This window comes from Oncorhynchus tshawytscha, linkage group LG10, assembly GCF_018296145.1.
Source record: "Oncorhynchus tshawytscha isolate Ot180627B linkage group LG10, Otsh_v2.0, whole genome shotgun sequence".
Lineage (NCBI taxonomy): Eukaryota > Metazoa > Chordata > Actinopteri > Salmoniformes > Salmonidae > Oncorhynchus > Oncorhynchus tshawytscha.
Genome location: NC_056438.1, coordinates 66,132,567 through 66,275,928, shown reverse-complemented (window position 1 = coordinate 66,275,928; position 143,362 = coordinate 66,132,567). Strand labels below are relative to the sequence as shown.

The 143,362-nt window shown below is 44.7% G+C and overlaps 5 protein-coding genes across 12 annotated transcripts in view; 3 read left to right on the top strand and 2 right to left on the bottom strand.

The window, feature by feature from the left end:
* fggy (FGGY carbohydrate kinase domain containing) overlaps positions 1–10,058 on the top strand; it is a 10,552-nt gene extending 494 nt beyond the window's left edge. Inside the window, exons 2-16 of one of the 3 annotated variants that reach the window (XM_024435978.2) lie at positions 2,010–2,216; positions 2,431–2,542; positions 2,653–2,804; positions 2,926–3,014; positions 3,124–3,239; positions 3,405–3,533; positions 4,466–4,569; positions 4,958–5,065; positions 5,398–5,459; positions 5,922–6,075; positions 7,818–7,892; positions 8,147–8,267; positions 8,528–8,622; positions 9,263–9,324; positions 9,553–10,058. In XM_024435978.2, coding sequence (XP_024291746.1) covers positions 2,019–2,216; positions 2,431–2,542; positions 2,653–2,804; positions 2,926–3,014; positions 3,124–3,239; positions 3,405–3,533; positions 4,466–4,569; positions 4,958–5,065; positions 5,398–5,459; positions 5,922–6,075; positions 7,818–7,892; positions 8,147–8,267; positions 8,528–8,622; positions 9,263–9,324; positions 9,553–9,631 — 1,656 coding nt within the window. In that variant the 5' untranslated portion in view covers positions 2,010–2,018 and the 3' untranslated portion in view covers positions 9,632–10,058. Of the gene's footprint in view, positions 1–2,009; positions 2,217–2,414; positions 2,543–2,652; positions 2,805–2,925; positions 3,015–3,123; positions 3,240–3,404; positions 3,534–4,465; positions 4,570–4,957; positions 5,066–5,397; positions 5,460–5,921; positions 6,076–7,817; positions 7,893–8,146; positions 8,268–8,527; positions 8,623–9,262; positions 9,325–9,552 lie in introns of those variants that run through there. The other 2 variants (XM_024435980.2, XM_024435979.2) reach the window with 2 other exon arrangements.
* A 2,192-nt stretch (positions 10,059–12,250) lies between these two features.
* On the bottom strand, positions 12,251–33,948 carry LOC112260685 (peroxiredoxin-6-like). 2 transcript variants are annotated; one of them, XM_042328865.1, is made up of 8 exons: positions 33,804–33,948; positions 33,666–33,702; positions 31,688–33,259; positions 30,529–31,481; positions 15,540–15,696; positions 15,243–15,389; positions 12,957–13,103; positions 12,251–12,709 (listed from the first exon to the last, which is right to left on the bottom strand). In XM_042328865.1, the coding sequence occupies exons 4-8, from the start codon at positions 30,717–30,719 to the stop codon at positions 12,581–12,583; spliced, it is 771 nt and encodes a 256-aa protein (XP_042184799.1). In that variant the 5' UTR covers positions 30,720–31,481; positions 31,688–33,259; positions 33,666–33,702; positions 33,804–33,948; the 3' UTR covers positions 12,251–12,580. The 2 variants fall into 2 exon arrangements, with proteins under 2 accessions (XP_042184799.1, XP_042184798.1); XM_042328864.1 differs by having other exon boundaries at positions 30,529–33,259.
* Positions 33,949–40,096: 6,148 nt separating this feature from the next.
* LOC112260684 (myocilin) lies at positions 40,097–44,017 on the bottom strand. The gene is made up of 3 exons (XM_024435977.2): positions 43,295–44,017; positions 42,541–42,624; positions 40,097–41,326 (listed from the first exon to the last, which is right to left on the bottom strand). The coding sequence occupies exons 1-3, from the start codon at positions 43,776–43,778 to the stop codon at positions 40,524–40,526; spliced, it is 1,371 nt and encodes a 456-aa protein (XP_024291745.1). The 5' UTR covers positions 43,779–44,017; the 3' UTR covers positions 40,097–40,523.
* Positions 44,018–69,177: 25,160 nt separating this feature from the next.
* Positions 69,178–109,292, top strand: LOC112260683 (dynamin-3). 3 transcript variants are annotated; one of them, XM_042328861.1, is made up of 22 exons: positions 69,178–69,530; positions 69,854–70,168; positions 84,810–84,883; positions 85,047–85,196; positions 85,372–85,575; positions 85,748–85,846; positions 86,457–86,617; positions 86,776–86,918; positions 87,017–87,152; positions 87,261–87,328; positions 90,527–90,665; positions 90,824–90,910; positions 91,121–91,191; positions 91,730–91,790; positions 95,488–95,601; positions 100,718–100,827; positions 101,291–101,405; positions 103,221–103,226; positions 103,526–103,702; positions 104,989–105,215; positions 105,513–105,695; positions 107,445–109,292. In XM_042328861.1, the coding sequence occupies exons 2-22, from the start codon at positions 70,008–70,010 to the stop codon at positions 107,488–107,490; spliced, it is 2,532 nt and encodes an 843-aa protein (XP_042184795.1). In that variant the 5' UTR covers positions 69,178–69,530; positions 69,854–70,007; the 3' UTR covers positions 107,491–109,292. The 3 variants fall into 3 exon arrangements, with proteins under 3 accessions (XP_042184795.1, XP_042184796.1, XP_042184797.1); XM_042328862.1 differs by having other exon boundaries at positions 69,799–70,168; XM_042328863.1 differs by lacking the exon at positions 103,221–103,226 and having other exon boundaries at positions 69,179–69,530.
* Positions 109,293–113,629: 4,337 nt separating this feature from the next.
* LOC112260682 (SUN domain-containing ossification factor) lies at positions 113,630–137,104 on the top strand. 3 transcript variants are annotated; one of them, XM_024435973.2, is made up of 22 exons: positions 113,630–113,888; positions 121,215–121,308; positions 121,461–121,628; positions 121,998–122,431; positions 122,749–122,833; positions 123,001–123,112; positions 123,191–123,315; positions 123,427–123,494; positions 125,545–125,652; positions 125,971–126,076; positions 126,498–126,518; positions 127,423–127,478; positions 129,761–129,843; positions 130,304–130,369; positions 130,583–130,724; positions 131,435–132,793; positions 132,952–133,039; positions 133,375–133,479; positions 133,722–133,870; positions 134,507–134,598; positions 135,167–135,222; positions 135,325–137,104. In XM_024435973.2, exons 1-22 carry the CDS (start codon positions 113,827–113,829, stop codon positions 135,817–135,819), a joined length of 4,074 nt encoding a protein of 1,357 aa, XP_024291741.1. In that variant the 5' UTR covers positions 113,630–113,826; the 3' UTR covers positions 135,820–137,104. The 3 variants fall into 3 exon arrangements, with proteins under 3 accessions (XP_024291741.1, XP_024291742.1, XP_024291743.1); XM_024435975.2 differs by having other exon boundaries at positions 113,631–113,888; positions 135,397–137,104; XM_024435974.2 differs by lacking the exon at positions 126,498–126,518.
* The last annotated feature ends 6,258 nt before the right edge of the window (positions 137,105–143,362 follow it).

The following is a 143,362-nucleotide window of genomic DNA, read 5'->3' as shown; positions in this document are numbered from 1 at the left end:
GGTAACTGTAATCCGTTACACTACCAGCAAACATACTGTAATCGGGTTATAGACACTTTTGAAAAACGAGGATTACTTCGAGGATTACATTTCAATTCAGAAAGGATGTTTGCGGAGAAAAAATCTGACACTTCTCTGTTTTCCCAATGACATTCGAATCAGCATTGAAAAAAGGCGCAAATGTAAATTTGTTCCAGTTGAGCAAGTTTGACCACAAGTCAGAGACCACTATGATGACACACCAAATGGGTTTGATGGATCGCGGGAAAAGAGCAGGAAAAGGTTTTTGTAGAATACAGTCCAAACTATGTCTTCCAATGGTGCGACTGCTGTCGACATCCAAAGATGATCCAATTTGAATAAACGCTTTGAGGGAAGGTTGACAGCAGTGGTTTGGCCTCGGCGATACGGATGCCACTTATTATTGATATCTACATAGTGCATTGATGTGAATCCTGCTCGCTCATTTAGTCATGCAATAAAATGCAAATTAATTACTTAAAAATCATAATGCGATTTTCTAGATTTTTGTTTTAGATTCCGTCTCTCACAGTTGAAGTGTACCTATGATAAAAAATTACAGACCTCTACATGCTTTGTAAGTAGGAAAACCTGCAAAATCGGCAGTGTATCAAATACTTGTTTTCCCCACTGTACATACAGTACCAGTCAAAATATTGGACACACCTACTCATTAAAGAGTTTTTTTCTTTATTTTTACTATTTTCTACATTGTAGAATAATAGTGAAGCCATCAAGACTATGGAATAACACATATGGAATCATGTAGTAACCAAAAAAGTGTTAGCAAATCAAAATGTATTTTAGATTCTTCAAAGTAGCCACCTTTTGCCTTGATAACAGCTTTGAACACGCTTGGCATTCTCTCAACCAGCTTCACCTGGAATGCTTTTCCAACAGTCTTGAAGGAGTTCCCACATATGCTGAGCACTTGTTGGCTGCATTTCCTTCACTCTGTGGTCCAACTCATCGCAAACCATCGCAATTGTGTTGAGGTCAGGTGATTGTGGAGGCCAGGTCATCTGATGCAGCACTCCATCACTCTCCTTCTTGGTCAAATAGCCCTTACACAGCCTGGAGGTGTGTTGGGTCGTTGTCCTGTTGAAAAACAACTGATAGTCCCACTAAGCGCAAACCAGATGGAATGGTGTATCGCTGCAGAATGCTGTGGTAGCCATGCTGGTAAAGTGTGCAAGTCCAATTCTTGAAGATCAAGGGATATAACATTTATTGGGATGACTGGAATTCTGATAGACTTTGTTTTTTTAATGTAAAGATATAATTTAATCGTATTATTATATGTAGTAGAAAGCGATGGGTTAGAAGAAGCCTACATAACCAACCCATAAAGTTAAATTGAACATCCATATATGGCCAGCTATGTAAACTTTAACATTGATTTATCCTGGAATAGATTTCATTCAGTTGGTAAACATTCATTTTTGTCTCATTTTTTAATTTAATTTGTACCTTTATTTAACTAGGCAAGTCAGTTAAAAACAAATTCTTATTTTCAATGACGGCCTAGGAACAGTGTTGCCCTGCCCTGCCTGTTCAGGAGCAGAATGACAGATTTGTACCTTGTCAGCTCGGGGATTTGAACTTGCAACCTTCCGGTTACTAGTCCAAGGCTCTAACCACTAGGCTAATCCGCCACATTCTTCTAATGCCTCTTAAGGGGAAAGTAATCCAAAAGTAACAGAATGTAATTAGATTACGTTACTGATTTTGGGTAATCCAAAAGTGACATTACTGTTTACAATTTTGGACATGTAACTGTAACAGATTACATTTAGAAAGTAACCTACCCAACCCGGACTATTTCTTATATCTTTTTTTTTAAACAAACACAATAGGTTTGTATGTTTTAATATAATCTTTTAGACCATAACCTATATGCATGTCTAAAAACAGATCCCTAGACATGCCATAAAAACCTTCTTCACCAGTAATCTATTTTTAATGATTCCGCTCTCTCTGTCCTGCAGGTGTTTTACATGGCTGGGTCGGACCCAGTAGAGTGGTACTATGTGGGGGTGGACGTGGGCACAGCCAGTGTGAGGGCTGCTCTAGTCACCAGGGAGGGCCAAGTAAAGACCACTGCAGAGGAGATGGTCACCATCTGGAAACCTCACTCAGACCATTATGTCCAGTCATCCACTGACATTTGGGCTAAGTGCTGTAGCACAGTCCGGGTAGGTGTTAGAAACTGTGTTCAGGTGTGACTAAAGTGCTCTGCAAAGTGATGTACTCTCTTGGAATTTCTTTAATTATTGGCGTAGATTAGTATGATGTCTAACTCCAAGACCTTTTTGAATACTTTTTGATGTTTTGCAATGTTTTTGCATATTTAGCAGCAATACAAAACATAAACATCAACATGTAACCAACAGCATATTCCTATGACAGAAAGTGACCCAGGGAGTGCAGAGGAATCAGGTCAGAGGGGTGGGTTTTGATGCCACCTGTTCCCTAGTGGTCCTGGACCAGAACTTTCAGCCTGTAGCTGTCAACCAGGATGGTGAGTGAGGGAATGATTCAAAATAGATTTATTACAGTTTTATTGAGTCCAACGTTTCAACTACGTATTTGTCAAAATGTCTCCTCCCCTCCCTGTTGCCCTGTGTGTAGGTGAGGCTGAGAGGAACGTGGTGATGTGGATGGACCATCGCGCTGCAGAGCAGGCTGCACGCATCACCAGCACTGGCCACAGGGTCCTGAGCAGGGTGGGAGGGGTAATGTCACCAGAGATGCAGCCCCCCAAGCTGCTCTGGCTGAAAGAGGTTAGAGGTCACCCACTATAAGTCAACAGACAGTTTTATTGTTGGAATTTGATTGGCTAGTGCTGAGGTTTATTGCCCTGGTTTTATGTCATTTTCCCCTTACTCATAATTCTTTGGTCAGAACCTGAGAGCGACATGCTGGAGGGACGCTGCCCACTTTCTGGACCTCCCTGACTTCCTGTCCTGGAAAGCCACAGCTTCTCTGGCCAGGTGAGCTTTAGAACAGAAGGAGAGGGGGTTTGTGTGTGTGTGTGTGCGTGTTTGTGTATCTTGACCAGTCCCAGTGTGTGTATCAGACAGATTCTCCCTTATCCTTCAGGTCCTTATGTACTGTGGTCTGTAAGTGGACCTATTGCCCCACAGAAAAATGGGACACTAGCTTCTGGACAGCCATTGGTTTGGAGGACTTACTGGAAAACGACCATTCCAAAATAGGTGAGCAGAGGGAACCGGTTTTCAACATCAAGGGAGTTTTCCTGGATAAATTAAAGATAAATAAGAAATATCAAACTCAGCACTAGTTGGTTTTGATTTCTCAATGGGAGTACCTACCTGTGGTTGTTCTCTGCAGCCAATGTGTGTTTCTCCACACCCACCTAGGCAGTGTGACCTGCTGTCCAGGGAGCCCAGTGGGAGAAGGCCTTACCCAAGAAGCTGCAGCCGAACTGGGGCTGGACACGGGCACTGCAGTGGGAGCCTCCCTCATCGATGCCCACGCTGGAGGCCTAGGTAGACACTCATTCCAAGGGCCTCCTGTTTTTTGTTTTTAGTCACAAAATAGTTTTTGCGAATACCACTGGTGCTTCATATTGCCGCTAACAATTTATAGATGAGAATTTAATAAAAATATAGATTACAACTGAAGATGTTTTTGTGAGCAGCTCAGTTTGTTTGAGTTTATTATCATCACCTGGATGAGTCACCTAACCAGACCTTGGTCATCTGGTTTCGTTTAGGCAGTTAAACTGCTCATGAACTTCGACTTTTGACTCCTGCTGGGACCTCTGCTGATTACAATTGCATGGGGTCAAACGTGAAAGTCTAAAACACTCCGTGTTGTTCTAAACCTTTGTACATGTCAGACATGTACATGCACTCTGCTCCTTCACCTCTGTGTGCCTCCTCTTCCCCACCTCCTCCCACATTTAAAACTAGAACCAGCTTGGCAAACATTATCCCAGCAGTAAATGTCAACACTATATTCCACCGTGGAGGTTACAGACCCACTTCAAAGAGTGAAGATACTGATTTAACAATCCTCCATTTTGTGGCCCAGTCTCCCCATTGGCTATTATAAAACCCATGTTTTGGAATCATAAAGGATGTTTTATTCTGCTTGTCAAACAAATGTGTTCTTAGTGATAAAAAGAGAATGAGTAGAAGCCTTGTGCACAGCTTCCAACGGGTAGGTTATGGCAGGAACAACTTAGAATCATTTTTTATTTTGTTTTTATACATGTGTTTTGGGAATTCTCAGTGAACTTTGCAAAAGGTCAAAACGTAGTGGAAATGTCAAGTAGGCAGGGGAATGAGAAATATAAAGGAATCCACAACATACTGTACTTGATAGAAATGTAAATGTACAAATGTTCTTGGTACGTGACCTACCCACATTTTTAACCATGTAAATAATGAGAATATGGTGTGTTTTCTGGTTTCAGGTGTGATTGGTGCAGACGTGAGGGGGTTCTCCCTGCCCTGTGAGGACCAGCCAATCACGTCGCGCATGGCCATGATCTGTGGAACATCTTCCTGTCACATGGCGGTGTGTTGGTTAGACTTAAACAGCTCGTGTTGTCATATAATATAATATGTGCCACTTAGCAAATTTGATCTAAAGTGACTTATAGAACATTGACAGTGACAGACATATTCAGTATGTGGGGCCCATGCAGGAATCCAACCCACAACCCAGGTTGCATCTTAGCCAAGTATGTTTATCTAGCATGGCGAATAGTATTGCAATGCCATTGGTCAGCAGTCTTTCCTGGTGACCAATCATGAGGGGTAGACCCTGATCTGCTGCAACCTCTTGAATCCTTCAGCTGGAGTCTAGTGTCATGAGTTTTAACATCTAGCTCTAGTAGGGGGAGGTGAGGGGGCCTGATGCTATGTTGAAGCCTCTATGTGTTATTCTGTCCCCATGTGTTCAGATCAGCCAGGGGCCCCTGTTTGTACCGGGTGTGTGGGGACCGTACCTGTCCGGCATGGTGCCTGAGTTGTGGCTCAACGAGGGAGGACAGAGTGCTACTGGAAGACTGGTCAGTTCAGCTCTGCTCCCCTGGGTCCTACTCTACTAGACCAGGCCTATTCAACTACTGGTCTATGGCCCTACAGAACTACTGCTTTTTCTTCTCTACCCAGTAGTTAATTGATTAATTCATGTCACCTATTGGCCCAAGAACCCATACACCTGGTGTCTCAGTCTGTAATTGTGACTTTGTCCATGTGTGAACTGTGACCTGAAGTAATCTGCTACATATGCATTATACACTGAGAACTGTCTGACACAGTACGCCTCGATGACTAGCGTTGCTCAAACCACACCCACAAAACCATAATGTCTCTTTTTTTTCTTTTTCTCCAACCTCAGATTGACCATGTGGTGAAAGGTCATGTAGCCTACCCCCAGCTACAGGAGCAGGCGGTGAAAGGGTCAGCTATTTACAGCAAAATCATATCCATTGAAACAACAACATACATTTCACATGGAATAGTACAGAATACACACTTAACATGAACCGCATACTCTATCCAGATATGTAGGCTCAGAATGCTTAGAATCCATATGAACCCACTAACCTACTAAGAGCACGGTGTAACTGTCTGTTATCACCTGTCCTGACATGTCAATTGACAAACGTCTTGGGCAATGGGAAAACCAGTTTTTCTCGCTCATAAACATTTTTTACATTTTTGTGCCATCTTCTGTTGCGAGAAAATGATTGATTTACTATTGCTCAAAGACATTGTTCCAATAGCAGCTGAGAAGTCAATTACTTGATACAATTTACAAAATAAATTCCCAATGAGAAACCACCTTTCTACACAAATAATTGTCAATCAGCAACATAATACAAAGTAGAAGTGTAACATATCACCTATATTTCCCTGCAGTGGGGAGCATATCTACAGTTACCTAAACAGACACCTGTCCTCCATGGCTAAAGACCTGGGGGCTCCCCTGGAGCTGCTGGCCTCCAGCCTCCACGTCTGGCCAGACTTTCATGGCAACCGCTCCCCCCTGGCAGACCCCACTCTGAGGGGCGCGGTGAGGAGAGACCACCTCTGGCTCAGGGATCTGATAGACTGCTCCCAGATCTGTTTATGCTATCTTGCCTAGTCTTATCATCATTGGGCAAGGACAATGACAATAGGAGTTGTCAACACACACATACACACTTTCTCACACATCATATGCTGCCACTACTCTAGTCTTTATTTAGACTATTAGTATCATCTACTCTGATGCCTAGTCACCCTGCCTGTTATGTACATATTTACCTCAAATACCAGGAACCCCTACACATTGATCTGGTACTGGTAATACCTGGAACCCCTACACATTGATCTGGTACTGGTAATACCTGGAACCCCTACACATTGATCTGGTACTGGTAATACCTGGAACCCCTACACATTGATCTGGTACTGGTAATACCTGGAACCCCTACACATTGATCTGGTACTGGTAATACCAGGAACCCCTACACATTGATCTGGTACTGGTAATACCAGGAACCCCTACACATTGATCTGGTACTGGTAATACCAGGAACCCCTACACATTGATCTGGTACTGGTAATACCTGGAACCCCTACACATTGATCTGGTACTGGTAATACCAGGAACCCCTACACATTGATCTGGTACTGGTAATACCTGTAACCCCTACACATTGATCTGGTACTGGTAATACCTGTAACCCCTACACATTGATCTGATACTGGTAATACCAGGAACCCCTACACATTGATCTGGTACTGGTAATACCTGTAACCCCTACACATTGATCTGGTACTGGTAATACCTGTAACCCCTACACATTGATCTGGTACTGGTAATACCTGGAACCCCTACACATTGATCTGGTACTGGTAATACCTGTAACCCCTACACATTGATCTGGTACTGGTAATACCAGGAACCCCTACACATTGATCTGGTACTGGTAATACCCGGAACCCCTACACATTGATCTGATACTGGTAATACCAGGAACCCCTACACATTGATCTGGTACTGGTAATACCTGTAACCCCTACACATTGATCTGGTACTGGTAATACCTGGAACCCCTACACATTGATCTGATACTGGTAATACCAGGAACCCCTACACATTGATCTGGTACTGGTAATACCTGTAACCCCTACACATTGATCTGGTACTGGTAATACCTGTAACCCCTACACATTGATCTGGTACTGGTAATACCTGGAACCCCTACACATTGATCTGATACTGGTAATACCAGGAACCCCTACACATTGATCTGGTACTGGTAATACCTGGAACCCCTACACATTGATCTGATACTGGTAATACCAGGAACCCCTACACATTGATCTGGTACTGGTAATACCTGTAACCCCTACACATTGATCTGGTACTGGTAATACCTGTATATAGATAGCTTCATTCTTGTGAAAACCTTTTTTTTTAAACTGCGTCGTTGGGAAGGGCTTGTAAGCAAGTATTTCACGGTAAAGACTACACCCGTTGACAAATACTTTTAATTTTTTATTAGTATTTGATTTGAAGACAGCACAAACCGATCTGGGACCAGGCTAGGGCTCTGACCCTCTGGGCTCAGAAATAATTCAGAAACAAATGTCATTACACTATATAAAAGCCAATGAAGGGTTTTATGCCAAAGTGTCAAAATGTCAGACCTGTATGACTTTGCTTATAAATTATTTGTGAAGCATCTATTTAGTTCTTATGAATCCTTTATGAATGCCCAACAAAGCTTTTCTAAGTGGTACTGAAGGTGCTCTGTGTGTGTACAGGTGGTTGGGCTGCCATTGTCCCAGACCCTGGATGACCTGGCCCTGCTTTACCTTGCTACTGTACAGGCACTGGCTGTGAGTTTCACTACTAATAATCCATAGCGCTTTTCTGAAACCCCCAAAAGCTTGAATACTACATTTTAATATAAACATGTCACACATTACTTGAAATATGTACCTAGATTATCCTATCCTAAATGATTGTGTGTGGTTATGATAGCCAGAGGAGTATGTCCTCCCTGTAAATTGTAAAAAGGGCTTTATAAACTAATTAGATTGATTGATTGGTTACATATCGTAACAATCCCCTCCTGCCTCTCTCCTTTCAGCTGGGCACCCAGCATATCCTAGAGGCCATGACACAGGCAGGACATGACATCACAACCCTCTTCCTGTGTGGGGGGTTGAGTAAGAATCCTCTTTATGTGCAGATACACGCCAATGCCACAGGTTGGTGATGGAGGGTGATCTAGTTTGTGTCCAGCAGCTGTAAAACATGTGAAACAGGAAGTACTACCTAACCTGAACTTGAGAAACACCCCCACTGAAAACTAACCTAGATTATTTCAGTTGAGGTTCTGAATTATTATTTAGAAATGTATATTTCTCATTATGAAGAGAGTGAGTAAACACTCCTATTAATTCCTTATTTGTAAAATAACTTGAGTGCTTATGAAGGGATGTAACAATACTGTGTGTTGTCTCCTCAGGGTTGCCCTTGGTGCTTCCTGCCCAGACAGAGGCTGTGTTGGTGGGAGCAGCAGTCCTAGGTGCCTGTGCTTCCCATGATTATAGCTCCATACTGGTGAGTGCAGAACACACACATACACAATAAACACAGCAGTAGAATATTTAGTTGGACATCATAGCTGCTCATTCCTGACTCCATACTACCATCTACTGGAGAGAAACTAAGGTAAAGGAGAAATGCACAGATTCCCTTGCCGTGTCTCAAGGAGGAGACTTGTGCAAAGTCTGGTGAGATGACATGGAGGTGGCTAGATAGCTATCTAAAGAGAGGGCTCTGGGGGTGTCGCTCTGTGGCATTCAGCAGCATACCACTGAACACCGGGTAGTGGCCCACCCCATAAGCCAGACGTGCTAAAAATAAGAATGTGTATTATTGTTTGCACAGGGTCGCACCTGTCCCCTCATTTGGAGTCATAACTGCTCATGCAGTTGGTGCTGTCTGAGGATTTGAGCTAGGGATGACGGACTAGGGATGACAGGGCAGTGTGAACTATAGAGCTTATACAGAAGGATAACTATAAGGCCAGGAAAGGAGAATTGTACTGCCTACGTACTGTATGTCACAAACTTCATAGACAGTTGAGCCTTCCCTTTTCAAACCAGGTGATGGGCTGTTCTCGACCTCACCTCTCCAGATCAAAACTCAATGTGTATGATTTATGGATCACTGCTTGGTTTATGAATGCATGTTTTAGGAGGCGATGGAGAAAATGGCCAAAGTGGGAAAAGTTGTTCAGCCTGACCACGAGCTCTGGAGGTGAGACGAGAGACTGGCCTGCATCAGTGTTGGGTTTCATTGGTCAAACATCTGTGGGTTGTGCTGGAGGCATGTGCTGGGTACAATGATGAATTAACATTAATGTTGGAAACATCACTACTGATATATGAAAGTATATTTGTTATCAATTTTGCTCTAATGATGTCATTCTAATAATGTTTTTATAATGTTCTAGTATCTGACTAGAGGAACTGTTCTCTCTCTTAGCTTTTACAGGAAGAAGTACTCTGTGTTCCTGCGCCTCCATGTCCACCAGAGGGAGTACATGGCCCTTATGAATGACTGACGGAGAACCAAGAGGTGCCACTGTCCAACCTGTTGAAATAGCAGACAGTAATCCCAACACCGAGGTTGGATTAGACTGAATATAATATCAAGTAGAGACTGTGGATACGACTATGATATCAGACACCCCAAATTAGTTGATTCCAAAAATCAGCTGGACCCAGATACCCAATACACCTATTAGGTGAAAAGAGTCTGAACTCGAACGTGATTTATCAAATGCAAAATGGTGGTGACACTATCCATCTTGAGTTGACGCATGTGGGAAGATGTAGGAAATGAATGCAATTTCCCAGTATTTAAGATGTGAAGTCCTGGCCTGAAAATCTAATATGGCCTACAGTACTATCCACAGGACACTGAGTTAAAAATGCACTGACAGAAAGTCAACCTGTGAAAAGCAATAAAACAGTCATCTTGAAATATTATGCAAGTTTATAAGAATTTGAAATTGTGCCCATTGTCACTTTTTCACACCTAGGCCTATTTGCTATCATGAATCCCTCTCTCATGTCCTCTCTTTGATCTCTCTATCACACACATTATTTCTCTGATCTCCTCTTATCACATCTCTAACCTCTGATCTCATCTCTAACCTCTCTGTCTCCTGCTGTCCAAGCAGGCCGTAGAGGAATGTGTGTTCCTATTCCCTGTGCTGTACAGGATCAAATACCATAGTGTCCTCTGATGTTCTCCTGGTGACACAGAGGAATGCTCAAATCCCACACAGCTGAGTTATCAGGACTGGTTCATGTCCAGACCCAATGGCAGATCATCCTGCACCAACCAGACCTGTATTTGATTTCTGTCCAGCTATGTTACATATAGTGGGGCAAAAAAGTATTTAGTCAGCCACCAATTGTGCAAGTTCTCCCACTTAAAAAGATAAGAGAGGCCTGTAATTTTCATCATAGGTACACTTCAACTATGACAGACAAAATGAGAGAAAAAAATCCAGAAAATCACATTGTAGGATTTTTATTGAATTTATTTGCAAATTATGGTGGAAAATAAGTATTTGGTCAATAACAAAAGTTTATCTCAATACTTTGTTATATACCCTTTGTTGGCAATGACAGAGGTCAAACGTTTTCTGTAAGTCTTCACAAGGTTTTCACACACTGTTGCTGGTATTTTGGCCCATTCCTCCATGCAGTTCTCCTCTAGAGCAGTGATGTTTTGGGGCTGTTGCTGGGCAACACGGACTTTCAACTCCCTCCAAAGATTTTCTATGGGGTTGAGATCTGGAGACTGGCTAGGCCACTCCAGGACCTTGAAATGCTTCTTATCAAGCCACTCCTTCGTTGCCCGGGCGGTGTGTTTGGGATCATTGTCATGCTGAAAGACCCAGCCACGTTTCCTCTTCAATGCCCTTGCTGATGGAAGGAGGTTTTCACTCAAAATTTCATGATACATGGCCCCATTCATTCTTTCCTTTACACGGATCAGTCGTCCTGGTCCCTTTGCAGAAAAACAGCCCCAAAGTATGATGTTTCCACCCCCATGCTTCACAGTAGGTATGGTGTTCTTTGGATGCAACTCAGCATTCTTTGTCCTCCAAACACGACGAGTTGAGTTTTTACCAAAAAGGTCTATTTAGGTTTCATCTGACCATATGGCATTCTCCCAATCTTCTTCTGGATCATCCAAATGCTCTCTAGCAGACTTCAGACGGGCCTGGACATGTACTGGCTTAAGCAGGGGGACACGTCTGGCACTGCAGGATTTGAGTCCCTGGCGGCGTAGTGTGTTACTGATGGTAGGCTATTTTACTTTGGTCCCAGCTCTCTGCAGGTCATTCACTAGGTCCCGCCGTGTGGTTCTGGGATTTTTGCTCACCGTTCTTGTGATCATTTTGACCCCACGGGGTGAGATCTTGAGTGGAGCCCCAGATCGAGGGAGATTATCAGTGGTCTTGTATGTCTTCCATTTCCTAATACTTGCTCCCACAGTTGATTTCTTCAAACCAAGCTGCTTACCTATTGCAGATTCAGTCTACCCAGCCTGGTGCAGGTCTACAATTTTGTTTCTGGTGTCCTTTGACAGCTCTGTGGTCTTGGCCATAGTGGAGTTTGGAGTGTGACTGTTTGAGGTTGTGGACAGGTGTATTTTATACTGATAACAAGTTCAAACAGGTGCCATTAATACAGGTAACGAGTGGAGGACAGAGGAGCCTCTTAAAGAAGAAGTTACAGGTCTGTGAGAGCCAGAAATCTTGCTTGTTTGTAGGTGACCAAATTCTTATTTTCCACCATAATTTGCAAATAAATTCATAAAAAAATCCTACAATGTGATTTTCTGGATTTTTTTTCTCATTTTGTCTGTCATAGTTGAAGTGTACCTATGATGAAAATTACAGGCCTCTCTCATCTTTTTAAGTGTGAGAACTTGCACAATTGGTGGCTGACTAAATACTTTTTTGCCCCACTGTAGTCTCTTGTGGCGGCAGGCTGAGACTGTTATTTTAGCAAATTCAGGGTTAGCCCCAACCGGGACTCGAACCCAACACCTTAGCCGTTACACCATGAGATCCGATCCTCCGAAAAAGATTGGTAGGTGTCGGGTTACGGTTGCTTTATTGACTGCAATAAGTAACACTGAAGTGAAACTAAAGGCTGTGTTGCTGTTGAAGGCGTTTTATTAATCGTCTCACTATGAGAAGTAAGGCAGCACACCTGTCCAAAGTATTTAATACATCTTAAACCTGACAACTGCACATTCAACTCAATAAATTGAGTTGTCTGCTATGTGTCTTTGAACATGCGAGTACTACAACAAATGCAACACGTCCTGACACCATATTATCAGCAAAATGCTACCAGTCAATCTGTGATATGACCAGCATTCCATCATCCTAAAGAGAATGGCAATCCCTTTCATTGTCCTCATCATCTCCCTCTGTGGTTGTGTGGGAGGCTGTGTGACTATAGGTGTGATCCTCTGCTGCCCCTCATGGCTGAGGTGTGTAGCGCAGGTACTTCCTTCCTGAGGGTAGCTCTTTGGTGTAGACCCCTGCAGGGAACATGACTGCTGCCTCCTCCTCAGGGATATTTGGAGGAACCATCACGCGCTCACCAGGCTGGACAGAGAGAGGTAATGAGAAGGGGAGTTAGCAGAGAAAATAGAAATGGGCATAAGTGGCATGCCAATTGACATTGGACTGACAATGGATTCTAAGTGTTTGGAGATGTGATGAATGATGATGTTAACTGACTGTCTATTGGGTCACTCAAGCTTCCATTTATATTTGATTGATAATACTTCCTGAAGGATGCTGCAAATTCCACTGTCAGGCTATAGAGCTTGATATGGATTGGCTGACGGACCTGCCAATCAGCAGGGGTGGCCACCCGGTTCTTTGCTGTGAGCTGCAGGGAGTCGACCACTCTCAGGATCTCATCAAAGTTACGCCCCGTTGTGGCAGGGTAGAGCAGGGACAGCTTCAGCTTCTTGTCTTGGCCAATCACAAAAACCTGAGACATAAAAACATGTCACACTTTGGTGGGATGGCATTAGGCAGGTAGGGGCTGAGCATTGGTGGAAAAAATACCCAACTGTCATACTTGAGTAAACGTATAAATACCTTAATAGAAAGTTACTCAAGTAAAAGTCACCCAGTAAAATACTACTTGAGTAAAAGTCTAAAAGTATTTGGTTCTAAATATACTTAAGTATCAAAAGTAAAAGTATAAATAATTTAAAATTCCTTATTAAGCAAAGCAGATGGCACCATTTTCTTGTTTTTAAAATGTATAATTTACAAACGATGCATTTATATGTAGTGAGTCTGCCAGATCAGACCGTAGGGATGACCACTTGCGTGAATTGGACCATTTTCCTGTCCTGCTAAGCATTCATCATATAACAAGTACTTTTGGGTGTCGGGGAAAATGTATGGAGTAAAAAATGTATTATTTTCTTTAGGAATGTAGTGAAGTAAAAGTAAAAGTAGTCAAAAAATATAAATAGTAAAGTACAGATACCCCCAAAAACTACTTAAGTAGTACTTTCAAGTATTTTTTACCTAAGTACTTTACACCACTGGGGATGCATTTACTCACATGGCAAATGGTTAGCGGGCGAGAGAAACTGTGTGTGTGTGTGACAGAGTGAGAAAGTGTAGCAGATAAGGGCTGTGTTCACGAACAGGCAGCCATCATGCGGTGATATCACCCTCACTGATTCATATAAAAATATGACATCATGCAGCAAGGGGCTGAGGTAATGAGTGTTTTTGCCAGACGGGGTGGTGGGGCTTGGGGGGAGGGGTAGTTAACTCATACTAGCCAGTGAAGGTAGGCTGCTTGCAGCAGCATGAATAAGTCATGTTTATGGAAGATAGAGCACCAGAAAGAGGAGGACGATCTCATGGTGGGCAATGACTTACCGGAAACAGAAACGGTAGAGAGATACTGACAGGAAGAAAGCAGAAACGGTAGAGAAATACTGACAGGAAGAAAGCAGAAACGGTAGAGAGATACTGACAGGAAGAAAGCAGAAACGGTAGAGAGATACTGACAGGAAGAAAGCAGAAACGGTAGAGAGATACTGACAGGAAGACAGCAGAAACGGTAGAGATACTGACAGATACTGACAAGAAGAAAGCAGAAACGGTAGACAGATAGAAGAAAGCAGATACTGACAGGAAGAAAGCAGAAACGGTAGAGAGAGATACTGACAGGAAGAAAGCAGAAACGGTAGAGAGAGATACTGACAGGAAGAAAGCAGAAACGGTAGAGAGATACTGACAGGAAGAAAGCAGAAACGGTAGAGAGATACTGACAGGAAGAAAGCAGAAACGGTAGAGAGATACTGACAGGAAGAAAGCAGAAACGGTAGAGAGATACTGACAGGAAGAAAGCAGAAACGGTAGAGAGATACTGACAGGAAGAAAGCAGAAACGGTAGAGAGATACTGACAGGAAGAAAGCAGAAACGGTAGAGAGATAAAGAAAGAGAAACGGTAGAGAGATACTGACAGGAAGAAAGCAGAAACGGTAGAGAGATACTGACAGGAAGAAAGCAGAAACGGTAGAGGAAGAAAGATACTGACAGGAAGAAAGCAGAAACGGTAGAGAGAGATACTGACAGGAAGAAAGCAGAAACGGTAGAGAGATACTGACAGGAAGAAAGCAGAAACGGTAGAGAGATACTGACAGGAAGAAAGGAAGAAAGCAGAAACAGAAAGATACTGACAGGAAGAAAGCAGAAACGGTAGAGAGATACTGACAGGAAGAAAGCAGAAACGGTAGAGAGATACTGACAGGAAGAAAGAGAAACGGTAGAGCAGAAGAAAGCAGAAACGGTAGAGAGATACTGACAGGAAGAAAGCAGAAACGGTAGAGAGATACTGACAGGAAGAAAGCAGAAACGGTAGAGAGATACTGACAGGAAGAAAGCAGAAACGGTAGAGAGAGATACTGACAGGAAGAAAGCAGAAACGGTAGAGAGAGATACTGACAGGAAGAAAGCAGAAACGGTAGAGAGATACTGACAGGAAGAAAGCAGAAACGGTAGAGAGAGATACTGACAGGAAGAAAGTGTGGCTCTGAGTGTGTTTTTTGTTTGTCTGTACCTGTGTACATGTGTGTGCATGCATGTTTTGACACTCACACAGCGGGCAGTGAGGGGCATGCCGTCCTTGTCCTTCTCATCTGGGTCCAGCATGCCCAGGGCCACTGCCAGCTCCCTCTGATTGTCTGCTATGATGGGGAAAGGGAACGCACAGCCAGACTCCTCATTGTTGTAGGCCAAGATGTCCTACAGGACCACAGCACATCCGTCCATTACTATACACTGGTCATTGGTTTACACACTCACAACTGGGTGTCCCAAATGGCACCCTATTCCCTTTTGACCTGGTCAAAAGTAGTGCATTATAAAGGGGTGCCATTTGGGAACAGCCTATACCTTGGTCCAGCCATGGTGGTCCTCCAGACTGTCAATGGACAGGGCGATCATCTTCACGTTGCGCCTGCTGAACTCGTCGCTGGGTTTGGCTGCTCGGCCCAGCTCTGTGGTGCAGACAGGGGTGTAGTCACGGGGGTGGGAGAACAGGATACCCCAGCTACAGAGAGAGGGGGGCGGGAGTGATGGACAGAGGGAGAGAGAGGAAGATACAGAGAGAGAGGGGGAGTGATGGACAGAGGAAGATACAGAGAGAGGGGGGAGTGATGGACAGAGGGAGAGAGAGGAAGATACAGAGAGGGGGAGTGATGGACAGAGGGAGAGAGAGGAAGATACAGAGAGAGGGGGAGTGATGGACAGAGGAAGATACAGAGAGAGAGGGGGAGTGATGGACAGAGGGAGAGAGAGGAAGATACAGAGAGGGGGAGTGATGGACAGAGGGAGAGAGAGGAAGATACAGAGAGGGGGGAGTGATGGACAGAGGGAGAAAGAGGAAGATACAGAGAGAGAGAGGGGGTGATGGACAGAGGAAGAGAGAGGAAGATACAGAGAGAGGGGGAGTGATGGACAGAGGAAGAGAGAGAAAGAGAGAGAGAGGGGGAGTGATGGACAGAGAGGAAAATACAGAGAGAGAGGAAGATACAGAGAGAGGGGGAGTGATGGATAGAGGAAGAGAGAGAGAGGGGGAGTGATGGACAGAGGGAGAGAGAGGAAGATACAAAGAGAGAGGGGGAGTGATGGACAGAGTGAGAGAGGGGAAGATAGAGAGAGAGGGGGAGTGATGGACATAGGAAGATACAGAGGGAGGGGGAGTGATGGACAGAGGAAGATACAGAGGGAGAGGGGGGAGTGATGGACAGAGGAAGATACAGAGGAGAGGGTGGTAAAGGACTGTTTTAGGAGTGATGGACAGAGGAAAAGAGAGAAAGATACAGAGGGAGAGGGGGAGTGATGGACAGAGGAAGATAAGAATCTGGGGTGGAAATGGACAGTTTTAGGGAGAGGGGGAGTGATGGACAGAGGAAAAGAAAAGATACAGAAAGACTGTTTTAGGAGTGATGGACAGAGGGAGAGAAAAGATACAGAGAGACTGTTTTAGGAGTGATGGACAGAGGGGAGAGAAAGATACAGAGAGAGAGTTTTAGGAGTGATGGACAGAGGTAGAAAATCTGTAAAGACTGTTTTAGAGTGATGGACAGAGGTAAGAAAAGATACAGAAAGACTGTTTTAGGAGTGATGGACAGAGGGAGAGAGAAAGATACAGAGAGAGAGGGGGGAGTGATGGACAGAGGGAGAGAAAAGATACAGAGAGAGAGGGGGGAGTGATGGACAGACAGAGGAAAAAGACTGTTTTAGAGATGGAAGATACAGAGAGAGAGTTTTAGGAGTGATGGACAGAGGGAGAAAATCTGGAAGATACAGAGAGTGATGGACAGAGGGAATAAAATCTGAAGATACAGAGAGGAGTGATGGACAGAGGGAGAAGGAAAAAAAGTGATGGACAGAGAGAGTTTTAGGAGGAGGGGGAGTGATGGACAGAGGTAATAAAATCAGAGACTGGGAGTGATGGACAGAGGTAGAGGAAGATCTGTAAGAGACTGTTTTAGGGGGAGTGATGGACAGAGGGAGAGAAAAGATCAGAAAGACTGTTTTAGGGAGTGATGGACAGAGGTAGAGAGAAAATCTGAAAGACTGTTTTAGGGGGGAGTGATGGACAGAGGTAATAAAATCTACAGAAGACTGGGGGAGTGATGGACAGAGGGAGATAAAGATACAGAAAGACAGTTTTAGGAGTGATGGACAGAGGTAATAAAATCTGTAAAGACAGTTTTAGGAGTGATGGACAGAGGTAATAAAATCTGTAAAGACAGTTTTAGGAGTGATGGACAGAGGTAATAAAATCTGTAAAGACAGTTTTAGGAGTGATGGACAGAGGTAATAAAATCTGTAAAGACAGTTTTAGGAGTGATGGACAGAGGTAATAAAATCTGTAAAGACAGTTTTAGGAGTGATGGACAGAGGTAATAAAATCTGTAAAGACTGTTTTAGGAGTGATGGACAGAGGGAGAGAAAAGATAAAGACTGTTTTAGGAGTGATGGACAGAGGGAGAGAAAAGATAAAGACTGTTTTAGGGGTGATGGACAGAGGGAGAGAAAATCAGAAAGACTGGGGGAGTGATGGACAGAGGGAATAAAATACAGAATGAGACTGGGGAGTGATGGACAGAGGGAGAGAAAAGATACAGAAAGACTGGGGGAGTGATGGACAGAGGTAGAGAAAAGATACAGACTGAGGGGGTGATGGACAGAGGGAATAAAAAGTGTAAAGACTGTTTTAGGAGTGATGGACAGAGGTTTTAGAGAGAGGAAGATACAGAATCTGACTGTTTTAGGAGTGATGGACAGAGGAAGATACAGAGAGAGAGGGGGGAGTGATGGACAGAGGAAGATACAGAGAGAGAGGGGGAGTGATGGACAGAGGAAGATAAGAAGAGAGTAAGATACAGAGAGAGTTTTAGGAGTGTTTGACAGAGGGAGAGAAAAGTTACAGAGAGAGGGGGAGTGATAGACAGAGGGAGAGATGGAAGATACAGAGAGAGGGGAGGAGTGATGGACAGTGGAAGATACAGAGAGAGGAGTGATGGACAGAGGAAGATACAGAAGAGGGGGAGTGATGGACAGAGGAAGATACAGAGAGAGGGGGGAGTGATGGAGAGAGAGTAAGATACAGAATCTGTAAGATACAGAGAGAGAGGGGGAGTGTTTGACAGAGGGAGAGAAAAGTTAGAAGAGAGGGGGGAGTGATAGACAGAGGGAGAGAGAGGAAGATACAGAGAGAGGGTTTTAGGAGTGATGGACAGAGGAAGATACAGAGAGAGGGGGAGTGATGGACAGGAAGATACAGAGAGAGGGGGGAGTGATGGATAGAGGAAGATACAGAGAGAGAGGGGGAGTGATGGATAGAGGAAGATACAGAGAGAGGGGGGAGTGATGGATAAGGAAGATACAGAGAGAGGGGGAGTGATGGACAGAGGAAGATAAGAGAAGAGTAAGATACAGAGAGAGAGGGGAGTGTTTGACAGAGGGAAGAAAATCTTACAGAGAGAGGGGAGGAGTGATGGACAGAGGAAGATACAGAAAGAGGGGGAGTGATGGACAGAGGAAGATACAGAGAGAGAGGAAGTTACAGAGAGAGGGGGAGTGAGAGACAGAGGGAGAGAGAGGAAGATACAGAGAGAGGGGGAGTGATAGACAGAGGGAGAGAGAGGAAGTTACAGAGAGAGAGGGGGAGTGATGGACAGAGGGAGAGAAAAGATACAGAGAGAGAGGAGGAGTGATGGACAGAGGAAGATACAGAGAGAGGGGAGGAGTGATGGACAGAGGAAGATACAGAGAAGAGGGGGAGTGATGGACAGGAAGATGCAGGGGGAGTGATGGATAGAGGAAGATACAGAGAGAGAGGGGGAGTGATGGATAGAGGAAGATACAGAGAGAGACGGGGGAGTGATAGATAGAAAGATACAGAGAGAGGGGGGAGTGATGGACAGAGGGAGAGAGAGGAAGTTACAGAGAGAGGGGGAGTGATGGACAGAGGGAGAGAGAGGAAGATACAGAGAGAGGGGAGGAGTGATGGACAGAGGAAGATACAGAGAGAGGGGGAGTGATGGACAGAGGAAGATACAGAGAGAGAGGAAGTTACAGAGAGAGGGGGAGTGAGAGACAGAGGGAGAGAAAAGATACAGAGAGGGGGAGTGATAGACAGAGGGAGAGAGAGGAAGTTACAGAGAGAGAGGGGGAGTGATGGACAGAGGGAGAGAAAAGATACAGAAGAGAGGAGGAGTGATGACAGAGGAAGATACAGAGAGAGGGTTTTAGGAGTGATGGACAGAGGAAGATACAGAGAGAGAAAGTTACAGAGAGAGGGGGGAGTGAGAGACAGAGGGAGGGGGGAGTGATAGACAGAGGGAGAGAGAGAAGTTACAGAGAGAGAGGGGGAGTGATGGACAGAGGGAGAGAGAGGAAGATACAGAGAGAGAGGAGGAGTGATGGACAGAGGGAGAGAGAGGAAGATACAGAGAGAGAGGGGGAGTGGGGAGTGATGGACAGAGGGAGAGAGAGGAAGATACAGAGAGAGGGGGTGATGGACAGAGGGAGAGAGAGGAAGTTACAGAGAGAGAGGGGGAGTGATGGACAGAGGGAGAGAAAAGTTACAGAGAGAGGGGGCGTGATGGACAGAGGAAGAGAGAGAGAGGGGGAGTGATAGACAGAGGGAGAGAGAAGAAGATACAGAGAGAGGGGGGAGTGATAGACAGAGGGAGAGAAGGAAGATACAGAGAGAGGGGAGGAGTGATGGACAGAGGAAGATACAGAGAGAGAGAGGGGGAGTGATGGACAGAGGAAGATACAGAGAGAGAGGGGGAGTGATGGACAGAGGAAGATACAGAGAGAGAGTAAGATACAGAGAGAGAGGGGGGGGAGTGTTTGACAGAGGGAGAGAGAGGAAGTTACAGAGAGAGGGGGAGTGATAGACAGAGGGAGAGAAAAGATACAGAGAGAGGGGAGGAGTGATGGACAGTGGAAGATACAGAGAGAGAGGGGGGAGTGATGGACAGAGGAAGATACAGAGAGGGGGGAGTGATGGACAGAGGAAGATACAGAGAGAGAGGGGGAGTGATGGAGAGAGAGTAAGATACAGAGAGAGAGTAAGATACAGAGAGAGAGGGGGAGTGTTTGACAGAGGAGAGAGGAAGTTAGAGAGAGGGGGAGTGATAGACAGAGGGAGAGAGAGGAAGATACAGAGAGAGGGGAGGAGTGATGGACAGAGGAAGATACAGAGAGGGGGGGAGTGATGGACAGGAAGATACAGAGAGAGCAGGGGGTGATGGATAGAGGAAGATACAGAGAGAGAGGGGGATGGATAGAGGAAGATACAGAGAGAGGGGGGAGTGATGGATAGAGGAAGATACAGAGAGAGGGGGAGTGATGGACAGAGGAAGATACAGAGAGAGTAAGATACAGAGAGAGAGGGGGAGTGTTTGACAGAGGGAGAGAGAGGAAGTTACAGAGAGAGAGGGGGAGTGATGGACAGAGGGAGAGAGAGGAAGATACAGAGAGAGAGGAGGAGTGATGGACAGAGGAAGATACAGAGAGAGGGAGGAGTGATGGACAGAGGAAGATACAGAGAGAGAGGAAGTTACAGAGAGGGGGGGGAGTGATGGACAGAGGGAGAGAAGAGGAAGATACAGAGAGAGGGGGGAGTGATGGACAGAGGGAGAGAGAGGAAGATACAGAGAGAGAGGAGGAGTGATGGACAGAGGGAGAGAGAGGAAGATACAGAGAGAGACTGTTTTAGGGGGAGTGGGGAGTGATGGACAGAGGGAGAGAGAGGAAGTTACAGAGAGAGGGGGGGAGTGATGGACAGAGGGAGAGAGAGGAAGTTACAGAGAGAGGGGGCGTGATGGACAGAGGAAGAGAGAGAGAGGGGGAGTGATAGACAGAGGGAGAGAGAAGAAGATACAGAGAGAGGGGGGAGTGATAGACAGAGGGAGAGAGAGGAAGATACAGAGAGAGGGGAGGAGTGATGGACAGAGGAAGATACAGAGAGAGAGGGGGAGTGATGGACAGAGGAAGATACAGAGAGAGAGGGGGGAGTGATGGACAGAGGAAGATACAGAGAGAGAGTAAGATACAGAGAGAGAGGGGGGGAGTGTTTGACAGAGGGAGAGAGAGGAAGTTACAGAGAGAGGGGGGGGGAGTGATAGACAGAGAGAGAGAGGAAGATACAGAGAGAGGGGAGGAGTGATGGACAGTGGAAGATACAGAGAGAGAGGGGGGAGTGATGGACAGAGGAAGATACAGAGAGAGGGGGGAGTGATGGACAGAGGAAGATACAGAGAGAGAGGGGGAGTGATGGAGAGAGAGTAAGATACAGAGAGAGAGGGGGAGTGTTTGACAGAGGGAGAGAGGAAGTTAGAGAGAGGGGGGAGTGATAGACAGAGGGAGAGAGAGGAAGATACAGAGAGAGGGGAGGAGTGATGGACAGAGGAAGATACAGAGAGAGGGGGAGTGATGGACAGGAAGATACAGAGAGAGCAGGGGGAGTGATGGATAGAGGAAGATACAGAGAGAGAGGGGGAGTGATGGATAGAGGAAGATACAGAGAGAGGGGGGAGTGATGGATAGAGGAAGATACAGAGAGAGGGGGAGTGATGGACAGAGGAAGATACAGAGAGAGAGGTAAGATACAGAGAGAGAGGGGGAGTGTTTGACAGAGGGAGAGAGAGGAAGTTACAGAGAGAGGGGGAGTGAGAGACAGAGGGAGAGAGAGGAAGATACAGAGAGAGGGGGGAGTGATGGACAGAGGAAGATACAGAGAGAGGGGGAGTGATGGACAGAGGAAGATACAGAGAGAGAGGAAGATACAGAGAGAGGGGGGAGTGAGAGACAGAGGGAGAGAAGGAAGATACAGAGAGAGGGGGGAGTGATAGACAGAGGGAGAGAGAGGAAGTTACAGAGAGAGAGGGGGAGTGATGGACAGAGGATGGACAGAGAAGAGGAAGATACAGAGAGAGAGGAGTGATGGACAGAGGAAGATACAGAGAGAGGGGAGGAGTGATGGACAGAGGAAGATACAGAGAGAGAGGGGGAGTGATGGATAGGAAGATACAGAGAGAGCAGGGGGAGTGATGGATAGAGGAAGATACAGAGAGAGAGGGGGAGTGATGGATAGAGGAAGATACAGAGAGAGAGGGGGGAGTGATGGATAGAGGAAGATACAGAGAGAGAGGGGGAGTGATGGACAGAGGAAGATACAGAGAGAGGGGGGAGTGTTTGACAGAGCGAGAGAGAGGAAGTTACAGAGAGAGGGGGGAGTGATAGACAGGGGGAGAGAGAGGAAGATACAGAGAGAGGGGAGGAGTGATGGACAGAGGAAGATACAGAGAGAGGGGGAGTGATGGACAGAGGAAGATACAGAGAGAGAGGAAGTTACAGAGAGAGGGAGGGAGTGATGGACAGAGGAAGATACAGAGAGAGAGGAAGATACAGAGAGAGAGAGGGGGAGTGATGGACAGAGGAAGATACAGAGAGAGAGAGGGGGAGTGATGGATAGAGGAAGATACAGATAGAGGGGGGAGTGATGGACAGAGGAAGATACAGAGAGAGGGGGAGTGATGGACAGAGGGAGAGAGAGGAAGATACAAAGAGAGAGGGGGAGTGATGGACAGAGGAAGATACAGAGAGAGGGGGGAGTAATGGACAGAGGGAGAGGGGGGAGTGATGGACAGAGGAAAAGAGAGCAAGATACAGAGGGAGAGACAGATTAGAGAGAGAGAGATTAGTAGGGACCTATTATAGGAATGTCAGCCTTTTTGTCTCCCTGCTCCTGTGTTTCTGTTTTAGTGGAGCGGCTAAGCTGTAAAATTTGACTCAAATCGTTCACTTTGTGATAAATGCACCACATTTGGTACAAAGGTAGATTTGGGTACCTTGAAAAGATTTAGATATGGAGTCACCACATATTTGCCTTCTGGCGGGCATGGTAGTCCTTTTTCAAAATGGCCCTCGACTGTAACACTATGTTACAATTCAGAAGGACTGCTTTGACAAAAAGGCAACAAATTAGTCATGGTGCTAGATTTATTGACGCTGAAAAGATTAAGATATGGAGCCACCACAGATTTGGCCCCTGGGGGCCAAGGCAGGTATCTTACAAAATGGCCACTGTTGGTAACACAATATTGCAGTTACAAAGTCATTTTTTGTTGTTGTTGATAAACACCAAATTGGGCAAAGAGTTCAATTTATATATCCTGAAAATATTTAGATAGGGAGCCATGACTTTTAGAGGTCCCTTAGGGAGCAGTAAGTACACATCTACCCGATACTGCCTCAATCACCACCAAAAGTCCATGGCATACCGAACTGTGGCACATAGCCTTTACTTTGTTGAAATAGCAGAACATATTCAAATGCAAGTAGAAAAACTAGTGGGTCATACTTTTGATCATGAAATTGGTTGAAATAAATATATTACAGCTTGAAAGATTTGTTGTCCACAGCAATTGTGAACTATTCCAACTCAATGGGGTGTTTTCCCAGGTACAGCTGAAGTTACTGTATTTGCTCCTTGCATTGCAAAGTAGCTTTAGTAGCCATTTTCTCTGGAACCCAACGTCTTAATGTCATGGTATATGTGAAGGCGAAGTCAGGTGCAGGAGAGCAGAGTATGATTAAATAAAGCTCACTTTATTGTAGTTCCAAACCGGGAGCACAACAAAACAAACGCACTCAAAAAACGGAACAATAAAGTAAAGAGCTAAACGAACATCACTAGACATGAAAACCAATTACACACAAAACATGATGGGAATCAGAGGTTAAATACAAGTAGATTGATTGGGGAAATGAAAACCAGGTGTGTATGAAAACAAGACAAAACAAATGGATACATGAAAAATGGAGTGGCGCTGGCTAGAAAGCCGGTGACGTCGATCGCCGAACGCCGCCCGAACAAGGAGAGGAGCCGACTTCGGCGGAAGTCGTGACACTTAACCAGTAGACCAAAATAATATTCTGTTCTGGGCCGAAGCTGGTTGTAAGTCGCAGGCAGGGCTACCTCATCTATAGAGCGTTCTAACTCACCTCAGATACACAGTCTCAGAAATATTCTTTTTCCTACAAAAGATAACTGCTGTATTTCCCTATGTACTCATTGTATTGTACTCTGTTAAACATTTTAAACAGATTCAGGCCAATAAGTATAGGCCATGACTTTATATACAGTGCATTTGAAAAGTATTCAGACAACTTCTCTTTTTCCACATGTTGTTATGTTACAGCCTTTTTCTAAAAATGACTAAATAATTCCCCCCCCCCCATCAATCTACACACAATACCTCATAATGACAAAGCGAAAACATTTTGGGGGAAATATTTTCACATTTATTAAAAATACAAAACAAAAATACCTACCGTTCAAAAGTTTGGGGTCACTTAGAAATGTCCTTGTTTTTGAAAGAAAAGCACATTTTTTGTCCATTAAAATAACATCAAATTGATCAGAAATACAGTGTAGACATTGTTAATGTTGTAAATGACTATTGTAACTGGAAACGACAGATTTTTTATGGAATATCTACATAGGCGAACAGAGGCCCATTATCAGCAACCATCACTCCTGTGTTCCAATGGCACGTTGTGTTAGCTAATCCAAGTTTATCATTTTCAAAGACTAATTGATCATTAGAAAACCCTTTTGCAATTATGTTAGCACAGCTGAAAACTGTTGTCCTGATTTAAGAAGCAATAAAACTGGCCTTCTTTAGACTAGTTGAGTATCTGGAGCATCAGCATTTGTGGGTTCAATTACAGGCTCAAAATGTCCAGAAACAAAGACTTTTCTTCTGAAACTTGTCAGTCTATTCTTGTTCTGAGAAATGAAGGCTATTCCATGTGAGAAATTGCCAAGAAACTGAAGATCTCATACAACGCTGTGTACTACTCCCTTCACAGAACAGTGCAAACTGGCTCTAACCAGAACAGAAAGAGGAGTGGGAGGCCCCGGTGCACAACTGAGCAAGAGGACAAGTACATTAGAGTGTCTAGTTTGAGAAACAGATGCCTCACAAGTCCTCAACTGGCAGGTCCCTTTAATAGTACCAACAAAACACCAGTCTCAACGTCAACAGTGAAGAAGCGACTCTGGGATGATGGCTTTTGGAACCACCAAGATTCTTCCTAGAGCTGGCCACCCGGCCAAACTGAGCAATCGGGGGAGAAGGGCCTGGGTCAGAGAGGTGACCAAGAACCTGATGGTCTGTATGACAGCGCTCAAGAGTTCCTCTGTGGAGATGGGAGAATCTTACAGAAGGACAACCATCTCTGCAGCACGCCACCAATCAGGCCTTTATGGTAGAGTGGCCAGACGGAAGCCACTCCTCATTAAAAGAAACATGACAGCCCGTTTAGAGTTGCCAAAAGGCACGTAAAGGACTATCAGACCATGAGAAACAAGATTCTCTGGTCTGATGAAACCAAGATTGAACTTTTTGGCCTGAATGCAAAGCATCTGGAGGAAACCTGGCACCATCCCTACGGTGAAGCATGGTGGTGGCAGCATCATGTTATGGGGATGTTTTGCAGCTGCAGGGACTGGGAGACTAGTCAGGTTTGAGGGAAAGATATATGGAGCAAAGTACAGAGAGATCCTTGATGAAAACCTGCCACAGGGGGCTCAGGACCTCAGACTGGGGCGAAGGTTCACCTTCCAACAGGAGTCTCTGAATGTCCTAGAGTGGCCCAGACAGAGCCCGGACTTCAACCCGATTGAACATCTCTGGAGAGACCTGAATATAAACTCAGCAAAAAAATAAATGGCCCTTTTTCAGTACTCTGTCTTTCAAAGATAATTTGTAAAAATTCAAATAACTTCACAGATCTTCATTGTAAAGGGTTTAAACACAGTTTCCCATGCTTGTTCAATGAACCATAAACAATGAACTTCTCTAGGGTAGGGGGCAGCATTAAGAATTTTGGATGAAAAGCGTGCCCAAATTAAACCGCCTTCTACTCAGGCCCAGAAGATAGGATATGCATATAGCGCCACAGCATCACGCCACAGCATCATCGGACTGAGCTTGTTGTCATTGCAGGCAATCTCAACGCTGTGCGTTACAGGGAAGACATCCTTCTCCCTCATGTGGTACCCTTCCTGCAGGTTCCTCCTGACATGACCCTCCAGCATGACAATGCCACCAGTCATACTGCTCATTCTGTGAATGATTTCCTGCAAGACAGGAATGTCAGTGATCTGCCATGGCCAGCGAAGAGCCTGGATCTCAATCCCATTGAGCACGTCTGGGACCTGTTAGATCGGAGGGTGAGGGCTAGGGCCATTCCCCCCAGAAATGTCTGGGAACTTGCAGGTGCCTTGGTGGAAGAGTGGGGTAACATCTCACAGCAAGAACTGGCACATCTGGTGCAGTCCATGAGGAGATGCACTGCAGTACTTAATGAAGCTGGTGGCCACATCAGATACTGACTGTTAGTTTTTTTACACATTATTTAATTTCTGTTTGTCACATGTCTGTGGAACTTGTTCAGTGTATGTCTCAGTTGTTGAATCTTGCTACATCGGGGCAAAAAAGTATTTAGTCAGCTACCAATTGTGCAAGTTCTCCCACTTAAAAAGATGAGAGAGGCCTGTAATTTTCATCATAGGTACACTTCAACTATGACAGACAAAATGAGAAGACAAAAATCCAGAAAATCACATTGTATGATTTTTAATGAATTTATTTGCAAATTATGGTGGAAAATAAGTATTTGGTCACCTACAAACAAGCAAGATTTCTGGCTCTCACAGACCTGTAACTTCTTCTTTAACAGGCTCCTCTTGTCCTCCAATCGTTACCCGTATTAATGGCACCTGTTTGAACTTGTTATCAGTATAAAAGACACCTGTCCACAACCTCAAACAGTCACCCTCCAATCTCCACTATGGCCAAGACCAAAGAGCTGTCAAAGGACACCAGAAACAAAATTGTAGACCTGCACCAGGCTGGGAAGACGGAATCTGCATTAGGTAAGCAGCTTGGTTTGAAGAAATCAACTGTGGGAGCAATTATTAGGAAATGGAAGACATACAAGACCACTGATAATCTCCCTCGATCTGGGGCTCCACGCAAGATCTCACCCCGTGGTGTTAAAATGATCACAAGAACGGTGAGCAAAAATCCCAGAACCACACGGGGGGGACCTAGTGAATGACCTGCAGAGAGCTGGGACCAAAGTAACAAAGCCTACCATCAGTAACACACTACGCCGCCAGGGACTCAAATCCTGCAGTGACAGACGTGTCCCCCTGCTTAAGCCAGTACATGTCCAGGCCCGTCTGAAGTTTGCTAGAGAGCATTTGGATGATCCAGAAGAAGATTGGGAGAATGTCATATGGTCAGATGAAACCAAAATATAACTTTTTGGTAAAAACTCAACTCGTTGTGTTTGGAGGACAAAGAATGCTGAGTTGCATCCAAAGAACACCACACCTACTGTGAAGCATGGGGGTGGAAACATCATGCTTTGGGGCTGTTTTTCTGCAAAGGGACCAGGACGACTTATTCGTGTAAAGGAAAGAATGAATGGGGCCATGTATCGTGAGATTTTGAGTGAAAACCTCCTTCCATCAGCAAGGGCATTGAAGATGAAACTTGGCTGGGTCTTTCAGCATGACAATGATCCCAAACACTCCACCAGGGCAACGAAGGAGTGGCTTCGTAAGAAGCATTTCAAGGTCCTGGAGTGGCCTAGCCAGTCTCCAGATCTCAACCCCATAGAAAATCTTTGGAGGGAGTTGAAAGTCTGTGTTGCCCAGCAACAGCCCCAAAACATCACTGCTCTAGAGGAGATCTGTATGGAGGAATGGGCCAAAATACCAGCAACAGTGTGTGAAAACCTTGTGAAGACTTACAGAAAACGTTTGACCTCTGTCATTGCCAACAAAGGGTATATAACAAAGTATTGAGATAAACTTTTGTTATTGACCAAATACTTATTTTCCACCATAATTTGCAAATAAATTCATTAAAAATCCTACAATGTGATTTTCTGGATTTTTTTTCTTTTTTTGTCTGTCATAGTTGAAGTGTACCTATGATGAAAATTACAGGCCTCTCTTATCTTTTTAAGTGGGAGAACTTACACAATTGGTGGCTGACTAAATACTTGTTTCCCCCACTGTATATTCATACAAATATTTACACATGTTAAGTTTGCTGAAAATAAACACAGTTGACAGTGAGAGGACGTTTCTTTTTTTGCTGAGTTTAGTTGTGCAGCGAAGCTCTCCATTCAACCTGACAAGGGCTTGAGAGGGTCTGCAGAGAAGAATGGAAGAAACTCCCCAAATACAGGTGTGCCAAGCTTGTAGCGTTATACCTAAGAATAATCGAGACTGTAATCGCTGCCAAAGGTGCTACAACAAAGTACTGAGTAAAGGATCTGAATACTTCAGTAAATGTGATATTTCAGTTTTTTTTAATACATTTGCAAAAATGTCTAATAACCTGCTTTTGCTTTGTCATTATGGGGCATTGTGTGTAGATTGATGAGGGGGGGGAACTATTTAATCCATTTTAGAATAAGGTTGTAATGTAACAAAATGTAGAAAAAGTCAAGTGGTCTGAATACTTTCTGAATGCACTGTAGATTAAAGGTTTGTGAAATAGTGGGTCAGTCTGTAGTCATTTAGTAAGATGGCTACCACAGCTCCCTGGGGCCAAATCTGTGGTGACACAATATCTAAATCTTTTTAGGGTCCATAAATCTAGCTCTGTGGCAAATTTGGTGCCTTTACCTCAAAGCAGTCCTTCTGAATTGTAAACTCATGTTACAGTCGTGGGGTATTTTGTAAGAGAGCCACCACAGCCCCAAGGGCCAAATCTGGGGCGGATCCATATCTAAATCTTTTCAAGGTACCTAAATCTACCGCTGTACCAAATATGGTACAAAGTGAACAATTGAGTCAAATTTTACAGCTTAGCCACTCCACTAAAACAGAAACACAGGAGCAGGGAGACAGAAAGGCTGACATTCCTATGCTAGGCCCCTACTAATCTCTCCATCTCTCTGTATCTTCCTCTCTCTTCCTCTGTCCATCACATTTTCAGGGTACATAAATATGCATTTCTGCCAAATGTGATGCTTTTATCAAAAAGTGAACGATTTGGCCTCCCGGGTGGCGCAGTGGTTAAGGGCGCTGTAGTATAGCGCCAGCTGTGCCATCAGAGACTCTGGGTTCGCGCCCAGGCTCTGTCGTAACCGGCCGCGACCGGGAGGTCCATGGGGCGACGCACAATTGTTCTAGCGTCGTCCGGGTTAGGTCGGGCTTGGTCGGTAGGGATGTCCGTGTCTCATCGCGCACCACCGACTCCTGTGGCGGGCCGGGCGCAGTGCGCGCTAACCAAGGTTGCCAGGTGCTTCCCCTGACACATTGGTGCGGGTTGGATGCGCGCAGTGCTAAGAAGCAGTGCGGCTGTGCGGCTTGTGTATCCGGGGACGCATGACTTTCTACCTTCGTCTCTCCCGAGCCCGTACGGGAGTTGTAGCGACAAGATAGGTACTAAAAGAATTGGATAAAAAGGTTGGGGGGGTAGGAAGTGAACGATCTGTACTCAAAACATTCTACGCATCAGTACACTCGATTTTTAATACTGTATGTAATACTAATGCATATAGGGTAAGAAATAATGAAATGTTTAATAGATCAGGGTAAGAAATAATGAAATGTTCAACATAATTTAATAAAACATGTTGAAATTAAACCCGATTATGCCAAGCAGCCTAAAGATTTATTTGATCATGTAATGTAAAATGAAAAATATAGGCGACCTCAAGTATGCCCACAGAGAACTTGTCTTGTTGCAGCAACTGACATTTCAGTGTTGTCAGCGTTTTCATTGAGTGGGCTTAGAGAACAAATGATTTGAGCTGCAAGCAAGCAGTTTTTTTCCCTGACGTCTCAACCTAGTTAGACTGACACAACCAACTGGCCTAGATCAAATAAAACCACAGACCATGAGTAAAGATACATGTCTAAATATTATTCAGATAGGGGAAGAATAGCGGTTTATTATTATATCTACGAAAAAAATAGAGATGCCAAAGCATCCTCGCTATACCCAATAACGTTAGGTATCAGATTAAAATTCACACCAACAGTTTGAGAGTACAGTAGGATATGACAACTATCAGCATAATCAACTTTACGACTTTTGCCAAACCATACTAAACCTTTATTTTTACAAGTGAATGATTTAGGTCTCATTTCTTTAGAAACAGGTGCCTTGTTGAATGCAAATGATATAGTGAAATCGAAGAGAACATAAATTATATAACGGAAAACTGGAATCTCAGGTAGTATATTCCAAAATGCTAACACGTGATTTCAATCGATGGCATATTTAATGTCATATCAGCCTTTAAAATTACTTACGAGTCACCCAAAAAATCGTGGAATTTAATTTTGCCGTTAGTGGTTTCGGCCTCAAAATTAGGAAACACATCTCCTAGAAGTAGTCCGGGCATGGTCGCAATGAAGACCCGCGCGCTCCAGTAACAGCATACTGATGACAGCAGGTTCAAATCGTCTAACCCGGAACAGGTTTTAACACTTAGTATGATCATTTTTCAAGTGTCAAATGTCATATTTTTGTAGACATGATTTTTTTTCTCACTTATCCAGTTTGCTTTTAAGGTGATAAAAATACAAAAACTATTTATAAAAAGCGTTTACAGGCGTAAAAAGCGTTTTTTTTGTTGCTTTTTTCAAGTGTCAACAGTACGTTTTACACGTGTTCTTTACACCTGTCCAGTGCGCATTTACAGGTGATTAGAACACTTGTTATGGTCATTTTTGCACATGTTCTATATACCTGTCCAGTGTGCTTTTACAGGTGATTAGAACGCTCTAACCCAGAGTCTCACTCCAGAGACTGGGTGGGCCGAGCCCCGGGGACATACTGGTTGTTATTAGCTAGCAACCTGTGGCTCTCCAAGCAGCTAGAGGTGTGCGTCTTTGAGGACTCCACCTGTGGCAGCATTCTGCACCTGGTGAGGTTGGTGGAGATCACTGGCCACTCCGTGCCCTGGTTCATCGGCACCTTGTACGGCACCATCCCTTTAAAGCTGCATTGGGTTAATGGTCTGGACAATATCACACAGAGCTGCATAATTGGCAAACAATTCATCAATTCACGAAAGTGTCTGATATTTCGTTTATATCTGCCAATTAATTTTGCGTTCAGTGGTAGGCAAAGGGTAGTATCCATTTTAATCGTGGCTCCATCATCGAGCCGGTCTGTAGTAGCTGGCATTGCGGTGGGCCTGCGCCAAATACCAGGGCCCATGGGAAAGTTCCCTGCCTTTAACCTGCCGACAGTGTCACCTCTGCAGAGTCAAAGGAAAAACAGAAGCGGCTGTTCACGATTATAATGGTATCGATGTGTTTACATAACACTGCATTTGGGTTGTTGATTCGAGTTCTTGAGGTTGTGTCATACTTTCCTAGTGGAAGAGTTCCCAGGATGGGCCATTTATGGCCTATCAATTGCTTTTTAAGACTCTTTAGAACCTTGCATGGGCCAATATTTTACCATGACATTTGTGGTATGGTGACTTGAAACATCCTGTTGACTGAACAACTCTTCCTTCCTCACTCTGTTTCTCTCTTCTCCTCCCCTTGTCATCATCAGCTCTACTCCTGGACCGGATTGTGAAGACTTTGTTCCACTGTCAGAGGCCTCCTGCCCAGAACCGCTCCAACATAATAATATAATATAATAATATATGCATTATAAATATAATTGTAATATTAGAAATACAAGTTCAATCTGTACTTCAATGCACATCTGTTGTGCATTATAAAAACAGGAGGAAAGAGGTGGCAAGAGAGCTGTAAAAGACAAAGGGAAAGAACAGAGGAGCAGGGAAGACAGTATATGATTAATGAATTACAGTGCTACCCTAATAATCTCTCAGAGACTGTTAGACAAAATAAGGTAGTTAAAGAGACAAGTGTTCAACAGGAATCTGTGCGTGTGGCCACACCTGGTGTCCACACTAAGTGGCTGCAGAGCAATGTATGCTGGAAAAACGTGCAGACTTACGAGGACAAACAATATAGCGCAGTTATAGAAATAATTAAGTGTCTTACTATTCTCCATGGTTGGCCCTCTTGCCTATTCTTTGAATGTGGAAGGAGCCACAGTTATACACCTGAGTCTGCTTACTGCACAACCCATGAATCAGATTGATAGATAAGTGTGTAGGTGTGGGTTATAGGGTGTCTAATTGTTCTACATCTTTTCAATATGGGAGACTTAAAATAGCCTGTTTTGTTTTTGTACAGACATCACACCCTTACCTAAACAGCACCCTCACCTGAGAAGTTGAAATTAAAAGGGAGAGAAACTGGGAATTGAACAACTGCAGTTGACATAGCTAAGCAAATGGAAGAATACTCTTATTTCAATGTGGATGGCTCTTAAAATAGCCTTTGGTTGTTCATAGTGTAGTCTATGGTGTTGCCAGGGAACAGCACACCCTTCGAAGAAGTAGGAGGTGAAGATCTCTCGCCTCTTGCTGCATTGTTGGACCCCATCCTTGAAACATCCTGAAGAGCAGCAGACTTCTCCTATGGCACATGGTGGCGAGTTGCAGATCCCCTCCTGGTCCTCGTGTCCATTATATTATGTAGGACACAGGTAGCCTTCACACGCCTGAATTCCCCCAGGAGGCAGTCCCAGATGGCCCTGGTCACCCACCCTTGCAGTGCCCTACACGGTAACTGTAGGAAATCATTTTGAAATAATGTCCTGTTACAAGGTATCTGTAGGAATATGGAAGATAATGTCATTAGACTTTCACATCACCAGGTCATTGTGGATTACTGAAGTATAATATCCCTCATAACAAATCATGATAACATTGGATAGATAGATGCATGTGTAGCATGTGACAATAGCAGGATCATATCAAGGATAGCATCACAAATGAATACATAAATACTACTTGAAGCTTGATGAGTTGATCATTTGAATCAGCTGTGTCGTGCTAAGGCTGAAACGTGCATCCCTTTGATTTCCCGGGACCAGGACTGAGAACCGCTGCTCGTCATTGGGACCTCTTCATCTGCAGACAGGCTTCTGTATCTGAGGACAGAAAACCTCACAAGAAACAGACTTCATTATACTAAAATTAGACTGCACTGAATATTATGTTACTATTATCACTGTCCTCACTTAATGGGAATGGAACCACAAAACTCCATACCCTATCCAGAATAGCCTACTCTCTCACTTTGACAGTTGGAGCTGCTATCCTTTCACCCTTCTCCATTGCTGTTAGCTACCTACCTACAAATGCATTTATAGATAGCTAGCTAATACGAAGTTAAGTAGCAGGTGATATTTAATTCACTTAGCTATCTATACGTATGTAAAGTTGGCTAGATAGCTAACGTTAGCTAGCTACATTAGTAGCTCATTTGAGTTAGCCTGCACTGTAGCTAGTTAGCTAATAATACATGTTTTGATTTTACATTCGAAATATAACGTTATTTACTTAACTTACTTGAATAGGTTATCCCAGCCATGTGGACGATTAGAAACTGGGAAGAAACGTTTGTTTGTCACCAGAGCGTTTTAGAGCATCTTACAATGTACCTGTGAATAAATTCATATAATGTAATAACCAGACTTTCATACAAACTTGCTATGATGAATTCTTGACGCAACATCGAACTTGCTGCCATATGCTTCCAGCACACCCAAACGCGAGCTACTCTGGGGGGCCTAAACCGCACGTATCCATTACGGTGTGCTAGTGTAGACAAACCGTTAACCATCTGGCTGCCATGTGTGCCCACTTCCTGCTGGCCCAGCTGGTGGTGACGCCCCCCCTCATCACAATTTTCTCTTTACATATTTTTTTGTTGTGGAATGCAATGCATTTACAGTTTTTAGATCTGTTCTACGAATTGCCAAGTGGCATTCAGTTACAGTTGATGAAAATGTAAAGACTAATAGTGCATTTTGTCACTGGCTCTATGGAGCGGTATATTTATTTTTTATGTATATTTACTTTACATAGCCCCCATAGCTATTGTCGTTTGAAGATATATATATTTTTTGATGGGTGTGCAAGAATTAACGATATATTGTTTTAATTGTGTGTCACAGGTTCTACTGGTAAGTGACAGACAGTGTTAGATAATGACACAATCAAGACGTTGCCAACCTATGACTTTCACACTGAAATAGGATACAACGACGGAAAGTATCAAACAACAAAGTTTATTTCAGAGAGGAAGTGAAATTCTGTTGGTAAAACAGTGAGAATGAGAGACATAAAAATCATGCATGGTTCCTGGTTAAGAGACCCATTGTCACGTTCTGACCTTTATTTAGTTTGTTTTGTATTTATTTAGTATGGTCAGGGCGTGAGTTGGGGTGGGCAGTTTATGTTTGTTTTTCTATGATTTGGGGATTTGTATGTTTCGGCCTAGTATGGTTCTCAATCAGAGGCAGGTGTCATTAGTTGTCTCTGATTGAGAATCATACTTAGGTAGCCTGGGTTTCACTTTGTTTGTGGGTGATTGTCTATGTTGATTGCTTGTGTCATCACAGTTCTCATTTAGCTTCACGGTCGTTTTGTGTTGAGTGTTTTCTTTATTAAATTTCATCATGAACACATACCACGCGCATTTTGGTCCTCCAATCCTTCTCTCCTCTTCAGATGAAGAGGAGGACGCCCGTGACACCCATTCCATATACAGTAGGGTGCTGTGGTATTGCCCTATTGTCGTGTATGTTTCTGTCTGTGTGGGGGGTGAAATGGTACCATACCCACCCCAAGCAAAGTTTCCATTAGTGTGCACAGCAGCTGCTGCCGAGTGTCATCTCCTGGCTGTCATTATTAGTCTCCTTACAGTGTTGCCACACACACACACACGGTGGTAACACCCGAGCAATACCTACCCTCCCCAATGTTGTTGAATGCCCACCCATGCCAACATTCTGTAGACCCCCACCCCAACAGACATGTCTCTAGGGGTTAACAGTATAACACTTGGTTCAAGCCATTATGGAGGTCAGAATTAGAGACTAGCTAGCTCGGTCCAATAGCTCCGGTTGCTATGTTGATGAAGTGGCAATGTGTTGATGAAGCACATGGATTCCAGGCTAGGTTGATGAAGTAATCAGCACCTAAACTATAGACCTACGGACTATTCTATAGGCACATAGCTGTTAGCCTGGAATCCACACTGAATATGGCCCAATGCAGATTCCAGGCTACATAGCTAATTTCTTAGAACTCATTGAAATGATACTAGACATGTCAATTACTGGCCAGCAGATGGCACCACATGACCTGTTAAAAACAAACCTGCATTGTCTCTTCCGAAATGCTTTGCTCTTTGTGTACTGTGGCTTATTCTGTAGTTTGCTGTGCATGTCAAGGCTTTGGGTGGCTTTTTCAACATGCAGTTATACCCTCAAGTTTTAGTATTGGATGTGTGGTCATAAAAGTCCTCAGTGCAAATTGTTCAAATGTAATTTTAAAAAATGTATTTATTTTGTATTTCATCTTTATTTAACTAAGCAAGCCAGTTAAGGACAAATTCTTATTTACATTTTCGGCCTAACAAGGCAAAAGACCTCCTGCGGGGATGGGGGCCGGGGATTAAAAAATAAAAATAAATACAATATGAATATAGGACAAAACACACATCACAACAGAGACAACACTACATAAAGAGAGACCTAAGACAACAACATAGCAAGGCAGCAACACATGACAACACAGCATGGTAGCAACACAACATAACAACAACCTGGTATAAAAACAACATGGTAGCAGCACAAAACATGGTACAAACATTGAGCACAGACAACAGCACACAGGGCAAGAAGGTAGAGACAACAATACATCCCACAAAGCAGCCACAACTGTCAGTAAGAGTGTCCATGATTGAGTCTTTGAATGAAGAGATTGAGATAAAACTGTCCAGTTTGAGTGTTTGTTGCAGCTCATTCCAGTCGCTAACTGCAGCGAACTGAAAAGAGAAGCGACCCAGGGATGTGTGTGCTTTGGAGACCTTCATCAGAATGTGACTGGCAGAACGGGTGTTGTATGTGGAGGATGAGGGATGCAGTAGATATCTCAGATAGGGGGGAGTGAGGCCTAAGAGGGTTTTATAAATAAGCATCAACCAGTGGGTCTTGCGACAGGTATACAGAGATGAGGAGTATAGAGTGCAGTGATATGTCCTATAAGGATCATTGGTGGCAAATCTGATGGCCGAATGGTAAAGAACATTTAGCCGCTCAAGAGCACCCTTACCTGCCGATAGGATAGGTAGGATGGTCATCTGAATCAGGGTTAGTTTGGCAGCTGGGGTGAAAGAAGAGCGATTACGATAGAGGAAACCAAGTCTAGATTTAACTTTAGCCTGCAGCTTTGATATGTGTTGAGAGAAGGACAGTGCACCGTCTAGCCATACTCCCAAGTACTTGTATGAGGTGATTACCTCAAGCTCTAAACCCTAGGAGGTACTAAAAACACATGTGGGAAGTGGGGCATTCTTCTTACCAAACCACATGACCTTTGTTTTGGAGGTGTTCAGAACAAGGTTAAGGGTAGACAAAGCTTGTTGGACACTAAGAAAGCTTTGTTGTAGAGCATTTAACACAAAATTCAGGGAGGGGCCAGCTGAGTATAAGACTGTATCATCTGCATATAAATGGATGAGAGAGCTTCCTACTGCCTGCGCTGTGTTGTTGGTGTAGATTGAGAAGTGTGTGGGTACTCCCTTGGTGACAGGCAGTGGCTGAGACAGCAGATTTTCTGACTTTATACACTGCACTCTTTGAGAGAGGTAGTTAGCAAACCAACCCAAAGACCCCTCAGATACACCAATAATCCTTAGCTGGACCACAAGAATGGAATGTTCTACCGTATCAAAAGCTTTGGCCAAGTCAATAAAAATAGCAACACAATATTGCTTAGAACGAAGGGCAATGGTGACGTCATTGAGGACCTTTAGGGTTGCAGTGACACATCCATAACCTGAGCGGAAACCAGATTTCATACCCAAAAGAATACTATAGACATCAAGAAAGCCACTTTTGATAAACAGGGCAAAATAGAAATATGCCTATAACAATTAGGATCAGCTTGATGATCTCCCACTTTAAATAAAGGGTGAACCGTTTGCTGCCTTCCAAGCAATGAGAACCTCCCCAGAGAGGAGAGACAGGTAAAAAGGTTGGAGATAGGCTTGGCGATGATAGAAGCAGCAACCTTAAAGAAGAAAGTGTCTAAACCATCTGACCCAGATGGGTTTTTGGGGTCAAGTCACTGAGTCTCCTCTGACTCAGTGACTGCCTGCAGGGAGAAACTTTGTAGCGGGGCAGGGGAGAGGGAGAAGCATCGGGGATAGTCGCATTAGAAGGGGTGGGAGATTAGGAAATGTTGGATGGGCAAGGAGGCATGGCTGAGTCAAATAGGAATCCTGACTAAATGAAGTGGGGATTAAAAAGCTCAGCCATGTGCTTCTTGTCAATAATAACCACATCATCAACATTAAGGGACATGGGCAGCTGTGAGGAGGAGGGTTTTTTCTCCAGGTCTTTAACAATTTTCCAGAACTTCTTGGGCTTAGACCCCCAGAGAGAGAACTGCTCCTTAAAGTAACTAACTTTGGCCTTCCGGGTTGCCTGAGTGCACTTATTTCTCATTTGCCTAAACGATAGCCAGTCAGCCTGAGTATGCGTGTGCCGAGCCTTTCGACAAATGGAATTCTTGAGGTGGAGTAACTCTGCAAGATCACGGTCAAACCAGGGGCTGAACTTGTTTTTAATTCTCATTTTATTTATGGGGGCCTGTTTGTTAACAATACCACTGAAAATATAAAAAATAAGGTCCAAGCGTCTTCGACAGAGGGGATCAAGCTGATTCTATACCAGTTTACAGAGACCAGTTCATGAAGGAAGGCTTGCTCATTAAAGTTTAAGCGTTTATGACAAATCAGAACAGGTCGTTTCACTGAGCAGCCATTACGAACACAGGCTGTAAAACAGTGATCACTAAGGTCATTACAGAAAACACCAGACTGATACCTATTAGGATTATTTGTGAGGAGAACATCGTGGACAGTAGCCTTTTCTGGGTGTTTGGAGTCATACCTTGTGGGATTGGTGATAATCTGAGAAATATTTAGGGAGTCCCATTGCTTTAGGACTTGGTCAGGTGGTTTAAGCATGTCCCAGTTTAGGTCACCTAGCAGGACAAATGCAGACTTGGTGTAAGTGGCCAGGAGAGAGCTTAGGGCAGGTAGGGTACAGGCCGGTGCTGATGGAGGATGATAGCACCCAGCAACAGTCAACAAAGAGCTATTTGAAAGTTTAATGCTTAAAACCAGCAAATCAAATTGTTTGGGGACAGACTTGGTGGAGACAACCGAGCACTGAAGGTGATCCTTGGTAAAGATTGCCACTCCCCCACCTTTGGAAGATCTGTCTTGCCGACAAAGGTTATAACAAGAAATGTTAATAACATCAGTATTCAAAACACTCTTCCTTAACCATGTCTCAGTAATGACCAACACATCTGGATTCGAGCCGTGAACCCACACCTTCAATTGATCCATTTGAGGTAATAAGCTTCTAGTGTTAATGTGCAGAAAACCCATGCTTTTACGAGAGCAGAAATCAGTGAAGCAGGTATCAGAGCACAAGTCAGAATTGGGGCTAGAAACAGTAGATGGGCCAGGGTGTAGATGCACATTTCCAGATATCATCAACAGTAATACAATCAAGGCACGGCAGAGGACAGGGAGAGCTCTGCAATGCTGAATTATGACATCTGAATGCACATCAGATGACAACAAGATCATATTGTACAGCAATTTCATCAGGTAACATGAATACAAAGCCGGCGATAGGTGGTTAGAATAGGATGGGAGGCCAAGAGTCTGTGTAACCAATAGAGAGTCAGAGTCCCGAGTGTGGGAACAAACATAGTCTTTCGCACGGTTGGGTAAAGAAAGTTTGTAGTCAACAAAGTATGCAGGAGTCATGAGGAAAATAGAAAAATGCACAATAAAAAAATAATATATATAACGACTTGGGGCTAGCCAATGTAAGTTCAGAGTCACTCACCCCAACAGTGTGTGCTGGAGGCGATCAAAATCTTGGGAGAGATGGGGGAGTGTGGTGGGGGTACCTGTACTAGACAGGGGGAGACAGGCCAGGGCAGACGATAAACAGATCGCCAGGTGGAATCCTAACAGCAGTGCAGCAGGCAACAGGAGTAGGTCTCACACCCACTTGGGAGAAGCTTTTATTTCTGGAGGCAGATTTCTTGTAGAAAATGCCAGTGAATGGTCTTTGAACAGCAGGAGGGGGCTTCAGAGGATGCTTCAAAGACTCCTGACACTTGTTGGGCCCAAAGGCCTCGACACCTTTTACTTCACACCTTGGTGCTAATTTAATTTGTATCTGGTCTGTCCTTGCAAGCCTGACAGCCTTAACTCAGCATTCAGTCCCCATAAAGTAAAATATATCATTGTAATGTACTTTATGTTTCATTTCTTCATTTTATTCTTAGCTTTCAAAATAGCATCAGATCAAACACTACTCACTCAGTTCCAGGTTGGATGGTGTCCTCAGGTCTCTGATGTTTGTCTGCTAGAGCACCCTCCGTATAGCTTGGAAAAAGAAAAACCTTGGTAGCAGTAATCTCTAGGGTTAATTTTGGTCAAAATGAGGTTGTCGATTTGGAGTGTTGATCTGGAGCGAAGGCCATGCTGTGGAGGGTAGCATCCTGCTTATGTACCTGCCGAAAAATACAAGTTTATCTAATTCCAAATCTAAAAACATGTTGAAAAATGTGAGAGCTCACATGCAGCTGTGTCTCTCTCTCTATCTGGGGGCGTGCCACTGGACTGGGGGCCACTGGGGGGGTGCCACTGGACTGAACAAATGCAGACTGATCAACTCTTTAGGGATCTCTATCATTTTAATATTTATTGAGAGATAAAATTACATACAAATGGTAATTGGAGCCCATATAATACACAATAGTGAAGATACAACTTGAATATAGACTCAACATGGACAGTACAGTACATTTTTTAATTAAAATAAGTAAAATACATTGTATATAATACAGGAAGAGCAATATCTCAGACTGTTTACATGGAGTTCCACCTTAGTGAATCTACTGCCATTAATTTTATTGTAAGATTCATTCATTCATTCACTTATTTACATTAGTAGAAAAAAATGCATTGTAGTAGACAGAGTAGCAACAGGCCTCGCTGTGATCTGATTATAAAGCTGTTAGTAATGTTGTTGGTTGATAATATTCTAGTAACAGCGTATGAGTTCACGCCACACCAGTCCATCATCTCTGCCCAGCTTCCTCTTATTGGCTGCTTCTGCTGGGTCTCCCCAAGCTGACGTCGTAGGTGATCATGTGGAAGTTGTCCCAGGCATAGAGCTTCCTCTGGGCATGGTTGTAGTCCACCATGCTGTTGTAGCGGTAGTGGTTCTTAAAGGGCACCGCCATGCCTCTGCCCTGGCCGGTGGCCGTGTCGAACACATGGTTTACGGTGGTGTCTGCGGCCGTGTAGCTGGCCACCGTGTAGAGTCGACCGCAAATCATGAATGAGTTAGCCACTGTGTTCTTCCTGATGTTGGTCTCCCAGCTCCTCTTCACCTCCAGGCTCTCAGGGTCCAGCTGGGACACCACAATGGCTCCCTTGGCCTTGCTGGTGCTGTAGACGGCCCACAGGCCCTGCTCGTCCACCGCCAGGTCGATGTCTGTGTAGCCGCCCCAGGAGTAGGGGTGCTGGCCGTGGAAGCCAGCGTGGGGGAGGTCCAGGCGTGCCGCCAGGCTCTCGTAGGCAAGGTCGTAGCGGAGCAGGGTGCGGCTGCGTCGGCGCTGGTAGTAGAGGGAACCACGGTACAGGGTGGCCCCTGTGCTCTCCACGGGCTCAGGCAGCACCATAACCTTCATGGGGAAGCCCTTGGCAAACTGCTCCATGTCCTCATAGGCGAACAGCTGGCGGACATCCGTGCCCACTGTGTCGATGCGCCACACCGTCTTGTTTCCGTATGGAGAGGCCATGGGCTCAGGGTCCTGCAGCCACACCCCGTACTTCCCTGTGATGCTGTCAGCCTTTCGGTGCAGGACGGGCTCTCCCACAGACACCAGCTCACCACAGCCTGGACACAGAGAGAGGGTAGTTACATTAAATTCAATCAATCAAGTAAATTGGAATATGTGCTTTATGAAATATGATCACTACCTTTATGATCATCTCTAATTTATTTTAGTTTTTAGAGGTGACGTGCTTATACATAATACACTGAACAAAAATATAAACACAACATGTGAACTGTAAGTCCCATGTTTAATGAGCTGAAATAAACCATCCCAGAAATGTTCCATATGCACAAAAAAGCTTATTTCTCTCAAATTGTGTGCACAAATTTGTTTACATCCCTGTTAGTGAGCATTTCTCCTTTGCTAAGATAATCCATCCACCTGACAGGTGTGGCATATCAAGAAGCTGGTTAAACAGCATGATCATTACACAGGTGCACATTTTGCTGGGGACAATAAAAGGCCACTCCAAAATGTGCAGTTTTGTCACACAATACAATGCCACAGATGTCTCAAGTTTTGAGGGAGTGTGCAGTTTTTGAGAATTTAGCAGTATGTTCGACCGGCGTGTATGGTGTTGTGTGGGCGAGTGGTTTGCTGATGTCAACGTTGTGAACAGAGTGCCCCATGGTGGCAGTGGGGTTATGGTATGGGCAGACATAAGCTATGGACAATGAACACAATTGCATTTTATCGATGGCTATTTGAATGCACAGAAATACCGTGATGAAATCCTGAGAACCATTGTGAGGCCCATTTTGTTTAACATACTGTACCTGTGTCCAACAGATGCATATCTGTATTCCCAGTCATGTGAAATCCATAGATTAGGGCCTAATACATTTATTTCAATAGACTGATTTCCTCATATGAACTGTAACAGTAAAATCTTTGATATTGTTGCATGTTGCATTATATTTTTGTTCAGTATAGTTGGTGTGTAGTGACTTTAAGAAGCCACTAGGGAGAGATAGATACAAGTTAAATCAGTGGTTTTCAACCTTTTTCTACAAGACCCCGTTGTTTTGCCAGAATTTCTGTCGACCCCACCCCAAATCTAACCTTAAAATCTGTACATTTGGATTTTTACATCAACAAATAACATTCAATTCATTACATTTTCCTTATCTCTTTTCACAATGAAAAGAGACCAATAAATATATTTACTCAATAAAAAATGTCTTTCTCAACATTTTTTTGTATCTGGTCCCATACAATAATCTGTACTCTAAATGTTTGGTTCCCAAAAACAAAAACAATCCTAAAAAACGACCTGTGTGGTTCTGCCCAGCGTCTTGAATGAGACGTGATGCTGGGACCTCAGTCACCTCTGCCTTCATCTCCTGATAGAGAGAGTCTGAGAGGAAGAGAGAGAGAGAGAAATAACATTTTTTTCAATGGTTTATTTGGTGGCTGAAGTCATAAATAACTCAAAATATCCAGCATCAATAATCCTGAACACATTCAAAGATGACACACTGACAACATGAAGGCATCTTGATATGTTCTCCAGTCATTTGACATGCAGCGCAGCCCCCTATTTAACAGAGTTATTGTATTCCCCAAAAGATCACAGACACTTAAACTAACATGCAACGCGCAAGTGACAGAGTAGTAGAAGCAGAATCCGTGTGGTAAATACCATTCCGCTAACCCAACCAAGCAGTGCATACTGAAACCTGACCTGTACTCCACTCTGTTTATATTAGAACACTTTGATTTTGATCAGATCAGATAAACAAACACTCACAATCCACAGTTCCTAACTCACATACACTCCGAGAAACAAAGGTGCTATCTAGAAACTTAAAGGGTTCTTCAGCTGTCCCCATATGATAACCTTTTGAGGAACACTTTTTGGTTCCATGTAGAATGCTTTCTACAGATGGTTCTATCAGGAACCAAAAAGGGCTCCTATGGGGAAAGCTGAGGAACCCTTTAGGAACTCTTTTCTCTAAAAGTATATATAATAATGCATTTTCACACAGTTCTTTTTTAAGTGATGATGTGAGACAGTACAGACTTACCGCTGGCTGGTCTCTGGTTGAGCTCGTGAAGTGGGAGTCCTGCTCCAGCGGCTTGGTGCTGGTGGCATGGTCTCTGTCGCAGTGTCTCAGCCGCCGCACTCAGTTCGTCCACCCTCCTCTGGAGCCCCTGCACCTGCCTGTTCAGCTGCTCCTTGTCCCCCTGCAGCTGGCTCTTATCTCTCATGGCCTGGGAGTACGCTTCCTGGATGGTCTTGTCTCCCCCACCCCCTGAACCCTCTCCCCCTGCTCCCTTGCCCCCCAGCAGCCTGCTGACCAGGGCCTCTAGCAGGGTGAGACGAGATTTCACCACCTCCATATCTGGTCCTCCGCTGGTCCCGGAGCAGCTCGCCTCGGCAGGGTTGTCCACGGTGAAGGTGTACTGACAGCGCCCCGTGTGGTCATTGGAGCGTCTCAGGGAGGCTCTGTCCTGGCTCTGGGAGCTCAGAACCAGGTAGGACAGACCCAAGGCTACCTGGAGCCACATTCTGGAGGACAGGTGGATGGATCACCTGTGTCTCAGACTGGATCACTCTCTTGGTCCTTCAGGAGTTGTTCTCTTTCTTTCTTTCCTTCTTTCTTTCTTTCTTTCTTTCTTTCTTTCGGATGGATCAGAGGACCTGTGATGGAACCTTTCAGCTGAGATCAGGTTTATATCCTGTTGAATTCTTTGCGTGGTCTCTTTTATTTCTCACTGCGTCCCTGGTCTTTTGTCACTGTCTGTTGTTCTCTGAGTTAGAACACGCTGCAAGTGGGATATTTATACAGTCAACTAGCACACTGTGGGAGGGGACAAGGATCATGGCTGCACATCTGAGATGGGGCATGGGGGGGGTAGCAGCTAGGGGTGTGATACCATGTGTTCTGAGATAGAGAGTGGATTTAACACAGTTAGTTTTTTTCTGTCTATGTTTTATTGTGTCTGTATGTAATAGTTGTTTGTCTGCAGTATTCTGTATGTCTGCAGTTATTTATCAAAACATAGGTTGTATTTGTCTATACTGAGCGTCTTTGTGTCTGTCTGTCTGATCCCCTTTTTATCAAAGTAACGATGGCTACTCAGTGTTTACTTCCTTTATATCCGATAGTTATATAATGAAATCACCATATGATTAAACTCTCCCCAGGCACAAAGTCCAATATCTCTTTGATTTATCACCAGTTAGGTAGCGTCCTATGCACCTGCATTTTAGGTGTGAAGTACAGGTAAGCTCTGGGCTAAGGTTCAGTAATGCACCATTACATCCGGTCTGCTTGCCTTAGTCTAAACAGGTCTGGGATGTCCAGCTGCCGTCCACCCCTTGCCCCCCACAACAGGCCAACCCAGCTTAGCCTGGTCCCAAATCTAAGGGAAAATCAGTTCACCTGTACACCTGAGGGCAGTCTGGCACTCTGCTCTGCCAGGGCAGGATGTCTGGAGGGTGGTTAGGATTAGGAATGTGGTGAGCACAGATGGTCCATCCTTCCTCCCTAACCCATAGTTTTCTTTATCTGGCTGCTTCACTCTGGCATCATAAATCTAGCTAAAGGATGTGGATGATTAGGGAATATTTGACTGGACATCATCCCACTCTTCTATAACAGAAAGCTTTCATTACAACGTGATTCATATCAGAACGTTGGGACAGGGTTTTAGTCACCTCCCCTTTCTTTCCCGTCACACGCAGGAATCCCCACCCCCCACTTCTCTTCTCTCTCTGCCTCCCTCTCCTTCCACTGCTCTCCTGCTGGCTAGCCACCTTCTTCTCCCCCCTCCTTCTGGCTAGCCACCCTCTCTTTTCTCCCTCCCTCCTGTCCTCCCAACTTTCTCCCCCGGCCCCCTGGCAAGCCACCTTCTTCTCCCCCCTCCTGTTCCCCAGGTGCCGAAAACGTGAGATGTTGATTATGGCAGCCCCCCGCACCTCTCTGATTCAGAGGGGTTGGGATAAATGGGGAAGACACATTTCAGTTGAAGGCATTCCGTTGTAAAACTGACTTGGTATCCCCCTTTCCTTCTGGCTAGCCAACATCTCTTTTCTCCCTCTCCCCCTCTCCTCCCACCTCTCTCCCTCTGGCTAATCACCCTCTCTTTTCCCGCTCAACTTCTACCTAGACACCCTCTCTACTCTTCCCTCTCCCTGGCCTGCTACCAGCTTGGGATCTGGGCCCTGGGGAGCAGCCCTAAAGGGGATCATGTCCTTTGGTTTGATCTGGTGATCTGGAGACAAAACAAACCTTGTTTTGTACCAGGTGGACATTTCACGTGTCTTGCCTCTGTCAGTTGGTTTTGGGGGCCAGTTTTGTGAAAGTGCCAACACACACACACACACACACACACACACACACACACACACACACACACACACACACACACACACACACACATGTGTACGACTGAGGGAGGGGACAGGGGAGCAGGTTGGAACCTCATGGCTCAGACACGATAGTCGATTAAAGAAAAAAACAAATGATAGGGAGAACGGAGGATCTGCAGAAGAGGAGAGGTAAGCAGGGAGAATCACTAAGATAATAACAGATGCTCCATCTCCTCTCCCCCTCCCCTCGGGGGAACGGAGTAATGGTTTTTGCATATTTACTCTTGGCACAGCTACGGTCGACTCAAATTCAAAACATTGCTTGAGTGATGATTTATTTTCTATTCCCTACCCCCTTCCCAGTCATTCCACCCCTATGCTTCCAACTTAAATTCACCATATACTCACTAAAAAGTGTTTGTTCCACAATATCAAACTCAAACTCCCCTGGTTGGCTCAACTGGATATACTTCATGTTTCACTGTGGAATCTCCAGCAGTGTTTCCACCGTACGTTCGTTCACCTCTCCAATATTTTTTTCTGACGTAAAGTTACGGTGCTTCAGGCATCCTGTTTTTCTCCAGCCCTGTCCATGGCCCCTGGCCCCCTGCCCCATAGTGGCCACAGAGAAAATACAGGCAGTCTACAGGCGGTCAGCTGCAGTCTCTCAGTGAGGGGCACGGACATACCGGTAGCATTTGCCATCCAAGAGTACTTAGCACCTCTGAACAGAGTGCCGCCTGTAATTTGGAACTGAGTGCAAACCAATTCTACATGTAGAATCGAGCAATAAAATTGGTCCACCTGTCGGTGGTTCCCTAAAACACACCACAACGAATGAATGGCAGATGAATGGCACATCAACAGTCTGTGTGGTGTTTGTGGTCCCTTAGTCCAATGAGACACCAGACTGCTGCTTAAAATGGACTCCTGATGCCTCTGCCATGCACTTAATTAGGATGGCTTATTTAGTATGTTTTAAATAAAAAAGACAGACCACAAAAGCAGATAATGTTATTTCTTTCCATTTATCAGCAGCCCAAATGGTTTGACTACTGCTGTGCGACAGCACCCAGAGTGTACAGTACCTTTAGAAAGAAGTCATACCTCTTGACTTACTCCACATTTTGCTGTGTTACTGCCTGAATTCAAAATGGATCAAATGTTTGTTTTTCTCAACCATCTACACACAATAACCCATAATGACAAAAAGAAAACATGTTTTTAGACATTTTTGCAAATATATTGAAAATTAAGTACAGAAATATCTCATATTTACACCCCTGAGTCAATACATGTTAGAATCACCTTTGGCAGCGATTACAGCTTGGAGTGTTTCTGGGTACGTTTCTAAGAGCTATACACACCTGGATGGTACAATATTTGCACATTATTCTTTAAAACATTCTTCAAAGTCTGCCAAGTTGATTGTTGATCAGTGCTAGACAGCCATTTTCAAGTCTTGCCATAGATTTTCAAGCCGATTTGTCAAATCTGTAACTAGGCCACTTTGGAACATTCAGTGTCATCTTGGTAAGCAACTCCAGTGTATTTTTGGCCTTGTGTTTTAGGTTATTGTCCTGCTGAAAGGTAAATTACTTTCCCAGTGTCTGTTGGAAAGCACACTGAATCAGGTTATCCTCCAGGATTTTTCCTGTGCTTAGCTCTATTCTGTTTATTTTTATCCTAAAGAAAACTCCCTAGTCCTTGCTGATAACAAGCATACATACCCATAACATGATGCAGACACCAACATGCTTTAAAATATGAAGAGTGGTACTCAGTTGGATTTGCCCCAAACACAACGCTTTGTATTCAAAACATAAAGATAATTTCTTTGCCACATTTTTAGTAGTTTTACTTTAGTGCCTTACTGCAAACAGGATGCATGTTCTGGAACATTTGCTTCCTTCTTTTCACTCTGTCATTTCAGTTAGTATTGTGGAATAACTACAATGTTGTTGATCCATCCTCAGTTTTCTCCTATAACAGCTATTATTAAACTCTGCAACTGTTTTAAAGTCACCTTTGGTGATTTTAAATGATGAAATCCCTGAGCGGTTTCCTTCCTCTCCGGCAACTGAGTTAGGAAGGACCCCTGTATCTTCGTAGTGACTGGGTGTATCGATACACCATCGAAAAATGTCACCATGCTCAAAGGGATATTCAATGTCTGCATTTTTTTGTTACCCATCTACCAATTGGTTCCCTTCTTTGCAAGGCATTGGAAAACCTCCTTGGTCTTTGTGGTTGGGTCTGTTTTGATATTCACTGCTTGACTGAGGGACCTTACAGATAATTATATGTGTGGGGTACAGAAATTAGGTAGTCGGTCACACCCTGATCTGTTTCACCTGTCCTTGTGATTGACTCCACCCCCTCCAGATGTCGCTTATTTTCCCCAGTGTATTTATCCCTGTGTTTCCTGTCTCTGTGCTAGTTTGTCTTGTCTGTTTCAAGTCAACCAGCGTGTTTTTCCCGTGCTCCTGCTTTTGCTATTCTCTCTTTTGCTAGTCCTCACGGTTTTGACCCTTGCCTGTTTTCTGGACTCTGTACCCGTCTGCCTGACCAGTCTGCCTGCCCTGATCTCAAGCCTGCCTGCCGTTCTGTACCTTCTGGACTCTGATCTGGTTTTGACCTCTTGCCTGCCCACGACCATTCTCTTGCCTACCCTTTTGGAACTAATAAATATCAAATATTCAAACCATCTGCCTCCCGTGTCTGCATCTGGGTCTGGCCCTGAGCCCTTATATAGTCATTAACATTATAGTCACATTTTTACTCCTGAAATTATTTAGGCTTGCCATAACAAAGGGGATGAATGCTTATTGACTCAAGACATTTCAGCTTTTCATATTTTATTCATTTGTAAAAATGTGCAAAAACATAATTCCACTTTGACATTATGGGGTATTGTGTGTATGCTAGTGACACACAATCTCTAATTCATTTTAAATTCAGGCTGTAACACAACAAAATTAGGAAAAGGTGTGGGAATACTTTCTGAAGGAAGTATATCTTCGTAAGAGTTGTGCATGTCATATTTTCTCGGAGAATAAATGGACAGATACTGTACATCAGATGGAGTAAAGAGTGAAGAAAATAATAGCAAGGAGGATGACCATCCTGGCAGAGACTCAGAAAAGAAACTGAGACTGAAATCTCCTCTTGGACCAGTTTAGACCAGTTTTTGTTTTTTAAGATTCCAAGAAACCCTGAAGGTACAATACTAGCAGCATCCTTGGCAACAACTTCAGATTTCCACTCCTGAATACCAAAGGGAAGGCTTATGTTACAGATACATTGAGTTAAATAAGAATGACATACTTCCCCCCTCAGAAAGGAAAATAAAATTACATTAAAAAATCCAGAAGATGGATTCAGAAGCTTGAGACATTTTGAGAAGTATTAGTGAAGTGGGACATGGAAGTTGACGATGCATCTGATCCCGCATGTCAAACATAAGGGATAAAGAGAGAAACAGTTGAAGTGGTGATCCAGGACAGTAAAAGGACTGTGGAAATAACTTCTGGTACCTGGAATAAGTTGCCAGCCTGTCAACAGACAAACAGACAACATTAGTTACTCAGACTAATCAACTTCAAATCGGTAATTTCAACAGCCTTACCAACAGCCTTGAGGGTTGGGAAACAACAGATCTGCCTCTGGTGAGAGGCAAAACATTTAGTTTCAGAACAAATTATGATTTTTTTTTCCCAAATCAAATCAAATCAAATTTTATTTGTCACATACACATGGTTAGCAGATGTTAATGCGAGTGTAGCGAAATGCTTGTGCTTCTAGTTCCGACAATGCAGTAATAACGAGCAAGTAATCTAACTAACAATTCCAAAAAAAACTACTGTCATACACAGTGTAAGGGGATAAAGAATATGTACATAAGGATATATGAATGAGTGATGGTACAGAGCAGCATAGGCAAGATACAGTAGATGATACCGAGTACAGTATATACATATGAGATAAGTATGTAAACCAAGTGGCATAGTTAAAGTGGCTAGTGATACATGTATTACATAAGGATGCAGTCGATGATATAGAGTACAGTATCAACGTATGCATATGAGATGAACAATGTAGGGTAAGTAACATTATATAAGGTAGCATTGTTTAAAGTGGCTAGTGATATATTTACATCATTTCCCATCAATTCCCATGATTAAAGTGGCTGGAGTAGAGTCAGTGTCATTGACAGTGTGTTGGCAGTAGCCACTCAATGTTAGTGGTGGCTGTTTAACAGTCTGATGGCCTTGAGATAGAAGCTGTTTTTCAGTCTCTCGGTCCCAGCTTTGATGCACCTGTACTGACCTCGCCTTCTGGATGGCAGCGGGGTGAACAGGCAGTGGCTCGGGTGGTTGATGTCCTTGATGATCTTTATGGCCTTCCTGTATCATCGGGTGGTGTAGGTGTCCTGGAGGGCAGGTAGTTTGCCCCCGGTGATGCGTTGTGCAGACCTCACTACCCTCTGGAGAGCCTTACGGTTGAGGGCGGTGCAGTTGCCATACCAGGCGGTGATACAGCCCGCCAGGATGCTCTCGATTGTGCATCTGTAGAAGTTTGTGAGTGCTTTTGGTGACAAGCTGAATTTCTTCAGCCTCCTGAGGTTGAAGAGGCGCTGCTGCGCCTTCCTCACGATGCTGTCTGTGTGAGTGGACCAATTCAGTTTGTCTGTGATGTGTATGCCGAGGAACTTAAAACTTGCTACCCTCTCCACTACTGTTCCATCGATGTGGATGGGGGTGTTCCCTCTGCTGTTTCCTGAAGTCCACAATCATCTCCTTAGTTTTGTTGACGTTGAGTGTGAGGTTATTTTCCTGACACCACACTCCGAGGGCCCTCACCTCCTCCCTGTAGGCCGTCTCGTCGTTGTTGGTAATCAAGCCTACCACTGTTGTGTCGTCCGCAAACTTGATGATTGAGTTGGAGGCGTGCGTGGCCACGCAGTCGTGGGTGAACAGGGAGTACAGGAGAGGGCTCAGAACGCACCCTTGTGGGGCCCCAGTGTTGAGGATCAGCGGGGAGGAGATGTTGTTGCCTACCCTCACCACCTGGGGCGGCCCGTCAGGAAGTCCAGTACCCAGTTGCACAGGGCGGGGTCGAGACCCAGGGTCTCGAGCTTGATGACGAGCTTGGAGGGTACTATGGTGTTGAATGCCGAGCTGTAGTCGATGAACAGCATTCTCACATAGGTATTCCTCTTGTCCAGATGGGTTAGGGCAGTGTGCAGTGTGGTTGAGATTGCATCGTCTGTGGACCTATTTGGGCGGTAAGCAAATTGGAGTGGGTCAAGGGTGTCAGGTAGGGTGGAGGTGATATGGTCCTTGACTAGTCCCTCAAAGCACTTCATGATGACGGATGTGAGTGCTACGGGCGGTAGTCGTTTAGCTCAGTTACCTTAGCTTTCTTGGGAACAGGAACAATGGTGGCCCTCTTGAAGCATGTGGGAACAGCAGACTGGTATAGGGATTGATTGAATATGTCCGTAAACACACCGGCCAGCTGGTCTGCGCATGCTCTGAGGGCGCGGCTGGGGATGCCGTCTGGGCCTGCAGCCTTGCGAGGGTTAACACGTTTAAATGTCTTACTCACTTCGGCTGCAGTGAAGGAGAGACCGCATGTTTCCGTTGCAGGCCGTGTCAGTGGCACTGTGTTGTCCTCAAAGCGGGCAAAAAAGTTATTCTAAGTTATTCTACTTTGTCTCTGTACTGGCGCTTAGCTTGTTTGATAGCCTTGCGGAGGGAATAGCTGCACTGTTTGTATTCAGTCATGTTACCAGACACCTTGCCCTGATTAAAAATTTTGCTCATTTTGTGGAGGCAAACACACTCATTAGCCCACACATTGTGGGGTAAAGGGTCATTTACATTGTGGTGATTGGTATTTTGGTATTTTATTAGGATCCCCATTAGTTGTTGCAAAAGCAGCAGCTACTCTTCCTGGGGTCCACACAAAACATGAAACATAATACAGAATGACATAATACAGAACATTGTTAGACAAGAGCAGCTCAAAGACAGAACTACATACATTAAAAAAGGCACACATAGCCTACATATCAATGCATACACACAAACTATCAAATAGGGGAGAGGCGTTGTGCCGTGAGGTGTTGCTTTATCTTTTTTTAAAACCAGGTTTGCTGTTTATTTGAGCATTATGAAATGGAAGGAAGTTCCATGCAATAAGGGCTCTACATAATACCCCTGGTGGCATGTCTGGTGGGAAAGGAGGTGTGTGTAAGTTGACTATGCAAACAATTTGGGATTTTCAACACATTAATGTTTCTTATAAAAAGAAGAAGTGATGCAGTCGGTCTCTCCTCAACTCTAAGCCAAGAGAGACTGTCATGCATAGCATTTATATCAGCCTTCTGACTACAATTAAGAGCAAATCGAGCAAATCTTAACTAGGTCTTTCCTTGCAGCATTGGACCACACAAATGAACAATAATCAAGATTAGACAAAACATTAGCCTGCAGAACTTACTTTTGGAGTGTGGTGTCAAAAAAGCAGAGCATCTCTTTATTACGGCTAGACCTCTTCCCATCTTTGTAACCATTGAATCTATATGTTTTGACCATGACAGTTTACAATCTATGGTAACGCCAAGTGATTTAGTCTCAGTTTCAGCTGAGGTATAGCACTTAAGGAATGATTTGTACCAATGATTTGTACCAAATACAATGGTCCTAGTTTTAGAGATGTTCAGGACCAGTTTATTACTGGCCACCCATTCCAAAACAGATTGCAACTCTTTGTTAAGGATTTCAGTGACTTCATTAGCTGTGGTTGCTGATGCGAATATGGTTGAATCATCAGTATACATGGACACCCATGCTTTGTTTAATGCCAGTGGCAGGTTATTGGTAAAAATAGTAAAGAGTAGAGGGCCTAGAGAGCTGCCCTGCGGTACACCACACTTTACATGTTTGACATTAGAGACGCTTCCATTATAGAAAACCCTTTGAGTTCTATTAGACAGATAGCTCTGAATCCACGATATGGCAGAGGTTGAAAAGCCATAGCAGTTAAGTTTTTTCAACAACAGGTGATTGGTTGGTGGTATGATTGGTCTCTTGTATTTGGCATGGGTCCTCAGATCCTCAACAGGTTCTACAGCTGCACCATCGAGAGCATCCTGACTTGTTGCATCACTGCCTGGTATGGCAACTGCTCGGCCTCCAACCGCAAGGCACTACAAAGTGTAGTGCGAACGGCTCAGTGCATCACTGGGGCCAAGCTTCCTGCCATCCAGGACCTCTATAGCAGGCGGTGTCAGAGGAAGGCCCTAAATATTGTCAAAGACTCCAGCCACCCTAGTCATAGACTGTTCTCTTTGCTACTGCACGGCAAGCAGTACTGGAGTGCCAAGTCTAGGTCCAAGAGGCTTCTTAACAGCTTCTACCCCCAAGCCATAAGACTCCCGAACATCTAGTCAAATGGCCACCCAGACTATTCACATTGCCCCCCCCTTCCACACCATTGCCACTCTCTGTTGTCATCTATGCATAGTCACTTTAATTAACTCTACCGACCAGTACATACTACCTAAACTAATCAGTGCCCCACACGTTGACTCTGTACCGGCACCCCCTATATATATATATTCTTATTTTTTACTCCTGCTCTTTAATACTTGTTACTTTTATCTCTTATTCTTATCTGTATTTTTTGAAACTGCGCTGTTGGTTAGGGGCTCGTAAGTAAGCATTTTACTGTAAGGTCTACTACACCTGTTGTATTTGGCGCATGTGACTAATAACATTTGATTTGATTTTGGTATGCAGGGTGAGGTAGATGTGACACACACACACACACACACACACACACACACACACACACACACACACACACACACACACACACACACACACACACACACACACACACACACACACACACACACACACGACCTCTTAACCCCAGAGGCTGCAGGTGGTTTCTTTCCCAGGCATTCTTCAGTTACCTCAGTGTTTACTTTGCTACATGTAGCGTTACATGTATATGACTATACCATAATGTAAGGCTGGGGAAAACATAAATGACTCAATACTTTTGATTCATGTTGCTGGAAAAGGTGGCCTTCAAGGTTGGTACACTACAGTAGTCCTGGTGTTGGGTACTGAGGTGGATACCGGGGGTGTTTTGTTGTGTCCTATAACTTAGCCCTCAGGCGATATGATGCGATGGTGGGATGGGATGTTTTTGTCTGTAAGGATTAAAGATCGTCTGCTGTCTGTCTGCTATGACTGTCTGCCAGGTGTAATCATGGTGGATCACACACTATGTCCCTTTCCCCCCTCCTCTTACTGTAAGTGTTGTTTAGTCACTCAGTGCTCACTGCCAGCCCAAGGCAGCCAGCCAGGTGTTTCTGTCCATAAGCCTTCATTAGTGATGCAGACAGACTAACATGGCACCAGACCATTATACAAACGCTCCACTGTAGACTGGCTACATGGTCACCTCAGTCAGTGACACACACACACACACACACACACACACACACACACACACACACACACACACACACACACACACACACACACACACACTTTCTGTAAAGGGTAGGCATGCAGTACCAAAGGCTTTTTTCTCTCTCCCTTTCTCTCTCTGACACAATGAAAACAGCCTGATGTTGATTCAGAGATGTTATTTTTGTATCAGACATTTGCTACCATGCCGTAACACTGTATCATATGCAAATGTATCTCCATCTGTAATCTCTCTCCCTCACTGTCCACCTGTCTGTCTGTCTGTCTGTCTGTCCATTTGTCTGTCTCTCTCTCCGATTACAGTGAGGGAAAAAAGTATTTGATCCCCTGCTGATTTTGTACATTTGACCACTGACAAAGAAATGATCAGTCTATACTTTTAATGGTAGGTTTATTTGAACAGTGAGAGACAGAATAACAACAACAAAAAAATCCAGAAAAACACATGTCAAAAATGTTATACAGTGCCTTGCGAAAGTATTCGGCCCCCTTGAACTTTGCGACCTTTTGCCACATTTCAGGCTTCAAACATAAAGATATAAAACTGTATTTTTATGTGAAGAATCAACAACAAGTGGGACACAATCATGAAGTGGAACGACATTTATTGGATATTTCAAACTTTTTTAACAAATCAAAAACTGAAAAATTGGGCGTGCAAAATTATTCAGCCCCCTTAAGTTAATACTTTGTAGCGCCACCTTTTGCTGCGATTACAGCTGTAAGTCGCTTGGGGTATGTCTCTATCAGTTTTGCACATCGAGAGACTGACATTTTTTCCCATTCCTCCTTGCAAAACAGCTCAAGCTCAGTGAGGTTGGATGGAGAGCATTTGTGAACAGCAGTTTTCAGTTCTTTCCACAGATTCTCGATTGGATTCAGGTCTGGACTTTGACTTGGCCATTCTAACACCTGGATATGTTTATTTTTGAACCATTCCATTGTAGATTTTGCTTTATGTTTTGGATCATTGTCTTGTTGGAAGACAAATCTCCGTCCCAGTCTCAGGTCTTTTGCAGACTCCATCAGGTTTTCTTCCAGAATGGTCCTGTATTTGGCTCCATCCATCTTCCCATCAAATTTAACCATCTTCCCTGTCCCTGCTGAAGAAAAGCAGGCCCAAACCATGATGCTGCCACCACCATGTTTGACAGTGGGGACAGGTGTTCAGGGTGATGAGCTGTGTTGCTTTTACGCCAAACATAACGTTTTGCATTGTTGCCAAAAAGTTCAATTTTGGTTTCATCTGACCAGAGCACCTTCTTCCACATGCTTGGTGTGTCTCCCAGGTGGCTTGTGGGAAACTTTAAACAAAACTATTTATGGATATCTTTAAGAAATGGCTTTCTTCTTGCCACTCTTCCATAAAGGCCAGATTTGTGCAATATACGACTGATTGTTGTCCTATGGACAGAGTCTCCCACCTCAGCTGTAGATCTCTGCAGTTCATCCAGAGTGATCATGGGCCTCTTGGCTGCATCTCTGATCAGTCTTCTCCTTGTATGAGCTGAAAGTTTAGAGGGACGGCCAGGTCTTGGTAGATTTGCAGTGGTCTGATACTCCTTCCATTTCAATATTATCGCTTGCACAGTGCTCCTTGGGATGTTTAAAGCTTGGGAAATCTTTTTGTATCCAAATCCGGCTTTAAACTTCTTCACAACAGTATCTCGGACCTGCCTGGTGTGTTCCTTGTTCTTCATGATGCTCTCTGCGCTTTTAACGGACCTCTGAGACTATCACAGTGCAGGTGCATTTATACGGAGACTTGATTACACACAGGTGGATTGTATTTATCATCATTAGTCATTTAGGTCAACATTGGATCATTCAGAGATCCTCACTGAACTTCTGGAGAGAGTTTGCTGCACTGAAAGTAAAGGGGCTGAATAATTTTGCACGGCCAATTTTTCAGTTTTTGATTTGTTAAAAAAGTTTGAAATATCCAATAAATGTCGTTCCACTTCATGATTGTGTCCCACTTGTTGTTGATTCTTCACAAAAAAAAATACAGTTTTATATCTTTATGTTTGAAGCCTGAAATGTGGCAAAAGGTCGCAAAGTTCAAGGGGGCCGAATACTTTCGCAAGGCACTGTAAATTGATTTGCATTTTAATGAGGGAAATAAGTATTTGACCCCCTCTCAATCAGAAAGATTTCTGGCTCCCAGGTGTCTTTTATACAGGTAACGAGCTGAAATTAGGAGCACACTCTTAAAGGGAGTGCTCCTAATCTCAGCTTGTTACCTGTATAAAAGACACCTGTCCACAGAAGCAATCAATCAATCAGATTCCAAACTCTCCACCATGGCCAAGACCAAAGAGCGCTCCAGGGACAAGATTGTAGACCTACACAAGGCTGGAATGGGCTACAAGACCATCGCCAAGAAGCTTGGTGAGAAGGTGACAACAGTTGGTGTGATTATTCACAAATGGAAGAAACACAAAAGAACTGTCAATCTCCCTCGGCCTGGGGCTCCATGCAAGATCTCACCTCGTGGAGTTGCAATGGTCATGGGAACGGTGAGGAATCAGCCCAGAACTACACGGGAGGATCTTGTCAATGATCTCAAGGCAGCTGGGACCATAGTCACCAAGAAAATAATTGGTAACACACTACGCCGTGAAGGGCTGAAATCCTGCAGCGACCGCAAGGTACCCCTGCTCAAGAAAGCACATATACATGCCCGTCTGTAGTTTGCCAATGAACATCTCAATGATTCAGAGGACAACTGGGTGAAAGTGTTGTGGTCAGATGAGACCAAAATGGAGTTCTTTGGCATCAACTCAACTCGCCGTGTTTGGGAGGAGGAGGAATGCTGCCTATGACCCCAAGAACACCATCCCCACCATCAAACATGGAGGTGGAAACATTATGCTTTGGGGTTTTTCTGCTAAGGGGACAGGACAACTTCACCGCATCAAAGGGATGATGGACGGGGCCATGTACCGTCAAATCTTGGGTGAGAACCTCCTTCCCTCAGCCAGGGCATTGAAAATGGGTCGTGGATGGGTATTCCAGCATGACAATGACCCAAAACACACGGCCAAGGCAACAAAGGAGTGGCTCAAGAAGAAGCACATTAAGGTCCTGGAGTGGCCTAGCCTGTCTCCAGACCTTAATCCCATAGAAAATCTGTGGAGGGAGCTGAAGGTTCGAGTTGCCAAACGTCAGCCTCGAAACCTTAATGACTTGGAGAAGATCTGCAAAGAGGAGTGGGACAAAATCCCTCCTGAGATGTGTGCAAACCTGGTGGCCAACTACAAGAAACATCTGACCTTTGTTTGCCAACAAGGGTTTTGACACCAAGTACTAAGTTATGTTTTGCAGAGGGGTCAAATAATTATTTCTCTCATTAAATTGCAAATCAATTTATAACATTTTTGACATGCTTTTTTTTGTTTTTGTTATTCTGTCTCTCACTGTTCAAATAAACCTACCATTAAAATTATAGACTGATCATTTCTTTGTGGGCAACGTACAAAATCAGCAGGGGATCAAATCCTTTTCTACCTCACTGTTTGTCATCTAAATATACCGTGTAATATACCGTGTAAAATCATGGAATTCCAGATCCTCATAATTCCAGTAATACCCTCTTCACAAAGCAGCCTTCAGGCACGTTGTTCCATAAGTATAGGTCCTCGGAATACCAATGTCCGTAATACTGTACATTTAAAAGCCCCAATAAATTCCTCTTTTCCTACTTTTGCTATGTAATGCAGCCAAGCACACGCCACTAGCCAATCAACCACTGTGCGTGTATATGTCCGTGTGTGTGTTGATTTGGTGTGCGTGTTCATTTTGTGTGTATGTAGTGCGTGTGTGTGTGTGAAGTGTGTGCATGTGAAAGGTGTAATGTGTATGTTACGGGAAGAACAACTGTTTTCCTCATCGATGACAGTTTAACAGGGCCCTCTGCCTCTGGCGCAACTAACCCAAGAATTAGAGTTTGCCATCAAAATATTGATGGAGCAGAGGATGAAGAAAGACTTAAGAGAATCATAACTCTCCTTCCTCCAAATAGTCTGAAGAGACCTGACCAGATGGAAGGAGTCAAAAATAAGACCAAGGCAATCCATAACTGTACATAAAGATCTCTGCTAAGATGACAAGTCCACGCAGATCTAGTAAACTTCAGACAAAAGCAACATTTTCATCTCATTTGGAGAAAGAAAGTTGCAGCAGGCACAGGAGGTTGGTGGCACCTTAACTTGGGAGGATGGGCTAGTGGTAACAGCTGGAGCGGAATTACTTAAATGGTATCAAATACATCAAGCATGATCATATGTTTGATGCCATTCCATTTGCTCTGTTCCAGCCATTATTATGAGCCGTCCTCCCCTCAGCAGCCTCCACTGGGAGAAGGGTAGGGGTAAATTCCATTTCAATTCAGGGGATGAATTCAAATTCTCGTGGACACGTAAAGCGATTTTGGATGCACTTCCACCTGAATTGAATTGGAATTGACCAACAACACTGAGCATCAGCAGTAATAGCACCGATACCATTTAGAGTCTGACATTCTTAGGCTATATATAGGCTAATAGCACCCTATTCCCTATGTAGTGCACTATATATAAAACGTAGTGCACTACATAGGGAATAGAGCACCATTTGAGCCAGACACCTAGTAAAAGCTATTACTCCTCTTGTCTTTGGCTCTGGACCTGTTGAAGGCAGTTGGAGGGAGATATGTGGTGTTGGGGTTTTGATGAGCCCAGCAGACGTCCCTGGCCATCAGGGAGATACCACTGTCCAAACACAGCGCCCCACTGGAGTGTGGGTAATGAACGATTCTGAGGGCCGGTGGAGCGAGACGGGGACGACGACGACACACGTGTGCACACACACACACACACACACACACACACACACACACACACACACACACACACACACACACACACACACACACACACACACACACACACACACACACAGTATAAACAGACACATGATGCAAAGTTTAACACAATCAAATATAATGGTAAAAACACTGATGCTAGAGCAAACGTGGTGCATGCGTCATCAACTCATACAGACATGTGTGTATGTCATCTTAGAAAGGTCTTAATGTTCCAAAACGGAGACAGTGAAACAGTGAGGGCAGATGAGACTGACTGATTGATGAAGGTCAGATCTGAAAAGACCAAAGTTAGACATCATAAATCAAACTTATTGGTCACTTGCACCGAATACAACAGGTGTAGACTTTACAGTGAAATGCATGCTTACGAGCCATTTCCCAATGATGCAACGTTTTTAAAAAGTAGACAAATATTTGCTAAATAAAAAGGAAATAGTAACACAATAAAAACAATAACGAGGCTATATATAAGGAGTACCAGTACCGAGTCAATGTGCAGGGGTACAAGGTAGTTGAAGTATTTGAGGTAATACAGTATGTACATGTGGGTAGGGGTAAAAGTGACTTAGCATATCACACAGGAGGTTGGTTGCACCTTAATTTGGGAGGACAGGCTCTTAGTAATGGCTGGAGTGGAAAATGTGGAATGGTATCAAATACATCAAACACATGGGTTCCATGTGTTTGATGTCATTCCATTGGCTCCTCTCCAAACATTATTATGAGCCGTCCTCCCCTCAGCAGCCTCCACTGCTCAGCATATACAATAAACAGTGTAGCAGCAGCATATGGGAAGAGTGTGAAAGTGTGTCTATGTGTGAGTGTGTGTGGCGTCAATATGCATTTTGTGGGTGCGAGCATTTGTAGTGAGTGTGTGTGTATGTGTGTGTGTGAGTTGGAGTGTCAGTGTAGTATCAGTGAGTGTGTGGGTAGAGTCTAATGACTGTGCATAGAGCCAATGCCAGGGAGAAATAAATAAATAATTAACAGGGTCAATGTAAACAGTCAGGGAAGCCATTTGATGAACTATTCAGCAGTCTTATGCCTTGGGGGTATTCAGGTGCCTTATGGTCACAGAACTGGCGCTCTGGTACCGTTGGCTGTGCGGTAGCAGAGAGAATCATCAAATCAAATCAAATCAAATTTATTTATATAGCCCTTGGTACATCAGCTGATATCTCAAAGTGCTGTACAGAAACCCAGCCTAAAACCCCAAACAGCAAGCAATGCAGGTGTAGAAGCACGGTGGCTAGGAAAAACTCCCTAGAAAGGCCAAAACCTAGGAAGAAACCTAGAGAGGAACCAGGCTATGTGGGGTGGCCAGTCCTCTTCTGGCTGTGCCGGGTGGAGATTATAACAGAACATGGCCAAGATGTTCAAATGTTCATAAATGACCAGCATGGTCCAATAATAATAAGGCAGAACAGTTGAAACTGGAGCAGCAGCACGGCCAGGTGGACTGGGGACAGTAAGGAGTCATCATGTCAGGTAGTCCTGAGGCATGGTCCTAGGGCTCAGGTCCTCCGAGAGAGAGAAAGAAAGAGAGAAAGAGAGAATTAGAGAGAGCACACTTAAATTCACACAGGACACCGAATAGGACAGGAGAAGTACTCCAGAAATAACAAACTGACCCTAGCCCCCCGACACATAAACTACTGCAGCATAAATACTGGAGGCTGAGACAGGAGGGGTCAGGAACAGTCTATGACTTGGGTGGCTGGAGTCTTTGAGAATGTTTAGGGTCTTCCTGACACCGCCTGGTAAAAAAAGGTTCTGGATGGCAACTAGTTTGACTCCAGTGATGTACTGGGCCGTACGCACTACCCTCTGTTGCCATACCAAACGGTGATGCAGCCAGTGATGCAGCCAGTGTCAATGGTGCAGCTGAAGAACTTTTTGAAAATCTGAGGGCCCATGACAAATCTTTTCAGCCTCCCGAGGGGCAGGTGATGTCGTGCCCTCTTCACAACTGTGTTGGTGTGTTTGGACCATGATAGGTCCTTAGTGATGTGGACACCGAGGAACTTGAAGCTCTCGACCCGCTCCACTATAGCTCCAACAATGTGAATGGGGGTGTGTTTGGCTTTCTGTTTCTTGTAGTCCACGATAAGCTCCTTTGTCTTGCCCACATTGAATATGAGGTTTTTGTCCTGGAACCACACTGCCAGGTCTCTGACCTCCTCCCTATAGGCTGTCTCATCATCGTCGGTGATCAGGCCTACCACCGTTGTGTTGTCAGCAAACTTTTAAAAATGTATTTCATTTTTATTTAACTAGGCAAGTCAGTTATGAACAAATTCTTATTTACAATGACGGCCAACACCGGCCAAACCCGTACAACTCTGGGCCAACTGTTCAGTCCCTATGGGACTCCCAATCATGGCTGGTTGTAATACAGCCTGGATTCGAACCAGGGTTAAGGTAGTGACGCCTCTAGCACAAAGATACAATGCCGTAGACCGCTGCGCCACTCGGGAGCCCCGAGTGATGGTGTTGGAGTCGTGCATGGCCACCAAGTCATAGGTGAACAGGGAGTACAGGAGCGGACTGAGCACGCACCCCTGGGGGGCCCCCATGTTGAGGGTCAGTGTGGCGGATGTGTTGTTGCCTACCCTCACCATCTGGGACCGGCCTGTCAGGAAGTCCAGGATCCAGTTGCAGAGGAAGATGTTCAGTCCCAGGATCCTTAGCTTAGTGATGAGCTTGGAGGGCACAATTGTGTTGAATGTTGAGCTGTAGTAAATTAACAGCATTCTCACATAGGTGTTCCTTTTGTCCAGGTGGGACATGGCAGTGTGGAGTGCAATAGAGATTGCGCCATCTGTGGATCTATTGGGTCGGTATATGAATTGGAGTGGGTCCAGGGTTTCTGGGATGATGGTATTAGCATTTCATGGCTACAGATGTGAGTGCTACGGCGCGGTAGTCATTTAGACAGTTTACCTTGGCATTCTTAGGCACAGGGACTATGGTGGTTTGCTTAAAACATGTATGTATTACAGACTGGGTCAGAGAAAGGTTGAAAATGTCAGCGAAGACACTTCCAAGCTAGTCAGCGCATGTTTTGAGTATGTGTCCTGGTAATCCGTCTGGCCCTGCGGCCTTGTGAATCTTAATCTGTTTAAAGTTCTTACTCACATTGGCTACGGAGAGCGTGATCAGACAGTCATCCGGAACAGCTGGTGCTCTCACGCATAGTTCAGTGTTGCTTGCCTCGAAGCGAGCATAGAAGGCATTTAGCTTGTCTTGTAGGCTTGCATCACCGGGCAGCTCGCAGTTGGATTTCCCTTTGTAATCCGTGATAGTTTTCAAGCCCTACCACATCTGACGAGCGTCAGAGCCGGTGTAGTAGGATTTGATCTTAGTCCTATATTGACACTTTTCCTGTTTGATGGTTCGTCAAAGGGCATAGCGGGATTTCTTATAAGCGTCCGGATTAGTGTCCTGCTCCTTGAAAGTGGCAGCGCTAGCCTTTAGCTCAGTGCGGATGTTGCCTGTAATCCATTGCTTCTGGTTGGGATATGTACGTATGGTACGGTCACTGTGGGGACAACATTGTCAAAACACTTATTAATGAAGCCCCTGACTGATGTGGTAAACTCCTCAATGCCATTGGATGAATCCCAGAACATATCAAATAAAAAATCAAATTTTATTTGTCACATGCGCCCAATACAACAGGTGTAGACCTTACAGTGAAATGCTTACTTACAAGCCCTTAACCAACAAAGAAGTGTTAAGAAAGTATTTACTAAAATAAACTGAAGTAAAAAATAAATAAATACAAAGAAGAAAAAACAAAAGAACAAATAATTAAAGAGCAACAATAAAATATCAGTAGCGAGGCTATATATAGGGAGTACCGGTACAGAGTCAATGTACGGGGCACGGGTTAGTCGAGGTAATTGAGGTAATATGTACATGTAGGTAGAGGTAAAGTGACTATACATAGACAATAAACAGAGAGTAACAGCAGCATAAAAAAATGGGGGAGACAATGCAAATAGTCCAGGTAGCCATTTGATTAGCTGTTCAGGAGTCTTATGGACCTAGACTCGGGGCTCTGGTACTGCTTGCTGTGCGCTAGCAGAGAGAACAGTCTTTGACTAGGGTGGCGGGAGTCTTAGGGCCTTCCTCTGACACCGTCTGGTATAGAAGTCCTGTATGGCAGGAAGTTTGGCCCCAGTGATGTACTGGGCCATACGCACTACCCTCTGTAGTGCCTTGCGGTCAGAGGCCGAGCAGGTGCCATACCAGGCAGTGATGCAACCACTCTCGATGGTGCAGCTGAATAACTTTTTGAGGATATGAGGACCCGTGCCACATCTTTTCAGTCTCCTGAGGGGCCATTGGCATTATCGTTCCCTCTTCACGACTGTGTTCTAGCCTACGGGCGATATGGATATCACTTATTATTGATATTTAGGCTACATAGTGCATTGAAATCTAGGCACATTGCTTCTCTCTCATTTAGCTCTATTTGCGCCTTACGAATTGTGGTTGTTGTAACGGCTTTCTTCTGTGGACGAAGGAGAGGACCAAAGCGCAGTGTGGTTAGTGTTCATCATGTTTAATAAAGACGGTAAATGTGAACACTATAAAATACAAAACAACAAATGTGAAAAACTGAAACAGATTTGTCTGGTGCAGACAGGCGAAGACAGAAGACAACCACCCACAAAAACCCAACACAAAACAGGCTACCTAAATATGGTTCCCAATCAGAGACAATGACTAACACCTGCCTCTGATTGAGAAAAATATCAGGCCAAACATAGAAACGGGAAAACTAGACACACAACATAGAATGCCCACTCAGCTCACGTCCTGACCAACACTAAAACAAAGAAAACACAAGAGAACTATGGTCAGAACGTGACAGTACCCCCCCCCCCCAAGGTGCGGACTCCGGCCGCAAAACCTGAACCTATAGGGGAGGGTCTGGGTGGGCATCTGTCCGCGGTGGCGGCTCTGGAACAGGACGTGGACCCCACTCCACTATAGTCTTTGTCCGCTTTAGTGTCCTCCTAGGAACGGCGACCCTTGCCGCTGACCCTGACCTGGGAACCCTAATAAATAGGCCCACAGGACTGCAGGACTGAGGGACACCTCTGGACTTAACAAATTCCTCCGGACTGAGGGGCAGCTTCGGACTGAGGGGTAGCTCCGGACTGAGGGGTAGCTCCGGACTGAGGGGTAGCTCAGGACTGAGGGGTAGCTCAGGACTGAGGGGTAGCTCAGGACTGAGAAGTAGCTCAGGCTGGTTGACGGCTCTGGCAGCTCCTGGCTGGTTGATGGCTCTGGCAGCTCCTGGCTGGTTGACAGCTCTGGCAGCTCCTGGCTGGCTGACGGCTCTGGCGGCTCCTGGCCGGCTGACGACTCTGGTGGCTCCTGGCTGGCTGACGGCTTTGGCGGCTCCTGGCTGGCTGACGGCTCTGGCGGATCCTGACTGGCTGAAGGCTCTGCCGGCTCTGGCGGCTACAGCAACAAGCTGTAGCCTATATTTGGCACACATGCTGCCCAAACTGTGGCCTTCCCGACTGTAGGCATACCGGTAACTGCCAAAATAAAGGAAATACTTGAGTAAACAATGTCAGCGAGCTTTACTCCAGTTGACGCTTGGCATTACGCATGGTGATCTTAGGCTTGTGTGCAGCTACTCGGCCATGGAAACCCATTTCACAAAGCTCCCGACGTGCTTCTTGTATTGAAGTTGCTTCCAGAGGCAGTTTGGAACTTGGTAGTGAGTGTTGCAACTGAGGACAGACAATTTTTACGCGCTTCAGCACTCGGCAGTCCCGTTCTGTGAGCTTGTGTGGCCTACCACTTCGTGCCTGAGCCGTTGTTGCTCATAGACGTTTCCACTTCATAATAACAGCACATAAAGTTGACTGGGGAAGCTCTAGTGAACTGACGAACTGACGAACTGACGAACTGACTTATTGGAAAGGTGGCATCCTATGACAGTACCATGCTGAAAGTCACTGAGCTCTTAAGTACGGGCCTTTATAGTGCCAATGTTTGTCTATGGAGATTGTGTGGGTGTTCTTGATTTTATACACCTGTCAGCAACAAATGTGGCTGAAATCCACTCATTGTAAGAGGTGTCCACATACTTTTGGCCATGTAGTGTACATACATAACCATACATAACATTATCCTGAAATAGATGTTCTTCAATTGGTAGTATTCATTTTTTGTCTTCTTCTAATGCGCCTTAAGCAGGTTGATGTTTATTGCGATGAGTCTTGTCCTTAAGGCAGAAATTAGCGATTTCCGCTATATTGTAAAACTTTCTGAAAACTAAAATATGTTTTTTGGTCTTAATTTAAGGTTAGGCATTAGGGTAAGCAGTGTGGTTAGGGTTAAGTTTAAAATAAGATTTTGTGACTGTGCCAGCTAGTGACCACTCTGCAGAGCTGCTTCAACAAAATTCATGATGAAAAGCATAACCTGTGCCTAATAAGGAAAGTAATCAGATTAGGTCTACATTACTGACATTGGGTGATCCAAAAGTTACGTTACTGATTACATTTTTGGACAGGTAACTAGTAATTAAAATGGTTTACATTTAGAAAGTAACCTACCAAACCCTGACTACAACAACAAAGAAGTTACTGCAAACAACGAACACAATTGTTTCATCTTGGACATAATTGCACACACAATAGAAGAGCACAACGTTTTTACCGTGCTGCCCAAAGCTCTTTATTTTGGCAACAAAAGCAATAACAATGGTGGTAGGACAGCAAGTGGTGCTGTTTCCCCTACTGCGGATTCCTTCGGGATTGTATCTACTTCCCCAGAGTCAGATGAACTTGTTGATACCATTTTTATGTGTCTGTGTCCAGTATAAAGGAAGTTAAAAGTTGTTTTGTGAGCCAATGCTGACTAGTGTTAGCGCAATGACCTGAAGTCCATGTTAGTTAGCAACTTCCTTCAAGCTGCACGCAGAGACAAAAATGGTCTCCACAAGTTCATCTGACTCTGGGGAGCTAGATTAAGGGCCTCATTGCCAAAATCCTGAAGTATCCCTTTAATAAGTGTTGATGGTGTATCAGAGGCTGCCTACTCACACAGAACCTACTCCAGTCTTCCTCCACAGGAGTTCACAAAAGATGACAATCAGCAAGTATCTTAATATTGTGTGATGGAGGCCTATGTGGATTGATTCCAGGAATAACTAAGAATCAAGTGACTGGTAAATGAGGCCAAGTGTTGATTCTTGATTAACGCTGCTCTCTGGTGGTACACTTGAAACACAGCAACATGTGTACCATCATTCACCATCATTGCTGTGTGGTATAGCCAGTAGGGAAATGAAAGGCTAAACGATAGGCTAGTGATACAACCAGTCTCCGAACTATGGGGGGAAGGAGCCTTCTGCTCCCTTGCCCCTCGCCTATGGAATGCTCTCCCTGACCATCTGAGAGATGCGCCATCATGTGGAACTTTTAAAACAGGCCTTAAAACCCACTTCTACAGACTATTTTTCAAAGTGCTAGGCCTAATCTAAAATGTATTTAGCACCTAGCCCACTCTTGCTATTTTACCTGGCTCTATTCTAAATGTACAGTTGAAGTCGGAAGTTTACATACACTTAGGTTGGAGTCATTAAAACTCGTTTTTCAACCAATCCACAAATTTCTTGTTAACAAACTCGAGTTTTGGCAAGTCGGTTAGGACATCTAATTTGTGCATGACACAAGTCATTTTTCCAATAATTGTTTACAGACAGATTATTTCATTTATAATTCACTGTATCACAATTCCAGTGGGTCAGAAGTTGATATACACTAAGTTGACTGTGCCTTTAAACAGCTTGGAAAATTCTAGAAAAGGATGTCATGGCTTTTTATTTGTATTTTATTTCACCTTTATTTAACCAGGTAGGCCAGTTGAGAAAAAGTTCTCATTTACAACTGCAACCTGACCAAGATAAAGCAAAGCAGTGCGTCACAAACAACAACACAGAGTTACACATGGAATAAACAAACATACAGTCAATAATAAAATAGAAAATGTCTATGTACAGTGTGTGCAAATGAGGTAGGATAAAGGAGGTAAGGCAAGAAATAGGCCATAGTGGCGAAATAATTACAATATAGCAATTAAACACTGGAGTGATAGATGTGCAGAAGATGAATGTGCAAGTAGAGATACTGTGGTGCAAAGGAGCTAAATAAAATAAAAAATAACAGTATGGGGATGAGGTAGTTGGATGGGCTATTTACAGATGGGCTATGTACAGGTGCAGTGATCTGTGGGCTGCTCTGACAGCTGGTGCTTAAAGTTAGTGAGGGAAATATCAAATCAAATCAAATGTATTTATATAGCCCTTCGTACATCAGGTGATATCTCAAAGTGCTGTACAGAAACCCAGCCTAAAACAGCAAGCAATGCAGGTGTAGAAGCACGGTGGCTAGGAAAAACTCCCTAGAAAGGCCAAAACCTAGGAAGAAACCTAGAGAGGAACCAGGCTATGTGGGGTGGCCAGTCCTCTTCTGGCTGTGCCGGTTGGAGATTATAACAGAACATGGCCAAGATGTTCAAATGTTCTTAAATGACCAGCATGGTCCAATAATAATAAGGCAGAACAGTTGAAACTGGAGCAGCAGCACGGCCAGGTGGACTGGGGACAGCAAGGAATCATCATGTCAGGTAGTCCTGAGGCAAGGTCCTAGGGCTCAGGTCCTCCGAGAGAGAGAAAGAAAGAGAGAAAGAGAGAATTAGAGAGAGCACACTTAAATTCACACAGGACACCGAATAGGACAGGAGAAGTACTCCAGATATAACAAATTGACCTTAGCCCCCCGACACATAAACTACTGCAGCATACATACTGGAGGCTGAGACAGGAGGGGTCAGGAGACATGAGTGAGTAGGTGTGTCCAAACTTAAAGTGGCTGCATAGATAATTAACAGAGAGTAGCAGCATCGTAAAAGAGGGGTCTGGGTAGCCCTTTGCTTAGCTGTTCAGGAGTCTTATGGCTTGGGGGTAGAAGCTGTTAAGAAGCCTCTTGGACCTAGACTTGGCGCTCTGGTATCGCTTGCCGTGCGATAGCAGAGAGAACAGTCTATGACTAGGGTGACTGGAGTCTTTAAAATTTTTAGGGCCTTCCTCTAACATCGCCTGGTATAGAGGTCCTGGATGGCAGGAAGCTTGGCCCCAGTGATGTACTGGGCCGTATGCACTACCCTCTGTAGTGACCTTGCGGTTGGAGGCCGAGCAGTTGCCATACCAGGCAGTGATGCGACAAGTCAGGATGCTCTCGATGGTGCAGCTGTAGAACCTTTTGAGGATCTGAGGACCCATACCAAATCTTTTCACCATGATAGTTTGTTGGTGATGTGGACACTACAGCCCAGTCGATGAGAATGGTCCACGATCGTCTCCTTTGTCTTGATCACGTTGAGAGAGAGATTGTTTTCCTAGCACCACAGGGCCAGGGCTCTGACCTGTCTCATTGTTGTCGGTGATCAGGCCTACCACTGTTTTGTCATCTGCAAACTTGATAATGGTATTGATAACTCTGTAATGAAAAGCGCTATACAAATGAAATGTATTATTATTTATTATTATTTTGAATGGGACACCTGGTCATCGTGTAGAAGGGTTGTTTAGGTGTTTGGAATGTTAACCTGTTGTTATAGTGTGCCATGTCTGCCCTCACCAGGGTAGGCCTTAATGACCAAACACATTTAGCCACTGATTATAATGCTGTTTAATAAACATGTCAAATATAAGATATAGCTATTGTTATAATGAATGGAGGATAGAGAATGGCTTTTATCTAACACAGATGTTGGCTTGGTGAGGTTATAATAGGCAGCATGTGCCTATGGCCTATGGTAGCCTAGTTACACACCGACTGTAGGGCCAGACACCTGCTATGGAACAGAATGCTTTGCCATCAAACAAAATACATCTTTGTATCATGCATTTTCACACACGATAGAAGAGGCCTTGATGGAAAGGGGGGATGAGTTGAGCATGAATGTGTCAGTGTCCCTCAAATTCAAATATTCGACATGTTATTTTTGCTCTCACTGTAGGGGACTGAAGGAACGCATCCAATCCTGCTCAGTGCGTGATGCGCAGCCGTGAGTCATGACCGCAAACATGGCACGATGGCACAGGGGCGGGTTTGTTATACCTAACCTGTATGCGCCCTGCCTATAGGCCTACCGCGTCTACAGCTCCCCTGTTGTCATTGGGCACTTCATATGTCAATCTGAACACCAAACGCAGCGTCTCCTCGCAATTATCGCGGTTGCATAAAAATATATGATTAATCTGTTATAGAGGCGAATTTGGGTTCGTTCGGAATGAGGCTTTGACTCCATCCGAGCAAAACTACCCGAACAAAACATTATAGCACAGGACATCAACATTTAACATTTAACCGATGCTCATTTACAGCAGGTGGCGTTGCTTGTATAATCTATAATCGCGTTTCGATCCGGACCTTGGATTGGATCTGCCTGTTGTTCAGATTCAGCACTGGACAGCGACCGATTTTGTCGCTCGGACATTCAAAACGACAAGGAATCCTCGAGAAAGGGTAGGTCTAAATGAGAAATGGCGATAGAAAAATAATAGAATGAATTATGTCGATGTATTTATTATTAACGTGTTGCCTGTAAGCAAAACATAATATTCGTTGCAACGTGTATCATTTGGTGTAGGTTATTTTTCATCTTGATGCATGTAATCTATGGAATTATGTCTACAAATTTGCACGGCTTTATAGATGGCTTTTAAGACACAGATTTTAACAGGACATCATTCCCCAAATGCCCTTGAAAATAATGGTGTGTGTGGTGTTGCAGGCAAACAACTGCGCAATCCTACTCTGACTGCCTCGCTTTCCCTGTCTCTCCTCAGTCGAATCGACCCTTGCTTGGCTCGGGGCAATGCGCGGCTAGATGACTTCACTACATCAACAAGCACCGTAGCCCTGGACTAAATATATCACCACACCCCCCTGCCTTCTCTCTTCCTTCTCTCTCATCTTGAGCGCCTCCCGCCCGCTAGCACCATGGGTAACCGAGGAATGGAGGATTTGATCCCGCTGGTCAATAAACTCCAGGACGCTTTCAGCGGCATCGGTCAGAGCTGCAATCTTGACCTGCCACAAATCGCGGTAGTCGGCGGACAGAGCGCTGGCAAGAGCTCGGTGTTGGAGAACTTCGTTGGCAGGTAGGTTCAACGAGTAGCAGCCAAGCACAACACGTCAAATTCATTACTAATACTAGGGCTAGAAATAATCCAATCTCCTGTTAACCTTGGGGATGTCCTGTCACGGCCAATTTATCCTCAGTCGTGTCCATCCCCGTCACGTTTTGTTTTCCCAGAGGACGCACGCGCCGTGGCGTCCCTGATCATCTCGTAGCCAGGAGCTCGAGCTCGTCTCCATCTTATTTTCAACGCACATTCCTATTGCATTGCAGGCTATATGACAGGGGAGCCGGTATTTGGGTTACTGCAACACCCTCGGGATTTCAGCCCCATCCAGCCTGTTTCAGTCCTTGAAATATCAATTTCTTCAGTAGCTCTACCATTTAAACAGAGACAACATTTGTTTTCAATCACTTTACACAAATCCATGTCTCTATTTGTAAACTGTAGATATATAATGTCTATAGGCCTACAGTATTGGGTTGAAATATAACATGTCCACCCACCACCTGCATAAAGGTTGCTTTAGAACCCGAGATGTCTGCTGCGTCTCCTGGTTCCAATAGGATTTCTAGTCATTACAGCATAAACTGTATCAATACTGTATCAATACTGTATCAATACTGCCTATCTCACTGCTGTGACACAACTGACTATCCCTTTCTTATTTCTGTCAAACAAATGAGATTCATAGGCTGTTGTTGCTTCAGAGTGAATGAAGGACGTAAACCTCTGTAGACGAAAGCATCTTTAGGTGAAGAGTAATTATTTGTCTATCCTTTTGCCTCTTGGTTTATTTCAAGACATCGATTTACCAATGAATGGATTGAAACTGTAATGCGAGACTGAATTGAATGAAGGCTGAATCATCTGGTTGAGTATTATATTACCAATTATCATTTGTCCCAAGACAAATGCGGGTCACAGATAGCCTAGCGCTAAGAGAGTTGGGCCAGTAACCAAAAGGTCTCTAGTTTGAATCCAAAATAGACAAGGTGGTAAAAAATCTGTCAATGTGTCATTGAGCAAGGCACTTAAGCCAGATTGCTCCAGGGTCGCTGTTGATAATGGCAGACCCTGGCTGTAACCCCACTCTCTGAGGGTGTCTCAGGGGGAGTTGGGATATGCAAATACACATTTCCAATTCACACATGGGTATAAAACATGCTTTTACATGTGTGAAATAGGACAAATACAAGTGCCTATATTATTATAAGACGAATCCTCTGTGTCCTCTGTACTGTAGTTGATTAAAGGTATTTCGGATGTGGGTGTTTCAGAGAGTGAATAATTTTGTCTGTAAAATAAATAATGAAATGACTGTTGTAAGGACTGTTGGATATACAGTACATATACCTGTCACCACTCTTCTCTCGTCTCATTACATTGATATGATCAAGTCACTTCTGCTGTCAATCGTGAAGAACAGTTTCCATCGATATTGTTCACTGTGGGATGAATTGGTACTGTACATTATGACACAGTGTGGCCCTTGAATGTGGGTTGTACATAAACAGATGCCATTGGATAGAGACAGAGGATGTTAAAGAGTAGTCTGACAAGTCAGACAACTGTTTCTGAAATATGACCTATGTCTACAAATATTTACAGACAAACGTGAATGGTAAAGACTGGTAATTGACGCTATGAATAGAAGATGTTTCTGCTGTCGCCAGTGTTGTATTCATTAGTGCACACCGTAGCAAAACGGGTTTCTTATTGGACAACATTCCGGAGTCCCTCCCTGTTTGTCCGTTTTCTTCCATTTGGTGCCTAGAAAATATGACCCAGGTCCAGATAGATGAGGTGCATGGTTGTTGTCAGCAGCAGCATCAGTCAAAGCTCAGCCGACCACCCCTGAGACCTGGGATCCAGCTGAGTAATGATCCTGCTGTCCAGGATTGGCTCCCCCACACCGCTGCTGAATGGACACCAGGGTTCTGACTCATCTTTTCTGCTAGCCCATAGATAGAGGGCAATCTCATGATCAATGTTCATCTAGCCTAGCCGTTGTTTCAATTGCGTCAGGATTGTAGCGTTCAACTGTGTGATGAGAAATGACAAGTGACCTAAACATACATATAGACAAGTGACATGTAAACACATGGGCCAACACTCACACACACACACTCAATCTCTCTCTCGCCTGGTAGCAGACTGGTATGTACTAAAGTCATCATTTTCAGTTTATTTACAGTACAGTATGAATGGTGAATTTTCAAAACTCGTAGTACAAAACTACAAACTGGTCACACTTGTTGCGTCTCACATTTAAAACCTTTCATTGTGCATTTATTTTGTTTGTAGACATATTTCACCACACAACCATTGATCCAAAATATAACTTGACTGTGAAATATAATGAACAACCAGTTCATCTAATAGCAAAAAATGTAAGATACATTTGTAAAAATTGCCCTTTGAATGTAGTATGCAACAGTACTGTAAATTACAGTACATTACTGTTTTCACATTAGGCAAGACATTTGCACTTCCCATAAAATGCACTGAACATCACATTTCCAAAATGTCTACCTCATGAGTGACCATTGAAGGCATCTTTCACAATGTTATAAAATGAAAGGTACATCATGTTTAGCAGGCACTAGTTTGCATCAAGCCTATCTTGAGCATTTGGCCACAGGTTCTCATTAAAATTGAAGTAAATATCCTCATTGTTCATGTACCTGGAGAAAAAACAAGCCTGATATAGGTCTGGATTCATCCATGACCTGAAGGAGAGTGGCATGGTCATGGCAATCTTCCCTCTATATTCTATTTCACAGAATTGTAGTGGTCCTGTACGTGGCTTAGTTCATTAGAGCATGGCACTAGCCAGAGTTTTTGGTTCGATTCCCACTGGGGTCACATACCAAAATGTGTGGACTGTTGTCACTTTGGATAATAGTGTCAGCTACGTAAATTGCATATATTACAGTACTGTATTGGCAAATGCAATTTTAGTAAAGTACTGTAGCTTCATTTTGGATACATGTTTACTGTATAGGGACTGCATTTCTTTCTTGTTTTGGACTTTCTAGATTATTTGCGTATTTGTTTTATATTGTTATTGCATTACTGCATTTTAGGAGCTAGAAACACAAGCATTTCAATGCACCTACTATAACATTGTCACGATGTTTGTAATAATGGTCGGACCAAGGCGCAGCGTACGTAGAGTTCCACATTATTTATTAAAGAAAGTGAAACTTAGAAAAATCTAAACAATAAAGAATAAACAAACCGTGACGACAATGCAGTGCTAACAGGCAACTAAACATAAACAATATCCCATAACCCACAGGTGGAAAAAATGCAACTTAAGTATGATCCCCAATTAGAGACAACGATTACCAGCTGCCTCTAATTCGGAATCAAATCAAATCAAATTTTATTTGTCACATACACATGGTTAGCAGATGTTAATGCGAGTGTAGGGAAATGCTTGTGCTTCTAGTTCCGACAATGCAGTAATCACCAACAAGTATTCTAACCTAACAATTTCACCACAGCTACCTTATACACACAAGTGTAAAGGGATGAAGAATATGTACATAAAGATATATGAATGAGTGATGGTACAGAACGGCATAGGCAAGATACAGTAGATGGTATCGAGTACAGTATATACATATGAGATGAGTAATGTAGGGTATGTAAACATTATATTAAGTGGCATTGTTTAAAGTGGCTAGTGATACATGTATTACATAAAGATGGTAAGATTAAGTAGGTGGTATAGAGTACAGTATATACATATGAGATGCGTAATGTAGTTATATTAAGTGGCATTGTTTAAAGTGGCTAGTGATACATGTATTACATAGAGATGGCAGGATGCAGTAGGTGGTATAGAGTACAGTATATACATATGAGATGAGTAATGTAGTTATATTAAGTGGCATTGTTTAAAGTGGCTAGTGATACATTTTTTTGCATGTATGGCGGCAGCCACTCAATGTTAGTGGTGGCTGTTTAACAGTCTGATGGCCTTGAGATAGAAGCTGTTTTTCTGTCTCTCGGTCCCAGCTTTGATGCACCTGTACTGACCTTCTGGATGATAGCGGGGTGAACAGGCAGTGGCTCGGGTGGTTGTTGTCCTTGATGATCTTTATGGCCTTCCTGTGACATCGGGTGGTGTAGGGGTCCTGGAGGGCAGGTAGTTTGCCCCCGGTGATGCATTGTGCAGACCTCACTACCCTCTGGGGAGCCTTACGGTTGTGGGCGGAGCAGTTGCCGTACCAGGCGGTGATACAGCCCGACAGGATGCTCTCGATTGTGCATCTGTAAAAGTTTGTGAGTGCTTTTGGTGACAAGCTGAATTTTTTTAGCCTCCTGAGGTTGAAGAGGCGCTGCTGCGCCTTCTTTACCACGCTGTCTGTTTGGGTGGACTAATTCAGTTTGTCCGTGATGTGTACGCCGAGGAACTTAAAACTTTCTACCCTCTCCGCTACTGTCCCGTCGATGACCAGGACCAGGACCAGCGTTGAACAGACCTGAGAGCGGGAGCTTCCTGTTTTAGTTTCTGTCTATAGGCTGGAAGCAACAAAATGGAGTCGTGGTCAGCTTTTCCGAAAGGAGGGCGGGGGAGGGCCTTATATGCGTCGCGGAAGTTAGAATAACAATGATCCAGGGTTTTACCAGCCCTGGTAGCACAATCGATATGCTGATAGAATTTAGGGAGTCTTGTTTTCAGATTAGCCTTGTTAAAATCCCCAGCTACAATGAATGCAGCCTCAGGATATGTGGTTTCCAGTTTACATAGAGTGAAATAAAGTTTGTTCAGGGCCATCGATGTGTCTGCTTGGGGGGGAATATATGCGGCTGTGATTATAACCCCCTCCCCTGTCGGTGCGATACGTGAAGAAACTAGCTGGCTGTACCGTCTCCGATAGAGTGTCTAGAGTGAGCCATGTTTCCATGAAGAAAAGAACGGTACAGTCTCTGATGCCTCTCTGGAATGCAACCCTTGCTCGGATTTCATCAACCTTGTTGTTAAGAGACTGGACATTGGCGAGCAGTATGCTCGGGAGCGGTGCATGATGTGCCCGTCTCCGGAGCCTGACCAGAAGACCGCTTCGTCTGCCCCTTTTACGGCGTCGTTGTATTGGTTTGGCGGCTGGGTGTCCGATCCATTGTCCCGGGTGGTGGGCAAAACATAGGATCCGCTTCGGGAATGTCGTATTCCTGGTCGTAATGATGGTGAGTTGACGTTGCTCTTATATCCAGTAGTTCCTCCTGACTGTATGTAATAAAACCTATGATTACCTGGGGTACCAATGTAAGAAATAACACGTAAAAAAACAAAATACTGCATAGTTTCCTAGGAACGCGAAGCGAGGTGGCCATCTCTGTCGGCCCCGGAAGTATCATACACAAACACCAACATAGAAAATGAAACCTAGAACCCCACATAGAAATAATAAACTAGACTAAAACCCCTAGTCCCTCTACCATAGAAAATATAGTCTTTCTATGGTCAGGACGTGACAGTACTCCCACCAAAGGTGCGGACTCCGACCTCAAAACCTGAAACATAAAAGGGGGGGTTAGGGGGGGTGTCTAGTGTCGGTGGCGGTTCTGGTGTGGGGCAAAGTACCCGCTCATCCGCCAGCATCGGGGGCGGCTCTGGTGCTGGACGAAGTATCCACTCATCCTGCGGATCCAGCCATGGACCCAGGCTGAACACTGTGCCTGGACTGGACCTAGATGCCGGGGAAGGCTCCTGCCTTGGAGCGGGACTGGACGCCATGTCTGGACTGGACATCGGCCCAGGGGAAAGCTCCCGCCACGGAGCGGGACTGGACGCTGTGCCTGGACTTGGCACCAACGCCGAAGAAGACTCTGGCCTTGGAGCTGGACTGTTCGCCATGCTTAGACTGGGCATTGGCACAGGGGAAGGCTCCGGCTAGGGAGCTGGAGGTTCCGGACCATTGACCGTCGCAGGAGGTTCCGGACTGTGGACCGTCTCAGGAGGTTCCTGACTGTGGACCGTCTCAGGAGGTTCCGGGCTGTGGACCGTCTCAGGAGGTTCCGGACTGTGGACCGTCTCAGGAGGTTCCGGACTGGGAACCATTGCCAGAAGCTCTGGACTGGGAACTGTCGCCGGTAGCTCTGGACTGGGCACCGTCGACGGAAGCTCTGGACTGGCGAAGCGCACTGGAGGCCTGATGTGTGGGGCCAGCATAGGTGGCGCCAGACTGGTGACACGCAATTCAGGGCGAGTGCGAGGAGCAGGCACAGGACGTACCTGACTGGGAAGGCACACTTGAGGGAGAGTGTGAGGAACAGGAACAGGACGTACCGGACTGGGAAGGCACACTTGAGGGAGTGGGTTGAGGAGCAGGCACAGGACGTACTGGGCTGTGGAGGCGCACTGGAGGTCTGGAGTGTTGAGCTGGCACAATATGTCCTGGACAAATGACAACCTTCGCACGGCAAGTGCAGGGAGCTGGCACAGGACGTACCGGGCTGTGGAGGGGCACTGGAGACACGGTGCGTAGAACCGGCACACATTGTACCGGAACGTTAACACACTTCGCACGGCAAGTGCGAGGAGCTGGCACAGGATATACTGGGCTGTGAAGACGCACTGGAGACCTGGTGCGTATAGCCGGCATCAATTGTACCAGAACTTTAACACACTTCTCAGGACGATTACGGGGAGCTGACTCAGGTGGCACTAAACTGACAACACGTTCCTTTGGGCAAATGCCGTGCATCCTCCACCAACTCAACAACTCTCCCATTTCTCTCTCCTCCAAATTCTCCCTCTTCTCTCAGACTGGCTCTGGTTCACTCCTCGGCTCCACCGACTGCTCCATTCACCCCCCCCCACATTTTTTTTTCTTGGGTTTTCTGTGGCCTTCCTCCCCGACGTCGTCGCTGTCCTCTCATGCTCCTAGGCGACTCCCGCCAAGGAAGGCGACCCTGTCCTGCCAGTATTTCCTCCCAAGTCCAGGATCCCTTCCCATCCAGGATCTCTTCCCAAGTCCAGGATACTTCCTCCTCCTGGGCACGCTGCTTGGTCCTTTGTTGATGGGATATTCTGTCACGATGTTCGTAATAATGGTCAGACCAAGGTGCAGCGTACGTAGATTTCCACATTAATTATTAAAGAAAGTGAAACTTAGAAAAACAATAAAGAATAAACGAACCGTGACGACAATGCATTGCTAACAGGCAACTAAACATAAACAATATCCCATAACCCACAGGTGGAAAAAATGCAACTTAAGTATGATCCCCAATTAGAGACAACGATTACCAGCTGCCTCTAATTGGGAATCATACACAAACACCAACATAGAAAATTGAACCTAGAACCCCATATAGAAATAATAAACTAGACTAAAACCCCTAGTCATGCCCTGACCTACTCTACCATAGAAAATACAGACTTTCTATGGTCAGGACGTGACAAAACTCTGCTAATCCGTGTACGCGACCAATAAACGTTGGTTTGTTACATACAGTACATCTCTGATCTTGTCAATATCAGATTTTTTTTTAAATGTACTGTGAAGTAAAATCATAACTATCAAGGCACAAGGCGAGACCCAGATGCAGACACAGGAGGCAGATGGTTAGAGTCTTACAATGTTTGATAATACAAAAGGGTAGGCAAGAGAATGGTCATGGACAGGCAGAAGGTCAAATCCAGATCAGAGTCTGGGAGGTACAGAGTGGCAGACAGGCTCGTGGTCATGGCAGGCAGAATGGTCAGGCAGGTGGGTACAGAGTCCAGAAACAGGCAAGGGTCAAAACCGGGAGGAGTAGAAAAAGGAGAATATTAAAAGGAGTACGGGAAACAACGCTTGTTGACTTGACTAAACATACAAGACGAACTGGCACAGAGAGACAGGGAACACAGGGATAAATACTCTGGGGAAAATAAGCAACACCTGGAGGGTGTGGAGACAATCACAAGAACAGGTGAAACAGATCAGGGTGTGACAATAACAGTCATCACCATAGTAGTACATGCTGGTGTATATCATACTTTTTATGTTTGTACTTCACAGACACACATTTTTATTATGTAGTTCTCAAAATCTGTAGTAGACAAACCAGTTACATGTCAAATCTACAGGTTTACCAAAGGGTTAAGTGATCATCGATTAAAAGCAGTCAGATTAAGTAATAGTAAAATGTATTTAAACAAAAGAGAAGAGAATCATTTCAAAGTAATGTGAGCATTGCAGAGTGGAAGGCAATTACTTTATATGAACATGTACCGTGACATTCGGAAAGCATTCAGACCCCTTGACTAAAATGGATTAAATCGTTTTTTTACTTCATCAATCTACACACAATATTCCATAATGACAAAGCAAAAACAGGTTTTAAGACATTTAAAAATGGAAATATCACATTTAAAAAAAAATTTGACTAGGTAGGGCAGCTAATAAAAACACATTCTTATTTACAATAACGGACTAAACTTGCCAAACCCTGACGAATGCTGGGCCAATTGTGCGCCACCATATGGGACTCCCGATCACGGCCAGAAGTGATTCAGACTGGATTCAAACCAGGGACTGTAGTGACACCTCTTGCACTGAGATGCAGTGTCTTTGAACGCTGCCTCACTCGGGAGCCCAGACCCTTTACTCAGTACTGATTAAAGCCTCAAGTCTTCTTGGGTATGACGCTACAAGCTTGGTACACCTGTATTTGGGGAGTTTCAACCATTCTTCTCTGCAGATGCATTCAAGCTCTGTCAGGTTGGATGGGGAGCGTTGCTGCACAGCTATTTTCAGGTCTCTCCATGGGTGTTTGATCAGGTTCAAGTCCGGGCTCTGGCTGGGCCACACAAGGACATTCAGAGACTTGTCCCAAAGCCACTCCTGTATTGTCTTGGCTGTGTGCTTAGGGTCGTTGTCTTGTTGGAAGGTGAACCTTCGCCGAGGTCCTGAGCGCTCTGGAGCAGATTTTTATCAAGGATATCTCAGTACTTTGTTCCGTTCATCTTTCCCTCGATCCTGACTAGTCTTCCATTCATGCCAAAGAGTTCAATCTTGGTTTCATCAGACCAGAGAATCTTGTTTCTCATGATCTGAGAGTCTTTAGATGCCTTTTGGTAAACTCCAAGTGGGCTGCCATGTGCATTTTACTGAGGAGTGGCTTCCATCTGGCCACTCTACCATAAAGGCCTGATTGGGGCGGCAGTGTAGCCTAGTGGTTAGAGCATTGGACTAGTAACCGAAAGGTTGTAAGTTCAAATCCCCGAGCTGACAAGGTACAAAACCTGTCGTTCTGCCCTTGAACAGGCAGTTAACCCACTGTTCCTAGGCCGTCATTGAAAATAATATCTCAGTTCGACAATAAATGACTGATTTGTTCCATAAAGTTCCATAAAGTCCATCATTTATGTCCAAATAGCCACAGTAATCCATCTTTATGAGGTGCGAGCACTTCGTCCAGACAAAAACCCGAAAAGTTCCGTTACAGGTCGTAGAAACAAGTCAAACGATGTATGGAATCAATCTTTAGGATGTTTTTAACATAAATCATCAATAAGGTTCCAACCGGAGAATTTCATTGTCTGAAGAAAAGCACTGGAACGAGAGCTAACTCTGTCCTGAGCGCGTCACGAGCCTGAGACACTCTGCCAGACCCATGACTTATTCAGCTCCCATTCCCCCCTCCTTTATAGCAGAAGCCTGAAACAAGTTTCTAAAGAGGGTTGACATCTCGTGGAAGCTGTAGGAAGTGCAACTTGACTCCATAGACACTGTGTATTCGGTAGGCCAAGCTTTGAAAAACTACAAACCTCAGATTTCCCACTTCCTGGTTGGATTTTTCTCAAGTTTTTGCCTGCCATATGAGTTCTGTTATACTCACATACATCATTCAAACAATTTTAGAAACTTCAGAGTGTTTTCTATCCAATACTAAGAATAATATGCACATATTAGCTTCTGGGACAGAGTAGGAGGCAGTTCACTCTGGGCACGCTATTCATCCAAAAGTGAAAATGCTGCCCCCTATCCCAAAAAGGTTTTAAGAATGATGGAGCCCACTGTGTTCTTGGGCATTTTTCGTACCCATTTTTCGTACCCTTCCCCAGATCTGTGTCTTGACATAATCCTGTCTTGGAGCTCTACGAAAAATTCCTTTGGCCTCATAACTTGATTTTTACTCTGACATGCACTGTCAACTATGAGACCTTATATAGACAGGTGTGTGCCTTTCCAAGTCATGTCTAATCAATTCAATTTACCACAGGTGGACTTCAATCAAGTTGTAGAAACATCTCAAGGATGATCAATGGAATCAGAATGCACCTGAGCTCAATTTTGGGTCTGAATACTTATGTAAATAAGGTATTTCTGTTTTTTATTTTTAATACATTTTCAAAGGTTTCGAACAACCTGTTTTCGCTTTGTCATTATTGGGTATTGTTTCTGTATATTGCTGAGTCATTTTTTTTATTTAATCAATTTTAGAATAAGTCTTTAACATAACAAAATGTGGAAAAAGTCAAGGGGTCTAAATACTTTCCGAAGGCACTGAATTGCAATGCTAAACATGTAGTTTTAGATGAAACACTAATTAAGTTTGGTGGAAAAAAGACTATGATTTTGTGCATTGTACTTAGTCAATTGAAAATGTGGTTAGAGTTTTGAAACAACTGCCTTTTTGATGATCTGTTTTGAGTTTTGTACAAAGAGTTGTGAACATGAACCACATACTTGTGAAAATGGCACCAAAGTGATAAAAATACTTTAAATGAGTGCTCTGCTACCTGCTGCTTTGAATGCTGTTCATGTTGACCTCTTGTGCATTAACTATTTTATTTAATCAGAATCAGATACGCGAATCAGGGACTGTTCAGGTGGTTCAGATGGTAAACTGGACTGGATTTACCAAAGAGCCTGATGACATTTTCAGATCAAAATGTTTTTCTATTGATATTATCATATCTCTTCCTCTGTCATTATCAAAGAAGAGACCCTGTTTGGTTGTGTGCTGTGTGGTTTAATTCATTCTACATTATCTGGTTGGTTGTGTGTGTTCAGTAGGTGTGAGACTTTACATCATGGCAGTTAGTGTCTGTTGGTGGTTGGCCAAGGGTTCACAAGGCCTCAGTCTCCCATAGTGCAACACAGTCACTGTTACGTCTCTCTTCGGAAGGCATAGACCAAAACGCAGTGTAGTAAGTGTTCATGATTCTTTATTTATCAAAACACTCAAACACTCAAAAATAACAAAGTGAAAAACGAACAGTTCTGCAAGGCAAATATACTATACAGAAAACAACTATCCACAAAACACAGGTGGGGAAAAGGCTACCTAAGTATGATTCCCAATCAGAGACAGCTGCCTCTGATTGAGAACCACACTCGGACAAAAACAAAGAAATAGAAAATGTAGAAATAAAGAAACTAGAATGCCCACCCTAGTCACACCCTGGCCTAACCAAAATAGAGGATAATAGCCTCTCTATGGCCCCCCCAACCCCCAAGGATGCGGACTCCGGCCGCAAAACCTGACTCTAAAGGGGAGGGTCCGGGTGGGCATCTCTTCACGGAGGCGGATCCGGTGCGGGACGTAGACCCCCCTCTGCCCGCAGATCTCTTCGCTTTCGTGGCTGCCCTGGTGCATGGACCTTCACTGGAGGAACCGAGCCGCAGATCATCGCTGGCGGAACCGAGCCGCAGATCATCGCCGGCGGAACCAGACCACCGATCATCGCCGGAGGCTTCGGACTGGGGACCATCGCTGCAGGCTCCGGACTGGGGACCATCGCTGCAGGCTTCGGACTCAGGACCATCGCTGCAGGCTCCGGACTGGGGACCGTCGCTGCAGGCTCCGGACTGGGGACCGTTGCTGGAGGCTTCGGACTGGGGACCGCTGCAGGATCCAGACTGGGGACCGTCGCTGCCGGCTCCGGGCCATGGATCATCACTGGAGGCTTCGTGACATGGATCATCACTGGAGGCTTCGTGCCATGGATCATCACTGGAGGCTTCGAACGTGGAGCCGGAATAGGTCTCACCGGACTGGGGAGATGCACTGGAAGCCTGGTGCGTGGAGCAGCGGATACACTGGGCAGTGTCCCACCAGGGCCCACCAGGGCCCACCAGGCTGGGGAGACATACTGGAGGCCTGGTACGTGGAACCGGAATAGGTCTCACCGGACTGGGGAGATGCACTGGAAGCCTGGTGCGTGGAGCAGCGGATACACTGGGCAGTGGAGGCGCACTGGAGGTCTCAAGCGTAGAGCTGGCACAACCCGTCCTGGCTGGATGGTTACTATCGCCTGGCAAATGCGGGGCGCTAGCACAGGACGCAATGGGCTGTGCAGACGCACGGGAGACACCGTGCGCAGAGCCGGCGCAGGATATCCTGGGCTGAAGAGACGCACTGGAGGCCAGGAGCGCTGAGCCAGCACCATCCGTCCTGGCTGGATGCCCACTCTCGCCCGGCCAATGCGGGGAGCTGGAATATAGCGCACCGGGCTGTGACTGCGCACTAGAGACATGGTGCGCATCACAGCATAACACGGTGCCCGAACAGTCACACGCTCCCCACGGTAAGCACAGGGAGTTGGCTCAGGTCTCCACCCTCACTCCACCAATCTCCCCGTGTGCCCCCCTCCAATTTTTTTTTGGGGGCTGCCTCTCGTGCTTGCCTCATTGCCATGACTCCTGGTATCGCCGTCATCCCTCCCTTGCTGTTTCCGCCTGTTTCCATGGCAGCATCTTGTCCCCTGCCATAACCTCATCCCATGTCCATGAGGTCCTCCACTCACTCTTCTCCCGGGCCCAGGATCCCTGCTCCTCCTGGCCACGCTGCTTGGTCCTTTGGTGGTGGGTAGTTCTGTCACGTTTCTCGTCAGAATGAGGATCAGACCAAAGCGCAGCGTGGTAAGTGTTCATGATTCTTTATTTATCAAAACACTCGAACAAAATAACAAAGTGAAAAGCTGCCTCGCTTGGGAACCACACTCGGCCAAAAACAAAGAAATAGAAAACATAGAAATAAATAAACTAGAATGCCCACCCTAGTCACACCCTGGCCTAAGCCTCTCTATGGCCAGGGTGTGACAGTCACTAGTAGTGTCACCTTCAACCTAGTCTCCCATATCCAGACACCATCTTTTTGTCAAATTTAAACTTACCTCCTCTCTTTGTAACTTTCCTGATTGTCTGTCCCTCTGTGTAACTGTCCTGATTGGTTGTCCCTCTGTGTAACTGTCCAAATTGGCTGTCTCTAGGGTTGGCACAATTATAGTATAATCATGGAACCGACAATTATGGACAATAATTGTGAACAAAAAATATTATTGTCATAATCATCTTAATATTCATTTTAGGAGTAGGCGGATATGCTGTAGTTGTATTCATTAGGTATGTTGTAGTTGTATTCATTAGGTATGCTGTAGTTGTATTCATTAGGTATGTTGTAGTTGTAATCATTAGGTATGTTGTAGTTGTATTTATTACGGATGTTGTATTCATTAGGTATGCTGTAGTTGTATTCATTAGGTATGCTGTAGTTGTATTCATTAGGTATGCTGTAGTTGTATTCATTAGGTATGCTGTAGTGGTATTCATTAGGTATGTTGTAGTTGTAATCGTTAGGTATGTTGTAGTTGTATTCATTACGGATGTTGTATTCATTAGGTATGTTGTAGTTGTATTCATTAGGTATGCTGTAGTTGTATTCATTAGGTATGATGTAGTTGTAATCATTAGGTATGATGTAGTTGTATTCATTAGCTATGTTGTAGATGTAATCATTAGGTATGTTGTGGTGGTATTCATTAGGTATGTTGTAGTTGTAATCATTAGGTATGTTGTAGTTGTAATCATTAGGTACAGTATGTTGTAGTTGTAATCATTAGGTACAGTCTGTTGTAGTTGTATTCATTAGGTATGCTGTAGTTGTATTCATTAGGTATGTTGTAGTTGTAATCATTAGGTATGATGTAGTTGTATTCATTAGGTATGCTGTAGTTGTATTCATTAGGTATGATGTAGTTGTATTCATTTGGTATGTTGTAGTTGTATTCATTAGGGATGTTGTAGTTGTATTCATTAGTGATGTTGTAGTTGTATTTATTAGGGATGTTGTAGTTGTATTCATTAGTTATATTGTAGTTGTATTCATTAGGTATGTTGTAGTGGTATTCATTAGGTATGTTGTAGTTGTAATCATTAGGTATGTTGTAGTTGTAATCATTAGGCTTGTTGTAGTTTTAATCATTAGTGATGTTGTAGTGGTATTCATTAGGTATTCATTAGGTATGTTGTATTTGTATTCATTAGGTATGTTGTAGTTGTTTTCATTAGGTATGTTGTAGTTGCTTTCATTAGGTATGTTGTAGTTGTTTTCATTAGGTATGTTGTAGTTGTTTTCATTAGGTATGTTGTAGTTGCTTTCATTAGGTATGTTGTAGTTGTTTTCATTAGGTATGTTGTAGTTGTTTTCATTAGGTATGTTGTAGTTGTATTCATTAGTGATGTTGTAGCTCATTTCCAAATATGCATTATGATGCGTTACCAGCTTAAAACGTTTTTAAACAAAAATGACAATTATTATAATAACCGAGGCTATTTGCGTGATAAATAATTGTTTCCCAAACGTCCATAATCATCACAGCCCTAGCTGTTTCTTTGTGTTGTTGTCTTGATTGGCTGTCTGTCTGCAGGGACTTCCTGCCCCGAGGCTCTGGGATCGTCACCCGCAGGCCCCTTGTCCTGCAGCTCATCAGTGCCAATGCAGGTAACACACACACTCATGCACGCACGCATGCTTGCACACACACACACACACACACACACACACACACACACACACACACACACACACACACACACACACACACACACACACACACACACACACACACACACACACACACACCTATCTGCATCTTTCTTCACAGAATGGGCAGAGTTCTTACACTGCAAAGGGAAGAAATTCACTGACTTCGATGAGGTTCGCCAGGAGATTGAGGCGGAGACTGACCGCATTACTGGGGCCAATAAGGGCATATCTCCCGTCCCCATCAACCTGCGCGTCTACTCCCCACATGGTACACATACCTAACCCCTCATCCACCCTCTTTCTCTCTCTTACTCTCGCTCCCTCCCCCTCTTTTATCTCTCTCTCTCCCTCATATATATCTCTGTGCTCTCCTTCCCTACTGTGTGTTCATTAATATTCACTATAAGATGTGTCCTCCTCTCTCCTTTCCCCCCTGCCTGCAGTGCTGAACCTGACCCTGATTGACCTGCCAGGCATCACCAAGGTGCCCGTGGGGGACCAGCCAGTGGACATTGAGCAGCAGATCAGAGACATGATCATGCAGTTCATCTGCAGGGAGAGCTGTCTCATCCTGGCTGTCACTCCGGCCAACTCTGACCTGGCCAACTCAGACGCCCTCAAACTGGCCAAAGACGTTGACCCCCAGGGTAAGATTGATCATATTGCTATATCACATTATGGGGTTAGCTGATATTTTAAACACCTATCCAGACATTGAGAGATCTCGCAGGCATCTGCAATGAAGTCAGCCATGAACGTGGTCTTTGTGTTGTGACTGACTTCTGCCTTTGCCCCTTACCCTTTGACCTCTGACCCCAGGCCAGCGGACCATAGGAGTGATCACCAAGCTGGATCTGATGGATGAGGGAACAGACGCCAGGGAAGTCCTGGAGAACAAGCTGCTTCCCCTAAGGAGAGGTGGGACATCTCTTCTCTCTGTCTCTTACTCACTGTTTCTCTGTCTTTCTACCAATCTCTCTCTTTCTTTGTCCCTCTTTCTCCATCTCTCACACTGCCCATCTGTGTGTGTTGCCATGTTTTATTGGAGTGGTTTCACACTGCCCATCTGTGTGTGTTGCCAGGTTATATTGGAGTGGTTTCACACTGCCCATCTGTGTGTGTTGCCAGGTTATATTGGAGTGGTTTCATACTGCCCATATGTGTGTGTTGCCAGGTTATATTGGAATGGTTTCACACTGCCCATCTGTGTGTGTTGCCAGGTGATATTAGAGTGGTTTCACACTGCCCATCTGTGTGTGTTGCCAGGTTATATTGGAGTGGTTTCACACTGCCCATCTGTGTGTGTTGCCAGGTTATATTGGAGTGGTTTCATACTGCCCATCTGTGTGTGTTGCCAGGTGTTTCACACTGCCCATCTGTGTGTGTTGCCAGGTTATATTGGAGTGGTTTCACACTGCCCATCTGTGTGTTGCCAGGTTATATTGGAGTGGTTTCACACTGCCCATCTGTGTGTGTTGCCAGGTTAAATTGGAGTGGTTTCACACTGCCCATCTGTGTGTGTTGCCAGGTTATATTGGAGTGGTGAACCGCAGTCAGAAGGACATTGATGGAAAGAAGGACATCAAGATGGCTATGGCTGCTGAGAGGAAGTTCTTCCTCACTCACCCGGCCTACAGACACATGGCCGAAAAGATGGGCACCCCGTGCCTACAGAAAGTCCTCAACCAGGTAGGCTAACTAACAGACTGCAGACTGACCAGGTTATGAACCGTAACTGAGTATCTCCTACAGGTTATTACATCCTTGCTAATCATCCTAAATCCCAGCATAATAGGCTTGCTTAGCGACGTTATATTTAGGGTACTTTTTGTGTTGTGTTGCCATAGCAATTGACCAACCACATCCGCGACACGCTGCCGGCGTTCCGTAGCAAGCTGCAGACCCAGCTTCTATCTCTGGATAAGGAGGCCGAGGAGTACCGGGGATACCGCCCTGATGACCCGGGACGTAAGACCAAGCAACTGCTGCAGTGAGTTCCACACTCACAATCAGGGTTTGGGTCAATTGCGTTTTGATTCAGTATATTTAGTAAATCAACTGAAATTCCAATTTAAATTGTGTGTGTAGGATGGTGCAGCAGTTCTCCGTGGACTTTGAGAAGCGCATCGAGGGCTCTGGGGACCAGGTGGATACTGTAGAGCTCTCTGGTGGAGCCAAGATCAACCGTATCTTCCACGAGAGATTCCCTTTCGAACTGGTCAAGGTTAGATAGCTGGCGGATGCATATCTTGTTTCCTGGGGTACTAGGCTGAAAAACAGTCTCTCAATCTCATTCTCAATCTCTCTTTCTCTCACTGTCTCTCTCTGTCAGATGGAGTGTGATGACAAGGAGATGCGGCGGGAGATCAGCTACGCCATCAAGAACATTCACGGTATCAGGTGGGTGTTTATTTTATATTATTACTGTTTACCACTCTCATACCACCTCCACCTCACACTCTCAAATCAAATCAAAGTTTATTTGTCAGGTGCGCCGAATACAACCTTACAGTGAAATGCTTACTTACAGGCTCTAACCAATAGTGCAAAAAAAGTATCAGGTGAACAATAGGTAAGTAAAGAAATAAAAACAACAGTAAAAAAACTGTGAAAAATAACAGTAGCGAGACTATAAAAGTAGCGAGGCTACATACAGACACCAGTTAGTCAGGCTGATTGAGGTAGTATGTACATGTAGATATGGTTAAAGTGACTATGCATATATGATGAACAGAGAGTAGCAGTAGTATAAAAGAGGGGTTGGCAGGTGGTGGGACACAATTCAGATTGCCCAGTTAGCCAATGTGCGGGAGCACTGGTTGGTTGGGCCAATTGAGGTAGTATGTACATGAATATACAGTGGGGCAAAAAAGTATTTAGTCAGCCACCAATTGTGCAAGTTCTCCCACTTAAAAAGATGAGAGAGGCCTGTCATTTTCATCATAGGTACACTTCAACTATGACAGACAAAATGAGAAAAAAATCCAGAAAATCACATTGTAGGATTTTTTATGAATTTATTTGCAAATTATGGTGGAAAATAAGTATTTGGTCAATATCAAAAGTTTCTCAATACTTTGTTATATACCCTTTGTTGGCAATGACAGAGGTCAAACGTTTTCTGTAAGTCTTCACAAGGTTTTCACACACTGTTGCTGGTATTTTGGCCCATTCCTCCATGCAGATCTCCTCTAGAGCAGTGATGTTTTGGGCCTGTTGCTGGGCAACACGGACTTTCAACTCCCTCCAAAGATTTTCTATGGGGTTGAGATCTGGAGACTGGCTAGGCCACTCCAGGACCTTGAAATGCTTCTTACGAAGCCACTCCTTCGTTGCCCGGGCGGTGTGTTTGGGATCATTGTCATGCTGAAAGACCCAGGCACGTTTCATCTTCAATGCCCTTGCTGATGGAAGGAGGTTTTCACTCATAATCTCACGATACATGGCCCCATTCATTCTTTCCTTTACACGGATCAGTCGTCCTGGTCCCTTTGCAGAAAAACAGCCCCAAAGCATGATGTTTCTACCTCCATGCTTCACAGTAGGTATGGTGTTCTTTGGATGCAACTCAGCATTCTTTGTCCTCCAAACACGACAAGTTGAGTTTTTACCAAAAAGTTATATTTTGGTTTCATCTGACCATATGACATTCTCCCAATCTTCTTCTGGATCATCCAAATGCTCTCTAGCAAACTTCAGATGGGCCTGGACATGTACTGGCTTAAGCAGGGGGACACGTCTTGCACTGCAGGATTTGAGTCTATGGTGGCGTAGTGTGTTACTGATGGTAGGCTTTGTTACTTTGGTCCCAGCTCTCTGCAGGTCATTCACTAGGTCCCCCCGTGTGGTTCTGGGATTTTTGCTCACTGTTCTTGTGATCATTTTGACCCCACGGGGTGAGATCTTGCGTGGCGCCCCAGATCAAGGGAGATTATCAGTGGTCTTGTATGTCTTACATTTCCTAATAATTGCTCCCAATTATTTGATTTCTTCAAACCAAGCTGCTTACCTATTGCAGATGTAGTCTTCCCACCCTGGTGCAGGTCTACAATTTTGTTTCTGGTGTCCTTTGACAGCTCTTTGGTCTTGGCCATAGTGGAGTTTGGAGTGTGACTGTTTGAGGTTGTGGACAGGTGTCTTTTATACTGATAACAAGTTCAAACAGGTGCCATTAATACAGGTAACGAGTGGAGGACAGAGGAGCCTCTTAAAGAAGAAGTTACAGGTCTGTGAGAGCCAGAAATCTTGCTTGTTTGTAGGTAACCAAATACTTATATTCCACCATAATTTGCAAATAAATTCATTAAAAATCCTACAATGTGATTTTCTGGATTTTCTTTTCTCATTTTGTCTGTCATAGTTGAAGTGTACCTATGATGAAAATGACAGGCCTCTCTCATCTTTTTAAGTGGGAGAACTTGCACAATTGGTGGCTGACTAAATACTTTTTTGCCCCACTGTATAGTTAAAGTGACTATGCATAGAAGTTAAACAGAGAGTAGCAGCAGCGTAAAAGAGGGGCTGGAGGGGGGGACACAATGCTTATAGTCCGGGTAGCCATTTCATCAACTGTTCAGGAGTCTTATGGCTTGGGGGTAAAAACTGTTGAGAAGCCTTTTTGTCCTAGACTTGGCACACCGGTACCGCTTGCCATGCGGTAGTGGGGAGAACAGTCTATGACTGGGGTGGCTGGGGTCTTTGACAATTTTTAGGGCCTTCCTCTGACACCGCCTGGTGTAGAGGTCCTGGATGACAGGCAGCTTGGCCCCAGTGATGTACTGGGCCATACGCACTACCCTCTATGGTGCCTTGCAGTCGGAGGCCGATTAATTGCCATACCAGGCAGTGATGCAACCAGTCAGGATGCTCTCGATGTTGCAGCTGTTGAACCTTTTGAGGATCTCAGGACCCATGCCAAGTCTTTTTAGTTTCCTGGGGGGGAATAGGCTTTGTCGTGCCCTCTTCACGACTGTCTTGGTGTGTTTGGACCATTCCAGTTTGTTGGTGATGTGGACACCAAGGAACTTGAAGCTCTCAACCTGCTCCACTACAGCCTCGTCGATGAGAACGGGGGCGTGCTCAGTCCTCCTTTTCATGTAGTCCACAATCATCTCCATAGTCTTGGTTACTTTGAGGGATAGGTTGTTATTCTGGCACCACCCGGCCAGGTCTCTGACCTCCTCCCTATAGGCTGTCTCGTCGTTGTTGGTGATCAGGCATACCACTGTTGTATCATCAGCAAACTTAATGATGGTGTTGGAGTCGTGCCTGGCCATGCAGTCGTGGGTGAATAGGGAGTACAGGAGGGGACTGAGCACGCACCCCTGGGGGGCTCCAGTGTTCAGGATCAGCGTGGCAGATGTGTTGCTACCTACTCTCACCACCTGGGGGCGGTCCGTCAGGGAGTCCAGGATCCAGTTGCAGAGGGAGGTGTTTTGTCCCAGGATCCTTAGCTTGGCTTAGCTCCTATCCTCTTTTTCTTCCCACACACATTTGCTTTATTGACTGTTTTATTTTCTCTCTCTCTCTCTCTCTCTCTCTCTCTCTCTCTCTCTCTCTCTCTCTCTCTCTCTCTCTCTCTCTCTCTGTGCGCTGCAGGACTGGCCTGTTCACTCCAGACATGGCATTTGAGGCCATTGTGAAGAAGCAGATAGTGAAGATCAAGGAGCCGTGTATCAAGTGTGTGGACATGGTCATTCAGGAGCTGATCAACACCGTGCGCCAGTGTACTAACAAGGTAACCTTTTAGTTTAGTCAATCCTCATTATGATGTACCCTGTCATTCCTTTCAAAAACACATTTTAAATTATATTATTTCCTAGGATGCACTGTAACAGGTTGCGTGGTATGGGTATCTGTGTGTGTGTGTGTGTGTGTGTGTGTGTGTGTTTTCAGCTGGATTGCTTCCCCAGACTGCGTGAGGAAACTGAGAGAATTGTGACCTCACACATCAGAGACAGAGAGAGTAGGGCCAAGGACCAGGTAACACACTCTCTCTCTCTCTCTCTCTCTCTCTCTCTCTCTCTCTCACACACACACACACACACACACACACACACACACACACACACACACACACACACAGTACAAATTCACATGATTATAGTATAATTATTGACCCAGGGGCTGGTAATACTACGCTGTAATTGCCTGCATGTATTGTTGACCATATCTTTCTGTCTCCAATTTCAGGTGTTGCTGCTGATCGATGTCCAGCTCTCATACATCAACACTAACCATGAGGACTTCATAGGCTTTGCTAAGTAAATGACTGACTAGGCCTGCCTTTAATGGCCTGCTGTTTTCATTACATAGTGGAGATGGGGGTAGGGGTGTGAGCGTTCGAAACGGATACTGAATACCTGCAGACAATACTTTAACAGACCTCTCCCTCTCTTGTCTGGTTCCCTTTCTCCTGTGCTAACCTCCTATCTCTCTCTCTGTCTCTCTGCTGTCTCTATCTGTCTCTCTCTATTTCTTTGCTGTCTCTCTCTGTCGCTCTGCTGTCTCTTTCTGTCTCACTGCTGTGTCTTTCTGTCTCTCTGCTGTCTCTCTGCTGTGTCTTTCTGTCTCTCTGCTGTCTCTCTGCTGTGTCTTTCTGTCTCCTTGCTGTCTCTCTGCTGTCTCTCTGCTGCATCTCTGCTGTGTCTTTCTGTCTCTCTGCCGTCTCTCTGCTGCATCTCTCTGTCTTCTGCTATTTCTCACTCTCTCTTTGCTGTTTCTCTGTTGTCTCTCTCTGTCTCTCTTTGTTTCTCTGCTGTCTCTCTGCTGTCTCTCTCTCTCGCTGTCTCTCCTCCATAGTGCACAGCAGAGCAGCAAGCAGAGCAGCAAGCAGAGTAATGCTGCAAGCCAGGTCAGCCAGGTGAGACATAGAGGAGGATCTGAACCACACACACACACACACACACACACACACACACACACACACACACACACACACACACACACACACACACACACACACACACACACACACACACACACACACACACACTTGGGCAAAAGGTCAAGGGTGCCCTGGCTCACACAGTGGGGTGCATGCCATAGAGGAGGAAACAGGACCATAGAGGAGGAAACAGGACCATAGAGGAGGAAACAGGCCCTAGAGGAGGAAACAGACCATAGAGGAGGAAACAGGCCCTAGAGGAGGAAACAGACCATAGAGGAGGAAACAGGACCATAGAGGAGGAAACAGGACTATAGAGGAGGAAAGAGGACCATAGAGGAGGAAACAGGACCATAGAGGAGGAAACAGGCCCATAGAGGAGGAAACAGGCCATAGAGAAGGAAACAGGCCCTAGAGGAGGAAACAGGCCCATAGAGGAGGAAACAGGCCCCTGTAGGAGGAAACAGACCATAGAGGAGGAAACAGGGCCATAGAGGAGGAAACAGACCATAGAGGAGGAAACAGACCATGGAGGAGGAAACAGGCCCTAGAGGAGGAAACAGACCATAGAGGAGGAAACAGACCATAGAGAAGGAAACAGGCCCATAGAGGAGGAAACAGGCCATAGAGGAGGAAACAGACCATAGAGGAGGAAACAGGACCATAGAGGAGGAAACAGGACTATAGAGGAGGAAACAGGACCATAGAGGAGGAAACAGGACCATAGAGGAGGAAACAGGCCATAGAGGAGGAAACAGACCATAGAGGAGGAAACAGGACCATAGAGGAGGAAACAGGCCATAGAGAAGGAAACAGGCCCTAGAGGAGGAAACAGACCATAGAGGAGGAAACAGGACCATAGTGGAGGAAACTGGACCATAGAGGAGGAAACAGGCCATAGAGGAGGAAACAGGCCATAGAGGAGGAAACAGGACCATAGAGGAGGAAACAGGACCATAGAGGAGGAAACAGACCATAGAGGAGGAAACAGGACCATAGAGGAGGAAACAGACCATAGAGGAGGAAACAGGCCCATAGAGGAGGAAACAGGACCATAGAGGAGGAAACAGGACCATAGAGGAGGAAACAGGACCATAGAGGAGGAAACAGGACCATAGAGGAGGAAACAGGACCATAGAGGAGGAAACAGGACCATAGAGGAGGAAACAGGACCATAGAGGAGGAAACAGGACCATAGAGGAGGAAACAGACCATAGAGGAGGAAACAGGACCATAGAGGAGGAAACAGGACCATAGAGGAGGAAACAGGACTATAGAGGAGGAAACAGGACCATAGAGGAGGAAACAGGACTATAGAGGAGGAAACAGGACCATAGAGGAGGAAACAGGACTATAGAGGAGGAAACAGGCCATAGAGGAGGAAACAGGACCATAGAGGAGGAAACGGGACTATAGAGGAGGAAACAGACCATAGAGGAGGAAACAGGCCCTAGAGGAGGAAACAGGACCATAGAGGAGGAAACAGACCATAGAGGAGGAAACAGGCCCTAGAGGAGGAAACAGGACCATAGAGGAGGAAACAGGACCATAGAGGAGGAAACAGGACCATAGAGGAGGAAACAGGACCATAGAGGAGGAAACAGGACTATAGAGGAGGAAACAGGACGATTCATCCATTACCTGTGTGTCGCATGTTTTTGCATTTCATGTTGATTTTGGGGACCTTTCGATAGCCTTTGTGTGTCTTTTTCACTTGGATGGTGACACTTATTATTATGTCAGTGTATACAAACCAAATGGATGTTTTTACGCTCTGTTTCCCATCATCACTGTGTTTGAACCACTTCTATATCATCAAGGTGCCCCCATGCATTTCATCCCAAGCCCTTAGTGAGAATCTGAGCTGCCCTGTTTTGGGTGTGTGGTCTGGTTGGTGAGTATTACTCGTTGGGGTTAGGGTTGGGCTATGCCTGCTGCCTGCTTTAGCGGCAGCTAATGGGGATCCTAATAAAATAAAATAAAACATTTAAAAATACTTACTCTACTGCTCATTGAGTGTGGGTCCCTCTTGTGGCCACTTTGAGTGTGCTGCTGTTTGTAGCTTTTTCCACTTCTCAAGTTTAACCAAGGTATGCTAACTTGAACCCACTCAACTGCTATGGCAAATACATATGTCAAGTACTTTTAAATACTTGATCTGTGTTGATTTAGTTTGCCTGCTGTACAATGGAACCAATGGAATAGTCCCAAAAGTACAAACTCCAAGCTAAATCAACCACAACTCAAGTATTAGAATGCATTTGCCTTGATGTATTTGAGCCAGGTGTGGCAGGTTCCAGTCGTGAGGTTGTATCCAGACGTGGTACCCACGTAATGTGGTGCCCTAGGTGTTTTAACGGCCCACTTCCTTCCTGTTTCAGGCCTCCTCTCCTCCCGCCTCAGGCCTGATTGTAAGAGCAACAGTTTACATTACGACACTCCCTCATCCCTTTGACCACAGGGGGTTACCTTTCACAATCAGCCTCCCAATACAAATGGTGTTGTAAAAATCTTTGATTCGTGCAAACAACTGAACAAAATCAAGACTTTATAAATGAACTGTTTGGGTAACCCCCTTAGTGGTTCTATGCCATCTGAGACACCTAACTTAATATTCACTCAATCCTTGGGCTTGTTGTGCCTGCTGGTTAACACACCTAACACAATGGACACTGATGTATGATGTAGCACTAATGCTATAATGCTAATATTGTATGTTTTGGGGATGTAATGAAGCACTAATAACCCAACAGCCACTTCTTAACACTGACACAGACCTGTGTTTGTGACTGTCACCCTAGTGCCTTGTTGTGCCAGGAGACTGTCACCGAACGGAACTCAGTCACATGTTGTGGTCTGGTTGAGTCACAAAGATACACACTGACACAATCGATTAACTTTGAGTTCTCACACAACACACTTTCTCATTGCATTTTATTATTCATACATCATATCTGTGCAAAAATAGGTTTGTTTATGTATAGTAGCCTAGCAAGCCAGGTTTGGTTACGTATAGTAGCCTAGCAAGCCAGGTTTGGTTACATATAGTAGCCTAGCAAGCCAGGTTTAGTTACATATAGTAGCCTAGCAAGCCAGGTTTGGTTACATATAGTAGCCTAGCAAGCCAGGTTTGGTTCCATATAGTAGCCTAGCAAGCCAGGTTTGGTTATGTATAGTAGCCTAGCAAGCCAGGTTTAGTTACATATAGTAGCCTAGCAAGCCAGGTTTGGTTACATATAGTAGCCTAGCAAGCCAGGTTTGGTTACATATAGTAGCCTAGCAAGCCAGGTTTGGTTACATATAGTAGCCTAGCAAGCCAGGTTTAGTTACATATAGTAGCCTAGCAAGCCAGGATTGGTTATGTATAGTAGCCTAGCAAGCCAGGTTTGGTTACGTATAGTAGCCTAGCAAGCCAGGTTTGGTTACGTATAGTAGCCTAGCAAGCCAGGTTTGGTTACGTATAGTAGCCTAGCAAGCCAGGTTTGACAGAATGTGTAATCAGTGGAGGATGGGTACAGTAGGTTTAGCTTCTGTGTTGACCTGACAACTGTTCAGTGCCTTTAAACCTGTCAGAATTTTCTTCCTGACAATCACAACACCCACCACCACTATAGCCCCATCTCTTAATCCCTGTTCTCTAACCTCTGACCTCTGCCCCCTACCCTCTCTACAGGTCATCCGTAAGGGCTGGCTAACCATCAACAACATCAGCATCATTAAAGGTGGGGCCAAGGAGTACTGGTTTGTCCTGACCGCTGAGAGCCTGTCCTGGTTTAAGGATGATGAGGTGAGTTAGTCAACCCTCTTCAGGGTGGGTTAGTACGGTAGTCAATCACAGTAAGTTTGATGCAGTTTATGGCTAGATTTCTGGTGTTGGTGGATTGGAACATCATTTCTGGTTAATGTCTGGCAGAAGGGAGGACAGGGTAAACAAATGGTTTAAGAGTCTCTTTTGTTTGATATATCTGTAGAGGACATTTTATAAATCATACCTTCTGACTACTCACTGAATCACAACTCAACGGTGGTTCCCCATTGGCTCTTCAGTGGGGTTTCCCCTCCCCTTGAGATGCAGGGTGCTCCTTGATTGACTGAATGTTGCGTTCATCATAGCTTGGTGGGCTGGTGTCTGTCTGCCTGTCTGTGCCTGCTGTACAGGTTCCAGGAAGTTCTGCACAGCAAGTGTAGACAGGCAGACACACGGCAACTCCCGGAGTCAGCCAATCCATGCACTGGTCAGCAGATGACATCCATAGGTCATAGAAAGAGAGAGCGGGAAGAGGATATAAAATACTTTTGAGTCCTGTCCAGTGAATATGGCTGTGTATTGACCACATTCTGAACATAGAGAGGATTAAACTATGTGGACTGTTTGTGACCCTATCAGCTGTCTCGCCCACTTTGTCTGTCTTTGAGTTTCCCCATCTTTTCTTTCTGTCTCTCTTTCTCTCTCTCCACCTCTCCTCTCTCACTCCGTTGGGAGTTAAGGCATTTGGTTTTCTTTTGCACAACTGGAACAATCCCAAATCAAACCACTGGTCACACATACTCACACACATTATACAAACACACACATTTACACAAAAACGGTAATGTGTTGGCTTTATAAGGCATTATTTGATTATTAATAGGTATAGACATTAACTGGGTGGATCGTAGACATTCTCAAGTTCCATTGACTCTGAAGCAGTTCTGACATTCAACCAAGCATTTCTTTACTTTCCTTGTGCGTTTTACTGTATATTTATTCTACACACACACACACACACACACACACACACACACACACACACACACACACACACACACACACACACACACACACACACACACACACACACACACACACACACACACACTTGATTAGACACACACACACTCTAGCTCTGCACCCCCCCGCCTCTTTCTTGGTGCAGTTGGCAGTTTCTCTGGAACAGCACACATTCTTGGCAAGTTTTTAATCCAAACATCAGCCTCCAATGATTCAGTGGGGAGAAATCCCCTATTAAATGACAATATTCCTCCCTCTCTGTTTCTGAACCCAACACCCCTTCAATATCCAAACCATCTATCAGCAATGCCAACCCACAGCCTCTGAAATACCACCCTAACAGTACAGTAAAATACCCCTTCATTATGCAAACCATCTATCAACAATACCAACCCACAGCCTCTGAAATACCACCCTAACAGTGCAGTAAAAGCATTCCCAACACCATTGCTAATCCTAGCAAGCATACTACACCCACCGCTAATTCCAATCTCTATACAGTATACAACCCCAATACGGTACTTTACCCCAACAATACCACTGATTCCTATACATCCTCTCAACACCGCCATCTACTAACCCCACCAAACTACCAAACCACCAGGCCACTCCCCTCGCTGGTTTATTATATCATCAGTGAAGTAATATTTCTCGCTGATTTCCGCTTGCACACCCTGGGCAATATGAAGAACATCTTTCACACAATAGTTTGATCACAGAATGAAATGATTTACTATTATATTTAATCACTATGAGTTTGACTGTATATTTAGGCTACATAGTTACTGTAACCGCCCAACCCCAATGAAGTACTAGAAGTATGTGTTTGTATTTGAAGCAGGAGTTGATGGATGGGTTGACCACTGTTCTGTGTCTGATTCTATGGAGCCGCTGCTGCTCCTCCCTTTACTGCACCAGAGCCAATCAGGGCTGAATTCTTTGTGCAAGGGAGCCTATACATTTCTATTACTGTTGTTCTGTACATTTAGCAGAAAGACTGTTTCAAAGACATTACAACACATTGGTCTAGACCTGACTATGAAAAAAACAACTTTGTTATAGCATAGGCATTATCTTCAGGAAACTGATGTTATACACGTGTTGCATAAATAAAATAAGTGTTTAAAAAAATGCAGTTACAACAGCCACAAAGTACAAATAGGATGCCCTAGTGAGAACCGATAGTTAACACACACAGTAAAGGAGGAAGCAGAGACGAGCAGGCAGCTCTGGAAGATACTCCATGGTGGAGTGTGGCTAATCAAACCCACTCCTTGAAAGCCAATGTTTCCCCAAAGAGAAGAGAAGTGCTTCCCTGCCCAGTCTAACCAATGTGCAGACTACTGTACACCAGTATGACAATGAACAGGTAGTCTGAACACTGGGAGGACGGAGCCGGATAGACAGACTCAGAGTGTCAGGCCATTCCAGAGGCAGTAGGGCTGCACGGTTGCTGCTCTTTGCCTTCCTCCCTCATCCTCCTCCATTTTGGCATCAAGAAGTAGGGAACCCCCACCCGATCCCCAAAATCACTGTTTTCTTTTCACCAGTCTGCGTCACCTCTTCTCCCCCTCTCTCGTTAGGTTTTTTGTTTATTGTGTTTCTGTGTGTCGCTCCCATCGCGGTCCGTTTGGGTCATGCCGGCCAGGCAGAGTATCCAGGCTTGACGTGGCACATTCACTCAGATGACCGACCGGGACAGACTGGCTAAGCACTCTGGGAGGGGATATTACAAAAAAGAGAGAGGGAAAGAGAAAGGGAGGGAAAGAGAGTGAGAGAGATGGAGGAAGAGGGAGGGACCCGTGTGGCCATATATGGGTTGGAGTGACCCCTTGGGGAATACAAACTAGAGAGGTCTGCAAAGTGTATTTTTCATTTCTCATTTTCTACTCCCATTGTTTTGTCTAGTAATACCCTACCATGGCTTTGCAGGGGTCAGATCTAGGCACCTCTGTTGTTCCAGTTTTCTAAATCCTTCGTTTTGTTTCTTCTTCAGGTCTCCCTCTCTTTCTTAACTTCACTCTGGAAGTTCTTCCCCTCCCTCCCTCCTTCCCTCCTCTCCTTCTCTCCTTCCCTCCTGCCCCCTTCTCTCCCTCCTTCCCTCCTTCCCTCCTTCCCTCCTTCCCTCCTTCCCTCCTTCTCTCTGTCTCTCTGTACTGTTAAGCGGTAGCAGATGTTAAGTCAACACCAGGCTGTCATTTAATCTCTCCCCCCCTCTCTCTCCTTTTCTCACTCTCTCTCTCTACCTCTCCCTCTCTCTCTATCCCTCTCTCAACCTCCTTACCCGACAAATCAGGCAGGAAGTGGGCCCCTCTGGAATGGAAAGAAAAAATATTGAAGAAATAAGAGGGGGAGGGTTAATAGAGAGAGAGATAGAGAGAGAAAGAGAGAGAATGTGAGAGTGAAGAATTGAGATGGTGAGGATGGAGAGATGGATGGATTGAGTGATGGAGAGATGGATGAATTGAGTGATGGAGAGATGGATGGATTGAGTTATGGAGAATTTTACATGACTTTTTACTCTCCATCTTGACTTGTTGCACCCACCTTTAAAACTTTGTCATGCTCAGTGTTATCCAGACAAGCAGCCCTCTGTTTCTTCTGATGAGTCCCCTGAGTCCCCTGAGTCCCCTGTGTTTCTCCACATCTGTGTTTCCATAGCCAGAAGGTTTCCTCCAGCCCAGCTCCACCTCCCGTAGCAAGAAGGTTTCCTCCAGCCCAGCTCCACCTCCCGTAGCAAAAAGGTTTCTTCCAGCCCAGCTCCCCCTCCCGTAGCAAGAAGGTTTCCTCCAGCCCAGCTCCCTCTCCCGTAGCCAGAAGGTCTCCTCCAGCCCAGCTCCCCTCCCGTAGCCAAAAGGTTTCCTCAAGCCCCAGCTCCACCTCCCGTAGCCAGAAGGTTTCCTCCAGCCCAGCTCCATCTCCCGTAGCCAAAGGGTTTCCTCCAGCACCAGCTCCCTCTCCCGTAGCTAGAAGGTTTCCTCCAGCCCCATCTCCCTCTCCCGTAGCCAGAAGGTTTCCTCCAGCCCCAGCTCCACCTCCCGTAGCCAGGGTTTCCTCCAGCCCCATCTCCACCTCCTGTAGCCAGAAAGTTTCCTCCAGCCCCAGCCCCAGGCCCCAGCCCCAGCTCCATCTCCCGTAGCCAGAAGGTTTCCTCCAGCCCCAGCTCCCTCTCCCGTAGCCAGAAGGTTTCCTCCAGCACCAGCTCCCTCTCCCGTAGCCAGAAGGTTTCCTCCAGCCCCAGCTCCCTCTCCCGTAGCCAGGTTTCCTCCAGCCCCAGCTCCACCTCCTGTAGCCAGAAAGTTTCCTCCAGCCCCAGCCCCAGGCCCCCTCCCTCATCCCATAGCCAGAAGGTTTCCTCCAGCCCCAGCTCCCTCTCCCGTAGCCAGAAGGTTTCCTCCAGCACCAGCTCCCTTTCCCGTAGCCAGAAGGTTTCCTCCAGCCCCAGCTCCCTCTCCCGTAGCCAGGTTTCCTCCAGCCCCAGCTCCACCTCCCGTAGCCAGAAAGTTTCCTCCAGCCCCAGCCCCAGGCCCCCTCCCTCATCCCATAGCCAGAAGGTTTCCTCCAGCCCCAGCCCCAGGCCCCCTCCCTCATCCCATAGCCAGAAGGTTTCCTCCAGCCCCAGCCCCAGGCCCCCCTCCCTCATCCCATAGCCAGAAGGTTTCCTCCAGCCCCAGGTCCCCCTCCCTTACAGATGTACCATGGAGAACGACTGTGTCTTGACCAACACACTAATGACTTCCACATGTAGGCTTTCTCTTTCTCTCTCCCTTACCCTCCCTCTCCTGCCCCGCTCTACCTCTCACTCTCATTATTCTTCCCTTTTTCCACCTCCCCTCTATCTCCCCCTCTGTGCTCCCCCACCCTCTCTCCTCTCCCCTGCGCTCCCCCTAAATTCTCCCTCTCCTTGTCTCCACATTCCCCTTCTCTCTCTTTTCCCTGGATCGTCGCCCAAGTCGCCCAATTAAGCCAACCTCTTGATTAAAAATCGAACCAAAAAATATACATCATTTGACACACAAAGATCAGACAGTAATCAGAAAAGAAGTATGCATTTCCATGCTATGGTTCTTTGCATTTGCTTGTTTCTATTGTCAAACCTGATGGCCTCTTCCTTTCTGTTTGTGTTTCTCAGGAGAAGGAGAAGAAATACATGCTCCCTCTTGACAACCTGAAGGTGCGAGACGTGGAGAAAGGCTTTATGTCCAGCAAGCACGCCTTCGCCATCTTCAACACCGAGCAGAGGTCTGGAACCAGACACATCCTAATAGAGTTAACTTTTAATATTGTAGCGGTACACAAGGGTTCTTCGGCTGTGCCCTTAGGGGAACCTTTTTGGTTCCATGTAGAACTCTGTCTGTTTTCCAGGTAGAACCCTCTGTGAAACCCTTAAGGGTTCTACCTGGAACCAAAAATGGTTATTCAAAGAGTTCACCTATGCGGACAGCCGAAGAACCCTTTTAGGTTCTACTGTAGATAGCACCTTTTTTTCTAAGTGTACTTTTACTTTAAATATTCTTACTTTGGTACTACTACTAATAACACAAACTGTACAGGAAGACAGAAACCAATGTGGCTGGTGGGCTTCTTCTCTTCCTAGGCTTTATTTAACTAGATGGGCCTGCCACCCCCTGCCTTGACCCCTAAGGGGACCTGGAAGCAGTGTATCTAACTTCCTCCTCCCCTCCCCCGTGTTGTGGTCCGACAGGAACGTGTACAAGGACAACCGTTTCCTGGAGCTGGCCTGTGACACTCAGGATGAGGTGGACAGTTGGAGGGCTTCTCTCCTACGCGCTGGGGTCTACCCCGAAAGATCTTCCAATGTGAGTGACTGCTGCACGGGCCACCAGCGTTGGGGACAATTCCATTTCCATTCAGTCTATTCACAAAGCCAGCCGAATTGGCTGAATCTAAATGGAATTGACCTCGACCCTGGTGCCCACCACAGTGACCACTTCCTGTCACCCCATATTAGTCACTGACTCACTGTAACTCCTGTCTACCACATCTTACGTATTACCCATGACTACCCCTCACTCCCTTCCCATGTTGCACTTCTGTCATATCTATTCTTATTATTTATTAATTTTTCTTAAACCTGTGTGCTTGCATGGTAATGTACATTGCTAAATATGCATTTTGAATGTACAATCCAGTATACAGTACCAGTCAAACATTTGGACACACCTACTCATTCTAGGGTTTTTCTTTATATTTACTATTTTCCACATTGTAGAAGAATAGTGAAGAATGGAATCATGTAATAACCAAAAAAGTGTTAAACAAATGAAAATATATTTTATATTTGAGATTCTTCAAAGTAGCCCCACCCTTTGCATGGATGACAGCTTTGCAGACTCTTGGCATTCTCTCATCCAGCTTCACCTGGAATGCTTTTCCAACAGTCTTGAAAGAGTTCCCACATATGCTGAGTACTTGTTGGCTCCAACTCATCCCAAACCATCTCAATGGTCAGGTGATTGTGGAGGCCAGGACATCTGATGCAGCACTCCATCACTCTCCTTCTTGGTCAAATAAAATAGTCCTTACACAGCCTGGGGGTGAGTTGGGTCATTGTTTTGTTGAAAACCATATGATAGTTCCACTAAGCGCGAACCAGATGGGATGGTGTATCGATGCAGAATGCTGTGGTAGCCATGCTGGTTAAGTGTGCCTTGAATTCTAAATAAATCACTGACAGTGTCCCCAGCAAAGCACCCCCACTCCATCACACCATATTTCCACCGGTCTAATGTCCATTGCTCTGGTTTCTTGGCCCAAGCAAGTCTCCTCTTATTATTTGTGTCCTTTAATAGTGGTTTCTTTGCAGCAATTCAACCATGAAGGCCTGATTCACACAGTCTCCTCTGAAAAGTTGATGTTGAGATGTGTCTGTTACTTGAACTCTGAAGCATTTATTTGGGCTTCAGTTTCTGAGGCTGGTAACTAATGAACTTCTCTGCACCAGAGGTAATTGGGTTTTCCTTTCCTGTGGCGGTCCTCATGAGAGCCAGTTTCATCATAGCGCTTGATGGTTTTTGCGACTGCACTTGAAATAACTTTCACATTTCTAGAAATGTTCCGCTTTGACTGACCTTCATGTCTTAAAGTAATGATGGACTGTCATTTCTCTTTGCTTATTTGAGCTGTTCTTGCCATATTATGGACTTGGTCTTCTACCAAATAGGGCCATCTTCTGTATACCACCCCTACCTTGTCACAACACAACTGATGGGTCATATCCATTAAGAAGAAAATCAATTCCACAAATGTACTTTTAACAAGGTACACCTGTTAATTGAAATGCATTCCAGCTGACTACTAAGAGTGTGCAAAGCTGTCATCAAGGCAAAGATTGGCAACTTTGAAGTTTCTCAAATATAAAATAGATTTAGATTAGTTTAACACTTTTTTGGTCACTACATGATTCCATGTGTGTTTTGATGTCTTTAATATTATTCTACAATGTTGAAAATAGTACAAATAAAGAAATACACTTAAATGAGTAGGTGTGTCCAAACTTTTGACTGGTACTGTATGCTTTTACAATTTAAAAAAGTCATATCTCTCCTATCACTTCCCAAGTGACTCATCATATCACTTTAATCTCTCCATCCTCTCTGTCTTTCTCCCTGAAGATTGATGTAAGTGTGAAGATGATGTAACTAGTCACAATAGCTGTAGGCTACATTTTGTTGATATGCTATTCGTACTTGTAACTCATTTTTGTTAAAAGATTTTAGCCCTTTTTAAAAGCATGTGCTATGGTTGTTTCTGATGTACAGAGCTTTGTGATTTCCGTTTGTAATGAAAAGCGCACTACAAATAAAGTTATTATTATTTGTCATTGATAAACACAATTTTTCTGCATCTAAAGATGCAAACCACTAGCTCTGTATTGCTAAATACAGGTGTGTTAAAACTAAAAGCCCTTTTCCTCCAGGTGGAGAGTGAGGGCGGCGGCTCCTCGTCCTCGTCCCAGGACAACTTTTCCATGGACCCTCAGCTGGAGCGAAAAGTGGAAACCATCCGCAACCTGGTCGACTCCTACATGGCCATCGTCAACAAGTGCATCCGCGACCTCATGCCCAAGACCATTATGCACCTCATGATCAGCAATGTAAGAGACCTCTGCTTCACGCTGGCGTAGTGCTATCAGAACTGGGTTCAAATGGTAGTTGAAATCTTTAAAATACCTTCAGCGTCAGCTTGAGCCTGACTGGTGGGCAACTTTTTAGATTATTCTAATGGTTTCTTTGTGCTAGGCAAGCTAAATCAAATCAGATTTTATTTGTCACATAAACAACAGTTGTAGACCGATGGAAAGTTAAATATATACAGGAAGTACCAGGTAATAACATGGCAATATACAGGAAGTACCAGGTAATAACATTGCTATATACAGGAAAGTACGAGGTAATATGATGGCTATATACAGGGAGTACCAGGTAATAACATGGCTCTATACAGGGAGTACCAGGTAATAACATGGCTCTATACTGAGAGTACCAGGTAATAACATGGCTATATATTGAGAGTACCAGGTAATAACATGGCTCTATACAGGGAGTACCAGGTAATAACATGGCTCTATACTGAGAGTACCAGGTAATAACATGGCTCTATACAGGGAGTACCAGGTAATAACATGGCTCTATACTGAGAGTACCAGGTAATAACATGGCTCTATACAGGGAGTACCAGGTAATAACATGGCTCTATACTGAGAGTACCAGGTAATAACATGGCTCTATACAGGGAGTACCAGGTAATAACATGGCTCTATACAGGGAGTACCAGGTAATAACATGGCTCTATACTGAGAGTACCAGGTAATAACATGGCTCTATACAGGGAGTACCAATACCGAGTTGATGTGTAGCGGTACGAGGTAATATTTTTATTATTTTATTTAACCTTTATTTCTCTAGGCAAGTCAGTTAAAAACAAATTCTTATTTACAATGATAGCCTACCCCGGCCAAACCCGGATGCCGCTGGGCCAATTGTGTACCGCCCTACGGAACTCCCAATCACAGCCAGATGTGATGCAGCCTGATGGCTATATAGACATGGCTATACACAGGGAGTAGCTGTAACGAGTCAATGTGTAGGGGTATGATGTAATTGAGGTAGCTATGTACATATAGAAAAGGGGTAAAGTGAGTCAATGCATATAGTACAGGTAGCCGTTTGATTAGCTATTTAGCAGTCTAGTTTAGCAGTCTAATGGCTTGGAAGTAGAAACTGTTCAGGGTCCTATTGGTTCCAGACTTTCTGCATTGGTAAATCAAACAGGCTGGGTTACCGTAAAGCACTAGCTGACAATTATTGTTGTAATAAGGGCTTTATAAACATATCTGAATGAGTGATTGATTTATCCATCAATTCTCTCTCCTGCCACCAGGTGAAGGACTTCATCAACGCGGAGCTGCTGGCCCAGCTGTACTCAGCCGGGGACCAGGGTGCCCTGATGGATGAGTCCCAGGAGCAGGTCCAGAGGAGGGATGAGGTCCTCAGGACCCACCAGTCCCTGAAGGAGGCCCTGGCCATCATAGGAGACATCTCCACCACCACCATCTCCACCCCCATGCCGCCGCCCGTGAACGACTGGCGCAGTGGAGGCGGCAACAGGTAGGCATCCTGGTAGTCCATTGAGAAGGACTACCCTAGACCCTAGACATTGATCTAAGTGTAGTGGAGTCAACTCTTGTTCTAATAATGGTGAAGATGTTGGGATTGGCCAGCAGGAGACCCGGGTTTGCACTGATTTCCAAGAAGACTATGTTATTATTATTATTAAATTTTTTACTTGGATAGTGTTGCGAAATAAAAAAAGGAAATCATAAATAGTTAAGTCTATATTATCTGTTATGTCAAGAATATGTCATACACGAGAGGTCACTGAGGGCCATATCTCCACCCCCCCAGGTCTCCTCCAACCAGCCCCACTGGTTCCAGGAGGATGTCATCAGGCCAGCGCCCTAGTCCCGGAGGGGGGCGAGGGGCTCCACCCCCTCCTAACCGCCCAGGACCCCTGGGGCCCTTCAACAACAGTGCTGATAGCCCCCAGGTCCCCAGCCGCCCCAACCGGGCCCCTCCCAGCATCCCCAGGTGAGGCCAGCCCAGGGCCTATGTGCTCCTTTATGGCTCAGTTGGTCAGAGCATGATCGTGTGTACTAAGAGCAAGGGTTTAATTCACACAGGGATCACAAACTAAAAATGTATGCACTCATTGTAAATTGCTTTGGCCTTTAGATTAAAGGGTCTGATACAGTATGTATACATAGAGACCACAGGAGGTAGGTGGCACCTTAATTGGGGAGGACGGGTTGGTGGTAATGGCTGGAGCGTAATAAGTGGGACGGTATCAAATACATCAAAGACATGGTTTCTATGTGTTTGATGCCATTCCATTTGCTCCGTTCCAGACATTATTATGAGCCGTCCTGCCTTCGCTAGCCTCAACTGATAGATACACTGAACACTATTTGGTACCCATTACTAGTGGTAACGATCAGTTTTTCCTGACCATATAACCTGACTCAGCTCCCTACATCATGTATAGAAGTTCCACTGTCTAATTTAAAGGGGAATATTTTAAGGGTTATTATACTGAACAAAAATGTAAACGCAACATGTAAAGTGTTGGCCACATGTTTCATGAGCTGAAATAAAAGATCCCAGAAATGTTCCAAACGTACAAAAAGCTTATTTCTGTTACATCCCTGTTAGTGAGCATTTCTCCTTTACCAAGATAATCCATCCACCTGACAGGTGTGGCATATCAAGAAGCTGGTAAAACAGCATGATCATTAAACAGGTGCACCTTGTGCTGGGGACAATAAGAGGCCACTCTAAAATGTACAGTTTTGTCACACAACACAATGCCACAGATGTCTCAAGTTGAGGGAGTGTGCAATTGACATGCTGACTGCAGGAATGTCCACCAGAGCTGTTGCCAGAGAATTGAATGTTCATTTCTCTATCATAAGCCCCCTCCAACGTCATTTTAGAGATTTTAGCAGTACATCCAACCGACCACGTGTAAACACGCCAGCCCAGGACCTCCACATCCGGTTTCTTCACCTGCGGGATATTCTGAGACCAGCCACCCAGACAGCTGATGAAACTGAGGAGTATTCCTGTCTGTAATAAAGCCCTTTTGTGGGGAACAACTCATTCTGATTGGCTGGGCCTGGCTCCCAAGTGGATGGGCCTATGCCCTCCCAGACCCATCCATGGCTGCACCTCTGCCCAGTCATGTGAAATCCATAGATTCGGGCCTAATGAATTTATTTAAATTGACTGATTTCCTTATATGAGCTGTAACTGTAGAGTAGGGGCCTGAGGGCACACACTTAATGTGTTGTGAAGTCTGTTGTGAATGTATTGTAAGGTTTTTAAAATTGTATAACTGCCTTAATGTTGCTGGACCCCTGCCTTGGCAGCAGCTAATGGGGATCCTTAATACAAATGACCAAATACATTTTTTTTTTTTATTGTTGCATGTTGCGTTTATATTCTTGTTCAGTATCGATCAACTAAAACACACAAACACATTCCAGTAGTTTGTGGTTACTGAAGCAAGGAAGTCCACCAGCTGAAGTATTTCTCAACACCACTTCCAAATTCAGGATGCCACTTTTTCTCTGTTTCTTTCTCTGAAGTCACTATTTCTCTTTTAACACCTGTCCTTTATGCTATTGCTAATGGCCTGTTTTTAACCCTTTTTCAACTAACTTAACTCTCTGCTTCTCTCCAACTCTCCTACTCTCTTCTCTCTCTCTCTCTCTCTCTCTGTCATACTTCGTCCTCTAAACACTACTGCCCTCCCACCCTCCCTTCCTCCCCCGCCCCCAGTCGGCGACCTCCTCCTTCTCCAACAAGAAATGTCCCCCCATCTTAAGCAGTCAAAGGAGCTTGTGATCTCTTAAGGGCCTAGCGCTCATCCCCTAGCGCTCATCCGTCCCCATACCAACCCCATTCCCCCTATCCTCCACAAGCCCCTCTTCTGTCTATCCTTTACATAGTGCAGACATTGAACCTTTTGCCCTCTGTCCCTGACCCCTGACCTCACGCCAGGTGACGATCGATGTCCATGTATCTATGTACAGTATGGTGCTTGTCTTGTGGTGTATCTTTCTGTATGTGTGCTTGTGCTCACCTGTGGTCCAGGTCTGTTTAGCAGATCCAGTTCCGACTGAGTTTCAGCCCCTAGAAAACCTCCATCTCCCTTACCTAGAACCCAACTTGCTGTCCCTAGAACCCCATCCTCACCCTCCACCCATCTCCACCTAGACCCCACTTGCTGCTTCTCTACATATCTATGCTCAGCAGTGGCACTGCCCTACCCACTCCAAAATGCAGCATGGCACATAGGTTGCTTTTATTGCATGTGTGTGTGTGTGTGTGTGTGTGTGTGTGTGTGTGTGTGTGTGTGTGTGTGTGTGTGTGTGTGTGTGTGTGTGTGTGTGTGTGTGTGTGTGTGTGGGGAGGGGGACTAATTGGCCTATCTAGGCCAAGTTAGTTTTAGTATCATATATTACATATTGTACAACACCTTCTTTCTGTGGGTTATTGGCTAGGTGTTCGTTCTTCTCTTAGAGAGGAAAGAATATGTCTTAGTGGAGTGTGTGTGCGTGTGTGTGTGAATGTAAGTGTGTGCGTATATTTGTGCATATATATGTGTGTGAGAGTGTGCCAACACGTGTGCATGTATTGTCTGTCTGCACGTTGGTTTGATGTTTGAGTTGTAAGCTGTTAATAAATCAAGACCCTTGGGACTAATTTGATGTTGGATTACTGTGTGATTTGTTCCTGTGTTGTAGTAGCAGTCAATACACATAGAACAAGGCTGAGGACATTGTTCAAAGCAAAACAGCCTCAATAAATGGTATGCCTGTATCTACTGTATCACTGGTCAAGTGGAGATCTTCCTCACACCTTTAAGCTCAAACTCACAGAGGCTGGCTGGCGAGATGGAAGGAAGTATTCCCAACACACAGAGAGACAGAGAAATACACTGATATTACCGGACACAATTATGGGAAGATACATATCTCTGTGTGACTGAGAACAGTGACATTCTCCATTTAGCCTTTGCCTCAGGTTGGATTCAAACCTCCCCTGTGTTCATGACTGATCACATGCCACTTCAGAACTGTGTAAAACATATCCTTCTCTCACTGTCCTCCTCCTCTCCCCGTCCTCTCCTTTTCTCCTCTCCCTCTTCCTCCCCAGTCCCGAGTCCAGTCAGCCACTGTGCCCAGAGCTTAAGGTGGATTTGTGTAAAGTGCTCTCTGTCAGTTTGTTATTGTGTATGTATGTGGTCCTCTTTTGAGACTGTGTTCTGCAGTACATACATACACACCAAGGTATTAATTATACAGAGGTGACTGTTGACTATAATGACCTTGTTACAATCTAGCACTTGTTCTCTCAATGTCTCTAGTGTTCTCTCGCTCTACTTCTCTAAATAGATCAATTAGACCGCCATAGTGGCATGAGTTACAAGTCTGTATTGCCAAAGTTAATTATAGAAAGGAAATCATACAATATCAAGCAGAACATCAACAATGTGGTTCCTATAGTTATGAAAATATATTGTATGTAGGAGGATTTAGATTAATTGGGAATTGAATTGCAACAGTGGTTCTTTTCTTTCTGTGTGTCTGTATCTCTCTTCAATAAACTATTCCCCTCCCACTTTCCCTTTGTCCAAAATGTTTCTCTTCAAAATGTATTAATCTGATTAACCCATGCAGGCTAAACTATTAGCCCCTCCACTGGAAACAGTAGCTGAACATACAAGTTGTTGAAAGGACATTCACAGACTGCACTGCACATAATACTAAGACAGAAGGTTTGTTTAAATGAATCAGATATGAAACTCAACTAAAATCAACTGATTTTATTGTGGTGGATTTATTAGGCTATCATCACCATGATCTATAATGATAGTTATACAGACAGGAACAGTACACTTATTTTCCCAGAAGATGGCGCTGGTTAGCCATAAGTAACTGCAGGCCGTCACTTATTATCAGGCAGATGAACACGTCCTCATCTGCATTGAGTTGCATTGCATCACTTTTGTTTTTCTTTTGACATGAAGTACTGTTCTACACAGAGTAGACTACGTTTAAAAAAAAAGTTGTAATATGTACAGAATAATTTTGTTATTGTCATAGCTGGGCTATTTCTAAAAGACAATGAGAAAATAAAGCAACTCGGAATACATATTTTTCTGTTGAAAGCTCCAACTTGTCCATGTGGGGACAAACGACATTAGGAGGGCTAGCTCGGAACTGCTGAAAATTGATTTTAAAGAACTGATTCTAAGGATGAAAGATTCCAAAAAGCGGCCAATTATTTCAGGCCCGGTACCATCAATGGGCCACGGCTGTGAAAGATTCTGCAGGCTACTGACATTACACACCTGGCTAAAAGACTACTGTAGCTCTGCTGCCATAACTTTTATAGATAACTTTGACAATTTTTGGAAACAGAAGATGCTCTACAGGAATTATGGAGTCCATCAAATCATCCTAGCTCCTGGACTCTGTCCGCGCATTTCAAGGCTGCATTGAGACAATGACTTATCCATGACCCAGGCCCTGCTCAGATAATCCCCACCATTGTGTCGCTGAGCTGTTGTAGTGCTGCTGCAAATGTACATTGGCCCAGGGGTATTAGCAGTCATCATGTAAGAACATGCAATTTATGTCCCTCTAACTCCCCTCAATGCCTCTGTCAATCCTACAGCTATTGTATGCAGTAAAACAGTCCTGTAGCTTAGCATCTGCTTCGTCTGACCACTTTTTTATTGAACTAGTCACTGGTGCTTCCTGCTTTAATTTTTGCTTGTGAGCAGGAATCAGGAGGATAGAATTATGTTCAGATTTGCCAAATGGAGGGCGAGGGAGAGCTTTTTATGTGTCTCTGTGTGTGGAGTAAAGGTGGTCCAGAGTTTTTTCCCCTTTGGTTGCACATTTAACATGCTGATAGACATTTGGTAAGACGGATTTAAGTTTCCCTGCATTAAAGTCCCCGGCTACTCTGGGTGAGCGTTTTCCTGTTTGCTTATTGCGGAATACAGCTCATTCAGTGCGGTCTTAGTGCCAGAATCAGTCTGTTGTGGTATGGAGACAGCCTTGAAAAATACAGATGAAAACTCTCTAGGTAGATAGTGTGGTGTACAGCTTATCATGAGATACTCTGCCTCAGGCGAGCAAAACCTCGAGACTTCCTTGCATATCGTGCATCAGCTGTTATTTACAAAATTACATAGTCCACCTCCCCTTGTCTTACCAGACGCCGCTGTTCTGTCCTGCAGATACGGCGTATAACCAGCTAACTGTATGTTGATAATGTTGTCGTTCAGACATGAAGCATAAGCTATTACAGTTTGAATGTCCCGTTGGTAGTTTAATCTTCCATGTAGGTCATCGATTTTATTTTCAAAAGATTGCACGTTTGCTATTAGAATGGAAGGAAGTGGGGGATTATTTGATCGCCTACGAATTGTCCGAAGGCAGCCCGTCCTCTGGCCTCTTTTTCTCTGCCTTCTCTTCAAATTACGGGGATCTGGGCCTGTTCCCTCGGAAGCAGTATATCATTCAAGTCGGGCTCGTCGGACAAAAAAGGATTCTGCCAGTCCGTTTTGAGTAATCGCAGTCTTGATGTCCAGAATATGTTTTCGGTCATAAAAGTTGGTAGCAGCAACATTATGTACAAAATAAGTTACAAACAAAGCAAAGAAACTAACAAAAAACACAATTAGTTAGGAATACGTAAAACGTCAGCCTTGTTCTCCGGCACCATCTTGTCCACTAAATACCTCCCCTTAATCTGGCCCTTCCTTATGTTCCTTCCCCAGGCAGTATTGTTTCTGTTATTCATGTCTAGACGCTACTCCTACGTTGGATCGTTCCATGTTATTTGTCATATTAAACTTACCACCTGCACCTGCTTCTCAACTCCAGTGTCTACGTTACACCCACTAAACGCAAACCAGATGGGAAGGCATATTGCTGCAGAATGCTGTGGTAGCCATGCTGGTTAAGTATGCCTTGAATTCTAAATAAATCCCTGACACGTTCACCAGCAAAGCCCCCCTACACCATCACACCACCTCTTCCATGCTTCATGGTGGGAACCACACATGCGGAGATCATCCGTTCACCTACTCTGCGTCTCACAAAGACACGGCGGTTGGATCCAAATATCTCAAAATTGGACTCATCAGACCGAAGGACAGATTTCCACCGGTCTAATGTCTAATGTTCATTGCTCGTGTTTCTTGGACCAAGCAAGTCTCTTCTTTTTTTATCTTTTTTTACAGAAATTCGACCATTAGGCCTGATTCACGCTGTCTCCTTTGAACAGTTGATGCTGAGATGTATCTGTTACATGAACTCTGCGAAGCATTTATTTGGGCTGCAATCTGAGGTGCAGTTAACTCTAATGAACTTATTCTCTAAAACAGAGGTAACTCTGGGTCTTCCTTTCATGTGACTGTCCTCATGAGAGCCAGTTTCATCATAGCGCTTGATGGTTTTTGCGACTGCACTTGAAGAAACTTTCAAAGTTTTTACATTTTTCAGATTGACTTTATCTTAGCTTATTTTGAGCTGTTCTTGCCATAATATAGACTTGGTATTTTACCAAATAGGGCTATCTTCTGAATACCACCCCTACCTGGACACAACACAACTGGCACACCTGTTAATTAAAATGCATTCCAGGAGGAGAAGCTGGTTGAGAGAATGCCAAGAGTGTGCAAAGCTGTCATCAAGGCACAGGGTGGCTACCTTGAATAATCTCTAATATAAAATATTTGATTTGTTTAACACTTTTTTGGTTACTACGTGATTCTACATTTGATAGTTTTGATGTCTTAACTATTATTCTACAATGTAGAAAATAGTACAAATAAATAAAAACCCTGGAATGAGTAGCTGTGTCCAAACTTTTGACTGGTACTGTACATGGAGAGCTAACATTAATAATATGCACGTCAATCTCTCTCGGTTTAAAGTAGAGGAGAGATTGACTTCATCACTACTCTTTTTTTGTGAGAAGTATTGACATGTTGAATGCACCGAGCTGTCTGTTTAAACTACCAACACACAGCTCAGACACCCATGCATACCCCACAAGACATGCCACCGGAGTTCTCTTCACAGTCTCCAAGTCCAGAACAGACTATGGGAGGCACACAGTACTACATAGAGCCATGACTACATGGAAATCTATTCCACATCAAGTAACCCATGCAAGCAATAAAATCTGATTGAAAAAAAAAGAAGATAAAAATACACCTTATGGAACAGCGGGGACTGTGAAGAGACACACACAGGCACAAACACACACACACACACACACACACTCATGATAACATACACATTATACACACATACACATGGGTTTTGTGTTGTAGATAATGTGGTAGTAGAGTAGTGGCTGGCCTGTGGGCACACACTTAAGGTGTTGTGAAATGTATTGTAATGTTTTTAAAGTTAACTGTCTTAATTTTGCTGGACCCCAGGAAGCGTAGCTGCTGCCTTGGCATCAGCTAATGGGGATCCTTAATAAATACAAACACAGACGCTTAAAAAAAAAAAGCTCAAATCAAATTGTATTTGTCACATGCACTGAATACAACAGGTGTAGGTAGACCTTACAGTGGAATGCTGACTTACAAGCTCTTTCCCAAAGATACAGAGTTCAATGGATGCACAAGAATAAAGCTATACAAGGAGTATTTTCAAAGAATACTTCCAACTCATCAATTAGTCATTTGCCAATTTCCTGTAAAGGTCCATTCCCCTATATAGTACTCAACAACAAAATGTTTTTTTAACTGTCACATTTTACACTCATTTGTATCATAGTTCAAAATCAGAGTATGGGGATTTGACAGCGACACACTGGTACACCACATTTCTACTAACATTACTGCGCAACAGCGTTGCTGCGTTTTCATTGGACAGAGCCGGGGACGCGGCGGATGACACAGCTATCGCGTTGGCGGAACGCAAGGTCTCCTGCTCCAGTGGATTTGACAGGAGCCAACAGTTCAACACAACACCACTTTCAGGAAACTAGAAGTTAGGTGTCGGACCTGTAACTTGTAGTAGAAGTTAGACATTCACGTTGAGTTAAAACATACAACTGTTGAATAACCACAGTATTGATACATGTGTAGGTAGACGGTGATAATGTTGAACCCTGCGGGAGGATGATGAAGAAGAGATTGTGGCGAGTTATGTCAGCGTGCCTACTTGTGTTATTACTGTGTTGGTAAGTTTTAGCTCTACGGTACTTTTATTTTCATAACAAGGTATGTGTTTTACCTCACTAGATAACTATAGCATCTCGTTAGCCAAAACATGTTGGAATAGATGCTATATTAACGAGAACCACGGCAAGCCAGGTTAGCTAGTTATCTAGCTAGCTAAGTTACCTACTGGTGTAGCTCAGAGTTGTTAGATAGCGAACGTTAGCTCGCTAGCTAGTGTTCGCCAGTAGCGTTGGCTAGCTCAGACAAATGCAGTTTGTATTTTAACAATTCATATCGTATTGCCTCAGCCTGCCCCCATCACCAGAAAGTGGAGTATAGGACCCTAATAGTAACTTAACTAGTTACATAATATCTCTATCATACTAAATAGGGTAGGTTAAATAACACACTATTGCTGAGTTGTTGCACGGCCTGTATTGATTTCTAATATGTTCTGTTAGTCACATAATACATTTTACCCTCACCTGATAGTTAAGGATTTACAGCCTATTTAGTCACTCAGCTAGCAGGTTCGCTGCTTTTAGGTCCTGACCCCTGGCTGTAAAATCCTTCATCACCAAAGTTCAAAGGCTCCATCCAGAGGTGATGAGAATCTAGGATAGGCTTAATGGAGAAGAATGCACCAGGTTTACTGTAATGGCACACATGAATGCTGCATTGATGCTCAGACAGAAATTCCAATGGCCTGAAGTCCTTTCGAGGAAAGTGATGCTTCTTGGCCCTTACATTTTTCAAAGTGTAGCACTAGTCCGGCTCAGCGAGATGATGTTGCATGCACAAAGTAAACACAGTAGTGCAGGGATTGACATTAAGGTCTGAAAGGCACTCGGCCATGGCATTGGGCAAGTGAGGAGTATTTTTGGGTTGCCAGAAAATGATCACTTGCCCGAAAAATAGGCTAGCTATTTACACCTACACACGGGACGAACTAGACATAGCAGACTACTGGAATTATTTGTATATTGGTTGTTATCAGTAAAAAAACAAATCGGCAATAAGGCAACCCTTCATTTCCACAACTAAGAGTGTTGAAGCGCAAGGCTAACTTCTGTTATTTTGTTCCCGTAGCTATCAAGTTGTAGAAGCGTGCAGTGCACATGCACAGATACTGTGTGAGAGTAGTCTTGCATCGTGCTCATTTGGGGTGCTGCTCGTTGCAACGTCATCTCGCTGAGTTTACTTTAAAATGTACCTGGCCTAGGCTGTAATTTTGTAGTGGAAACTCATTAATGAGCTAAGCATCTGGAAAGTACCTAGTTAGGTGAAATGTGATGTGTAAACCTCCCCCTGAACTTTGTACTGCTATGATATGGCATGTTCATGGCTATCTCTTTCCTCAGACTGCAGTGTTGGAGGCTACCCCTCCTTAATTCTACTCAGGCATGAAGGAGTATTATTGACAGTCCCACCCCTGGATGCAAATCTAATTTTCTCAATGTACCAATAATCTGCCCTTTATCCTGAAGTGTGCACTTGTTCACTTCCCTTCAAGGATTCAAGAGTGGAGAGTCCACTTCAGGCGGAGGGTGTGTTTATGCTCAGGGAAGAGTGCTCAGTCACAATCACACCTTGGGTGTATCACTGTAAATGAGTCATAGAATGTGCCAGTTAGGCTGCTACTCCCTTATCTTGTTTCTCATGTGTTGTTAGAGGGAATTGAGCCAAAATCTGCCATCTAACACTGGTCCCTGTATTCACATGATCATATTATGTCCGCCCACAGTTGATTCTTGCTGAAACTACCGGTAGTACTATTAGGCTTGGGCGATATACCATTTATACCGTATACCGATGGTATGATTTTCAATACTGTTACTACAGGGGGGGTGCGTGCTATGCCACTGCTTATAACAAACTACAAGTAAAAACTGCAATATCTAACTTTTTTGGAGACCAGACCAAATTCACATAGAATTCTGAGTTATAAATGTGTCATTGTCATTGAAAGCAAGTATAAGAAGCTGTATATTTCTTTGCTTCCCATTCTTAAGTTTTGGTTTTTGACATCAAAACTATGAAATAACATTTGGAATCATGTAGTAACAAAAAAGTGTTAAAATCAAAATATATTTTACATTTGAGATTCTTTAAAGTAGCCACCCTTTGCCTTGTTGACAGCTTTGCACACTCTTGGCATTCTCTCAACCAACTTCATGAGGTAGTCATCTGGAATGCATTTCAATTAACAGGTGTGTCTTGATTTGTGGAATTTCTTTCCTTCTTAATGCATTTGAGGCAATCCGTTGTGTTGTGACAAGGTAGGGGTGGTATGCAGAAGATAGCCCTATTTGGTAAAAAAAAAAACAGCTCAAATAAGCAACGAGAAACGACAGTCCATCATTACTTTTAAGACATGAAGGTCAGTCAATCCGGAAAATTTCAAGAACTTTGAAAGTTTCTTTAATTGCAGTCGCAAAAACCATCAAGCACTATGATGAAACTGGCTCTCATGAGGACCGCCACAGGAAAGGAAGACCCAGAGTTACCTTTGCTGCAGAGGACACGTTCAGTAGAGTTAACTGCATCTCAGATTGCAGCCCAAATAAATGCTTCACAGAGTTAAAGTCACGAGACACATCTCAACAGGTTCAGTGAATCAGGCCTTCATGGTCGAATTACTGCAAAGAAACCACTACTAAAGGACACCAATATGAAGAAGAGAATCATGGGCAATGGACATTAGACTGTTGGAAATCTGTCCTTTGGTCTGATGAGTCCAAATTTGAGATTTTTGGTTCCAACCGCAATGTCTTTGTGACACACAGAGTAGGTGAACGGATGATCTCTGCATGTGTGGTTCCCACCGTGAAGCATGGAGGAGGAGGTGTGATGGTGTGGGGGTGCTTTGCTGGTGACACTGTGATTTATTTAGAATTCAAGGCACACTTAGCCAGCATTCTGCAGCGATACGCCATCCCATCTGGTTTTCACTTAGTAGGACTATCATTTGCTTTTCAACAGGACAATGACCCAACACACCTCCAGGCTGTGTAAGTGCTATTTGACCAAGGAGAGTGATGGAGGGCTGCATCAGATGACCTGGCCTCCACAATCACCTGACCTCAACCCAATTGAGATGGTTTGATGAGTTGGACCACAAGGAAAAGCAGGCAACATGTTCTCAGCATATGTGGGAACTGCTTCAAGACTGTTGGAAAAGAATTCCAGGTGAAGCTGTTGAGAGAATGCCAAGAGTGTGCAAAGCTGTCATCAAGGCAAAGGGTGGCTACTTTTTAAGAATCTCAAATATAAAATGTGTTTTGATTTTAACACATTTTTTGTTACTACATGATTCCATGTGTGTTATTTCATAGTTTTGGATGCGTTCAATATTATTCACAATGTAGAAAATAGTAAAAATAAAGAAAAATCCTTCAAAAATCAAATCACATTTTATCGGTCACATACACATGGTTAGCAGATGTTATTGCTAGTGTAGCGAAATGCTTCTAGTTCCGACACTGCAGCAATATCTAACAAGTAATCTAACAATTCCACAACTACCTAATACACACAAATCTAAGTAAAGTAAAGGAATGGAATAAGAATATACAGTGCCTTGCAAAAGTATTCACCCTCTTGGCAGTTTTCCTAATTTGTTTCATTACAACCTGTAATTTAAATGGATTTTTATTTGTTTTTCATGTAATGGACATACACAAAATAGTCCAAATTGGTGAAGTGAAATGAAAAAAATAACTTGTTTTTTTTTTTTAACTGAAAAGTGGTGCATTTATATGTGTAAGTCACATAATTAGTTCAATAAAGTCCACTTGTGTGCAATCTAAGTGTCACATGATCTGTCACATGATCTCAGTATATATACACCTGTTCTGAAAGGCCCCAGAGTCTGCAACACCACTAAACAAGGGGCACCACCAAGCAAGCGGCACCATGAAGACCAAGGAGCTCTCCAAACAGGTCAGGGACATAGTTGCGGAGAAGTACAGATCAGGGTTGGGGTATAAAAAAATATCAGAAACTTTGAACATCCCGCGGAGCACCATTAAATCCATTATAAAAACATTGAAAGAACATGGCACCACAACAAACCTGCCAAGAGGGCTGCCCACCAAAACCCACTGGCCAGGCAAGGAGGGCATTAATCAGAGAGGCAACAAAGAGACCAAAGATAACCCTGACGGAGCTGCAAAGCTCCACAGCAGAGATTGGAATATCTGTCCACAGGACCACTTTAAGTCGTATGCTCAACAGAGCTGGACTTTACGGAAAAGTGTCCAGAAAAAAAACATTGCTTAAAGAAAAAAATAAGCCAACACGTTTGGTGTTTGCCAAAAGGCATGTGGGAGACTCCCCAAACATATGGAAGAAGGTACTCTGTTCAGATGAGACTAAAATTGAGCTTTTTGGCCATCAAGGAAAACGCTGTCTGGCAGAAACCCAACATCTTTCATGTATCTTGGCATGTTCTCCACCAGTCTTTTCACATTGATGTTGGGTGCCTTTGTCACTCCTGATGCAAAAATTCAAGCAGCTCGGCTTTGTTTGATGCTTGTGACCATCCATCTTCCTCTTGATCACATTCCAGAGGTTTTCAATGGGGTTCAGGTCTGGAGATTGGGCTGGCCATGACAGGGTCTTGATCTGGAGGTCCTACATCCACACCTTGATTGACCTGGCTGTGTGGCATGGAGCATTGTCCTACTGGAAAAACCAATTTTCAGAGTTGGGGAACATTGTCAGAGCAGAAGCAACTTTTCTTCCAGGACAACCTTGTACGTGGCTTGATTCATATGTCCTTCACAAAGACAAATCTGCCCGATTCCAGCCTTGCTGAAGCACCCCCAGATCATCACCAATCCTCCACCAAATTTCACAGTGGGTGCGAGACACTGACTTGTAGGCCTCTCCAGGTATTGCACCAACTGTGAAATTTGGTGGAGGAACGGTGATGACCTGGGGGTGCTTCAGCAAGGCTGGTATCAGGCTTATTCCACCAAATACTGATTTCTGAACTCTTCCTAAGTTAAAACATTAGTATTGTGTTTAAAAATGAATATGAACTTATTTTCTTTGCATTATTCGAGGTCTGACAACACCGCATCTTTTTAGTTATTTTGACCCGTTGTCATTTTCTGCAAATAAATGCTCTAAATGACAATATTTTTTATTTGGAATTTGGGAGAAATGTTGTCAGTGGGTTATAGAATAAAATAAAAAATTTCATTTTACCCAAACACGTACCAATAAATAGTCAAACTAGAGAAATGGATAATTTTGCAGTGGTCTCTTCATTTTTCCCAGAGCTGTATATGGATGAGCAATGACCGAGCAGCATAGGCAAGATGGTATACAATACAGTATATACATATGAGATGAGTAATGCAAGATATGTAAACATTTATTAAAGTGGTATTATTAAAGTGACTAGTGATGCATTTATTAAAGTGGCCAATGATTTCAAGTCTGTATGTAGGCAGTAACCTCTTTGCGCTAGTGAGGGCTGTTTAACAGTCTGATGGCCTTGAGATTGATAAATAGCTTCTGTCTCGGTCCCAGCTTTGATGCACCTGTACTGACCTCGCCTTCTGGATGGTAGCGGGGTGAACAGGCAGTGGCTCGGGTGGTTGTTTTCCTTGATGATCTTTTTGGCCTTCCTGTGCTATAGGTGTCCTGGAGGGCAGGTATTTTGCCTGCGTTGTGCAGACCGCACCACCCTCTGGAGAGCCCTGTGGTTATGGGCGGTGCAGTTGCCATACCAGGCGGTGATGCAGCCCGACAGGATGCTCTCAATTGTGCATCTGTAAAAGTTTGAGGGTTTTAAGTAACAAGCCAAATTTCTTCAGCCTCCTGAGGTTGAAGAGGTCCTGTTGCGCCCTTTTCACCACACTGTCTGTGTGGGTGGACCATTTCAGTTTGTCTGTGATGTGTATGCCGAGGAACTTAAAACTTTCCACCTTCTCCACTGCTGTCCCATCCATTTGCATAGGGGGTGCTCCCTTTGCTGTTTCCCGAAGTCCACGATCATCTCCTTTGTTTTGTTGACGTTGAGTGAGAGGTTGTTTTCCTGACACTGCACTCCGAGTGCCCTCATCTCCTCCCTATAGGCTGTCTTGTCGTTCTTGGTAATCAAGCCTACTACTGTTGTCGTCTGCAAACTTTCTGATTGAGTTGGAGGTGTGCATGGCCACGCGGTCGTGGGTGAACAGGGAGTACAGGAGGGGCTGAGCAGCAATGAATGAGTAGGTGTGTCCAAACTTGACTGGTACTGTATATCATTTTTTCTTTTATTTGTATAGCTCCCCTTGTGTGCACTTCCGGTAATACCATATACCCTGGTATGGTACAGAAACGGTATGAAAATCTGGATACCGCCCAACCCTAAGTACTACTACTCATTCTAACTACAACTCATAATTCAAATTCCTCACTCTTGTAGGGATGTATGCTAGGCTTATGGTGTTGATTACATTACATTTTACTGCAGTATATTTGGCAAGTAGGCCTACTTTTGCTTTACTGCCTAGTTTCTTTCTACTGCCTATTGTTAAAGTGGCCACACACTCTAATACATAATTTCTCGTCCAACGAAAACACCATGGCTCCTTAGAGGTTACATTAAGGCTGTTGGATCTGAATTAAAAGTTAAACACCCTACAACCTATATTATTTGTGTCTTACCAGACTCCAGTGGCCAAGCACATTAGACTACTTGCCCTATAAATTCACTGCTAGACAAGGCCACGTTAGTGGTGCAGCTGTTTGACACTGCAGCTTAACACAATGACCTCTGTCCCCAGTAGAAATGTGACATTGTTGTGAGTGGACTTATTTAAAGCCTTGCCATGACCAGCGATCTCTGTTGTCCCGTGCCAAGATTCACAAGACAGCTGTGACATTGACTTGTCCATTTCCTTGACACACTGTCAGACTGTCAGCAGACAGTGGCATGCACTTTTTAATTTTCCCTGTGCAGCCACATGGCATAAGGTTTTGACTTTGACCTCCCACCTCCAGCCTGGCCTGCCCCCCACAGTGATAAGATACACTGTGAGAGAGAGACACTGTCAGACACCTAGGCATTCCCATGTCGCCTCTTTCAGCTCTGAAACTGCTGGGAAGCAGCTCCCTCTGTTTGACTATGATTCCTTCATTGATTCAAGGCTTGTACTTGTTGGAACGGTAAACATAGTGACACTAGGTTACAGTATATTTCCACACCTTAATAGCATTAGGGTCAATTTAATCTAAATTCAGGAAGTAAACTGAAATTCCAAATCCACTATTCCCATTGCTCTCACTCTCACTCTGTGGCCCCCATGCCTAAATCAATAACACTGATGTCTTATCCTATGTTATCTCAGGCACCCCACTAAATATGTTAGCTGCACAGAGCAACCCCCAGAGGCTCAGACCCAGAGTCTGAAGGAAGATCCTGGCGACAGGTCCCATCACAAGGTACATCACCTGCTTCACCTGTTTGGACCATACGTTTCAGTCATGCCTTTTGTTACATACCTAGTATAACATATCAACAACTCTCTTGTTGATATGATACCTGTTTCTTTAATGTTGGATACGACAACTAATGTTCACTTCCGGTCCGTCAGGGTGTTGTTCAGTTAGAGGATGGCTGGGGGTCACAGTATGTCCAGCACCTATCTGAAGAGGAGGTGCTGCCAGAGGGAGAGGAGGTGGAGACACAGCAGCGGGGCCTAGCAGAGGAGGAGGGGGCGGGGACTCCAAGCACTGAGGTGGAGAACAAGGAGCATGTTCAGGTACTTATGTTTTTATTTGGATCCCCATTTTGCTGTTAGAATTGAGATCTACTCTTCCTGGGGTCCAAAAGGTACAGGTTCTGCAGTGATGAATCATAAGGTTCTGCAGTGATGAATCATAAGAAGTAGACCTGAAGAACTACTCCACTCTGGCTTTCTTACTGTATGTGAAGCAGATGTCTATTTCTTTAGTTCAAGAGCAGATTGAGACTTGCATACCATCCACCAGACTTATTGACCAAACCTATTGATTGTTCCTGAAATCTTTGTATCATAAAACACATACTGCACAGGCAGGTGGATGGTTGCCGTGGACCATCAATATTAAGTTTGGTCTTTTACTGACAGTGCAGTGATAATGTTTTCCAGACGTTGGACCTGGAGGATTCTGAGAAGGAGCCAGAGACAGCAGAACCAGAGGCCGAGCCAGAGACAGCAGAACCAGAGGCCAAGCCAGAGACAGCAGAACCAGAGGCCGAGCCAGAGACAGCAGAACCAGAGACAGCAGAACCAGAGGCCGAGCAGCCACCTCCAGAGCCCGTTGTCACCCAAGAGCTGCAGCCAACACCCACCTCTGACCTATTCCCTCTATCCTCTGCCCTCAACCCCATCACTGAAGACCCCTCCATGCCCCATGGCTCATCCTCTAGTGTACCAGAGGATACTTTGTCTGATGTCCCTGTAGCGGAATTCAGCGATACTGATCTTGCCACAGACGACTGTGAAGCTGGAGAAACCAACCCCTTTGATGAATCCTGGACCTGCCTGAGTAGCGGCTCCAACATCCAGGACCAGAGTCCCAGGTATTGTGACTTGGAATGTAGAATGTACATCTCGCAAATCTTTTCCTGAAATGCTTATTTTCAAGTCTTGTGAAAGCAAAAAGTATTTTGTAGAATTCTCACAAACGATCCAGGAAACCAAACCAGGGAATTGAATTTCATATGTGAAAACGCTCTAACCTTACCTGAGGCCTGAACTTGTGTTCGCTCCTTGAGAGCTAATGGCTTTAGCACAATGGCTAACACAGTCAAGTGGCGCACAGGAGGCTCAGGTTCGACCCCAGTTGCTTTTACCAGTGTTTGAATGTAGGCTCTCTTTCTATTGTCTCCCTCTGAAGTCTTCCTGTTGTCCTGGAGAAACTTAACAACGCTCAAGGAAAAGGCACCAAGACCGACAACACCTCCCACATGTTGAAAGAACGGGTAGAGATACACCAACATTTGTTGCATAGAAATAATGTTTTCTGATGCTTATAGTCCCAAAAGTGCAAACTCCAAGCTTAATTAAGCCCAGCTTAAATACTTGAGTATATGATGATTGAAGTAAGTATTTGAACTGAGTCTGATGTACTGTTGACTGCTGTTGCCAGGGCTTGAGCTCACACATCGCCACAGAGAAGGATCCTAATGTGGCAACCAAGGATGCGGAGGACATCCCCACCTTTGACGAGTGGAAGAAGAAAATTATGGAGAAGGAGAACAGTAAGATAGATGGTGTTCCTTATCTCACACACTCACTCACTCACTGGTTTTGATATAAAACTGTATCTCTCTTCATAGCTCTGGCCACTCACATCTCCACCAACGGCGGCTCCCACGCTGTAAAGAAGGTGCAGAAGAACTTCAACAACTATGCCTCAGTGGAGTGTGGCGCCAAGATCCTGGGTTCTAACCCAGAGGCTAAGGTATCTATTTCAAACTGTCACCCTCCAAACCCATCTATATATTCAGTTGATACAACTGATTTTAATAGCTAGCTTTGCATATATTGATGGAAGGATCTTGTTTTCTGTCAGAGTACTTCAGCCATATTAATGGAGAGCATGGATCATTACATGTTAAACCCCTGCAGCAACAAGATCTGGTGAGTGTGTGCGTGCGTTTGGAGATCCCTCGCCCCTTCTCTCGCTCTCTCTCGCCCCTTCTCTCGACTCTGTCTCTCGCCCCTTCTCTCGCTCTCTCTCTTGCCCCTTCTCTCGACTCTCTCTCGCCCCTTCTCTCGACTCTCTCTCTCGCCCCTTCTCTCGCTCTCTCTCTCGCCCCTTCTCTCGCTCTCTCTCTCGCCCCTTCTCTCGCTCTCTCTCTCGCCCCTTCTCTCGACTCTCTCTCTTCTCTCGCTCTCTCTTCTCTCGACTCTCTCTCTCGCCCCTTCTCTCGCTCTCTCTCTCGCCCCTTCTCTCGACTCTCTCTCTCGCCCCTTCTCTCGATTCTCTCTCTCGCCCCTTCTCTCGACTCTCTCTCTTGCCCCTTCTCTCGCTCTCTCTCTCGCCCCTTCTCTCGACTCTCTCTCTCGCCCCTTCTCTCGCTCTCTCTCTCGCCCCTTCTCTCGCTCTCTCTCTCGCCCCTTCTCTCGACTCTCTCTCTCGCCCCTTCTCTCGCTCTCTCTCTCGCCCCTTCTCTCGACTCTCTCTCGCCCCTTCTCTCAACTCTGTCTCTCGCCCCTTCTCTCGCTCTCTCTCTCACCCCTTCTCTCGCTCTCTCTTGTCGTGGAAATTTCCTCTATTTACCAAATCATGGGAGCAAACCACACACACACAAGTCAGAGTTAGTTATTAAAGTCCATCTTTAATTATATGAGCTCTATCACAATCCTGTGACTCTCAGGTAATTCAGTGTCTCTCAATGAATTCTCTGAGAGCCCCCTCCATATTGCAATAGCTTTTTGACTTTCAACAGTTCAGTATCTCTAATGAAAAGTTGAGAGTCCCCACACAATGGCAAAATGGGATCCTTTATAGCAAAGATCACACATAGTCAGACAGCATAGACATAATAAATCGTTCAACTTTGTCTCCCTACTCAAACCCCAGAACCATAAACCAACCCTCCATATCAACAGGCATATATCAAATTGTGATTTAGATACAACCAATTCTAAATACAACCAATCCTGGACAAACTCACGGAGAGGAGAATGAGGCTATAGGTTAAGATAAAAGGGAGCATGAGAATGATTCCAGACACTGCCATCCTCCTTTTCCCCGATGGGAAAAGTAGGGAGTGACTGATACACACACAGTGGAGCAAAAGATATGTTTACACATGATGACACTTTGACCTCTCCCCTCTCTGCGGCCCATGCAACTTAGTCTTGACATAGAACAGATAACTGCAAACCCTGCCACAGTATTATACAAAAATAACATTCTTGATGAGAAGTAATTTACACACATTTGATGAATATAAAACATCTTACATATGTTACCAATAAATTCTGATTATTCCATGACACTCTCTCGCCCCTTCTCTCGACTCTCTCTCGCCCCTTCTCTCGACTCTCTCTCTTGCCCCTTCTCTCGACTCTCTCTCTTGCCCCTTCTCTCGCCCATTCTCTCTCTCTCCCCTTCTTTCTCTCTCCCCCTTCTCTCGCCCTCTCTTGCCCCTTCTCTCCCATTCTCTCTCTTGCCCCCTTCTCTCTTTCTCTCGCCCGCCCCTTCTCTCTCTCTCTCTTCTCTTCTCTCTTTCTCGCCCCTTCTCTCTTTCTCGCCCCTTCTCTCTTCTCTCGCCCCTTCTCTCTTTCTCGCCCCTTCTCTCTCTCGCCCCTTCTCTCTTTCTCTCTCTCGCTCTCTCTCTCTCTCGCCCCTTCTCTCTCTCTCTCTTTCTCTCTCGCCCCTTCTCTCACTCGTCCCTTCTCTCTCTCTCGCTCTCTCGCCCCTCCTCTCTCTCGCCCCTTCTCTCTCTCGACCCCTCTCTCTCTCTCTCTCGCTCCTTCTCTCTCTCTTTCTCTCGCCCCTTCTCTCTCTCTCTCTCTCTCTCTCTTTCTCTCGCCCCTTTTCTCTCTCTCTCTCTCTCTCTCGCGCTCTTTCTCTCTCACTCCTTCTCTCTCTCGCCCCTTCTCTCTCGCCACTTCTCTCTCTCACCCCTTCGCTCTCTCTCTTTCTCTCTCTCTCTCGCCCCTTCTCTCTCTCTCTCAGGTTCATCATCGAGCTGTGCGATCCCATCCAGGTGAAGCAGTTGGACATTGCTAACTTTGAGCTCTTCTCCTCCACACCCAAAGACTTCCTGGTCTCCATCAGTGACAGGTTTGATTTTTAGCCATAGATCTGGGGCATGTTCATTAAGGCATGCATGGAAAAATGTTTTAAACCATTTAAAAACTGAAATGAAAATTTGCTGTTATTGGACAAGTTCATATAGTCTCTCCCTGTTTCAGTCAGTTTTCTTCTTCTTGGTGCTTTATGAACACAACCACAATGGGAATATCTTGATTTGATATCTTTCAAACTGTCATTTGATGATGAACATCATACATGTTACTAAAATAATCAGTACTACTGCACTAATAAGGGTTGAACAATAGGTTGAATGATGTTGAGTGTTGTTGGATGATTCTCCCTCAGGTACCCGACCAACAAGTGGGTGAAGCTGGGCACTTTTCATGCTCGGGAGGAGCGCACTGTTCAGAGTTTCCCTCTGGACGAGCACCTGTACGCCAAATATGTAAAGGTGTGTATGGCATTCTCCTGCACCTTCTGTTATCTACCCCCTCCTTTACTCCCATTCTAGTCATCCAGGTCTCTCTTGGGAAGAGGTATTCTGACTTCAATGGGAGTACTTGATTAATTACAAATAAAATCAAGATTACAGTAGCCCCCTCTTTACTCTGTTATGGCCCTCTCCTTCACAAGTGGGTCAAACTCAAATCCCGCTCTGGGCTGTTTGTGTGTTTGTGCTGGTACTCTCATTCTAGAGTAATGTTTTACAAATGTACAAAACATTGGAGCCTTTCTCGTCTTTAAACTGATGCTTCTGTACCTCTTCTCTGAAGAGCGGAACAGGAACCAGCATTCATTCATTGGTCCTATTTTAAATGCATGTATGCTTCTTGTAATTACTTGTTTCTCTTCCTTTGTTTCTCCTGCTTCAGATGTTCACCAAGTACATAAAGGTTAGCCTATTTATATCTTAGAGGTGGTTGGTCTGTGGAGGAGCATGTAGAGGGTTGAAGGGAAGGGCTTTAGTGTTACAATGCTAACAGTAGGAGAATCTTGCTAACTGATCAGCACCAGCTTACACTAGGCCAGGTAGCAAATAATCCTTCTATCTAGATAAAGCCACTGAACATATCTCTAATCATTATAATTAATCTAGTCATGTCAGTCATGAGAATACCATGTCATTTTGACAGTAGATATTTTGACTGTGGAGTAGCCCATTCTTTAAAGGGCAACTCCTCTGATAGAAAACAGCCTACGTGGCATCGATATGAGTCAGAAACATTTATTTTAGTGTCAAAGTTCACTACAAAGTATAAATAGGATTACTTTTGTTCATTAAGTCTGTCTCGTCTGTAACTGTATTACTTGAGGGTTGGATTTTGAGTTCGACAATGCTCACTTGCCTTTTTCATCTTAGATTCATTCAGACTAATTTGAGGAAGGAATACTGACTTTGCTGCTATGGTGTCTCATGGGTGATAAACATCTAACTACCACATCAAACCATATTCCCTTGACTGAAATCTTGACTTCTTAATGAACATCAGAGAAACACATTTGGAATCGTTGCATTTAGTGTCTTTAAGTGTGTAGGACAAGGCGGTTCATCACAGCTTCAAAGTGCCTGTAATAGCTTGTCGCTGACCAGCCAGACAATCATCAATGTTAACAACAACTAACTTGAATTTGACTATTTGTCACACGATTTCAATAACAATTTAACCACTGGCCAAATCATAGCTTTGCCAAGTGTTCATATTGCAACATGATTATTATCACTGACAGTGTAGAACAGTCCCACCATGCACTAATGCCTGTCTCCTGGATGTAAATTATGTCTGTGTTTCATCGCAGGTGGAGCTGGTCTCTCACCATGGATCTGAACACTTCTGCCCCCTTAGTCTCATAAGGTAGGCAATGAATGGAAAAACATTTAGTTAATGGACGTTTTTTTACAGCCATTAAGAAAACCCCCAGAAAAGATACATCAATTTACTGAATAAACAGGTATTTGCCAATTCGGAAAGTATTCAGACCCCTCAACTTTTTCCACATTTTGTTACATCACAGCCTTATTCTGAAATGGATCAAAAAAAGAATACAGAACAGAATACCCCCTAATGACAAAGCAAAAACAGGTTTTTAGAAATAATAAACAGAAATACCTTATTTACATAAGTATTTAGACACTTTGCTATGAGACTCGAAATTGAGCTTAGGTGCATCCCGTTTCCATTGATCATCCTTGAGATGTTTCTACAACTTGAATGGAGTTTACCTGTGTTAAATTCAATTGATTTGACATTATTTGGAAAGGCACACACCTGTCTATATAAGGTCCCACAGTGGACAGTGCATGTCAGAGCAAAAACCAAGCCATGAGGTTGAAGGAATTGTCCGTAGAGCTCCGAGACAGGATTTTGTTTCGGCACAGATCTGGGGAAGGGTACCAAAACATTTCTGCAGCATTGAAGACCCCAAGAACATAGTGGCCTCCATCATTCTTAAGTGGAAGAAGTTTGGCCGCCCGGCCAAACTGATCAATTGGGGGAGAAGGTCCTTGGTCAGGGAGATGACCAAGAACCCAATGGTCACTCTGACAGAGTTCCTCTGGAGAGATGGGAGAACCTTCCAGAAGGACAACCATTTCTGCAGCACTCCACCAATCAGGCCTTTATGGTAGAGTGGACAGACGTAAGCCACTCCTCAATAAAAGGCACATGACAGCCCACTTGGAGTTTGCCAAAAGGCACCTGAAGGACTCTCAGACCATGAGAAACAAGAATTTCTGGTCTGAAGAAGCTAAGATTGAACTCTGTAGAAGAAACCTGGCACCTGGTGAAGCATGGTGGTGGTAGCATCATACTGTGGGGATGTTTTTCAGCAGCAGGGACTGGGATCGAGAAAGAAGAACGGAGCAAAGTACAGAGCGATCCTTGATGAAAACCTGTTCCAGAGCGCTCAGGACCTCAGACTGGGGTGAAGGTTCACCTTCCAACAGGACAATTATCCTAAGCACACAGCCAAGACAATGCAGGAGTGGCTTCGGGACAAGTCTCTGAATGTCCTTGAGTGGCCCAGCCAGATCCCAGACTTGAACCCGATCGAACTCAGATCTCTGGAAACACCTGAGAATAGCTGTGCAGCGACGCTCCCCATCCAACCTGACAGAGCTTAAGGGGATTTGCACAGAAGAATTGGATAAACTCTCCAAATACAGGTGTACCAAGCTTGTAGCGTCATACCCAAGAAGACTCGAGGCTGTAATCACTGTTCTACAACAAAGTACTGAGAAAGGGATCTGAATGCTTATGTATGCTTATGTAAATAAAATAAAAATACATTTTGCTAAAATGTAAAAACGTTTTTTTGTCATTATGGGGTATAGTTTTTCCCCCTCATCTACACACAATAATACATTTTAGAATAAGGCTGTAACGTGAAAAAGTGAAGAGTCTGAATACTTTCTGAAGGCACTGTATAATAGTGTACGAGTGTGAGGCGGCAGGTAGCCTTGTGGTTAGTGCTTTGGGCCAGTAACCGGAAGGTTGCTGGATCGAATCCCCGAGTTAACAAGGTAAAATTATGTTGTTCTGCCCCTGAGCAAGGCAGTTAACCCACTGTTCCCTGGGCGCCAAAGATATGGATGTCGATTTAAGGTGGTTCAGAGGGGTTGGGTTAAATGCGGAAGACACATTTCAGTTGAATACATTCAGTTTGACAACTGATAAGTTTACCCCATGTCGCCCCTCACCAGTCTTGCATCTGGAGCTGCTAGTGTTGAACTGATCTCTCTCTCTTGAAGCTGCCTTGTGTCAGGGGCACTGGGAGGCAGCTCTGGCTGTCAGAGTTTGCAGGACATTTTGTCTTCAAAAAGTACAGCTAGCCACTCGCTTAACATGCTTTTTTCTCCTACAGAGGCATTAATAGTTGTAAAACAAAAAGACAGCTGGAACTTAATGTACAACTAGGGACCATACGGGCTCATTGTATTCTTGTGGGACTTAAACACACATTTATAGTATTTGCTAACTCTCAGTTTGATGTTAGTTTAAACATTTAAGGAGTTTAAACTTTTTATTTTAGGATGTCTTAGCTATCATTTGTTATGTTATTACTGGGCTCCTGGTGTATCTCTGTCTGCCCTCTGGTGACTGCTAGACAGTATAACATGTCTTCCTTTCTGTTGAAGGGTTTTTGGAACGAGTATGGTGGAGGAGTATGAGGAGATCGCTGACCCCCTGGACAGACCAGACGACCAGGATGACGACCTCGGTGAGAGCCTCCTGTTCTTCTGCACTATCTGAAATACTTGTCAATATTCTCTCAACCATCATGGTCATAAACATATAAATAAAATGTCTCTGGTCATACGTATCAGACAGGGAATGCATGATAAGATATGACGCATTCATCAATGTACATTAACATGTTACAAGTACACAGCAACATGTTCACCTTATGACGAGACTAGATGTAATATGTCAACAAAGTCCTTATACAGGTGTTAGGTTGTAAATATCAGAGTAAGAAATTGACGGACACTATGAAACCTCTAACTCTAGACTATGGCACCTCTCATGTCTCTAGTAGAACTTATGATTCACAATATTTAACATTTAGGAATCCCAACCCATCACAGGTTAATGTCATTTGTACCTCTCACCTTTGAACTGTTTGGATGTTGTTCCTGGTGAGTGTGATGTTATCTTTCCTGTGTTTGTGTGACCTTCAGATTATCCTCCTGGATACGTTCCTGCAGAGGACAAGGCTTCAAATGACCTCATAGGATCAGCCAAGGGTGAGTTAGACACATACAGCCAAATAAATATCCCATTACACCAGTCACACAACTATGGTTTCATGCTGCGTATAAGTGTCTTTGAGACTCACAGGGTTCCCACCCCTCTTAATATTGAAAAAATGAGATCTGTCATACCTGAGTCTGTAAACCCTTTGTGACGTCTATGTGGGGAGGGTTTCAAGTATTCACTCATGGGCTGTCTTGTTCCAGACGTCATTCTGAACATGGTGAACAACATTAAAGTCAACGTGCTGGGGGGAGGACCAGGTGAAGGGAACTTCTCAGGCCAGACCGTGAACCTGACTGTCGTTACATCATCTGACCCTGACACCACCACCACCCTCAGCCCAGTGTAAGTACCAGCCAACCAGTCATTTTTTTTCACTTAGTCTTTCACTTGATATAGATCTACAGTAATGGAAGACATTTTGTCATTTAAACTGCTGAAGTGTTTCTTTTTTAAAGTCTGACGGCAATGGTATTTACCAGAGTATATTAGAAGTCAGCTAAATGGGATAGTTTGTAATTCCTATGATAATAAATCACATTTCTGTTAGGGCCAGCAGGTTACCGTGCTTGGATGTGCATTATTGGTATTTTATAGCTGTAATAGCTTACGTCCCTGTCTCTCTTTCTCTGTGTCTTTCTCTCCCTGTTTCTGTCTCTCTTTCTCTGTGTCTTTCTCTCCCTGTTTCTGTCTCTCTTTCTCTGTGTCTTTCTCTCCCTGTTTCTGTCTCTCTTTCTCTGTGTCTTTCTCTCCCTGTTTCTGTCTCTCTTTCTCTGTGTCTTTCTCTCCCTGTTTCTGTCTCTCTTTCTCTGTGTCTTTCTCTCCCTGTTTCTGTCTCTCTTTCTCTGTCTTTCTCTCCCTGTTTCTGTCTCTCTTTCTCTGTGTCTTTCTCTCCCTGTTTCTGTCTCTCTTTCTCTGTGTCTTTCTCTCCCTGTTTCTGTCTCTCTTTCTCTGTGTCTTTCTCTCCCTGTTTCTGTCTCTCTTTCTCCGTGTCTTTCTCTCCCTGTTTCTGTCTCTTTCTTCCTGTTTCTCCCTGTTTCTGTCTCTGCTCTCAGGCCTGACGCTGTAGAGGTGGAGCAGCCTGAAGTACTAGAGGACCCTGATGTCACTACCACAGAGGAACCCAAACCAGAGCATGTAACTGAAGAGGAGCAGGTAGTCTCTCCTATAGAGGAGGAGGAGGTCCAGTCTATAGTCACCATGCTGGAGGAGGAAGAGGATGGGAGGGAGAGAGGGGAGCACCGTTGCCCTGGCCATCGACAGCAAGAAAGCCTTGACTACTGTGGCCCATCTTCCTCCTCTTCTTGCTCCTGCTCAGCCTCCCTCCAGGAGTACCTCGTTCACCAGTGTTCCTTTCAGAGAAACTATACCAGCCAGGAGAGGAAACCAGAGGCTACGCCAGCTCCAGTCATCCCCACCACCCCGTCACAGCAGCTGCCCATCTCCCCCACGCCCACCCAGACACCCCAGCATTCACACACTCAGGGGGAACACCCCCAGGAGAGAGAGCCCAGCTCTGCCCATGGGGAGAGAGAAGCCAGGCCCACTGACACCCCACCACACCTTCCATGGGTTGAGACTGAGGCAGTGGAAGAGGTAGAGCCCAGTATGGAGCTGCCCCACCTAGAGCCCAGCCAGACCTCCACCCTGCCCAGACCCAGCTCCACCGACACCTCCAGCTCTGCCGCCAGGCCCACACCTGCCGTGGCACCTCCACTCCACACCTTATCCAAAGACCTGCCTGGGCAGAAGCACCCCATCACTGGGGCAGAGAAAAGCCAGGAGGTGCAGCAGGGGGAGATCAGGCAGCCTCCCACTGTCGCCACCTCCAGCTCCAGTGACCCAGTGGAGCAGAGCTGGGGAACCCCTGTAGAGGAGAGGCCCTGTCCTGAAGTCCAGCCTGTAGAACAAGACAACATCCCGGTCATCCACCAACCACATGTGGCTGATCCACTCCCCCCACCCCTCCTCACTACCTCCACCCCCACAGAGCAGCAACAGCCTCTGGGATCCCCACTTAAACCAGCGGGTGCCGGCGGCGGCAACACTACTCCCGAGGAGCAGAACTCTGTCCCCGTCGTGGTCATGACGGAGCCCCCCTCGCATGGCCATGGCCAGGCCGTGGCCACGGAAACCAAGGGGGAGGCGGAGCTTGTGGAGGACATTGTCTTCATCCCGTCGCCCAATGGCAATGGGCAGCAGCTGCCTCGCCCCACCTCCTTCCAGCCCCCCTCTCCTTCCCCTTTAGACTTCTATGCAGAGCTCCACAACGCCACGGAGCAGGGGTACGGGAACCCGATGCACGGCTCCACCAGCCAGAAGGAGTCTGTGTTCATGAGGCTCAACAACCGCATCAAGGCCCTGGAGATGAACATGTCGCTGAGCGGACGCTATCTAGAGCAACTCAGCCAGAGGTACGGTGGCCTCAGCGATTCATGGATGGCCATTGGCTGAGCATTGAGCACCATGCTGCTGGTTTTATTAACTGTCAGTTGTCAGACCTATTGGAACTAGAGTTAGTCAATTGAAGGTTTAGATGGTGATGCTGATACTTCTGTGTGTTTTGTTGAAGGTACCGAAGGCAGATGGAAGAGATGCAGAGGGCTTTCAACCAAACCATCATCAAACTGCAGAACACATCCAGGAAGGCAGAGGAGCAGGTGCGGAGTGGAGGGGGACCTACAATGTGTGTCTAGAACGTTACATACTGCGTAGCCTATCTTAAGATGGAGTCTCAGGCGGGTATCGCACAGTTTTGGCCATTAAATTATTTATTTTTTTAACCATTATTTAACTAGGCAAGTCAGTTAACAACAAATTCTTATTTACATGGATGGCCTAGGAACAGTGGGTTAATTGCCTTGTTCAGGGGCAGAATGACAGATTTTGTCATCTAGTTACTCAAATTTGCAGGGAGGGTGTCATTTGCAATGTATGGGAATATGGCTTGTGAGAGTGTGATTGGTCAGCTCAAAAGTTTCCTTTGTCCCTATAGGACCAGAGACAGACAGAGTCCATCCATTCGTTGCAGGGCCAACTGGAGGACGTCACACAGCTGGTGCTCAACCTGTCTGTGAGAGTCAGCCAGCTGCAGAGCCAGGTAGATACTACATCATTTCTACCCTATTGAATACAGCAGGTTTGGGGTCAATACATTTAAATTTAGTCAGTGGGAGAACAGTTAACCTCATTGCTTTTCAACAGGGAAGTTTTCCATCTGAATTGACATGAATTTGAACCCAACCCTGGAATGAAGCAGTAAAATGTATTCTATATTTCTTTACACCCCTTACCAATCACAGCACATGGCTACAGTGTGCTAACTTGACCCTGTCTCTGTAGGTGACAGACAGGCAGAGTTACCTCCTGCTGTGCCTGGTGTTGTGTTTGATCCTGGGCCTGCTGCTGTGTTTCCAGCACTGTCGCATGGCTGCCATGCAGCCTCCCTCCACAGACCCTCCTATAACCTACAGCTACTGCTCCCCAGAGAGGTATCTACACTCACATCCTCTGTTATGTCCCACTATGGGGAACACCAGGGGTTGTGATTATGTACTGCTTATGAATGGGTTACGAATGTGTAATGAAGTCCTTACATAGGTACCCTTCAATTGGTGTTACCACATCTCATCCAAGGGACACCACACACTCACCTGCACATTATTGTTGACATACATGAAGTGTCATCAGGTTTAAAGTAACTGTCCAGTGTTTCCAGGTTTCTATGAAATATGACCTATAATTAATTACAATATGAGTGAAATAGTTTTCCTTCCAAATGTTTTTTAAATTTTTTAAGTATGTTAAAAAGCAGCTTTTCTGTGTTGGAGTGGTCTGGGCGTATAGCGGTCTTTAAAGATATTCACGCGAGAAGACCTCTGATTGGCCAGTGCAACATCCTCTGAGGAAATATCAAGCATTTTTTAAACGGTCTATTTGAGATACATGTTTGAGGTGGGGTTTTTGAAGTGGTTTTTTTTTTTTTTTTCTCCAATTGATGCTTTTGCCACATACGAGTATAGGACATTATTTGGGTATGAGTTAACAATATGAACTTTTAAAAGTGAGATTTTCACTGGACAGTTACTTTAAGTCTGAGTCTAATTCATCCTGTCTCCTCCCCTCAGGCGGTTCTCTGAATATGAAGACATGAGCTTGAAGAGACGAGCCTCATATCCTCTCCTGCACTCTGATTCCTTCCAGTTACCTACCACTGAAGGCAAGTTTACTCATGACTATGTCTGTATGTGTGTGTGGAGGAGTGTGTACTTCCTTCTGATTCCTCATTCCAAGGTTTGTGGTAGCCCATTCATAGACACTATCCACCTTAGTTGCTGTCTATTCATGAAGGTACCTTCTGGCTGGGGGAGTTTTGTTAAGAGCCCTGACACCCGGTCTTAAACTGATAACACACATTGCTTGCGGTACGATTTTGGAAACACAATTTCTCGCTGATATGATAGATGCGTTCCTTTATTAAAAGAAACTGTGTTAACGGTTCCACACAGCCATATTTACATGTTACATTGCTTTTTTACGGAAGACAGAGGCGACCTACTGTGCTCATTAGCTATCTAGCATGCTCGAACACCTGTGTGTTGTGGTTGTAGTTTACATGGTCCCACCAGTAAGCAGTGTTTATAGCTGAGAACCCTTGGGATAAGGCAGAATGCCTTGGGTTCTCGAGAGCAAGGTTTGTGGTTGCTGTTTGGCTGATTTTATAATATTGTTTCACAATCAGTTTTTTAAAATATAATTTGCTTTCTATTTTCACCTTGTGCTTGCAGGTGCAGAGTCACTGCAAACTGTTGAACCAATAAATTTTCCACCAGCTAATAAAAAGGTATGGATGAAACAGTGTCGCTATCTCAAGGAAATTCTCAACACTCTCTCACATATAAACTGTATCATGTATAACTGTATCATTAACATGATCTCTCCTCAGCGCCAATCTCAACAAATAAAATCTCTCTCCTCAACCCTTCCACTCTCTGTCCCCAACACTTCTCTGCTGAAGAAACGCAGTAAGATGAAGACCGTGGAGACCCTGAAGAGCACTGCTTTCTGTTCTCCTTTGCTTGCTAACCGAGCGCCCATATATAACGGCCGTGGCACCATAGACCCTCTACCCCACACGGGGCATCTCCGCCACCCTGCCTTCAGGGACCCCCCCTCTGAGGGAAGCTCCGAGGGCTCCTCCCAGTCAGACGAGCCCTCCTTCTGCGGCCTCGCTGCTGCCACCTGCACGCGCCTCTGTGACGGCCTGCCCCCGCCCAGGAGCAGGGCAGAGAAGCTGGCTTTCAAGCCTGGGCGCGTGGATCTCCTGCAGGGCCCGCGGAGAGACAGGAGCGAAGCTACACCCACCATCCTTACCCTGCAGGACCTCATCGGGGGGGAAAAAGAGCTAGCTGCAGGGAGGCTGGGAGTGATGGCGCTCTGAGGTCCCATCTGACACAGACTGCTCCTCCTTCAGACTCTGGAACACTCATCCTCTGAAAGGAGGGTTGTTGTTATCTCTGTATACATAGGAGGCTTTAGGCTAGTACACAAATGAGACAATCCCTCTTCTTCCACCTCCTAACCAGCATGTTATGTTCTGTCCATGTTCTCTGTCAAACCTTTTGTCAGGCTCTTTGTTATGAGGTTAATAATGACAAGATAAGTTAACTTTTTTTTAACCAAATCTGTGTTTTGGATGTAAATGGCATGTTCTAGAATAAAACATGAACAAAAGCCCCAAAAAATCACCTAAATACGTCATTTTAGAAACGCAACTTCTGAAATTGTCTTTCCAAACTTTATCTGCAATGTTATATTTAATTTTGTGCGACTCAAGCAGTTTCCCCGATCCATCTGTGCTTATTTTCCAAATTTCATATTGTGCGACTCGAGAGAAATTTCTCCGTGTAGCCCATGATACTTTTCTGGGTGCGCATGCTCGGGCTACACGGAGAAATTTCTCTCGAGTCGCACAATATGAAATATGTTTCCAATAAAGTTTGGTGTGACAAAAGGTAATGTGTACAACATCTAAAGACCTGCATCACTATAGTGAGAGCGGTGCCATTTCTAAAAGGATGTATTTGGGTGATTTTAGAGCTTTTGTTTTACTTTATCCCCACCCTGGCACTGCAGAATGAGCAGGAGGAAGTCTATCTCTGGTTGGGGTAAGTTTATCAAAAACAAGTGGAATCGCAAAACAATTATGTCTGGGCACTTCAATAACATCCCATTTACATTCAAAATACAGATTTGGTAAAAAAATTTAAAAAAAAGAAGTTCTCCTTTAAAGGTGCACAATGTAACAATCAAAACTACAAATAATAGCCAATGTCAAGGATGGGCTAAAGGAATAGAATTCCATGAAAGGAAAATCTAAGTTAGAATTTGCTTTTACTAGTGGGTTGCTGGTCTAGCCATGTTCATTTCATAGAAACAGCAGGTTTTTCCTGTTTTAAGATTGGTTCTCATTTTCTGAAGTTGAAAACAATTTATTATATTAGGGATAAATGGGCCCTATCAAAGCTATTTGACCACAGTAAAAGTCCAGCAACACCTGCTATGACCTAGCTTTTTGTTAGAACTTGTTTTGTAATTTATGGACGAGTGCGTAGATTGTACCATGGTTGGACACTTGAAATTTCATGCAAATGTCACTTAAATATAAATCGTTAATATATTTATCATATCATGAATAAATGCAGGTTGAGACTTTTCTACTATTACGTTGGGGACTTTTATTTAGACATTTCCCCCAAAATGCTGTGACCCGGAAGTGACATTCTAATCTGGGTGACAGAGACGGAAGCGAGATGGCCCACACCCTCATTTTTTGGGGTTACATTACAGTCAATGAACTAAACAGGCCAGACCCAACTCCTATTGCATTGGGGTCTATGGGAGAACCATCCTGTTAAGCAGAACGGATTTATTTTAATTTTGTTCAATTGTAAGCAGCCTAAGTGAACTATCTTAATTTATCCACCATCTTTGGCTGACAAGAAGCCTGGGATCACAGGTGTTGTTTACAGAGCTAGCTAGTCTAGTACTGTGCAAAAGAACTTGACTGCAGCTGTGTTTTCTTCAGCCAGCAGGCCGGTAACATTTCAGTGTGTAGTACCTGGATGCCACAGTAGAAATGTGACCATCGTTTTCCCAAAAATGAAGAGCTCAGACATTAGTGGGTGGATGGACAGGTTGCACCTTTATTGAACAAAAATATAAATGCAACATGTGAACTGTTGGGCCCATGTTTCATGAGCTGAAATAAAAGATCCCAGAATTTTTCCAAATGCACAAAATGTTTATTTTGGGCAAAAATGTGTTTACATCACTGTTAGTGAACATTTATCCTTTGTCAAGATAATCCATCCACCTGACAGGTGTGGCATATCAACAAGCTAATTAAAGTTTTGTCACAACGCAATGCCACAGATGTCTCAAGTTTTGAGGGAGCGTGCAATTGATATGCTGACTGCAGGAATGCCCACCAAAGCTGAATTGAATGTTAATTTCGCTACCATAAGCCACCTCCAACGTTGTTTTAGACCATTTGTAACCGCGCCAGCCTAGGACATCCACATCCAGCTTCTTCACCTGCGGGATCCAGGTGAGACCAGACAGCTGATGAAACTGAGTAGTATTTCTGTCTGTAATAAAGCCTTTTTGTGGGGGAAAACGAATTCTGATTGGCTGGGCCAGGTTACCACCCATGGATGTGCCTCTGCCAAGTCATTTGAAATCCATAGATTAGGGCCTAATTTGTTTATTCATTTAAATTAACTGATTTCCTTTTATGAACTTGCAACTCAGTGATTGTTGCATGTTGCGTTTATATTTTTGTTCAGTATAAGACCCATTCCCAAACTCCATAGGCGTAAACACATGCCAGGTTCAAAACAACACAGAACAATACAAGGTCAAATCATGACGTCGGTGATCTTCAGGTCGGAGCTCTTGAATGAGGCCCGAGTTGATTTGATTTGTTTTAAGATAATATCTGGATACTGTGTATCAGGATGTTGTGGCCATTTACACAGATGGTTCAAAAGATCCAAGGACAGGTCACACTGAGTCAAGGAACGTATTACAGATCTTCTGGCTGTATATACCGCAGAGCTGATGGCCATACTGTTAGCCTTGCAGTGGGTGGAGGAAGTCAAGTCAGACAGAGTAGTTATTTGCTCTGATTCATGTGCAGTGTTGATGAGTCTCCAGTCCTTTAGCTCACGTAGCAGATAAGACCGTAATGAGGTGCTACAAACCCATGGCAGGATTAGACAGATGGGTATACAGATACGATTTACTTGGGTCCCAGCCCATGTGGGGGTGGAGGCAGTTGATGTACTGGCTAAACATGCACTTAGTTGTGGGGATGTTGATGTTGTAGTTTCAATGAGCAAGGCAGAGGTAAAATGCATGATATGGACAGTGATGTTGCAGAGATGGCAGGAGCAGTGGAATAGAGATACTAAGGGCAGGCATTTATTTCAAGTACAGAGGAAAGTCAGGGAGGAAAGCAGGAAGGGACAGAAGAGAGGACCCTATTTTTACAAGATTAAGGGACACAGACGGATGAATAAGACTTTACATGTAATAGGAAAGCATCCAACAGGACATTTTTAAATGTTTTATTTCACCTTTATTTAACCAGGTAGGCTAGTTGAGAACAAGTTCTCATTTACAACTGCAACCTGGCCAAGATAAAGCAAAGCAGTTCGACACAAACAACAACAGAGTTACACATGGAATAAACAAACATATAGTCAATAATACAGTAGAAAAAGTCTATACAGTGTGTGCAAATGAGGTAAGATACGGCAATAAATAGGCCATGGTGGCGAAGTAATTACAATATACCAATTAAACACTGGAGTGACACATTTGCAGAAGATGAATGTGCTAGTAGAGATACTCGGGTGCAAAGGAGCTAAATAAATAAATACAGTATTGGGATGAGGTAGTTGGATGGGCTATTTACAGATGGGCTATGTACAGGTACAGTGATCTGTGAGCTGCTCTGACAGCTGGTGCTTAAACCTAGTGAGGGAGATATGTCTCCAGCTTCAGTGATTTTTGCAGTTCGTTCCAGTCATTGGCAATGTGCGATTATTGCCAGAAAACAGAGAATGTTGAGCATGTATTGCTACAGTTTGGGCAGTATCAGAGGGAAAGAGTGTTTGGATGTTAAATGACAGGACAGAGTTATTGCTGGGAGTAACCAGTCTTGTTCAGTACATTGCAATACATCCGGGTATATTAAGCACACCGGTAAAAACACTGGTGTTGTAGTAATTTACCAACAGATGGCATCAACGTGCCATTTTGCACCCATAACATCTTCCCTTTTATAAAATAGGACAGGAGCTGTCAATTCACTAACAAAACAAATCTAGTAATTGGGTCTGTCAACAATCCCTAATAGGAAACCTACAGATTAAGTATTTTATGTGGCTGGGACAGCCGCCAGCAGCGTGAAAAGACAGAGGGCTTGTCTGTGAGGACTGCGGGTTCACGCAGAGGTGTGTCACCTGACTGTCTGAGGGGAGTATTGATGGGCGACGTGATCCCCTGGCTCTTCGCCCAGTGCCTCAGGCCCCACCTGACCTGCTGGTGTTCCGTCCTTTGTCACGTGACCCCTATGCCCATCAGGGTTCTGAGTAGGGGCTTGCTCAGCAATCTGAAGGTCAACCCTGTTACGACGGTACAGTGAGCCATTCACTTCGACCAAGTAGGAGCGTGGTGCAACTTTCTGTACACAGGATCCCGATTCTCCAGAGGCCCGTCCAGTCACCTGGCAATGGCTTCATCAGCACTGTTTCACCCACCCTGAACTCAAGTTAAGTCTTTTGCTGATTTGTCGTAGATTAACCTGGACACCTGTCTTCTGTGATGAAGCTTCTCCAGCACTTCTGTCACCACACAGGGCTCCAGGAGAGTGTTGGCTACTGGCACAGCTGGTTTTAAGCGCCGTGCCATGAGGCGCTGGGCTGGGCTGCTGTTCAGGCCTTCTGTTGGGGTATTGCGCCACTGCATGAATGCTTTCCAGGTATCCTTGCCCTTTTGCAGAGGTTCTTTGCGATTTTGACTGCCGACTGCCTTCCCATTAGCTTTTGGGTGTCGTGGCGAGGAGGTGATGTGCTCGAATCCCCATTCTGCAGCAAGTTTCCAGAACTCAAAGCAGGAGAATTGGGGTCCATTATCTGAGATTACCCTATCTGGCTGTCCATAGCGTGCAAACTGAGCCTTGCAGCGTTTGATCGTTGTCTCTGCTGAGAGGTTGGGGAGAAGGTAAATCTCCCAGAAGTCTGAGTAATGCTTGACTACCAGAAGAAAGTCTGTCACTGTGCTGGAAGAGATCTAGACTTACTATCTGCCAGGGCCGCATCGGTAGCTCGTGGGACATCATCGTCTCTCTCTGTTGCTCAATGGCGTATTCATTGCAGATTGTGCATTTATTGACATAGTCTTTTATTTCACTCTGCATTCCTGGCCAATACAGTGTGCCTGTAACAGGCCTCATCTGCAATGTGACTTGAGTGAACGCGCTCCAGCATCTCAGGGCGCAGAAACCAGGTTCTAGCTTCTGTGTTTGGGAGTGATGGGTCTAGCAGTGATGGGAGTGTTGGCACCGTGGTATGAAGCTGTAGTCCCATCAGCAGTTGAGCTGGGCTGAAGCCATTCTGGAGTGAAGTTGACCGCCAGCAAAGCAAGGAGAGTAGGCCGAAACCAGGATCTCAGGTACCCCATTGCGGGCAAAGATGGACTTCAGATGAACTACAACGTCTACAGTCTTTGTTAGTGGCAGGTTTGCGATTCTCACATACCTTGAGAAGTAGTCCACCGCTAGCAGGTAGGTGGTTCTTTTTAGAGTGAACAAGTCTGCTCCCAGTCTTTGCCAGCGCCTCTCAGGAAGTGGTGATGGTTCTGTGTGGTTTGTGTGCTCTTTTATGCTTGTCCTGCAGTTAAGCACAACTTTGTTCAGTTACTGGCTGAGTCCAGGCCACCACACAGCCTGTTGTGCACGTTCTCTGCACTTGAACACACCTTAACCCTTGTGCAGCTTAGTGAGGACATACTTTCGTAAGGCTGATGGAATGACAAGTCTTGTTCCTTTCAACGGAAGACCGTCGTGCACTGCGAGAAAACCGCGTTCTGCCCGGTACAGTATCAGAGGGCCTTAGCATTAGCTGAACTCATACCATCCTTCCTGACACATTGTCATGACTTTTGAGCACACAGTGTCGGCTTTGAGTTGTTCTCTCAGGTTGTCCATGTTGGAAACACTTGCTGGAAGCTTTTCCATGATGGCATCCACATATATATTTGTGCTCTCCATGTGCTCCTTTTCTGCATCAGGAGCTTTGGATTTGACTGGCGCACATGGCAGTATGTCTGCAGTCCACAGACTCTTTCCAGGGACATGAGCAATCGTGTAGGAGTATCTTAAACGTCTCATCCTAAAGCGTTGGATTTGTGGGGGAAGGGTGTACAAGGGTTGGTTCCACAGAAGGCTCAGGAGCGGTTTGTGATCAGCTTCCAGCTGAAAGTGTTGACCAATGAGAACGTCTCTGAATCTCTCACATGCCCATGTCAGCCCCAGAGCTTGTTTTTCCACATGAGCTAGCTAGTATCTCTGCTCAGTCGGTGTGAGAATTATGTTCTCAATGTTCATAAACCACTTCAATTAAACTACTCAGTCTGCAACCCAGAGTTTGTAAGATTCTGGTTGAATGAAACAGATGGAGGCGCAGCCACAATAGTCAAAATGTTTATTCACGAGAGCGCTCCCCCCCATTGTACAAAACCATCCATTTTATACTGTTTGCAGAGAAGGACAAACCTCTCAGAGACTTACTCTCAAAGAAAAACCACTGGTACTGGGGCGCCGACCAAGTCAAAGCCATCAAAGAGCTGAAGGAGGAGCTGACATCCATACCTGTGCTAGCCCTGTACGGCCCAAAAAAAGAGATCAAGGTGTCAGCCGATGCAAATCTTCCTACGGACTAGGAGGAGTGCTGCTGCAGAAGAAGAACAAGGAGGCCCAGCTACAATAGTCAAAATGTTTATTCACGAGAGCGCTCCCCCCCGTTGTACAAAACCATCCATTTTATACTGGCTCCTTACGCACATACCTTCACGCACAAACAGTCCTACGCACATACTGTATCAATACCCAACTGACAAAGATTAGGGAGACCTTGAGAAGTACTCCCTGTCCTCTCCCAAGTCTCTCAGAGGCCTAGCCAGGTCGGCACCGAATTTTACTCAGACAGTCTGTGTTTGAAAGAACAGTCCTGTCTAAACATTGAAAATAGTCTTATCTAACATTGGCTCCTCGTAGTTAAAAGACACGGAGCCATCTCCTAGGCCTGGAGCTCTGTACTCGTTATCCCACTGGTCGGAGCTCAGAATCGGTCTGTATCTCACCATCTGTTGCGTCATTGACCTTTCAAATCAAATCATCAAATCAAATTTTATTTGTCACATACACATGGTTAGCAGATGTTAATGTGAGTGTAGCGAAATGCTTGTGCTTCTAGTTCCGACAATGCAGTAATAACCAACAAGTAATCTAACTAACAATTCCAAAACTACTGTCTTATAAACACAAGTGTAAGGGGATAAAGAATATGTGCATAAAGATATATGAATGAGTGATGGTACAGAGCGGCATAGGCAAGATACAGTAGATGGTATCGAGTACAGTATATACATATGAGATGAGTATGTAAACAAAGTGGCATAGTTAAAGTGGCTAGTGATACATGTATTACATAAAGATGCAGTAGATGATATAGAGTACAGTATATACGTATACATATGAGATGAATAATGTAGGGTATGTAAACATTATATTAGGTAGCATTGTTTAAAGTGGCTAGTGATATATTTTACATCATTTCCCATCAATTCCCATTATTAAAGTGGCTGGAGTTGAGTCAGTGTGTTGGCAGCAGCCACTCAATGTTAGTGGTGGCTGT

What these genes read in the sequence shown, in the direction of transcription:
- LOC112260684 (XM_024435977.2), bottom strand. Translation starts at nt 43,778, where the DNA reads ATGTGGCTCCAGGTAGCCTTGGGTCTGTCCTACCTGGTTCTGAGCTCC. An exon ending in CAACCAGAGACCAGCCAGCG is followed by an intron (nt 42,625 to 43,294) that starts GTAAGTCTGTAC and finishes TCTTCCTCTCAG; the next exon opens with ACTCTCTCTATCAGGAGATG. An exon ending in CGCTGGGCAGAACCACACAG is followed by an intron (nt 41,327 to 42,540) that starts GTCGTTTTTTAG and finishes CTCTGTGTCCAG; the next exon opens with GCTGTGGTGAGCTGGTGTCT.
- LOC112260685 (XM_042328864.1), bottom strand. Translation starts at nt 30,719, where the DNA reads ATGATCATACTAAGTGTTAAAACCTGTTCCGGGTTAGACGATTTGAAC. An exon ending in CACGATTTTTTGGGTGACTC is followed by an intron (nt 15,697 to 30,528) that starts GTAAGTAATTTT and finishes CTCTCTCTGTAG; the next exon opens with CTGGGGTATCCTGTTCTCCC. An exon ending in ACCACCATGGCTGGACCAAG is followed by an intron (nt 15,390 to 15,539) that starts GTATAGGCTGTT and finishes GTGGTCCTGTAG; the next exon opens with GACATCTTGGCCTACAACAA.
- LOC112260683 (XM_042328861.1), top strand. Translation starts at nt 70,008, where the DNA reads ATGGGTAACCGAGGAATGGAGGATTTGATCCCGCTGGTCAATAAACTC. An exon ending in CAAAGACGTTGACCCCCAGG is followed by an intron (nt 85,576 to 85,747) that starts GTAAGATTGATC and finishes CTCTGACCCCAG; the next exon opens with GCCAGCGGACCATAGGAGTG. An exon ending in GACTTCATAGGCTTTGCTAA is followed by an intron (nt 91,192 to 91,729) that starts GTAAATGACTGA and finishes TCTCCTCCATAG; the next exon opens with TGCACAGCAGAGCAGCAAGC.
- LOC112260682 (XM_024435973.2), top strand. Translation starts at nt 113,827, where the DNA reads ATGATGAAGAAGAGATTGTGGCGAGTTATGTCAGCGTGCCTACTTGTG. An exon ending in TGTTCACCAAGTACATAAAG is followed by an intron (nt 126,519 to 127,422) that starts GTTAGCCTATTT and finishes GTTTCATCGCAG; the next exon opens with GTGGAGCTGGTCTCTCACCA. An exon ending in TCAGCCAGCTGCAGAGCCAG is followed by an intron (nt 133,480 to 133,721) that starts GTAGATACTACA and finishes CTGTCTCTGTAG; the next exon opens with GTGACAGACAGGCAGAGTTA.